This window comes from Cyprinus carpio, chromosome B25 (assembly GCF_018340385.1).
Source record: "Cyprinus carpio isolate SPL01 chromosome B25, ASM1834038v1, whole genome shotgun sequence".
NCBI lineage: Eukaryota > Metazoa > Chordata > Actinopteri > Cypriniformes > Cyprinidae > Cyprinus > Cyprinus carpio.
Genome location: NC_056621.1, coordinates 12,190,132 through 12,334,310, shown reverse-complemented (window position 1 = coordinate 12,334,310; position 144,179 = coordinate 12,190,132). Strand labels below are relative to the sequence as shown.

Sequence of the window (144,179 nt, the reverse complement as noted above, 5' to 3'; positions counted from 1 at the left end):
CATAAGTATTGGAACAGTTGCCTCACTGTGCTGACTTTGAGAGAAAAGCAAGTTTGGATCCTAAAAGAAAAGAGGAAGTCAATTAGAGCTATAGCAAAAACAAAGGGCATGGAGAAATCAAGAGTTTGGAAACATCAGCAACCAACAATGACCTGATCGGCTGAGAAAAACAACAGCAGTTAATGACAGACCAATCATAAAAACTGTGAAAAAGAACCCTAAAGTAAGTGTCCGTAAAATCACCATCAACCTCCAGAAAGCTGGGCTGATGCTCTGACAATCTACTGTCCGCAGGAGACTTTGACACAGAATTACAGAAGCTACACAGCAAGATGCAAACCTCTGATAAGCACAAAGCAAAACAGCACAAAGGTGAGCCAGTAGAGTTTTAATGGACAGGTAAGACAAAAAGATTAACCTTTATCTAAGTGATGGGAAAGCAAAAGTGTGGAGAAAAAAGGGAACTGCAAATGATCCTAAGCATAAAACCTCATCTATAAAACATGGTGGAGGTGGTGTCATGGCAAGTGCATGCATGGCTGTCTCTGAAACAGGCCCTCTCAGTTTTAATGATGACTAAATGTATGATGGCAGTAGCAGAATGAATTGAGTACAAAACCATCTTGGCTATAATATTTAAGAAAATGTCACCAGACTCACCAGAAAGTGCGTCATATTGCTTTAGGACAATAACCCATAACACCCTGCCAGTTCAGTCAAGAAGTTTATAAGGGCAAAGTAATAGAAAGTCTTAGATTGCCCAAATTAATTTAAATCGATTGAACATGAATTTCACCAGCTGAAGAGGAGAGTAAATGCAGAAACAAATTAAATTAAGCAACAGTTGAAATTGGCTGCATTAAAACTTGGGAAAAGCATTTTAAAGGATAAGACCAAGAGTCTGGTGATGTCTATGGGTTGCAGAGTCACTGCTGTGATTGCATGCAAGGGATCTGCAACTAAATAATAGCTTTTAATTTTTACATCTGCCCAAAGTTGGTGTTGATATTTGAAAGCACCAAAACCAACACGCCTATCCACCTTTTTCTTCAACGTGGAAGTAATCCTATGGGTGAGACTTTCGGTTCATTAGTCGCTATAGGGGAATAACGAGGAGAATATCAACGTGCAGTAAACGGTAAAACTGTTTGCACTACAAACCAGTGTTCAAAATTAAGATATTTCATTAAAATAATATAAGACACACCAACTTTCAATATCAAGCAGCAAAATGAACTGTTTTGTACAACTAAAAATAGCTGGAAGCAGATGAGACCGGAAGCCACACCCATAGATTTTACAAATGGCCGTGCCCATTTTTACAAAAAGAAAAGGGTGGATAGCCCAACAGGGGCCCGTTTCAGAAAGGAGGTTAACTGAAAACTCTTGAGTATGTTAAATGTTTTCCAACCCTAGAAAGCAGAATAGGTCAAGCCCGTTTGGAGTCAGTTACTGTGCTTTACTTCGGTAAATCCAGAGTTTCTTACGGTCTCCTCCACCTTTAAGCAATGTTTAAATACCTCGTTTATTCATTCACGCTGAAAAAAATGTTTTTCTTAGTGAGTACTTTTGTCTTTTTTCAAGCACAAATATCTAAAAATTCTTATGATAAGATTCAGTTTCTGTAGATAAAAAACAAGTGCATTTTAAGTGCATTTTACGTAAAACGTGTAAAATTGTCTGCCATAGGATAAAACAAAAATAATCTTAATGCAAACGGAAACAAGCATATTTTTAATTTCTTACCCCACTGGCAGATAATTAGCAAAATAGACTGATAAGGAAAGTGTACGTCGCTCTCACGCTCTTTCTGAGAATTTTTTCGTGGGCACAAATCCATCAAAGAGGAGTTTCACTGGACTGTATCAGTGTTGTAGAAATCGGATTAAATGAGGCTAATCTGATAAATGATGTTCACTTGATAACATCTTGCTGCAACCTCTGTAAGTAACCCAATAATTAGAATTTCCTTCGGGATTTCCAGTTTGGTTGGATGCATTGATGACACGCATTCGCATCATCGCACCTTCTGAATTTGAATCAGATTACTGAATGGAAGGATGCCAGATAGTACGAGATGCCGTAACCAAAGATAAAATGCCCCATTCAACCTAGGGTTGCCAACTTCAGAAAAGGAAAATAAGGGACAATCGTGTTTTTTAATACTGGTTTCCTATCTTATTATACTTAAAAATATATTTTTAAGTATAAAAATATATATTTTTTATTCATTTATTTCTGTAACGCAGTGCTGAATTTTCAACATCATTATTCCAGTCTTCAGTGTCACATGATCCTTTAGAATCATTCTAATATGCTGAGTTATTATCAGTGTTGATAATATTATCAACTGTTGTGCTGCTTTATATTTTTTGGAACCTGTGTTCCATAAAAAAAAAGTTAACCAACAGAATTTATTCAAAACATATTTTTTTCTAACAATATCACTTTTTATCCATTTAACACCTTAATCCTTGCTGAATAAAAGTATTATAAAAGTTTCTTTAAAAAAAAAAATGTACTGACTCTAAACATTTGAAAAGTACTGTATATTTAACACAAAAATTGTATTTTGAATAAATACTGTTCTTTATACTTTTTATTTATCAAAGAATCCTTAAAAAATATCACAGGTTCCAAAAATATTAAGCAGCACAACTGTTTCCTGATAATAAATCAGCATAATTTCATGATTTCTGAAGGATCATTCCCAAGACTGGAGTAATGATGCTGAAAATTCAGCATGGCTTTACAGGAATAGCTTATATTTTAAAGTATATTAAAATGTAAAACTGTGATTTTAAATTGCAATAATAGGCTATTTCAAAAAATTACAGTTTTTTTTTATTATTAATTTTTTTTCTTTATTATTCATTCACATCTTATTTTTTATTATCTCTGTGTTGTTGTTGTCTCTGTGTTCTGGAAGCTTGTGACACTAAAACAAATTCTTTGTATGTGCAAACATACTTGGCAATAAAGCTCTTTCTGACTTCTGATTTGTGTGTGTGTAATAGATATACAGTAAGCCTATAGGCCTACAACAGACAGTATAAATGGAAATGCATATTTATCAATTAAAGATAACTTATAAAATTAATATGGACTGCTTTGGGTGCTTGACACTTCATTGGTCATTTTGTGTTTTGAGAATGATATTCAAGGTTAAGAATATGCTCGTTTTATCTAGGTATTATAGGTATCTAGGTATTTAACAACATGACCTATATTAAAGAAAGACAACTTTCCTTATTGATCATGTCTTCCCTCAGGTAAAATGCACATTTTTTTTTTTTTTTTTTGGTGGCTGGATGTTGGAATCATGTTGTTTCATTCGCCCAAACTGATTAGCTTAAGTTGAAACGCGGACGTTAAAAAAAATTCAATTTTGCGCGAATCCTGCAGAGGATTCCGCTTGGTCTTAAAGCTTCCCTCGGACGGCTATGCTCACAAATCAAACACTTGTCAAAAAAGAATAATTGATTAAATATGGGACAAAATGCATTCCGTATCGCTTTCATACTGAACGCGTCTTTGATGCCTTAAGTCTTCTACACGCTGTACGATTTTAGCAATCCTATAAGATCATCGCTGGTCACACTGTGCGACATGGATCTAATAAACTTGGGTACGACATTCGTGTAGACTGTACGATGATGACACCTATTGACTCGTAGGCTACGACGCACGCTTCCATAGAAGTATAAAACATCATTAGCATGCGCTAGTGGTAAACAAAAAGAGCATAATGAATCACACTTTGACAGTTGTAGTTTTTATGTGTGTTGAAAAAATAGGAAGCGGCGAGGAAGGAATAAAAGCTTGAGGTAAGCAGTTGTTTTCGCGCCATGTCGCATTGATTTCATGTCGCATTTTTACTGGTTGGTCAGTAAACGTGTGTCGTAACTGCAAACACATTGTGCGATGATCATGCTGAATTTCTGACACTGCCAGAAAATTATCGTAGGCTATCTTTGGTCGCAAGACTGTGACAACAGCCATCTTTGAACCTCTCTCACTGTACGACATAGGACCACCGATTAGGAGCCACGACAGCATGGGCGTCGGACTGGGGGTAAAACCAGTACTGATTACCAGGGCCCCAAAGGAAGAGAGGGCCCTTGAAAAATCTGGAATATATTTTATTTTACCTGGATATTTTCATTGGGGGCGGCACGGGGGCCCATCAGGACTGCATATGCATAGGGCCCTGGATCTTGTGCATCGCCCCTGCACGACAGCTTATAAAAACATAGGCTAAATTTTTTTTTTTTTTTTTTAGCTTCTTTACTGTACACTTTGTCACATAACAGCTTTTAGGCATTGTTCTGTTTTTTTGTTATAAGTCTGAAATGACAAGGAGGCATCTTTCCGCAATAGAAAGTCAATGGAGTGACAGCGGGAGTGGTCTTCAGATCTATAGCGGCCCATAGAAACAGACGCTAATGAGGCATCTACGTATATATCTATGGCCGTAACCACCACCACAGCTACTAAATAAACACAAATTATTCACAATTTATATGGTCATCTTTATTTACTACATATACAAAAGCAACAGTTATTCTTTTTCCCTTTGAATTTTAAAAATCTTCTACTTGACCATCTCCTTTTCATCTGTCAGTGGTGCTGGTGTAGGTTCTCCCCCCATTTTGCGAGCCTCTACCTTCTTGCTGTCTACTGAGAACAAGGTAGTTGTTAGCTAATTTCATCACTACAATTAAGAAATGTAACAGGTTGGATTAGAGAATATTTAAATAACCTATGTGGGAAAAAGCTGCTGCGCATTGAAATACACTGAAAAAAGTTTTTCAAGCAGTACTTCGTCCAATTAATTAATCGCTTCATAACGTTATGGTTGAATCACTGATGGCAGACTATTCTGACAATGCTTTTCCTGGACCTTGACACCCAAAAACAAACAAAATTCTAATGGACATTCAAAAACACACCGGTCTTCATCCAAAATATCTTAAATTGTGTTCCAAAGACGAACAAAGCTTTTATGGGTTTGGAACGACATGGGGGTAAGTGACTGACAAATTTTTCATTTTGGGATGGAGTATCACTTTAAGTCAGATGCCCTTATAAAGACTAACTTTAATGTTTGCTCTTCACAGAAAAGATTATCAATGACAAGCCTGAAATCACTCCAAATGAGACTTCAAAGGCCAGCTCTTTTTACTGTAAACCAGGTATGTACTGTATAAACCCGACTCCAAAAAAGTTGGGACACTGTACAAATTGTGAATAAAAACAGAATGCAATTATGTGGAAGTTTCAAATTTCAATATTTTATTCAGAATACAACATAGATAACATATCAAATGTTAAAACTGAGAAAATTTATAATTTTAAGAGAAAAATAAGTTGATTTTAAATTTTATGGCATCAACACATCTCAAAAAAGTTGGGACAAAGCCATGTTTACCACTGTGTGGCATCCCCTCTTCTTTTTATAACAGTCTGCAAACGTCTGGGGACTGAGGAAACAAGTTGCTCAAGTTTAGGAATTGGAATGTTGCCCCATTCTTGTCTAATACAGGCTTCTAGTTGCTCAACTGTCTTTGGTCTTCTTTGTCGCATCTTCCTCTTTATGATGCGCTGAATGTTTTCTATGGGTGAAAGATCTGGACTGCAGGCTGGCCATTTCAGTACGTGTTCATCCTTCTTCTACGCAGCCATGATGTTGTAATTGATGCAGAATGTGGTCTGACATTGTCATGTTGGAAAATGCAAAGTCTTCCCTGAAAGAGACAAAAAAGATAAAGAGAAATTTTGATTTGTCTGACCACAGAACAGTGTTCCACTTTGCCACAGTCCATTTTAAATGAGCCTTGGCCCAGAGAAAACACCTGTGCTTCTGGATCATGTTTAGATATGGCTTCTTTTTTGTCCTATAGTTTTAGCCAGCAACGGCGAATGGCACGGTGGATTGTGTTCAGAGACAATGTTTTCTGGAAGTATTCCTGAGCCCATGTTGTGATTTCCATTACAGTAGCATGCAGTGCCGTCTAAGGGCCCGAAGATCATGGGCATCCAGTATGGTTTTCCAGCCTTGACCCTTATACACAGAGATTGTTCCAGATTCTCTGAATCTTTGGATGATATTATGCCCTGTAGATTATGATAACTTCAAACTCTTTGCAATTTTTCTCTGAGAAACTCCTTTCTGATATTGCTCCACTATTTTTTTTGTTCGCCGCAGCATTGGGGGAATTGGTGATCATCTGCCCATCTTGACTTCTGAGAGACACAGCCACTCTGAGAGGCTCTTTTTATACCAAATCATGTTGCCAATTGACCTAATAAGTTGCAAAATGGTCCTCCAGCGTGTTCCTTATATGTACATTTAACTTTTCCGGCCTCTTATTGCTACCTGTCCCAACTTTTTTGGAATGTGTAAATGAAATGAAATCCAAAATGAGCCAATATTTGGCATGACATTTCAAAATGTCTCACTTTCAACATGTGGTACATTCATCCCATGTTGTATATGCCATAATTACAAGATTCCAACTTGGAAAAAGATTTCATGTCCTTGTAGAACTCAATTATCATCTGTAATCTGGGAATTTTCTGAGAGCTTCTTCTTCTACCATGAGGCTGTACTGTCTGCTGCAGATTAATTTAGGCGTTGATAGTGTTGCCATAGAAACACACAGTTCCCATTCCAAGGACATGAACTGCTCCAAGTAGACCATGGTGTGAACGCAGCATATGATCTTGAGTATTTGACAACAGCATTATCTAACTGACTTGATAATGTCTTTATTGATCTGTTTCTTCCTCTGTAAGGATGCAGCTGACAAGACAGATTCCAGTAAGAATCCTCAGTGTTGATCAAGAAAGTCCACAACTAAACCCATCTAGAGTGGGAATCATCTTGGAAGAACATTTTGTAATGGATAAACTGACCTATCTCAGGCCTTCTATATGTCTATATTTTCAGACTGATTTATGCCCTGCACCTGGACTAAGTGTATGAAAAGCACTTATTTTTATGCCAGGCACCTGGAAAAAGTTAGCACCTATGAAAAGCACTTTTTAAGCCCGTTTGTTTGTGATTCTGAGAGACCGTATTTGTTATTTCATGTTTTGAAGGGCTCACAGGTAATTTTATTTGGTGTAATGAATTTTGTTTATTGCGGTTTAAGGTAAAAAACACATTTCTGCTCTATGCCATCGGAAAATGTGAGCGTGTAGCACCTAAAATTACATAATAATTATGCCCATGTCTGCAAGAAAACGACAAACAACAAACGCTACTTGTGCTCAACCCAGGACTTCATTGTAGTCTAAACCCATTTTCGCACTTATTTTCGCAACGAGCCCTTCCCACTCCAACAACAAATTCTTTTGTCATCTTAGGACTTGAGTTTCTCTCCACCACTGGAAAGCTGCTCCGATATTTACATGGGTCCTACCTCTTGCCTGATCGTAACCCTTCTTTTTTTTTAATCTTCCATTTCTCTCAATCGATCTGCTAATGTCCGTCCTGTGCACTCAAATTAAGTGCCTTTTTTTCTTAATTTCTTTTTTTCGTAACAAGACACACCTCTTACTGCTGATTGGCAGCAAGTGTGTTTTGGGACACAGTCCGACACTGTGGTCAAAAGCTTTTTTCAAAAATTGCTTAGTGCACCTTTAACTTCAACTGTTCCAATACTTATGCTCACATCAGATAGTGTGAGTAACACATGTGTTGAAACAGCTAATAATAAAATATGACATTCTGTAGTTTTATATATCTTTGCACATCTATTATATATGTGCAGTGGCACAACTTGCGCCATGCTGTATCAGTTGTAGATCCATCTCGGATAAACTGTCAATATATTTTTAATCCAAAAAAAAAAAAAAAACATAATTGACCCATTTGCTAAACTACACCCCTTTTGGTTCAAGCTTTAAAGAATGTCCCACAGAAAGGAACTACGGAAATGAAGATTTCAGTAAATGTGCTTTTAAAATGTGCTCGAAAGAAACTGATTGAATATTATTCTTATGTAGATTCCAATATCTTGCAATAAATGCAAATGTGATATTGAGGAGATTTCTGTACTAATGCCAAATAGAAATGCAAACAAGAAAAAACAATTTATTAGTGTACTATTGCTTTCCAAATTACGAATACATAGATTTATTAATAGAAAAGTATAATATTTGTAGGGTTTCAAAAGACCAAACATTATATTATGATATTATATTACAGAATATTTGCTTTGACATAGATTAACATTCTTATTAAACTTTTAAAATAATTTTTAAACATTTAATTTGATCAATAACAGCTAGATAGGCCCTTCTTAAATATATTGGCATAAATGTGTGCATTGTTACCTATACAGGTGGTGGTCCTTCCACTGGCTCATTCATGAACAGGTGAGACAAATAATATTTTATTTATTTTAATTAATATTCAAATATTATTGAAGTTAGAGGCACATTCACATCTATATCAACAAATTAGTGACATGAACTGAAGGAGATACATTCTGTACTTTCAGTTTTCCACATTGAAACTTTTGAATGAGTTGTGAGTGTGTCACCCCCATCTAGGAAACATGCATAATTTTGTCATGTGATGAAATATCTAACAAGGAGCCATGAGCTGCCTGTGAGAGACGCAAATGAGAAATGTGTTTCATTACAATTACATATTCTGAATAAAGCGTGCCTGTCTGCAGCAAAATGTGGATTTTGGAATAGTGCTCAAATAAAATTTATTTTTCTTCATTTTAGCTTATTTTATTTGAAATGTCCTATTGCTTACTGCTTTTGCCTCCATCTAATTTCTCCTTGCCTATGGGGGTTTTTTGTTTTGTTTTAAGTGGCACAATTTAACCTCTGTCTCCCTTATTGTAGGCTACTGTAGCCTACTACTGCTGTAGATGTCACTGTTTACCTCCGTGAACGCGCACGTCTGTCACATTCGACCACAAATGAAACAAAAGTCAAACACTTGGGATTCGAACACATTTGATTCGCATATTTGTTAAAATGTCAAGTATGTGCAGTATGAAACCACCAAAGAGCCTTCGCGTGAAGATGACACATAGCGGCTGCTGGTTTTCACTAAATTTTCCGTTCGAGAAACTTTGAATGGTCAGCTGCGCTTCATTTCTTATGTTTCCATAATAACAAAATCCAATAAATCAAAAACAAATCATTTATACTTACACCAACATAATATTGATATATAGTTAGAACAGGAATAAGATGGATTAAACGTGCACGTTTTCCAGAACGATATCAACAATCGCTAGGCTATGCATTTCTTTAATGTCTCAGGGCAACAACAGTCCAGCGCCAGAGACCTACTCTGCAAAACAAACTATTTGCAGACAATCAAAATTTGCACGACAATCCGTAAACAAGCGACTCCATCCTGCGAAAATTAACAACAACAACAACAACAACAACAACAACAACAACAACAACAACAAAAACATTGCCATCATATAAATCTCAGTTGGACGTTTGGATGGTGATTGTGAAATCGACTGAGTGAGACCCAGGGCAGCAGACGATCGAGAGAAACTGGGGTGGGCGGGAGTGCGCTGGAGTAACACGATAAAAAGGCTTTGCTCTTGGGAAAAAACTCTTGATTCTTTCCGCAGCCTTCCGTTCACCATCGTGCGGTATGAAGCGTCTACCTGGATACTTACCGTCATTACGCAAATTTAGGTGACTTTCTTTCCCTCCCGACTTGGATTCTACTTTATGATGATTTTGGATATGTACCTTTGGGATGAAAAGAACCCTTTCCCTGCCCGCCGAAGTAAGATAAAATAGGGTTTCGCTGACATTGGAGTTACTCCTCTCGTTCCATATGAAGAAGTCAAACGTAAGTGAACGGATTTTTGCTTGGACACGAGTAATTTAGCGTGAATCATATGTGATTTGCTTTATTATTTTGCTACGTGCGCTTGCAAAAACGCGCTGTCTGCAGAGCGTTACTGAGGGAAATGTAAATGATCACGATAGCATGTTTTATATTACAAAATATTGATGCGACAGTCTGAACAGGCTTTATCGCATAGTTGAGCTGTTAAGTAGCCTATTTTAAGACGCTAAATGCGCGCACTTAATTAGTAGGTGGGGGTGTGGAAGGACTAGCTACATAATATTACTATTTAAAATGAACTTGACCCTTTTCGTTAAGTAGGCTACCACAAACACGCTTTGATTTCGCAGAGGTGAAGGTTATTATACTGTAACCGAGTGTTTGTTTCCATCCATTTAACTTGTCACATCCATTTTTCGTCATTTCTACTCTATTTGAATTTTCGGAGTTTAAACCAGAAATGGTTAAAAGAAGTGCAACTTGCAACTTAAAAAAAAAGAATTAAGCTTAAGTGTTCCATTGTAGTTGGTTTCAAATGGTTTACGATGTGGTGAGACATGCATAATTCGATTCAGAAATCAGCTTTCGTTGTCGTTTAACGAGGGAATATTTTGTCTTCGATGATCTGTGGTGTCCTCTCGATGATATATGTGAACAATATGACTATTAAGACATGATCGATAAATATGAAGTCCTCGAAAAGGCAGATGAGTGTAAATTAATACTGATAAAACGACACGACCTTTGAACGTTTACGCAAGTGGTTAACGCGGAAAATTTACATGCATATATATTTTGTTCGAACTACATGTTATTGGTACATTACTCGCCGTCTTGGAAATGTTGTACAACGGGAAATAAGCCAGAGGAAATGGTTTTCATTACAGGCAGCATCACTAATGCTTCCCTTGCTTTTAAGTGAAATAGGCGAGGCTCTGCTCTTGCTTTTAGGTACTGTAAATTATGAATATTTGCCATGTTGTAAATATACTCAAATTTCAATAATACATAGCCTAGTTAATATTGATGTAGGAAGAGACAGAAGTCATTCACCTTGCTGGGAGTAAGCAGTTTTACGATGATAAATTGGCATGTGGTGCTCACCAAAGACATATGTGACCCTGGACCACAAAACCAATCATAAGGGAACATTTTTCGAAATTGAGATTTATACATCATCTGAAAGCTGAATAAATAAGCTTATAGGACAATATTTGGCTGAGATGCAACTATTTAAAAATCTGGAATCTGAGGTTGCAAATAAAATCAAAATATTGAGAAAATCGCCTTTAAAGTTGTCCAAATGAAGTTCTTAGCAATGCTAATATTACTAATCAAAAATTAAATTTTAATATATTTACGGTAGGAAATTTACAAAATATTTTCATGGAACACGATCTTTACTTAATATCCTAATGATTTTTGGCATAAAAGAAAAATCTATAATTTTTGAGTCATACAATGTATTTTTGGCTATTGCTACAAATATACCCCAGCGACTTAAGACTGGTTTTGTGATCCAGGGTCACATATGTTTTTTAAAGACTTGATTTTTTTGACATTTTTGCTGTTTTATTGATAGATAGTAATAGAGAAGCAGAACTTAAAGAAGAGAGGGGACAAATTATAGACCAGGATGGGAAAACGGCTGAGGCTTGATTTGAACTCTGGTCTCCTATAAGCATATCACCTCACAATGTTAGAGCATTCATTCACATGTTGTTCAATTATGTTCTTTATTCTTAAGCACACATAATTTATTTAACTTTGGCGGTTTTGAAAGTACATTTACCTGCCGCTGTATTTAAATCTTATTGCTTGTAACCTTGTCTCACTTACAACCTAAAGTTAAATAAAGTTAATCATTTGCAAACATAAGCTCAGGGAAGCTTGCTCATACTATACATGTGACAGCTTTGATTTCTGATTCTTTGATTTTTGTGGTTAATCTATTGGAGATAATTTAATGTATGAGAAAAGTGTCGTGTGAACACCTTCAATTCAGTGTATAGTATTCTGCAGTTAAGAAACCAAGCCTAGTACGTGAATAATCATTGAACTGATTGTACAGCTCTTTACCAACACCCGTGACATACATCGACCCCTTTGCCAAAACTGAGGCTCAGTTATGTGAAACATCTTGCATGAAAGCAAAACACCTTCAATCATATGCCAAGCCCAAAGGCAAAAATAAGTTAGTGACGGTTTGCAGCTTGACAATGAGGAAGTGTTATACATCAAAAACTAGCAATCTTGAAGTAGGTGAAAACTTGGTACTTTGCTGCTTTTCCTCTTCATGGGTAATACACGATTTCTGTCTGGTTTGTTCTCAGTAAGCGCATAGTTCAACACAGTTGTTTTCTGGAAGATTTCATTTTAGAAATGCTGTGAAACGTGCAGCTATACATGAAGTTTACATTCTTGTGCATGGCCTGAATTAAATGTACAAATGTGATTTGTATGTTTAACCTCTGAAATTAGACATGGAAAAGTGAAGACTTGTATATTTGCTCTTAAGCTGTGAAGTCGCAACACATGAAATGAGCTACAGACGCAATTTAAACAGTAATCCTATTTACAGTCTTAAAAACTGGTTTTAGTGATAACACATATTTCAAGACTGCTAGAACAAACTACAAGGTTGTGAAACAATGGCATATGCTTGTGTGTAAGCTGGAAATGTCATTTCAACTTTATTAAAATAAATAAATAAAAATAAATAAAATAAAATTCCTGAAGTAATATAATCCACAATCTTAATGTTCTGTTAATTTAAAAATACTCTGCAGAAAGTCTTATTTGGCTAAATATCAAATGTTAGTTTATATGGGATGTACAGCATTACAGGATTAAAGACAGCAGTAATGTATAAGAAAAAATAAAATTAAGACCGAAAACCCCTGATGTATTGGATTATTATTACACAGATTTATAGGATGGTTGTCCATCAATTCCCTCATATAAATTGTTTGTTATGTACCATTGTCTCTTTCTTTTATATCACATTAACTTTAAATCAAATGTGGTAGATAACTCTCTTAAAAAGATTATTAAAAAAAAAATCAAATCTTCTGAAAAATATCTGAACGAAAGTCACTAAAAAAAAGGTGAGTAGTCTTTGTACTAGTGATAAGACACGAGGGTTCTTTTCTTCCTTCCTTAAAAATTGTAAAAAATCACTGTAACATAGAAAGCCATAGGTTAATTTAAAAATAAAAAAACTACACCAACAGCACTATGAAAAACAAACTGTTTAATACAGGATTAATATTTGATGGATAAATCTGTAGCGTATGATCAAAGGTAATTAGTAACATCATATTCTGGATTTTACTAGGAATGGTTTTATGTAATTATTTTTTATTTCCTGTTTGGACTGAAGATATGCAACAGTGCGTTGTTGTGTCCAAGCTTGACAATGTTTATGATTGATAAATCTGATTTTGTCATATCAGATGAGCATGTGCTGTAAAGATAACTTGTAGAGTTTAGAGTTTTCCACCGAGTAATGCAAAAAGCAGAAGTTCACTACATAGTAAATCGATTACCGAGTAATCCAAACACAGTTGGAACATTAAGTTAATACATAAATATGTGGTTTGAAATAAGCCTTGACGGAGATAAAATACCAGAAAGAGGAATGCAGGGTTGAACCATAATTTAACTGAACATTATCAGCAACACCATTCCATTAGGCCTGTTTAACTGTTTACTTTGTTTCCATATCCTTTTAGTCCTTACATGGCATTTGACACACACCTGACTTTGACACTGCTAAGCCTAGTCCTAATAAAAATGTTTTCAATAGCGGATGGCCATTCACAATAAAGGGTGAAACTTCATCCATGTTTGGAAAGAGCTTATTTGTGTAACGGACTCTCTAAAGTGAATTGAACCCAATGATAAAAATGAAATCACTGGACCGGCAAATAAGTCTCTTGCTTTCATTGGCACACTCTTTAAATTGAATGTCAATAAAATTAAACTTCTAATGTATAATATGATTCTCATTAGTTTTTGTTTCTCTATTATGTGTTCCATTTGTCTGTTGTTTTATTGCAGAAATTGGTTTACCTCGAGTAGCTTTTCAATTCCTGGCTCAATTAGCGATTGGAAATGAATCGTTTCGCGATAATATCTTTGCATTTCTTTTCTCTCAGGAATCATTTTCTCAGTGTTCTCCTCAAAGCGCTGGGTGGGTTCCATTAGCATTTCTACTTTTCTTGGTTAGTTCCTGAACAAGGCCTCCCTCCAGCACAGGCTATTGTAATTTTTGCTCCCACCCAGTCTATAGACTCCCTTTAAATTAGCTATAAAATTGCCAGATCACATTTCATTGGGCTCCTGTGGCCTGTTGCCCTCTATTCAGACACTCATCAGAGGACATTGCAGCTTAATTGATGTTACCCTATCTAGTATAAATCCGCTACGTCTTTTCCTATTGTTTCCTTTGGTTTGAGATGTTTAGCAGCACCTGGTGATTTAGACTTTACTGACTAACCCCATTGAAGAAATGATCAATACGATCCACAGAAGAGTAGAGTCATGGCTGCCGTGGAAGAATTTGACATTCTTGGTAACATGAGAAAGCATATATATTCTTTGGGACATTTGATAGCATCTTAACTAGTGTTTATTCAGTTAGCCAGAGGTTTGTAAAGTGCACATGAAAGGACACGGGCAGACAGAGTGCAATTTGCGGAAGCAAATTTAATTTGTGTAGTTTTTGAGTGGATACTGGTCGCTGGCTATTCAACAAGGTCTGAAATGATTATGCTAGTTTTCTGGCTGCTGATATTTGTCCTTTTGCTTCTCTGGCCTGCGTAAGTAAATCGCATGGCTTTACAAAACTGCCTTCCAGACACACATCTGGTCACTTTTTGTAATCAAAACTAAGAGACAGTATTGTTTTTCACACATCTTTTAGCTTTTTCCTTGTAGCTACATTAGCGTGTAGTGTTAGCATTTGTCTCATAGGCTTGCTAATATCAGTCATTGGGATTCTGCCTGTTTTTGAAGTGTTAAACTGATATACACCATGAGATATCGTGATATAGACTGTGAAAAGATGAAAGGATGATAGATGACTAGACATATTTTTTGGCACCATGTGCTCTGTTCTCGCTAATAAGATTATGTAGTGAATGGTACATTGTTCAGAATAAGCTTGTATGTCCGTCTAGGGAGCTTGCAAAGTTAATAAACCCTAGCGATCAAAGTGTCTGGTCAGCATGACTCTGGCAATGATCTCTAGTCGAGAGAGCTGCCGTTAACATAATGTTCAAAAGGGAGGTTTGAGTTGTCGCTGGTTTTTTCTCTCTCTCTCTGCCGGTGGTCAGTCCAGCTCATAGTCAGCCATAATGAGATCTTGTCCTGCTTCACATCTCCTTTGTCTGGCTAAATGAAAGTGACCTCTCATTTGATGTGTTGTAGCAAGCTAACACTTTCAAGATTTCTTTGTGGCGATAATACAGCAGTCTGTACAATGTCTTATCAAAGCCTGACAAAATTTATGTCTCTTTATGTCTTTGTATCTCCATTGTGACTTTATAATCATGAGAAACAAAGCTGCAATTGTGAGATTAAGTTATGGGGTACTAAATCGCAATTACGAGGAAAAAAGTTGCATTTGCGCTTCATAGATGCAAAGTCACATTGTGAAATACAAGATCACAATTATGAGAAACGGTTGCATTTGTGAGATATAAAGTCACTCTGCAGGATATATAGTCACAGTTATGTGGGGAAAAAATTTAAGTTGGGATATAATATAAGGCCACGTTGTGAGATATAAAGTCACAATTATGATAAACAAGGTTGTGTTGCAGGATATGCAGTTGTAATTATGAGGGTGAAAATTTGGTGTATAGAGTAACAGGAAAGCAGGAAATGAAGTTGCAGTTATAAGGAAAATAATTGCAATTGTGGCATTGAGGCACAGTTATGAGAAACAAAGTTAATCGGTAGTAATTACTTTTTTCTTTTCTTTTTTTTGCATTTACTTGGTAAATTAGTTATACACAGAGCTAATTTTAGTGCATTCTGGTATAGGGTATACTAATAGATACTATACTATTATATTAATAGTACTAAAAGTATACTAATATACTATATACTCTACAATTGTATTGTATTGTATTGTAGGAGACAGCATTTAGGAGATGCCTACACCTTTACACACACCTATAATGCCTTAAACGCTGCCTACATAGTCAGCTCGTGCCAATGGTTTGGGAGTAACATGTTGTTCAGTATATCAGTTGAGTGGTTGGCTTTGCTTACAGTCTATTGATTTATGGCAGTCAGAGCTGAATTTGAGCACAAGTGAGTTTGAATTGTTGACGTTTAAATAGGAGACAGACAGACGTTTGTTGTTGTGTCCAAAGTACTTGCTGAAATCATAGTTCTTGGCTATGAAGGTACTTTAAAATCTTGGAGGAAGTCAAATTATGGATAATATAACCAATGAAACATCTGGGCTTCCATGTGTTGTTTCATTCATCAAATTTCAACAAATCCTCATCTGGTTCACAACACACAAGAGATCTCTAACGTCCTTGGTGATGCTGTCTGAAATACTCACAAAAGAATAACTGCCTATTTGAGTGCATACTAATTCCAGATACTGTCATGTGTACTAGCATTGTTTACTTTGAATTATATATTGCAGTCCATTAATTCAAAGCAAAACCTAAGCATTTACATGAGACCAGTCTTATTTATAGTTCGATGCAAATAAACATGCCCTGTTTAACCAGGAAGAATATTTTTGGAAGAGCTAGTTGGAAAGAAGATACATTTTGGAAACACGTAATGGGGAAATCAAAACTATTGCATCATTTATTAGGCTATAGCTATATTATAAATTTGTAGATTTGCTTTAAAAGCTTATGACCTGCCTAGCATTAACTTTTATACTGTTCTTATTCAGTCTGTAAATTCTTCACCTTTAAGGCACCCCTACTCCAATCATTCATAATTAGGTGAAATATGTTTGTTATATTAAGTTGTATCTTACATTTTTTCTTGAATATCCTGTCACTAGCTTTGCATTTTATAATGTCTTTGACTTTTAAAGTCAAAGTAAACTGTGGTTTGCAAAATATTTTACTTAATGTGACATTCTGAGAGAATCAGGGTATACACTATTGAGAAAAAGCGTAGTGGGTGATTTTATTTTGTTTTATTTTGAACAATGAAAAGTGGACATTATGTACCAGCATGGAGATAAAAGCTAGTTTGTTAAAACAACAGCTAAACAGAATGCTAGTTTGCAAAAATAGCAGTTAAATAGAATGTTAGCTTACTAAAACAATGGCTAAATAGAATGCTAGTTTGTTAAAACAACAGCCAATTAGAATGCTGGTTTGCTAAAACAATACCTAATGAAACGCTAGTTTGCTAAAATAACGGCTACTTAAAATTAAATAGAATGTTAGTTTGCTAAAACAGCAGCAAAATATAATGCTAGCCTGCGAAAGTAATAAATAAAGTGCTAATTTACTAAAAACAATAGTTAAACAGAATGCTAGTTTGCTAAAACAACAGCAAAATAAAATAGGAAAAATAGAATGTTAATTGCTAAAAAAGAATAATAGCAAAAAAACAATAGTTAAACAGAATGCTAGTTTGCTAAAACAACAGCAAAATAGAATGCTAGTATGTTAAAGTAATAAAGTGCTAATATTCTAAACCAACAGCTAAACAGAATGCTAGTTTGCTAAAACAACAGCAAAATAGAATGCTAATTTGCTAAAGGAATAAAGTGCTACTAAAACAATAGCTAAACAGAATGCTAGTTTGCTAAAACAACAGCGAAACAGAATGCAAGTTTGCTAAAAACAAAGACTAAACTGTAAGTTTGCTAAAAACAGCTAAGTAGAATGTTAGCGTTCTAAAACAACAGCTAAATTGAATGCTAGTTTGCTAAAACGATGACTTAACAGTCTGCACAAAATGATGGGAGAAAATTATTACATTTTAATTATTACTTTTTAAGTGAACTTTGGAATAGCATACATTGATGAATCTTATACAATAAGACCAGAAACATACATTATTCATGAAAAGTTTGATTCATTTTGACTTTAGAAAAAAGAGACTTTAAATGCCTCAAGAGAAATGCATCCAATTGTGGTCACATGATCACAAAACCAACCTAATTTCTGAAAATATGTAATTGCAGAGCATCAATTTTGTAATTGTGCAATTACAGACTCAGAGCATCTCCGGCTAAACAGCCTGTCCTCAGATGAGTCTGCTCTTCACCTCTGCTCCGCTCCCCCTCTCTTTCAACCGCTAGCCCGTTTCTCCCGACAAGGCTCATGCATTGTTTGTCTGGGATCACCCTTGTAAGCAGGGTTAAGAGCTAATCTGCCTCATGTTATGCAACAAGCTCAAATCGCAGATCTGGGAAGAGGGGAGCAAAAGCTTTAAGCACTAAGCCACCATGGGACAACAAGCTTTATAGCAGCGGATGGGAAGGAGACTTTGCTAGACAAAAACGCTCATTTATTCCATCAAAACTGACCCGGATGTTCTCAAAATAGCAGCGAAAACATTTTCCGTTTTGCCTAATACTCCTCCAAACAATGAGCTTAGAAATTAGGACACAAGCAGATCTGTGTTATTACAAGATTTTCGATACAATCAAATTAAACTGATCTTTTACCTCTTGTTTTTCAGATTTGGATATGCACCTGTGTCCATTTATTGCTGTACATGACAGTTGCTGCCTATTCCAGTGAAATAGGAAATCCCATTACAGATGACATCAAGAAAATTTCTTTGTTGGTAAGAGCTCGGACATTCTTATCTCTCCAGTGCCGCTTTTCTTTCCCAGCGTTTTTTGTGAAAGACAACAGCGAAGGCTGATTTACCGATGCTCTGGGGGGAAGGAGCTGAAATTTATTTCATGTGTGTTGGAATGAAAGCCCCAGACATGTGGTTCAAAGTATGATAATAGAGTCGTATATATAAAACAAATGCTTCGCTGCAGACAGTCTTTTTAGGATCATCAAAAATCATCAGCCTGAAAGGATTATTGAGTTTATCGCTTTGTTGGAACATGTGAGTTGTGTAATGGCATTTGCTTTTCTTTAGCAAAATATTTACGAAATAAGATGCCAAATCACAGTGTGTGCCATATGCCGAAAGGTTAATAACCAGTCATTCAAATCTTTTGAAGTACATAAGTGTGCGGCTTCCATAACTATACCTAAGACGAGGATATAAAGCAAATTAGAGTAATTCCATATTTACATTGTGGCTACATACTAAAGTTTAATTTTTGAATCTTTATCGATGATGAAATGGCCATCTGCATTGTAGTTTTTGGCACTTAGAACCTGCTTTTCTTCTCTCCTATTAGAAACAGAATATTCCAAAAGACTACAAGATTACATTACGTTATATACCAAAAGAAGTGGTGAGTTGTTATTATTCAGTTTCATTGAATCGTTCAGCGTAATAAAAGCAAACATGGTGATATTCTAGTAATGTCTTTTGTTTTTCTTCAAGAGTGGCATGTGCTGGGTGAAGCTAAATGTATTTCACTTGGAGGTGAGCTTAAAGGGCCTGGCGCAGAAGTTTGGGAACATATCCTCCAATAAAGATAATATAGGCACTTTTGTTCAAATACTGCAAGAGATGCGGTATCACATTGGACATGGCTTGGTAAGTTACCTCAACCAAGTGATTACAATAACAAGCGTGTTTCATGCAGAAATCTTAATTTATCTAGTATGTTTTGTTGTTGTGTTACAAGTTTGTCTTGTCAGCTATAAAAATGAGAAACTTTTGGAAAAAAAAGATTTGGGAAAAAACAGTACAAAAGGTCTTAATTAGGTCTTAATTTCATTATCAAAAATAGTTTAAATGGATTTCATTAAAAAAAACTTTTATTTATGGTGTGTTTTATAAAAGTTTTTTTTAATTTCTTTTTCAATCAAATTTAAAAACATTTAAAATTCTATAAAATGTATATTTTGATTTAAAACGATTTTTAAAACTATTAATTTTTCTTATTTTTAAGTAAAAAATAGCAGCCAATGGCCAAGGTTTGTAAAACCACTTGGAAAAATAATTCCATTGATCATTCATTTTTTAAAGCAGTGCAAAACTTGGTATGTTTTATTAAGGTTTTATGATTTTTTTTCCAAGAATAGTTTAAATATTTTATTAAATGAATATTTATTATTACAATATATTTTTGTATAATTTATTTTTCTATTTATTTAAATTTCTATATAAAACTATTCATTTGTATTAAAAGTAAATCATCACAACAAATGATCCACTTGTGAATGGAAACCATTTTTTCTGATTCTTCAGGAGGATTCAATGCTAGAATTCGATTGTCACTACGAAAATGAGATGTGGCTTACGGCAAAGTATTTTGAATTTGTGGAGGACTTTTTCAATACTGCTAATTCATCGAAAGATGCTGAGGATTGCGAGCCCCCGCCATGTCCCACATCTACAAAAACAACAGTTACGACAACTACCACAGCGTTGACAACATCAGCGCAACATAGTACAAATGGTGAGGTGCATGTCATAACCAGTCTTAAAGGCCTTGCGAAGGCATGGTCTACATGTTGTGGAGTGTTGTCTATGTCCTTTTTAATGAAGCTATTGAGAAACCACAGAATGTTGTTTGTGGAAGGCCACCCATTTGCAACTGAGGTTTTAGATGTTAACACCCGCTTTTAAATCATATCTCTTGTGGCAGCTTTGGTTGCAATTTTGCACGTTGTGTGTGTGTGTGTGTGGGTGGATGTGTGTGTGTTCCACGCCTGTTCAAATGAAGCCGCTGGACAAAACAAGAGAGGCAACATATTTTTGTCAGCGCTATTATGACAGAGTCTCAGCTGAGTTTCAAAACCAAGAGACGCTCCCTAGTGAACGGCATGAAAGGGAGAGCAGAATCGAAGTCCAATTGTCAACATGTTGATTACAGAGCAATCTTCAGATCTTCCCAAGCGCAAGCTCTTTCTTTCTAAAAGCGGACAGATCAGATCTTTCATGGGGCAGAGAGAAAAGAAAATTGTGTCTGACTTTTTAAGCGTCTAACAATGAACGGTTTCTATCTGAGACTTAATGCTTCTCTGTTTCTGGCTTTCTCTAGAGAAACATAACGGTTTGCCTGATGACCCCGAAAAAGGTGAGTTATCACTTAAATGTCTTCAGTCATCACTGCTCTATTCATCCAAGAGATAGTAGGTCCAAAAATGAAAAAGTAAATAAATAATTTACCTGCCCTCATGTTGTTCCAAAACTTTATGACTTTATCTCTTCACTGGAACTCAAGAAGAGATACTGCTGTTTTTCTTATGATGAAAATGAATAAGGCAATCAAGCTCCAAAAATCAAGGAGATTGGTGTTGTATTAACAGAAAATATCCGCTGAAAGTAAAGACATTTAATGCCAGGTTGGCAGACAAGTATTGGGCCATTATGTTATTTTTTTGTCGTTTTTGAGGCTTGACAGCCTTAGACGCCATTCACTTTTATTGTAAGGGAAAATCCTTCTGAACATTTTCAGAATTCCTCATTTTATGTTCCATGGAGGAATTGAGGAACAACATCAAGTAAATGATGACAGATTTTATTTTATTATTTTATTTTCCTTTATACTTTATTCACTTAAAATGACTATATAGCTAGCCAAAGAAACAAGAAATGACTTGAGGTTGAATAAATGTTGACATAAAACTTATTTAATTTAGTTTATAATTTTATTTTATTTTGTAACATTTATTTGAAGATGGCTATCCAGCTACCCAAACACTATCTATAGAGGAAACAATAAATGAATTGTGGGCAAATAAATGTTGTTTTATTTAATTTTATTTTATTTGGGGTAATATATTCCTTTACCAATTATTTGAGGAACACTGTCCAACAACATTTTTTTATATTATTTCTTCCGTTTTACTGTAGTTTATGTATTATTTTAACATTTATTTATAACATTTACTTCAAGAGAGTTATCCAGTTATGCAGGTCTGATTTTTGATTTAGTTCAACTGATGTACTCTGATGTTGAAAGTTAATCTTGCTGCCTGTCATAGTTCAACAAGAGCACCTTTGCAAACTGATAAAACCAGTCTCATTTTTCTGTAGGGGCATTCCTTCCGAAAGTTGTGCAGAGCAGTCTCATGTCGCTGCTCGCCATCCCGTTCATCGCAGTGGTGGTGTTTCTGTTGGTCTGGAAGGTACGTGTGGTGGTGTGCTCTGCTGAGCCTTCAACATCTCAGCCTTTTCGATTTCAATCTTGATTGGTATTTTTCTTTTTCCTTTTGTAATGCAGATGAAATCTAGAAGAAATGCCCCACAAACTGAACGGAGTCCAGAAGAAGGTCCCGCCCTTTTCTCAGGAGAGGAAGCCAATATACCCCCATTAGATGTGGAGATATCTGAAAAGTAAATATTCAAGTCTGCATAGTGTGCTGTGCTTTCCATTGAGTCCTAAAATATTTGAAAACTTAAAAAAAATGAAATACATAAGCTGCGTCCCAAATGACGCACTATACACTATGTACTTATGCACTATGTACTCAACCATGTAGTGTATGAAATATATATATAAGGTTATTTTGTCATTCATAATCAAAGTCCAAAAACTCTCCAACATTCCACACGTAATTAAAGCTGCGACAGTTGAGTGCATAAAGTGTCCAACATTCCACACTTAATTTTTTCAGTTATTTAAGTGCATCATCCGGGTGTTTAAAGTGCATTTTTTCTTTTTGGAATTTTTAGTGTAAACGCACTACTGGCACTATTCATACTAAAAAAGGTCATAGAATAGTGCACAAGTATGCGATTTGGGACGCACTAATATTAAAGGGATAGTTCACCAATGAAAGTTCTGTCATTAATTACTCACCCTCATGTCATTCCAAACCCATAAGAGTTCATCTTCAGAACACAAATTAAGATATTTTTAATGAATTCTGAGAGCTATCTGACCCTCCCATAGACAGCAATGTAATTACCACGATCAACGCACAGAAATGTATCCACTGAACGTAAACAACGTATACTGATTTGTGTCAACTTCAGAATGGCACTAGGGTGACATGGAGGAGACGGATTTTTGAATAAAGTTGTTATTTTTGTTCTTACGGGTTTGGAACGACATGAGGGTGAGTAATCAATGACAGAATTGTTATTTCTGTGTGAACTATTCCTTTAAAAAAAAAATCTTAACATATTTGTGTTTTATGATTTGAAACCTAACAAATTTAAATTTGTGAAATGATTTGCATGTCTATCTTTGTTTGTTTTTGTTTTTTTGGACCAAATATCATACAATTTTTATTTATTTTTTTGCTGAGTCATCCAAATATTTTGGGGGTCTATTTTTGTCCGACCTATTGAGCTGTTTCAGCACACCAGTTAACACCAACTTCCTGTTTTCCTTTTCCAGAAACAGATTAAATATTATCATGGCAGTGTAAATCCAGCCCCAGCTTAACCAACGCAGGTAAATAATGTTCTTATTCTAAATAAAGTATCAACTTAACCTACTTTACAGCATATTGTTACACAGAGGCCGCAGCCATAAATTTTGTTTCTCATTAACAACATTTCAGTCACTCCTTCAGACGGCACAACGGACAGGAACAAACAAGCACCACCTCCGAAAGATTCTCTTACCGAACTTCTTGTTGTGAAGGAAGGATGTATACTGGCCTGAGACGAACTGACGCCCTCTCTTATCAACCACTGCTGAGCCCTTCGGGGTAGATAAAGTTGCTCCTTCTGAGAACTTCTGAGAGTCGCTCTTCATGCTCTTTAAAGCTTCCTTCTCCTCTTGGAGACGGCAAGGAGACTGTGGAGGAGGAATTCGATGAAAAACAGAATGAAAGCAACACGGCATTGGATTCAGCTGGAAGCATCAAATAGCAAGCGCATTTTTTGGAGCGCGGGAGCCACAGTTCAGAAGGAGGGCAGCCATATTGTTGCTTGAGAGCAGATGGCTATCTAAAAGGAGTTAAAGCAGAATTGACTACCTCCAGCTGCACTGGTCCATCTCCTTCTTTCTTCATCCTTGTTCTCTCTCTTTCTTTTGGTCTGGGTGTCCAGATAGACGCCTTTTCAGTGCTTGAATCAGTAAAGTCGTTCTCAGATTGTATCATCTGATTTGTGAATTGTTTTTATTGTCACTATAGACTGGTGGTGTGGACTTAATTTATTTATTTTCTGAATATGACATGAGACCTGCATGGCATCAAATATCAATCGAGACGACGAATACCTGATCGTCTCAACCTTAAAACATATCCAGCAATCCTTAATCGCTTGTGTATTTCGACAATAAACCCTACGTTCATACTAGCCGCAACCTTCTAGGTACCATTATAGCTCCTCACAGACGCCGTTAAGCGTTTTTAAAGCTATATATCAGTACACCCGTGATTTATGCAGTTAGTTTTACATTACAGCTTTTTGTGAAGTCTGCTTCAGTGTTTTTGAAGTCATTTAGTATGAGGACATTTCTGGTGGCTGCTAATTTTATAGACGACTCGGCTTTTGCCAATGGTCATGAGAGTTTTATAGCTTGTAGAAAAAAAAATCTGCCATACTAGAGCGAAATGCATCTTTAAATATGGGTCAAAACTAACTCAAGTAGTATTACGTCAAACAAAACGGTACACCTCACAACCACAAAAAGCGACTTTTTCGAATACAGGATGCCATCGGAAGATCTCGCTAGCAGTAAGAGAATACCTACATATATGCTTCTACTCATATTTTTGTGCCTTTTCATAGCATGGCTCTCCCTGTAAAGATTATTTTTGGATAACCAGCCATATATTTATTACGGAGAAAAAAAATAATATAATAATGATATTGCACTAGTTATATTCAAGAAAATTCCTCTAGGACATTTCAGATGACTTTCCAAGAAAAGCATAACACGATCCGGTTCCGGCTTCGGTCTCCTGCTGAGTACGAATCGATTTATGCATGTTCACATCTGACGTCTTACATGGCTTGCGCTTAATCTGTACATACTGATTTATAATAGCTACGACTCACATAGACAAGTGCTAATGATTTTGAGATGAAACTCAGAGGAGATCAGATTTGATTTGTACCCTGCTTTCTCCAACTGGTTGTAATGATCTATATCCTGTGTTGTGGGGAATAACCTGTTGTCTGCCCAGTCTTTGTTTTCTTAGTTAGAGCACAACAGTTTTTTTTGTTTGTTTGTTTTTTTAAGATACAGTATGTAATGTGAAGTTGACATTTGGTGAGTAATATCTTGTCCTGGTTAAGGTGGTTGTTTACAAAAACTCGTATTAACATAGGCAGCAATGGAAAGGTCTCATTGTAGTGTTTTCATGCAGTTAATCCAAGTCATTTTAAAGCTCTCGATGGAGCATGTCAGTGTAAGTATTTGCTTTTTCCATCACAGTTAACCACTTCAAACCATCTCAGAGTAGTTCGGGACAGTGCTGGTAATTTTACAGCGTGAGGTCACAGATTATATACATGCAAAATTCATTTTTACACTCAATTCGGGAACCTCATTGAACCGGAGTTCTCAGTCTGTTGTCTAGAGGGTGATGAAGCTTCCTTTGGCGTCTTTGTTTGTGCCCTGATAAATTTCCATGTAAAGGGTCAAGTAAATGAGAACGATAAGCTGCACCATAGGAATCTTCAAAAGTGGGAACATTCCTACATGTTGTAGGAGTTTTGTGTGTTAAAACTTTGAAAATGGGAGTTAAGACCCCCAAAACACAAACCACAGACCACATAAGCCAGCCAGTGAAATTCCCACCACTGCCCTGAAACTACTGGGGATGTTGGTGAAGTGTCAGAAGGCACTGTTGCTCTGTTTTGTGATGCTGAGATGAGAGGGACGTACAAGGGAACAGTACCAGGATTTTTCAGATTTGGCTCGTCCCAACTGCCGCAATTGGAGCCTGCATCATATTTGTAAGACTGCAGAACACAGCTAGTCAGGAAGCCAGTCAGGGTGCCAAAAGTAAACAAGGAATTGTGGCCCAGTCATTGTCTGGGTGACAGTCTACTGTATTCTGTATTTTATATGAATATATGCAAATATATGTATGAGATGTGAATAAAGTACATTTATCCACCATTGCTGAGGCTTGGGTGGGCTTTACTTCTCATTACAAGTAATAAAACCATGATAATTTCAGTTGAGCAGTCTGGGTTTGATTTTACTTTTTACTATTTTTTTCTTTCAGCTTCCTTTTAAAATGTACTGATGCATTGAAAAGGACAGTTTACTCACGTACTCACCCTCATCTAAACCCAAATGACTTTCTTTTTGTAGAAGGAAGTATTGACTGAGCGCCTTTGACATCCATTATAGTTTGTGAGAGAAGTATTTTTTTCAGTGAATCGGTTAATCCTGAATGATTCATTCTGAAGGAGTCGAGTTCAGCTCACTCAATCAGTGATCCGTTTGCAATCTTTTATGAGACTGAGTGAATAAAGACTAATCATTTCTCACACAAAACTACTGTATGACTTCAAAAGACTTTGAAGGTACTGATATATATTGACCAGTTTTATGATGCCTTGTATTACTCCTCAATAACAAATCATTCACTTTTATTATTTTGTCATTCACTTTTTATTACACTTTTATTATACAGAAAGTGACCAGGATATTCTTCAAAAAATCCCCTTTTTGTGTCTCACAGAAGAAAAGAAATAATAACATGTGAGCTTGCAAGTAAATGAGGGTGTGGAAATAATAAGAGCATGTTCATTTTTGAGCGAATCGTTCCTTTAAGAGTGTGTGAAGTTGTTTGTGGTTATTTGATGGGTTCAAAAGGCTTTTCATTTACTAGGAAATAACACGCCACAATCACACGCACTGAGTAGGCTGGTTAGGGTTCAAATTTCATTTAAATGATACCATTCTCTTTCCTGTTAAATGAAACAATACATTTGGAATGTAATTATTGTGAGGCTTTTAACAAAAGCTTTTCCAAGGAATATCCATAATGTAAACATTTACAATACAGCATTTAGTACTTCAGTATTGTTTAGGACCCCATTGATTTTCTGTACGGAAAATAAAAAAAACAGTAGACCCAATGTTAAGAATGACATGAGGGTGAGTAAATATTCATTTTTAGCCAAACTATCCCTTTAAGTGCTTTCACTCCTGTAGCATTTTAATCCCCCAACTGGCTAGAGGCTGTTTATGGGCTCAACAGAAAAACCTGTGGAGTGAAAATGCACTTCAGCTACTGATCACATACCATCAGGGAGCTGTTGTAAAAGTAAGGCCCAAATCTGAGTTAACAAGAAGTTTGATTTTAGCTGTTTTACCATCAGCCTTCTTGCTTGCCGTGGGATATTTGGCACTACCTAATGTAAATCTGCTGTGCACAAATCCTCCAGGTCCTTTAAACACCCATGCAGGGTAATACTTCCTTGTTAACTCCGTTACATTGCTCACTAAAAAACAATTATGGAAGAAACAAGCGTTGTTAGGCATAATTTAATGGTTTAGGAAGAAGGAGCGCAAAAACTGGGAAATCGATCTTGTTTATTTGTGCAAGTTAGGAATATATGGACAGTCATTTCTCCCTGCCGTGCTTGTGTGGGCGGTGGCTTCCCGCTGCGCAAATATGCAGGCGCTTCAGCACACTACAATAAACTCTGCCGTTTCTTGAATCTTGAACCCAGATTGTAGAATGCATAATAAAGATAAAAATGGAAGTGTTTTTGCATAACAGTCTACGGCTCGCTCGCCTCTGCCCTTCTTGGCGGCCCCCTCGCATCGCATTAGCGCCGTTTGTGTGGCTTGGTATGCTGGTTGAGAGCCCAGGCAGATGACACTATAAGCCTGTCCCCCTGAATGCCAGCCTCTCTTGTGACAGTTTGTACATTAACAAAAAAAAGGGCTTTTGAATGTGTGACAAAGGTCTTTATGAATTTAAATTGTGTGTGTTTTTTCTCGGCGGTGGGAATCGGCACAGGACCTTAGTCACAGGTCATGTGGTTTAGGGTTACTAAAAGCCTCTGCCAGTAGAGTTGTGTTGTGTGCTTTTTGCCCTTTTACAAAGCCCTTTCTGCAGCCGCGAGAGAAAGCGCTCACCCCCAGGTGGGGAGCGGAGACGGACGAGTCGGGTCCCTGGAGGCCGTAACCAGAGGCTTATCAGAGCCCGACGCTGTTCTGTAATACTCCTGTGAAAGGCCTTCTTCGCCGCCTCCCAATAGCTGCGTCTCTGGGCAGGAGGCTGTAATGGAGATCTCCGTGGCCCCTCGGTAAGCAACGAAGGAGCGAAAAAGGGGGGTCTGTCTCAGGACGAGGCCAGAGCCGAGCTGGGATGGAGGGAGAGATGACACTGTAGGCGTGACAGAAGAGAGGAGAGGTCTAATGAGTCAGATGGGAAAGGCTCTGGTTCTCCTCGGGGGCCCCCGTCGTGAAGCGTCACCTCACGGGGCGCAGGTAGACACGCCCGGCATTCGAACACCACCGCGTTTCTCACGGGCTCCCTGAGGAATGCTTGTGTCGTGGCTCAAAAGGATTGGATAAAGACAAGGCAGGTTTACATCAGTTCAATGACATTCAGCTTAAAACCGAGGATGAGTAACCTGAGATTTGCTGATATGACTAAGGCGAACACAGTCGGATGAAGATAAATGTCGCACTGCTGTGCTGTGTGAGTCATGTCACGATGATCGGTTGCTTTGTCTGCTACGCTGATTGAAATCCTAAAGGTTGTTTTGCCAGTAATTTTGCCAGCTGATGCAGCTAGCGGCATACCATGGTGGCCTGAAGGGCTTCCAGAGAAAAAATGTCGAGTGAAACTGGAGCACCTCAAAGGGTGTTGAAACTGATTTCAGGACAGGCCAGGATGATGCATTTATCACACAGACGCTCTGAATAATAATATTTTGTCAAAGCATTTAGCAGTCACTTTTAAAAAGTAGTTATTTGTCCTTCTGTGCAGGAAAAATGTATAATGCAATTCAAATTTTTAAATTATCATTACTATGTGTAGCTTAAGAAAAAAAATCCAGTGCGCCATAATAATGTAAAATGCATTCGGTGCTTCAAAAAAATTCAAAATTCATTATATAACCCTACGCATCACTCTGATTCCCAGAAGGACAAAGGGTGTGTAAAACGAGGTGTTTTCTTTTATAAAAATGAGCACTGTTGGGTGTTCATATTGTTTGCTGCTGTTTGAAATGCTGATTCTTTTCACACTATTCCATTGAATAATTTCAAAAGAGTAACTTGATAACCTTGAGGGTTTGGCTGCACGTCTAAAATATGTTAGACACCTTTCCCTGGAGGTTTTGAGAAATAACATGAAAAACATCTATTTTATACATATATGTCATGTGGGATACACCGAGTGCAATATTATAGGCTAATTGAACAACACGGCCCAAATTATTGTTGTCTTCCTAGCAGATTTATCTTGATATTTCAACTTGTGGCAGATTTTTTGATTATATAGCTATGCAGAAGTATTCATATCAGACTCTTAACCAAAATAACAAATAGCCTATATAAAATTGTGTAATAGTTCACCATTTGTGCATAAAATCTATATCTATCTATCTATCTATCTATCTATCTATCTATCTATATATATATATCTATATATATCTATATATATATATATATATATATATATAGGCTAAATATTTTATATAAAATTATATTTTATATAACAGGTTACTTGCTGCGCATGCTCAGTTGAGTGAGCGCGAGCTAGCCTAGCGATGAAAGCACTTATATGGACATGGTTTGAGCGCGTTTTATGCAAATTATTAGCAGTTATTAGTAGATGTGAATGTACAAACTACTGGATTCAACGACTTTACAACGAAGGTAATAACATATTTTTGTGTTTACTCACCTGATGAATACTGCATGAGAACTTTTCTACACAAAAAGCAGATGTTACCAAAGAGCACAGATTTTTACTCTTAAAAAATTAGAATGAACGTTGAATGTTAAATCGAACGTTGAAACATGACGTCTAACGTGCACTGCATTCCTAATCTCGCGCATTCGTTCTCATTAATCATTTCATCGGTACCTACACTGTATTTTCTCTGACAGAACACTTATTTATAATTATTAACAGGTCTTGTATGTATCCGGTTAACTTCAACATAACTGCTGTTAATTCTTAAGGGTTATTTCATGCCAGAGCATTGCTCTTTGGCACTTATAGCCTACTTAAAGAAAAAGATTTGAAAGTTCACCTGAACTTTTCCATCATTAATGCTTGGTCGGCCGCCAAGTACTTACAATTCTATAGAGTAAGTTATGTCCACAGTCAATGTGACACATAAAGGATGATAAATTAATCGTATGATTAGAGGTTAAGTGTTTAATTAAATATGGAGAAACCCGGTGAACATGACTCCCTTAAAGTTTATCCAAACACAGAACCTCTGCCAGACTGTCGAAATGAAGAATCACTAGCAATAGAAGTGGAACATTTATCTCATGTATGAGGAAGCAACAGATGACTAATGATAAGAATTACAAAAATGGACATTGTCATGTTCCCCCCCCCCCCCCAACCAGGTCAAGGCTTATGGATCGGATAGACTTCAGAGATATGTTACTGCATTTTGTGTGAATCCCATTCATGTAACGTAGTATTTCAATTGGCTTTAAAGGGGTCATAGGATGCCCATTTTCCAAGTTGATATGATTCTTTAGGGTCTTAATGAAAAGTCTATAACATAAAATTTCTCAGTGGTAGTGTAAAAAACACCTTTTTTACCCTGTCAAAAACAGCTCTTTTCAGAGCATGCAGTTTTGTTGCATTTTCCTTTAAATGTTAATGAGCTCTGCTCTGCTCTCTTCCACTGCTCTCTGAGGGAACGTTAGCACATTCATCATGAAACTTGCTTATTAGCACATTATTAGGAAAGGCGATTTGCAAAGATTCATTTAAAAAAAAAAAACAACAACAACACTCACTTCTTCTGTAGGTGAAGCTGGATCACAAAAGAATTGCGCGAACATTTATGTAGCTCTGTGGCGCATTCTCTTCAAAAACAAATGTAATTCACTGTGTCATCAGCGGCTTACATGTCAAGAGTAAATGACGACTGCTATGTACATTATTACATCCAACAACAGAACACCTCAATCACTCAGGAGTCATTCTTGTCTACATCTGCTCCGGCGGTGAAACAATGGCGGACCGATAACAGCTCACTCAGGGCGGGTCCAAGGTAAGACGCCAGTCCATTCTGTGCTAAAACACTACAGTCAATCAAACTGTTGTGGGAGGGGCATGTTTTTGTGATGTCACACAGACAGGCATCTGAGATCGGCTCGATTTGAGCAGATACAATTTTATTTATTTTTTTATAATTTTAGGGTGGTTGTGTACACACACTGCCAACACACATTTCAGTTCAAACAACTTGTAAAAGTGCATGTAGCATCATATGACCCCTTTAACAACAAACATCTGAAACATTCTGTCTTATATTTAATGGTCGAGTCATTAGCGTGCATATGAGGTCTTTGTAAAAAGTTCCACTTAAACCACATATTTGAAGAATGAGGCTCCACTGAAATGCAGTGCTAAACTTCCTGATGTAGAAAAAATCCTTAAACAAACTTTTTTCCTTTGAAACAAACCATCACTGCATATTGCTTCCTAAGTGAAGAACAAAACAGTTTACATGTGCTTCAGATCTCAGTTAAATTGTTTTTGAGGTGTGGATTTGCTAAATTGGGCATTTAATGCCAGCACATATTTGTGAAACAGATACTCTGCATAACCCCTGAGAAACATCATTTATAATTAAATTTAATAACAGAGCGGCTCGTCGACCCATTCCCATGCCCAATCTTTCATGATAAAAAGGGGAAAACAGCTCTGAGCAAAGCTGAAACGCTTACGAAAAGGCATGTCGCAAGTTCTCCCAGGCTGTTGCACCTATATGTAAAACTCGATTGTCAATATTTGTATTGCCAAGTAAAAGTAACACATTACACTTTTGATTGGCATTTAGTGGGTTTGTTAAATCCTTTCTTTCTCTTTCTGCCGCATCCTAACACAAGTACTTGCAAGTATCCGATCTCCTGATCTTATCTTCTTCATGCATGTCTGACTAAGTTTAAACTATTTGCCATAAGCAGAATGTGACAGGTTGGTGGGAATGTATTAAATAATCCTCCTAATATGAGCATTTCCAAGCAATGATAATTTATTTATTTTATTTTTTTTACTTTTCTTCAAAATGCGTGAGTATACAGGATACCCTGACCTATACTGTCCAAAAAGTAGGCTGCCTGCACTGTATTTTATGTATCCTCATTTTATTCTTAACTGTTAGTTTAATTTTAAATCAATGTTTTAATCATTTTAATTTTTTACTCTTTCCTTTTATTGTTGTGATTATTTTTATGGTTATGGTTTAACTCCTTTTTTATGTAAAGTACTTTGTATACCATTGTGCTTGAAATGTGCTATTTAAATAAACTTAAAAATTAAATAAATTAAAAAAAAAAAAAAAATTCTTAAAAACAATTCATGATACACATTTTCATATTATAATATTATATTTGAAACAGCCTTGTAAGTAAGCTGTTTTGTACATTGATAACATAAAAAATCAGTATATGATTTCTGAAAGATCATGTGACACGGACTGCTGAAAATTCAGCTTTGTCATAACAGAAATAAATGACATTTTAGCGTATATTAAAATATGGTACAAAACAGTTCCTTTAAATTGTAATAAAATTTCAATTTTACTGTTTTAACTGTATTTTTGATAAATGCAGCCTTGATGGGTATAAGAGACATCTTTCAAAGTCATTTAATAAGCTAAGTTATTCAAAAATTTTGACTGGTATTGTATTTATAAATTTAATATCTGAATATTATATGTGATTTTTTTAAAGTCTGAAATTGTATAACAGTATTCAACTAAAATGTCAGGTTAAAAGCAATTCATCATCATGCATTTTAGCAGCATGAAAAAAGCAGTTGACATTTTGATGATCATCCTTTTTGTATTTAACAGGGAAATGTCATCAAAACAATTTGCTGAAACCTGAAGGTGAGTAGAATTCAAGCAAATAATTGTGAAATTTAATTATCAAAGATACTATTTGTTAGGAAATTGCAACACACATTTTGAATGGCAGTGCCATTTGTGGTATCTTACACATGGTTTTCATGGAAATTGGAGTAACCACACACAAAATTACTTTTTATCTGTGTTTTCAAAGTTTTTTCATTAGTATTAGAGAAACAAAAAAAAACATATAAACCCTGATCGTCAAATGCCACCCATGGATAGGATAATTGCCATTTCTCTTTAATGAACATGACTCATGTATCATATCCCCTAGGCGGTTTTCTGTTTCTTGTGTTAAGACTATACTGAAACATTTAAAATCTTTACAGGTTTGGCAATACTTCATCTTTGAGCAAAGGCATCTGATTACACATATATGTGTCTAACAGGGTCAATTTCAGCACAGAAAGAATAACTGCAAAATTGGAATTCCCTTTCAGCACTTTAGTAAAATAACCATAAAATATGACAGGTTCAGTGATCTTTGTCACACACGTAATGATGTAGCAATGGCGCACCAGCTGGACTGCATGCCTGATAAACTTTAACAATGTTACGCAAACAAACTTCAAAGATTTTGTTGCCGACTAGCAATAACTCGTTTACAGCCCTTCTGCGGAGTCAAGTGTCTTTTTGATCTTTAAGATAATGATCACATCTGACAGAAAATTTACTATAGCCGCTTTTCCACTATTGAGCCGAATGGTTCTAAGAACTGTAAGGTATGGTTCCAGGTGTATTTCCACTTGAGCCTAGTATGACGCGGCACGATTACAAACCGTCCTCGGCCCAGAATTCTCGGCACGGTTAGACAACCATTGCCTGGCTACCAGTTTCAAAGCTGGCTAAGCAGAAGTGTGCTATTTGATCAAACAGCCAAGTAAACAGCCATGCTACGTTCAATATAAGAAAGAAAAAAATCTTTGCGACAGTTTGGTCTGTGGAGGAAACATTTGCGCCTATTGATATTATACCTGTCGTCGCCTTCTGTTTATTTTATTTTTCACGCAAGATTTGTGTCCTTTTTTCTGTTATTGAACGAAGTAAATATCAGATAAAAAAGGAGTCCCAAAAACAGAAATATCTGATCATCGTCCAAATCGCTGTTTATATTACACTTGCATTACCAAGGCAACAACTGAGCATTTGTATTGCATTCCAAAGAGCTCCATTATCAACACCACAGTGGAAAACTGACTGGCCCGGATCAGCACGGAATGGAATGGTTAAGCAAAGAGAACCGTTCAGCCAGATAGTGGAAATCATCAATCTAGTCACCCTAAAGGATTTTAACTTGCTTGAACTCAAAATGCATCCACATAACAGATGTATCTGCTGTTAGATATTAAGCAGTGTTTACCCACATTATAGCAGTGGCACTGGAAAGCCCTCAAGTCAATCACTAATAAGATACGATGTAGAATTTTGGCTTTCAATGTAGAACGATGAAATAAACAAAAACAAAAGCACAGGGACACTGAACTCCCTCTCTGACAGATCTGTATTGCTGTGGAAGCTCTCACTTAAAAAAAAACAAACAACTGTACTTAAAACTGAGTAGTGATGCTCTGAAATTCAGTCACTAATCTTCATGATCTCGGGCAGCAAAAAAAAATAAAAATAAAAATAAAAATTTCACAAATGAGATCCCTTTAAGTTGTTTCATACAGCCATGAGATGAAATTGAGACTTTTTTTTTCTGCTCTCAAATGTTCTTCTGTGAAAAAGATATCTTAAAATGAATTGCCTGAGCTTTGCCATCCACATCTTTATTCTTTCTGTAGCCTGTATCAGCAATGGTCTAATTTGTTTCTAATTCTCATTTCTGAAGATAGAATTTTTATTTCTTTAATTTAGAAGAAGCATCTGCGATATGAGATATGGGGAAAGAAACATCAACACCAGGTAAGACCAGAGCTTGTTTGTGCCTAAACCCTACATATGATGCAACTGTGAGACTGATTAGCATGCAAGCACGCACACAGTGATTACATTGTAAGTATTTGATCAGATGTTATTTGTCATTTTGAATCAGAATGGAAGGGCTTAAAGTGAAACAGTTGTTGGATTATGTGAGGGGTTTTTGGCATAAAAATGGTTTAGAAACAGTAAATATGATTAACACAACAAACCATGCTTAAAATTGAAACTGATGTCCATGTTTCCTATTAGTAGTTGGTAGGTAGTGAGAACAGCGATCTTTGTACTTTTAAATTTGTTTTTGGATAAGTAGTACATTTAATAAAAACAGCAGCTATTGCAGAGACACATAGCAAATAAACAGCATGTTACAACACTCCCTAGTCTCTTTTATACTGAACAACTCCTGCAAACCCCTCACCGATTACTGATTTTCAAAGAACAAGTTTAGAATTATCTATAACTAATAACTGTCATTATTAATTCAGCATGACAGTAATAATACTATCCTTTTGTAGCAGTATTACTGAGTAAATAATAAGACTCTCAAAAACTCTCCTCCTTGCCAGACAATAGTTAAATAAATTGAAATGTCAACGAGAGAACATTCATAAATGCCTTCTCTCCAGTCTTTTTGGTGCCTGCTTGTCTGTGGAATGAAATCACATGAAGCCGATATCTAGTGCACATCATTCGTGGAAAACCAATTTATTTATTTTTGCCCAGCCACCAAGCGGGTGCAGTCTTAATGGAGTACAATAAGTTCTGAAGAAGTCATTTGGGTGGTTTTTACAATTATTATTTTTAATCTGTGCAGGACAAAATATCGTATTTTCTGTGTTGGGACAGCAACAGCTTGCAAGGCTGTTTATGTTTCACAGTATGTGGTGAAAAATGTTCCCTTTTTATAGTTCCTGAACAAATACCCTCTTAAAGAAGAATAGCTTTAAGGATAGTAAGCTTTACAACCAGCTGGCTTTTAAAGTTAGTTTATCCTCCATATGTGTTGTCAACCGTGTTAAAATAGTGGGACATATAATGAATATAACCATATATTGGGTGGATTCAAACGTATATATATTAGCCCGTTGACCGTGAGTTATCTAGGACTTCCACTATTAGAAAGTATGTAGCAGCAGTTTAATAATAACCATCGCAACAAAACTTTGTGTTGTTTTTGCAACGGTTTATTTGGGCACTCCTTAATGGTCTTGGCACATAAATATAAATGGGTACTTAAAATGACACTTTAGCCATAAATGAAAATTCTGTCAACAATTACTCACCACCCACCTTTTTTGTCATAGAGCACAAATGTTTAACAGAGTGTTCATGCAGCTTTATACGTATAATCTCTTTTTCAGTTCCATGCTAAAAAACAATGGTGGAGAAACAATTTTTACTCAGAAATTAATAGTAAGTATCACAATAATTTTTTATGAAGAAATGTCAAGTAAACATTGAATTAAACATAAAAATGTGAAGTGTTTTCTTGTAAAACATACTCCAGTAATCTTCAAATCAAACTTCGAAAAAATTATTTTTACAGTGAATGTTCTACGGTCTTTAATTTCACTCTATTTTTTCCTCCTCACTTGAGGATTGTTCAGCATCTGAGAGTAAAGCAGGCCACTTTCCTAACACCCAACTGTCTGCAGGACCTTTTTAACATCTTAAAACTGACAAGGACTGTCGGCTGGCTCCTCACCCCTGACCCCTTTGACGACGCCTGACTGCATCTTATTTTAGATATAGCAGGCTTATGTTAAGCTGCTCCTGTCTTATTCAGGAGCTTCAGGAATGCACAGTTTTCACAGGTATAGAGCTTGTATTTACCTGCCAGCAGTGACCTGTTATGGTTTCCCTGTACCCCAAAAATGGAAATAGTTTTTCTCTCAAAGTGAGGGTGAGCTGGGGCTAATTGCTTCAAGGAAATTTACACTGAGGTCTGTATTATATTATAAAAGTCAAACTAGATAAAGTTTGTCAAGACGTGAAAAAGTTGTTAAAGCTTGAAAATTGAAACATTTGTAGAGTTTAAAATTTAGATAGGATTTAGTGTAATTTAACACATTGTTAGAATGTTTTAGCATGTTTTAACGTTTTTTGATATTGCTAACATGTTTCTGGCATAGTTGACATGTTGCTAGCAAGTCGGTAAGATGATTAGCGGGATGTTAACATATTTTAACGATTAGCATGATGCTAGCATGTTGCTAAAATGTTTCTAGAATGATTAGCATGTTAAGATCATTTGTAGGCTATGTTGTTAGCATGTCATTAACATGTTGCTATCATGTTGTTTACATTATTAGCATGTTGCTAATCATGTTTCTAGCATGATTAACATGCTGCTATTATGATTATTTGTTTTCTCTAGCAGTGCATTTATATGTTGTTTTCAAATATCTAAAACAGTCTTTAATTATTCAATGGCTGTTTGGTAACAAGAGAACACAAAAAAACTACATTGGCATACAAGCAAGAATCAAGTATATAACGAAGGCAGATTTTAGTTAATGCCAGGTGGATTAAGCTGGATCAAAAAAGAAAAAGAAAATGCACACCAGAATAATATTTTATAAGGTACAGAGTTCAGGACATGGAAATTTAAAAGAACACACACTTTCTAATGCTTAAAAAAATACAAATAAAAATACAGACCATGTAGTCAGAACTACATTCACGTTTATGCATTTAGCAGATACTTTTATCCAAAGTGACCTACAATACTAACAGTTTATGGGTTCCCTGGGAATCTAACCCATGACCTTACCATTGGCATGCTGTTTAAATTAAAGGAATTTAGTTTGGGGAAAGTTGTCACCTGTGTTCTAAATATTGTAATTTTATAAAATAAAATACATGTTCGCCAAAGCAGTGGTTTAATATTTCTATCATTTACATTTCTGCAGTTTCATAATTTTTTTTACTGCTTAATTTTATCTGAAAAGCATATAAATTCATAAACCACATAATTAGGGTTCTTGTGTGACAACTTACCCCATTTTCTCTAAACTGTTCATTAGGAAATCAAAATGAACCCAATGTATTGGTCTTTTTGTACATGTAATTAAGCTAAAAATACCAATAGTAACAGTTAAGAATGAGTTCAGTATGTCAAGGCACTTGCATCAGCCTAATCAGATTTCATAATGATCAACTGAGAAACACGTGTTGAGTGTGTTCTATATATTAACACATTGTTAAACTTACAATGTATTATAAGGTCATTTAGAATTAAACCATGTGAACAAAACAGATGTTTGAGAGGATATGGTTATTGAACCATAAGCCCCTCATTTAAATTTGATTCAATCAGAACAGTCCCAAGTAGATTAGCAATAGGATGAACACTGACTGATGTTTTATAAATAGGCTAATAAAAGGTGCTCATTTGCTTGCACTGGTTGCATTTAGAAGGCAATTCCTTAAGAGTATCAAAGAGCTTACAGAGCTCACAAGTCATAAGATTGTCCTTGTTCATTGAAGACACACCCCAAACTTGTTTACCCCACATGACCTTTTTTTTCCCCAACACAGTCTGTCCTCGTGAAAAATGTTCCCAGATTCTTGGGTAAATCAGGTCCTCATGGGAAATAATACTTTGCAGAGTTCGACAAGGCCCTCACATCTTTGCATTTTCACACTATGAACGTGAGAGAGGTCATTTAGTCCACATGCCAACCGATTTGTATGGTTTGACGCAGTCACATGTGCATTCAGTTCAACAACAATAAGATACTCACTCACTTTAATGAAGTGCCTCTTGTTTGAAATTAATGAATGAATTTGAAACTTATTTAAGTAACACAAATCTGCATCATGAAACAACAATATACAAACATAAAATAGAATGTAAAACATGATGTAACGCTTATACATTTTAAAGGATGTTCAAGCCAACTTCAAAAGCTCCATAGAAAAACATTGTGACTCATGCTTCAGTTTATGAAAACAAACAAAAAAATAGGTTCCAAATAAGGCACTTACTACATAGGTCTATGGGAATGGCATAGCACTGGAATAGAGATCAAAATACTAAAATACCCACCATTTAGAAAGTAAACTCAAGGGTGAGGCACTAGCATTATCAAATGTGAAAGAAAAAACACTATTTTAAAACAGATTACCCAAACATTGCCCCATCACCATTGGTCATGTCATTGACCCTGTTTACACCTGGTACAAAGATGCGTTTTGGTTGATCAAATCACAAGTGGATGAGGGAGACATTCCTGTTCACACATGGTGTTTTAATTAATCTCTTCTGTCCACTTTCATCCACTTCTGCCCTGATTTCTTTTGAGAGGTGGATGTATTGGCCAGAATATGTGCTTTTTCTGATCTTTCAATCTAATTTGTGAAAAGGCTTGCAACAATTTACATATGAGCGACCATATTTTTTAAAACATTTTCTGCATTGATAAAAAAATCTACTACACATAACAGTCAAAATTGCGCTGAGAGAGAGAAAAAATTAGTTACCTATAAGTTGTCAGCAATCCTTTTACCGGTATTCAGAACATAAAGATAAAAATCAGAAAATATAAGTAGCTATAAAATTATAGTACAAAATTATATATGCAATTACAAAACGTACGTAACCCTCATTCCCTGATGGAGGGAACGGAGACGTTATGTCGAATGACATATGGGGTTTCACTTGGGAGGCCAATCATCTCTGAGTTTAAGAGAAAACACCAATGAAAATTGGCTAGTAGACTTTGCATACCTGAGCCACTCCCCGTGCATACGGGAATAAATAGGCAACAGGTGCATCCACTCAATAAGTTTTACGCTGAGGAGCTGAGAACGTGTCCCAGCAACAGCGAATGGTTCAAGGTTGTGGCATAGGGACATAACATCCCCGTTCCCTCCATCAGGGAATGAGGGTTACGTATGTAACCTAGACACTCCCTATCTGTCGGTCACTACGAGCTATGTCGAACGACATATGGGGTCCATGGAAAACGCCACAACCTGAAAACCATCACAACCCTGTGGCGCTGCAATTGTTGACAAGCCACAGCGTGTCACAGAAGCTATGCTAAGGTCGTAACCTTCCCAAAGCCCCAGCACAAATTCACTGACCTTGGTACCGAAGGGGACCAAAAGGGTGAGAACATCGCTGCTGGAGAAGGCCATGCTGCTGTTCCATCCACAAAAAAGTTTTTGGAAGGGATTGCAACCTTCAGTGAAAGACTGCTTCAAATCTTTCCTATTTGTTTCATTCAGCCTGGCAGAACAATGGAGAAGTGAGCCTTAAGGAAAAAGGTCACAACGGAGACCACATCCTAACCGTAGTGAGGTTACATGTAGAGATACTGATATGGACTGACCCAGGGGGAGAAGAAAGGCGCTCGCATCCCCTTGTGAGGGGGAATGGCGCAGCAAGCGTGACAGTCCATTGGAAAGATTCTGGGAATCCGGGCCTTTTTCTTTGCATCGAATCTGCCCCGTGCTTTGAGCTGTTGTTCAGGTACCCTGGCTTTCACCACAGGATATCCACCATGAGAAGTAGGAGGGCAAAGTCTATGTGGGAGCCTTCTCCAGCTCTCGCCCCAACATCAGTTTTGCTGGCAACACCCCAGTGGTGGCATGCTGAGGTGCTCTGTAGTGTAGAAGAGTCTGAGACAAGGCCTCATTGAAAGAGCAGCCTTGTGCTAAGTGGGCTCTCAGACCATTTTTTAGTGACTGATTGAATCTTTCTATGCCCTATTTGACTGTGGGTGATAGTAAGCTGTTGACAATTCGTGTTTCACTCGGGCATATGGCTGGATATCTGTTACCACTTGAGCTGGCCAAACATTCAGGACATACTCGCGGACCGCAGATAGTGTGGAATCAGCAGCAGACTCCGCTGTGAGTTCCTCCAAGGACACAAAAGCTGTCAGGGGTGCATGCACTAAGGTCCCTGCGCTCAGCCACCTGACAGAAGGCAATGGGCGATGACACAGAATGGGACAGCAAATCGGCCACCACATTATCTCTGGCTGAGGTGTATTGTATAGTGGACATGATTTTTTGGAAACAACTAGGGGCCGAGCTGAGTCCAAAAGGCATCCTTGTGTAACAAAATATGCCAGAGTGCGTAACGAATGCAGTAAGATTCCTGCTGTCTGGGTGGAGGGGAACCCGGAGGTCAAGTTTGGAAAAAATTGTTGAGCCATGAAAGTGTGTAGTCAGCTCTTCGATTGATGGCAGAGGGTAGCGAACTGCTTTGTTGACAGACCTTAAGTACACACAAACTCTTAGTCCGCCAGATTTGTTCTTAGCCACTGTCAAATTAGACACCCATGGGGAGGCGTCAACAGGTTCGATGATGCCCTCTGTTTGCAGTTTCACAAGTTCTACTGTGACTTCCTCATGCAATGCCAGCGGAATCCGGCAAAGTGGCTGAATGACTGGTTTAACTGTAGGATCCAAAAGAGGCTGATGAGTAGGCTTGGGTATCGAGTATCGAGTATTGATTGAAACCGGGACTAGCTTTGCGATTTTCCCAGAATCGTTCAAAAGTTTAAATTTCGATTTTGATTCACAATCTGCCGACTGGAAGAAGAAACCGCTGAACACCAACGAAGAAGCGTCCACCGGAAGTGTTGGCATAACCGAGCGAGTCGAACATGGATAGCGTGTGTCAGTGGTCCAAAGTGTGGCTTCACTTTTTTAAACAGAACGGAATCTCGACAAAATGCAACATTTGCGGCAAGATTGTTTCGTGCATAGGAGGGTGCACGTTGAACATGATAAAGCAACTCCGAGTTCATGGAGTAGAAATAAATGTGTGCCCCGTCTTTAGCCCTATTCGCACAGGTTTAGCATTACCTGGTGACCTCCAGTCATTTGTAATAATTGCGGAGGTTGTCTGTGATCTTAATCCCGTGCGAATCGGCCATGTCTGTCATTTGTAAAGTAAAAATTCCCCCGCAAAAGACCTACCATATTTCGCCGAACACCGAGGTCCTGTGATAATATTAGTCCCGTGCGAATCAACATCTCTGTGATTTGGCTGGTCGTATATCATTTTCGAGGTTTTTGTTTCCTGTGCGCCTTTTTAGTCCATCTTTCGCGAAGAATGCGTTAGAGTGTTTAATAGTATTTTGGGTGCTGTCATATCTCTACACCATACAATTTGCAGAAAGAGAAAGCTGAAAACATTTTGAGGTTAATGTGTTACAAATAAATCAAGCATAAAGCTTGAGATGTTATTTTAACCCCGTGAAATGTAAATGAAGCGCAAGAAACTATATTTTTTAAATTATTTTTTATTTAATCCATCTGAACCATAGAACGGGTCAAAAGCCTTTGACATCCAGGTATCCGGGAGATAAGTCAGTAAATTCCAGTGAAATCACAGGCTTCTCTTATCCCGCGCGAATGCACCACACAAAATTCAGATGTGGGAGGGTAATTTCAGAATCACACAAGGTCCCTAGATAATACTAATCCCATGCGAATAGGGCTTTTGACGCGCTGCGCTGACCGTCCTCCGCTGCCTCTTCCTCTGGCTCCGACCCCCAGCCTGGTCTGAATCCGGTAAGTAAAACAATACATATACAATAAATAATATGTCTTGCGCCAACATTGAGGCAGCTAACAAATTAGCCCACGTATTTTTTCATAGACAATTTACGACCTGAGATTGCGAAAGTTAGCCAGGCTGGTACCTCCACGACTCCGCGATGTGCTGAGCCTAATGTTACTTCACCATAGCGGCAAGGGGGAAGATGTCGGCGCAACAAAAGGAAGAGTGCCACAGAAAGGTCACTGCACACATTGTGAATATAGATACTATCTGTCCAGAACGCTCACGCATCCTGCCTGAGAAGGCAGATATGATCATTTTTCTAAACAACTGTTTCTGATTTTATACTGTACCTGCTGCTAATCTGGACTGGGTTTTTGCTATTCTGCACCAGGTTAGCCCATCAGTGGGAACACGGTAACATGTTCAAATACCTGCAGCATCATACACTCATGTGTAAATGTGTTTTCATGAGGTTTTCAAAAATAAAGCTCTCTTGAGGAAAGTGTACCCCTGTGAAAATATATTCAGAATTTATAATATTTATATTCAAGTTCATAGATTTGATATTTATATTGTAGTTGAAAACAGCCCTGTGAGATATTCATAGTAAAGTTTATAAAAAGTAAAAAGTTCATAGAATTAAAATTGATGGAGAAGGTCAGACTATTTCCTTCAGAAAGACCGTTGGTTAGCTAGCTCATTTAAAATATCCTAAACTTTTTTTGACTCTGCCTCTTAAAAGAATCGGAATCGAGAATCGTTAGGAACTGGAATCAAAACAAGGAATCGAAATCGGAATCGGAATCATTCAAATTCAAACGATACCCAACCCTACTGATGAGTGAACGCAGCTAGGCACCCAAGGCCTTCAAACAACGTTGGCCATTCATGTTGCCAGGGACAGCTGACAGTCAGAATTTGAGCCCCCTTATTGTCCAGCAGAGAAAAGTCCAGACTAATAAACAGGTGCAATCCAAGGATATTGCTGCCATGGTGTGTAATACTGTAATACTTGTTGCCATACTGGACAGGCGCATGTACAAGACCGATAACATCAATTGCAGAACTTCCATATCCAAAAAGATTCAGAGAAGGCGGCTGAAGGGGCAAGTGTGGCAGGAAATGTTCATAAGTGGCCATATTGAGTAGTGAGACTTTAGCCCCTGTGTCCAGGAGCAGAGAAATACAAGAATCTGCTATAGGAACAGCGCATGTAGAAAACCTGCCAAATTGGTATTTATTGAATGAATAATGGCATGTGTTGTAGTGTTAAGATGTGGGTTTCGTTGTGTAGGCGCTTAAACTGGGGCAGACAGACAGCATTTTGCAAAGTGGTTCAGCTTTTGACAGCATCGACATGTTTGTCCCCATGCAGGGCAGTCAGGGGCACGTGATAAGTGTCTAGTGGGCCCACAATTTCCACATCGTCGCTGAACTTGAGGGTGTGCATATTGTATGTCTGCACTTGAATCTGCCTCTGCCCTGTAAACTTTTTTGCATCATGTCCTCACTGCTTACACTTAATTCATGTGATGTATTTAATTTAGCAGCGCACTGTGCAGCAGACTCAGTTTGAGAGGCCAGGATTACAGCTTTCTCTAAAGTAAGATCATCATCTTCCAATAACAGCCGCTCCCGAACGAGTGTATTGGTTGATTTCTCAATCAACTGATCTCGTATTATCTCATCTGATAAAGCACCAAAACAGCACGGTTTTGGCAGTCTTCTCAAGTCAGCAACATATTGAGCAATCGACTCACCAGTGTGCTGCCTGCGCTACCGGAACTGCAGCCGTTTTAACAGGAGACTCTGTTGTTTTCAAAGTGTCAGTCTAACAGTGTAATCACAGCGGCATAATCGTCTGCATCTCCGAGTGTGCGAAAAACACGCTGTCCTTCGGCACCAAGACAGTGGAGGAGTATGGCCATTTTCCGCTTCGTCAGGATGCCATTGAGGCCCATTGCTAAGGATATGCTTAGGACAACTAGGACATGCTTGAGGCATTATTGGAGAAAAGGACATATGGGTGTCCCTATTTAACCTCTGTTCCCAGATAAGTGCTAGGAGAATGGATGGATTTTAACAACAATACAGTCTTTACTGTATTTTTGATCAAATACATGGGCCCTTGGTAAGCACAGCAGACTTTTACCATTATATTAAAGGGTTCATATGATGTTGCTAAAAAGAACATTATTTTGTGTATTTGGTGTAATGCAATGTGTTTATGCAGTTTAAGTTTTAAAAAAACACATTATTTTCCACATACTGTACATTATTGTTTCTCCTCTATGTCCCACCTTTCTGAAACGTGTCGTTTTTACAAAGTTCATCGTTCTGAAAAGCGAGATGTGCTCTGATTGGCCAGATATCCAGTGCTTTGTGATTGGCCGAATGCCTCAAGCGTGTGATGGAAATGTTACACCCCTTAACATACTGTGATGCGTGTCCTGGTCAGAACACCGGTAAGATAAGACAAAAACAATAAAACCCATTACAAATGAGCCATTTGTTACATCCAGTGGGGCCATAATTACGGATTATAATAACTTATACTGTGTTTTTACGCATTGCATTGCATCGCGCCACATAAACATAAAACCATGTCTGCATTTTGGTTCGGAGAAACGACAAACAACAAGCGCTACTCTACACCAGCGGTTCTCAATTCCAGTCCTCGCGCCCCCCAGCTCTGCATATTTTGCATGTCTCTTTGTTAACACACCTGATTCAGATAATCAGCTCGTAAGAAGTGAGCTCCGTGCATGAACTGTGTTTCCATTGACATGTCCCTACACAGTGTTCACTGCTACCTACTCCCTGAGCAGGGGAAATCTGTTGAAATTCCCTCACTTCGTAACATTTATTCACGGATTTACGCAACGTCTTCACACACGGACAAGTGTGACATCATATACCTCTGTACCATATACCTCTGTACCATCATATACCTCTGTAGTCTTCTCTCCCAGGATCAGGATACAGTCCTCCATAAAATGTGCTGCACACATCTGAATATTTGGTTTGAGCTGTTCTGGAACAGAGTTGTAAATACAACTTAAGCACTGATTTCTAGTTGTGTCCTCTTTTGGAGGGCCAAACAAAGTATTTTCCTTTTCACAACGAAACAGCGTCTCCACAACCTTGGCAGTGGCAGCAACAGCGAGAATCAAAGATTGTGCCTTCTTTCTTTGTGTAAACATTCGGGCGGTGTTATGCAAATCTGCATGTGGGGGCGTGTTTAAACTAGGCATTTTAGGAGGGCGTGGACCAGTCTTTACTTTTATAAAGAATATCTCTTTGGGTTTGAGGCTTTGCAACTTTAGGGATCTTATCTATTCACGAACAGATTGTAACATTCCAAAGAGAAAGGAAAACTTGAAATTGCATCATATGACCCCTTTAATATTACATTGGCATATTAAAGGGACAGTTTACCTAAAAATTTAAATTGTCATTAATTACTCACCCCCATGTTGTTCCAAACCATCTTGGAACATTGTTAAAATAGTCTATGTGACAAGCTGCAGGAATACTTTCCTGTGTCAGCAGCACCACACGCTTGCATTGAAGAAGAAACTGTTGAAAAAATATATTTTTTTAAGTATTCTCGTAGCTTCATAACATTACGGGTGAACCACTGATGTCACATGAACTATTTTAACACTGTCCTTACTACCTTTCTGAGATATGAACCCTGGGTCAAATATGAGGCTGGGGATATGAGGACATTTTTCAAAAATTACACACAATATGCACAAGGAAACCAGAAAGAGAGTTTACATGAAACAAACTCTACTTTAGACAGTTTTACAACATTTTTGTACAGAGAAATTTATATAAGTGCTTAAAAATACATTCTAATGCTATAAGCTTTTAGGTATTGCATGGCCCCATAGACTTCAACTGTAAGTACATTAATGTAAATGAATTTTACTTGCTTTCACAAACGGAGGTACAGATCCAACTTATTTTTTTGTCATAGTTGTCAGCATGTCATAAATGCCCTCCATAGAACTTAAGTTAACCCAAAGTATTTCTTCAAATATGCTTCACATTTCTCTGCTGTTTGTATCTCAGATTCATCACAAACTCATTTCAGACATTTCAGAGATTTATAAAAAAAATAAAAACATCAGTTAACACGCTATGTATAGCAAGTACCATCTGTGAAATCGCTTAAGCCAGGTCATTTGGGATTTTGACTTTCTGCTTAAACAAAAGAGAGGCTTACATAGCAAAATAGAGCACAGAGCACCAAAAGTTCGACAGCAACTATCTTTCAAGCTGAAGTGTAATTTTTTTCAACGTTAAAATACTTTTATAGCTGTGTATTTATAAATACAGACAACTACAATTTTTATATTCCCCCAAAATGTGTAATAATAGTGTCAGAACATTACAGATTGTTTGAATATCTAGATCTGCCTGACAACAGTTGGCTCAACCAATGTGGAGCTTATGATATGACAAAACTAATTGAATTTGTATTATGTAAATTTGAATTATTGACAGGTGTCATTTAACAAAACTGAATATTATGTGGCATTTTAACATAGTTCTGAATTAGATTTTTTTGAACTTGAATATTAAACATTTGAAATTTTCATAGACGTAGAGTTTTATAGACGTATTTTCAAACAGCATTTTTATTTTTTTTGTTCTGAAATCTTAGACAGCAAATATCAAGTTTTTAAAAATACAGCTTCATGTTTTCAAGATGAAGAGGAAATTTGGAACATCAAATTCAATAATCTAAAATTCAATAAGCAGAAATTCAGATCAAAAGAAAATATATCAGATAATCGAGAACAGACCAAACCTAACCTAATCTAAAACAAAAAATTTTAAGTATAATATACTTATATGTCAGGTTCGCATTCTCAGCATGTGAAACATTTGTGTAAGAGGTCTCTGGTGTTTGTTTTAAAGTATATTTGGTGTGAAAGTGATAAGCATGCCACCGTGTCTACACAGGACATGATCGAAAACAAAAAAGACAGTAGAGCCCATTCATTATAATCAGTGATATTCCCTACATATAGCCTATATATATATATATATATATATAAACAACACTTGTCAATAATTCAAATTTACACAATTCAAATTCTATTAGTTTTGTCATATTATAAGCTCCAATGAGTTTAGGTTGGGGCCATCTGTTTGACTGACCAGTGCCAGACAGAGGAAGTGCTCAGGGAGACATGTTTGACAACAGCCAGTATGTTTTCATATCTCTTATACATTTCATTATTAAACATCTTTTTGTTTTGTTTATTTACAGTGAAGTCTTAAAATGTGATAAAACTGTGTTGCTTAGTCTAGTCTATTATTTAAAATCTATCTGAATGTTCCAAGGGAGTTAATCCAGATTGATATACCTTTAAGATTACACAATCTAGATCCATCACATGGCAGGATTTCCCTGGAAGACTGGGAGTACAGAGTTATCTTCAAGTGGAAAAAGATGCAGAGGTACTAACGTGATTATTTGTAAGACTCCATATGCAAGCAAGTGAGAGTTGATGAGTGCTTAAGGCTTTAACACTTAATCTGAGGTCAGGGTCAACTTCAACACTTTAGCACCTCGGCTTCAGTAGCCGCTAAGCGGCTTCCTGTTGCCGATTGCTCATGTCCAGATGTTGTACATCTGAGAAGCTAAACCCAGCAGGAGAGCACTATGAGCCAAGAATGTCTGCATATACCCTGGGAATTCCCACAATTGTTTTGGCTGAGGACTCTGCATCACTGTTTATATGAGAGGACCAGTGACCACTCTGACTTAAAATAGCCACTTCCAGTTCAAATGCAGGAAATCGCCATCGTGGCTCCTCAGCAAATGAAACTAACTTTAGCAAGACAATGGCTTCATGATTAAGCCATTAATCTATCATTTATCAGTTGTTTTTCAGTGCTCTAAAGGACGTGTTTCATGTTTTCTGTAGATTACAGTACAGTTTAAACCACATTTCAGATGGGGTCGGTCTGAATTTTTTTGTGATTTTTAAATTAGTCTCTTATGCTCCCCAAGGCTGCATTTGTTTGATTCAAATATAATAATATTGTAGAATACAGCTATTTTCTATTTCTGTATATTCTAAAATATAATTTATATCTGTGATGCAAAGCTGAATTTTCAGCAGTCATTACTCCAGTGTCACATGATCCTTCACAAATCATTCTATTATGCTTATTTGCTGCGCAAAAAACATTTACATTTATTTATTTAGCAGATGCTTTTATGCAAAGCTTTTATCCAAACGGAATGGCTTTAGAGGACTTCAAAAATATCTTGTATATGTTTTTATATGCAAAAGTGTCTGAGGGTGCAAAAAAAATCAAAACACTGAAAATCACCTTGAAAGTTTCCTAAATGAAGTTCTTAGCAAAGCATATTACTAATCAAAAATTAAGTTTTGATATATTTACTGTAGGAAATTTACAAAATATCTTCATGAAAGATTGATCATTTGACCCATACAATGTATTTTTGGCTTTTGCTACAAATATACCCCAGATACTTAAGTCTGGTTTTGTGGTCCAGGGTCACATATAATAATTTTCTACCTTTAACTGTTTTAAATATTTTTTTTAAATCCATTTTTAAATCATATTAAAAGTTTTTAAATTCCTTGTTTTATTGTTGTGATTTTTTTTATGATTATTTTAACTGCAATTTTTTAATGATTATTTTAACAGCAATTTGAATTACCATTGTGTTTGAAATGTGCTATATAAATAAACTTGCCTTGCCTTGCCTTCTGTCCAAGGCAATAAATGTGTTCTTAGCATCTATGCCATTCATTTATTATACTTGGTACAGGTGGTAAAGCAGATTGACTAGTAAAGACAAGATGCATAATTTAGTGGGGAAAATATTTTGAATAAGCCATGATTCCAAGTTAGTAGAGTTCGTGATAAACAGCTTTCCCACAAGCTCTCAGCCAATTTCGTGTTACAAAACTCATATTTTGATTTTACTGGCATGAATTTTAACGTTCAGTTTTTTAAGAATAAATACATTTTATGATTGAAAATTTTAATGAATAAAAATATGCATATTTTTGATGTTGCGTTCAAAAACCCATTTGGCTCAGACCTGAACCCTTTTGCTATAGATAAGAAAATGTCTTATAATTTTAAAGGTATAATAAACCAATAATAATAATAATAATTCTGTATAATAAGGGATAAAATTGGATGAATCAAGAAATGATTGTCGCATTCCTAGATATATTAAGTCAACAAATGTCTTGTATTTCCATATAAAGCCCTCTTAAAACATGCTTTCATAAAACATTTCTGTTTTGTAAAATAAAGCCATTTAAACACGAACAGAAATGAAATATAACAAGGTCTCACAGATCTGACCCAGGCACATTTGTTCTCATTAAAAGCACACATATGGAAACCCCTGTGGATAACGATTTACATTTGCCATGTCTTGACTCATGTACACTCATTCCACAGAGATGAGCAAGCGTCGCTTTAAAAAAACTTAACCTCACTTTCAAGATGTATTCTGCTTTCACGTGTTGCTTTTCATTTTCTGTACTTGTTTTTCATTACCTATTGAAAATGTAAACAATTTTTCAGTTTAAACAGTTATTGTCCATATTAATCTAATACATTTGTAAACAACACAATTTTTCCTTACATATTCAATCAGTGATTCTAATTACTATACAATGTGCCTGGGGGGCCTGATAAATGCATGTTTGCAGCATACTTCCTATTTGAAAAAGAGGAACGCTGCTCACCCATATGTAATTATTGTGAATACAAAGGCTGTGACTCATTTGAGCTGATGCTTGTGTGAAGTATTTAATTTAAATCTGATTCATATGCTCGTATTGTCTAGCTGACATTTGTGAGAAACTAAGAAACAGAACAAAATGACACAAGTTGCAAGAAACACATTAGAAAAAGTAATGCATAAAAACAAGTTGTGACTAAATGGGCTATGCAGTCGGACTGGTGTCATAAAAAAAAAAAAAAAAGAGCAGGATCTCTCCTAACTTTGAGGAGATTGGTGCCCCTGGGGTAGGTAGGTGGTTCATCACCAAGATGACAAGCTCACAAACTATGTTCACACAATGCTTTTCACTTTCTCATCCAAGGGAAGATTAATTTTTAAAGACAACTAATCTTCTATTGACAGTGACATGATCCAGCCATTCACAGTCTCCTTCAGTGCAGCGTGCAGTTGTACTGCATGCTAAAATATTTTTATATATACTTATATTTTAAAAAAAAAAGGAAAAATATAAAACCTATTGCACATATATACACGTGAATATAAATCATTTTATTTGTTATATTATTGATCATTAATAAATGTATAAATAGTTATAAAAATGCATACATTTTTTATATTTTGATATTTTTGTCTAACACTTTAGATCATTATAACAATATTCACTATTAAGTAGTTGCTTATTAGCATGCACACTGGCTGTTTATTAGTACTTATAAAGCACATATTAGTGCTTTATTCTGCAATGAATATATTCTAGATCCCTTAATGTGTTCCCTAATCTAATGTGTTAACACCACTTTTATCCCCTTCAAACTCACTTGCTGATCCAATATTTTCGAAAGTTTCAGAGGTGTGTAAAAATTATTAAACAAAATAAAATTCGTACAAACTTACAAACTTTCAAAAACTATAACACAATAACTCCACGAAATTTTTGCACATTAAAAAATAAATACAACCTCACATTGTGTCAATCACGTTTACACACTGCCTCCAAAACTTTCGTCCGTCTTAAAAAAATCGGTCCAGGTTCGATTTTCACATCCATGGCAAGCATTTTGATCGGAAAGGATGACGTATATGAAAATTTTGGACTCCGTGTGCAAGGACCTCAGTTTGCAAAGAACTTTAGCCTGACGATTTCCCATGATATATCCCCTTCAACAGCTCATTTCCATTCCCCTTTCATAGGGCATGGACCAGTTCATGAATGCCCAAACCATAGACATGGCCATTTAAAATGTAATCAGGCATTACTGCTACAAAAGAGTCATTGAGCCTTTAATCCAATAATATAAATCGTGCTCTCACATGGACTAAAAGCATAATCATGTTAAACATCTTGTGTGATCAAATGTCAATGTGATGAAAATCTTGTTTCTTGAACTGGGAGCTCTGCAGACCATTTAAAGCTCAAGTTCCTGTGGTTTAGTCTCCTCTGTCTGCCAGATACTGCGTATAATTACGTTTGCGACCGACTTCATTGTTTTTCAACAAATCCTAGTTATGGGCCCTTCCACTCTTGGCATAAGCCTATTTCCACAAAAATCTGGCAGGTCGGGTTAATGGGTTACACAAAGATTTGTTAATTACCAAGATCAATATCATGCCAAATTGTTCAACATATACAACAAAGTGCCACTTGTTTGCAGCACGCTTCATTACACACATATCACATTACAGGATGAAACCTGAGGCCTTCACAAAAAAAATGACAGTTACAGCCTTTGAGCAGCACGCAAGTCAAAGGCGTGGGTGTGTAATCTTGGACCATGTGGATTTTGCAAATCAAATATGTATCATTTCTCTGTGCTGGTGACTCAAAACTTGTTTGCAGCTGCAGGAATGCATAAAAAGTGGCATTTATGAGACATCCTTGATGTAAGTCATTTTTATTAGAAAACCAAAGGTCCCTCCACCACTCATAAGTCAAAACATTAGTCCAAATAAAAAGGTAAATACCATAAATCAAGATTTAACAACTTGGATATGGGGTGAAAGCACAGTACGAGTAAACATGAGATGAAAGAGTCCTAAAACATAATTAAGATGAGCTGAGGGAAACTTGAAATATGACATCACGAACAGCTGAATTAGAGTTGAGTGAGAAGATTTAGTGGGAAATGAACTCCCAACACTATATATTTGAGGATTAATATGATACAGCCATGTAAATCTGTCCTTATAGACTATCAAACTGACAATAAAAAAAAAAGATTCAGATGCACAGATGTTGCAAACGTGTAGCAATTCAGGTCCTTGCTCAAGTTTTATGACTGAACATCTCAATTGGCAAAACAGCTGATAGCACTGTAAACTATATAAGTCCGCTACTTAATTAGTTTTGCTACTTAAAGTGGCTTTATTAGAAAATAACACATCATATGTGCCCCACATTAGTGTTACAATCGCTAGTGTTGTAGAATATGTGGAAATGAACTCTCTCACAGTCTTTGAGGACTCAAAAATCAGTGAGCTCTCAGGTACCTTTTTTTCTGTTTAAATCTTCAGAAAGGTCAGAGGAGATATTTCAGGGCTTGCCTTCAAAGTAAACCGTAAAACGGAGACAGCATTCCAGCGAGAGCACATGGTTGTTTCAGCTTTACAGGAAACAATATGCTCAACTCGACTCAAAGCGCAACATGAATATTTGAAGCTCATCTGCAGCACATTAGAATACTGAAGTAACACACTGGCATGTAATCTTGGCTTAGAAAATGAATGATTAATTCTTGACACATAGAAAAGCTTAAAACAACAACAATAAAAAAAAAAAAAAAAAACTGAAAAAATATGGTCTTCGCTGTGATGTTTACCATATTTAATGGCCAGTTCACTCAAAAATGACAATACTGTCATCATTTACTCAATCCCATGTCACTTCAAACACATACAAAAGACATTTTAAGAACTGTTCTGTTCAATCCTGTCAAACCAATTGTAATGAATGTACACTAGAGTTTAAAAAAAAACAATATTGTAATTTGTAGCTGTCTTTTGATGCCATTTGGCAACTTTGTCATTCATAGAAAATCTGCCTCTCCAGCGAGCTGTTAAGTGCTGCGCCTGGATTGCTGAATCAGTGAATCATACCGATTCAAAAACATCATTCAAAGAAATTTAATTTGATTCGGTTTGATGAACAAAGCTATCATGCAGCACAGAATCATATGACCCTTTTGCATTATGTACAACAGTACATGGGAATAAAAAATGTCTTATGTTCCACAGAAGAAGTCAGTCATACAGGTTTTGAATGACATGAGGGTTAGTAAATGATGACAGATGTTTAGTTTTGGGTGAATTATTCCTTTACATTTTTTTCCCGATTATAATTTTAAGGAGAGATCTCTGTGGGGAGAACAAGAAACAGTCAGAAGCCACGAAAACCTTAAAGAGAAAAGAAAAACTCCAAAGAATAAAGTTTGCCTCTGTATGACCACTCAGCCACACAGATAAATCCCAGAAGCCTGCAAAAAGAGGGCTGGAGAAGGGAGGTGACCCTAATTCAGAATGAGATTATGTCAGAGGATATAATTAAACGCTGACACCATTTGGTGTCATAACTAAAAACAACAACAACAACAACAACAGCAGCAATAATGACACATGAATAAACACCAGCAGTGAATTGGAGGAAGTGCAGTGATGTCATGCAAAGAGGGAGAGGGGTCTGCTGAGCTAAATTATAACAACCATGTGACGGACCACACAGAGGACCTGCTATAAAATGGTCTGGCTGATATTACCAATACTTTATTTGTGATTATGAGTAATACTTGCCTGTGATTTGGTAAATTCAAACAAAAAAGTGACAAAAACTAATCCAGTGACTCGAATATAGACAATCATAAATAAATAAACGTTACAGTAATAAATGATTTTTTTAGTAGGGATTCTTTTAAAAAAGTACCTAATTTTGTGTTTTTTTTCAGCGCTTGTTGTGAGTGCACACCTGGTTTTCCTTTTCAGACAGCTTTACATAATTAAAGCTGTGGGAAAAGGAGGTATACCACACAATATATAAAATACACAAAACAGTCAAACAAAAGCGCCAAGAAACATGCATAATCAAGGTCTCGAAAAAACAACAAAAAAACAGAAGAGTCTCATTCTTGCACTTTAAATAAAAAGAGTGTGGTGGTTGACAAACAAGGTTAATCGCTGCTTAATATGCGTTCAATCTCCTCCAGTCTCTTCAAGGCAGCTGCCCTTTTCTTTTCTATATCTTTAATCTCTTTTGTGGATTTGCTCTTAGTCCGCTTGTCAGGCTGGCCCGCATCCAGCTTCTTTGATTGGCCGTGGCCCTGGCTGCTGACGCTTTCTTTGGGGGAGGATTTCCTCAAATTCTTCTCTTTCCTGGCCCCCTCCCCTGCTCCTGAGGCAACACCTCGCCCTTCCTCCTCCTCCTGTTTGTCCTGTTGTTTTTGCTCTTGCTGCTTGTCCGATTCACTACCACCCTCTGTTGGTGCAATCAACTGGCCCGCAGTGCTCATGGAGGCCATTTTGTTGCGTACGATGGCGAGGTGCCGTCGGATGTACTCTTCGTGCGGGGCCATGGCAAGAGTCTCCATTAAACAGCGCTCGGCACGCTGGAGCTCCCGTTCTTCGAAGTACACCACACAGAGGTTATGCTTGGCCTGCACGTTGCTGGGGTCCATGTTCAAGATGCGTTCGAAACAGGCCTTGGCGCCAGGCGTATCCTTGCGGTGGTTCATGAGGATGTCTCCCTTGAGGATCAGACCTTTGACGTGCTCCGGGTGGTACCGCAGCAGTTCCTCAAGCACCGGGAGAGCATCCAGTTCACGTTGTGACTGAGAGTAGAGCAGGGCCAAGTTAAACAAAGCGCTGCGGAAGCCAGGTTGCAGTCGAATGGCCTCCCGCATCCAGCGCTCGGCCTCTTCGTTCTCGTTAGCGTCCATTGCCAGCATGCCCAGGTTGAAGTAGCCGTTAGCATCATCCGGCTCTTCTTTCACGTAGGTGAGAAAGCGACGGTTTGCCTCTGGGCGAAATTTTGCCTCACCTGTTAAAGAAGAACATTAGAGATGCAACTATTACAATTAAATGAATTTTAAAATAAACAAGTGATTACTCAAATTGCTAAACAATTAAGGAGAATACAGACTGTCCTCATTTAACGATGTTGATCCATCCCGTGCAAGTCTCCTTTTTTTAAGTGGAGCACAAAAGTTATTCATACCATATTTTAAAAACATTTCCACAGTGTGGGAAAGGATGTTCTTCCCTTTAATTTTAATATTGTAATAAAGCAAACCAACCAATAAAAAAATGGCAAGAGAGTACTGTCACCAGATGTCCTTGGTGCTGTAAATCTTTTGAGCAACTAAAGTCAAATAAATGAAAATACTGATATCCAAAAATACAGATTATTTAGATTAAGTTAAGCCACGTGAATTAGTTTTATGCTTTTTTTCTTTGTTTTCATTAATGTTTCCAAAAGCCTGACACTGCTATCTCTAGTATTTTGGCTCGGTTATTTGGCTTTGTAACAAGGTTTACGTTGTTCACCATCCTATGTTGCAACGATGAGGTCAGAACGAGGGCAAGGAGGGTCGGTCAGCTTTTTATTACCCCTCGAAGACTGTTCAGAATAACTACTGTAGGGCAAAAATGGGGAAACCGTGGAAAGCAGGTTACGTTTAAAACAAACTTGCTTTTATTTGAAAACCAACACGGATGGGCACAACTAGAAAACCGAATGAAAGAATAACAGTTGTGTCAAGCAGGCCTGTAAATTGATCGCACAATGCTTCCTCAGTCACATGATTAAACAGTCTGTACAACAGGCCTAAAGCCATGTGCAAATAGAGCCGTTGTATTCGTAGTATTTACATTTCGGCAGCGTAGGTGTGCTAATCTCAGCTAATGCCTCACTCAAACTGCAAGAATCCATCAGTCTTTCCTGCTATTCAAAGCTATGAGTGAAAAAATGGCATAAAACTCAAAGTTAGGCTCAATGAGTCACATTCAATTTAAACGTATTTGTTTTGGATCAAATGCTAACATTCTTAGACATGAGAACATGACTGAATTAGGTGAGAGGTCGCTGCCTTACCAAAGAATCCATAGGTTAATAACTTGGCTTACACTCTTGACGTCTAGCCTCATGTGAATCAAACATTAACTAGCAAACTGTCGCTTTCACACAGTTTACTGAATACCTCACCGTTTCTTGTAATAGACGCAATGTTTTTTGAAGATCAGGTCGGAAAAATCAAAAATTAGGGAGTGTATTTTGCAACAGTATTTCCCCAGAACCTAGTGAGCTACATAAGCAGGTGGTACTGTATTTTAAGGCATCAATGGCACACCTCTGGCACAAATAGTATGTCTCATAGCCAAATTTAAGGCATCATAGCATGCGTATTTCATGGAGAAGGCAACCATAGACCTGGATGAAGTGAGCATATAATGTCGACTATAAATAAACTTAATGTGTTTTGAAGGGTATCAACTGCGAGTTGAGTGCCTGCATGCCAAGCAAAATTGCTGCTCTTGTAGAGCGTTCCAAATTGCTTAAGGTGTTTTATGATGGTTAGGATGCTTAGAAGGCAGCAGCCTACAGTATGTAGGCAGCTCACTAGGTTTTGTGACAGAGCTAACTTTATTGCTTGGTTCAAATTGCCGTTGCACACACACCTGACTCTTGCATGAGAAGCGCTGAGTTGAAGAGTGCCAGTTTGTGCCGTGGATTCAGGTCCAATGCACGATTAAAGTTTCTCAAAGCCTCTGAGGGGTCCTTCATCTCAATATTGACAATTGCCAGATTGTACCACAGGTCTGCATTGGTATGGTCCAGCTCCAGCGCTCGTAGGTAGGCGTCCTTCGCCTCACTGGGCTTGTTCATTTTCAGCAGAAGCTCCCCTCTGAGTTTTGAGAGAAACAAAAAGACATTTTTGGAATACCTCTAACGAACATGTACAACAAGAAAGATCAGTTTCTTTAAGGGATATTTTCTTAGCACATAGTTTGAGTAATACAAAGGTTTTAGTTTTGATTTTTTTTTTTCTTTGGTTTGCCATGTACACTTTTCACAGTGTGGCTGAGAGTCCTGACATTCACGAGAACCAAGGCATTCCAGTAAATCCACTTTCAATAGCTTATCTGATCAACATCTCATTAACAGGATGAGACATGTAGAGAGAAATCACAAAGTGTGAAGGCAGTGTAAATGTACCACATATCTATGAGAAATGTTTTCTCAAGGATAGCAAAAAAGGTCTAGGATGGGTGTTAAATTGTAAGACACGGGTGTTTAATTCTTTTCAACAATTGTATCTCTTGAATATCATCCAGTGTATATATGGGCTACAAAAAAAAAAAAAAAAAAAACATGACTCAATAACCTCATCAAAGCCAAAATACTGTCTGAACTACAACTCATTCGGTTTCATTTGGCCATGTCAGCAAGCATGCAAGTACACAAACACATTTTTGACCCTGTCAGCACGAATGGAGACTTGCCGACTGATGTAGGCTTGCTTGAAGTCCGGTCTCATGCTGATGGCCTGCCTATAGAGTTGGTCGGCTTCCTCCAGGCGGGAGTCATTCGCCCGAATTAGGTTTGCCAGGTTAATGTAGACGTTCAGATGGTTGGGGGCCACACGGGTTGCATACTTCTTCCCTGGAATGATCTGCCAATATGTTTTGGGAAGGTCAGCCAAGGTTTTAAGCATTTACATTTACATACATTTGACTCTAAGTATAACAATAATATGTTCAGTATGGTCTTTCTATACATTCCAACATGAAATATAGGCCCATGTGAAACCAAAACGCCAACCATTACCATGTGTTCTGGGACTGCTCTATTTTTTAAGGGCTACTGGAGGGGAATACATACTGCCTTACAAGATATCTTTAAATGTGTGAAAACCTGTAACAGTGAAGTATTATATTTTGGATACATACCCCAGGAATGGTTAAAAAGGGATAAATATCTAATAAATATATTATTGGTAGCTGTTAAAAAGAATTTTACAAAAAAATGGTTGTCAAAGGAGAGTCCTACCCTCAAATATGCAACATCTCATAGACCTTTTTTAATCAAAATTCCGATTGTTTGAAAAAAGTAAATAAAAAAGAAAAAGAAATATAGGCCCATGTGAAATTAAAGGCCATAAGAAAAAAAAAATACTTTTTTCAACAAGGATGCATTAACTTGATCAAACGGTACAATAAATACATTTCTAAATGTTTCTTTTTAACATAAATGCTCTTCTTTTTAACTTTCCATACCATAACCATACTGGCATATTGATGAATGCTGATACACATGTACTAAAAGCCACAAACTAATTCTTATTCAGCTTAGTTTTTTTTTTTTTTTTTTTAGTTTATTTATGGGCTTTTATTTATATAAAAAAAAGAGAAAGGGGAACAAGATCGTGGACCTTTTAACAGTCCCTGCGAGCCAATAACTCAGCCCAAAACCTTCCTTAAAATTTGATTACCTTTTTTAAAATTACAGATGAGTTTGTTTGGTTTTGTAACATTCAGGCAGTGATAGTTTATCTTGAGATAAGCTAGGTCGTTGTCTTGGGCCGTGCAACACAATGGCAGTGCAAGATGAAAATTGTTGCATTTGGCTCAGGGGAATGCAGTAGGAGAGAAGAACAGGAAAGGAGGTAACGTTTTCCTGTGCTGGACAGCAAATCATTCTGAACTGCATATCTACTAATAAACAGAAGACTGCTTAGAAGATCATTATGGTTCGGAGATGGAAGTATTTTATCGTTTATATCAACATTTGTTGGCAACCTAAATATAAACAAAACTCTTTTTTCCTCACATGGGAATTTCATACCTGTGGCATAAGGGATTTTGCAATAAGATATGCCTCCTCTGCCTCTCTGGACCTGTTCAGGTTTTTGTAGGTTCTCCCAACGTTCATGTGGGCCCCAATGTCATCTGAAGAGGACAAAATTTTTAGTATAGAGTCATAAATCAAGAAAATAGCACAGACTAAACCTCAAAGACAGAGTAGATAGTGGAATGTGAATTATGCAGCTTGAGTGCAACAAATAATAACGGTTACAGGCAGATGACCAGTTTAATACACAGTTGGGATGAGAACCGGCGGGAAAGACTGGGAAGAGGAAAAGCACCTCCTGTGAAAGTGCTCCCCTCCCTACAACCTTTTACAGCCATGTGGCTCATGTAACTTCAAACAGCAGAAAGCTAACCAACAGTGTCAGTAGGTTTCAATGTGTAAAACTGATAATGCTATTAGCATTTTCTAAGAAATGCCTGGCCACACTCAAGCAGTATAGTTTTTGTTATGAAAAGCAAACTGACATGAATAGATAGCATGCCCAGAATTTCTGCATTCATTAATGTGCTTACAGAGTTAATCCGGGAAAAACACATCTTGGGTGGTGGATCTCTCAAGTCACGTTAGCCCGATAAACCAACATAACTTAAACAATTAAAGTCAATAGTCTAATGGCTTTGGCAGCCACAGCCGTCTTTCTCACAGGTAGCCTGACAGAAGTGCAGAAAAGCCAATACAAAACCTAAATCCTCGTCTTCTCACAAAATCCTAAAATCCACATATTCTCAAGACACTAAAGTGCGAAAATAGTTTTATGCGCCAATGTTTTCATACATTCCCAAGAAATACTACTTCTTGTTAGCTTATACACAATTTGAAATGGTCTTTACCATCATGCCTCCAAACTTATAATAACAAGGCAGAATTTCCCACACCTCCCTAAAACAACATATCCAATGGTGAGTTTTGTTTAAAAGAAACTCCATTTTAACTTCGTCTGCCAATATTTTCGAAAGAACTGATGAAGTCTTTTTAGCATTTTGTGTCTGTGGAAATGTGGTGCAAAATCATTCCCAGAGACGCACTATCATTTATCATTAGCACATTTGTCTTAATGACTCCACATAAAAACAAGTCCACATAAATTAAGATAAGCCTCATTTACTTTCTTAATATTGTCATTGTGAATGATTCATTGGTGCTAAAATTTATTGTCATAATCCTTAATTAAAATGTAACAACTCGCTGTTCTTCTGAAACAGTTTTCCCTTTTGCTGATGCCACACGGCTAGTGGATAATATGAACTAATAGCCAAAAGGCTAATTAAGTCTGGCACCATTATCAGAATGTACTGCCCACTCCAATAAATTCCCAGTGGGATGAAATCCCCATTCTACATTTTTTCCTCATTGAATAACCTGTTTCATGCCCAATTACGCAAGCAATTTACTTTAAAGATGCTAGTGTAAACTTCAAAAGATAATCTGGCAAATGAGTCAATTACCTGGTTGCACTCTTGTGGCCTGAAGGAAGTATCTCAACGCTCGCTCATAACTATTTTGATTCTCCAAAGCATGTCCGACATTGTTCCAGAGTTTGGCATTGTTCCTGCTCACCTGGAGGAAAACAATTTTGAAATGTCTCAGGCCAGGCTGACATAACAAATCATATTTTCCAGACATCATTTCATTGTACTCTAGTTAACGTCTGGATTCGCTCTTTGATATAAAGCAGCAAGTTGGATTTATTCAAAGTAATGATCTCAAAATACAAGCATACAATATGTATGAGCCTGTGGCCAGATGTGGATCTATAAATGAATAATGTGTCCTTGGATGTGTTCGTACTTTCAGTGCAGATGTAAAAAGCGTGTATTCGGACTCCCAATCCCAGTTTCTGTTGAAAGTCTTCACGGCGTGTGTTGTTAGAAGAACTCCCATGAGCAACCAAGACGTTTTCTTTAGGGCTCTGGATAATGTCACAAAAAACAGGGAATGAGTCTCTGAACAAGTCATTTAAAGGGAATAGAGTATTTGTTTAGAGGACGTTTACCCTCTTTGGGACAGGAGTTTAAATCCATGGGCTACCAAAACACAAAATCCCATGCTGGGCACGTACAGGACTCTTTCGGCTACAACAAAGCCCACAGGGAAAAAAAGGTTGGATGCAGGGATAAAAGGAAGGACGATCAGCGACAGTGCCTAAAGGATGCAAAAAATTTTTACTAAACGAATAGTTCATCCAAAAATGGAAATTTGTGGTTCTTTGAGAATGGTAATCAAAAAATAACAAGCACAATGTACATCCATATTTCTTGCTTTAAAAGAAAGTGCATTAATCAATTAATAAAAAGTAGAATAGTACTGTGTTGTGTAGAAACAAAATGCTTTCACAAGAGTGAATAAAAGCACAACTCATATATTAGATGCCTTCTGGAGACATTTATCATAGGCTATTTACTTCCTTTTGATCTTCAGCAATAACACAGTAAATAACAAGGGACGTTTGAGTTCATGACCAGGGGTCTGTCCCAAGGAGAACACATCATCATAAAGAAATAATGGAGGGTAAAAAGGAGAAATATCTTTTCTTTCATCTGTCGAGCACATAAGGAGAGATTCTGAAATTTTGATGATGCTTAAACTGTACATTTAGGTCTGTTTCTCACATAAAGATATCACATGGCTACAGGAGACTTGGAACAAGTCATATGGAGCACTTTTAAGATTTTTGTAAACATTAATTGTAATTGCACAGAAAAAAACAAACAGCATGTTATTCAAAGAAAGAAAGTCTGGAAAGAAGTCAGGATTGAAACAATGCTCTTCTTTGTGAACATGCATTAAATGGATAGTTCAGCCAAAAATGAATATTTTGTCATCATTTACACATTGTTGCAAACCAGTGTGAGTTTTTTTTTCTTTTGTTGAACACAATTTTGATTAATGTTGTTGCATGGAAAATACTATGGAAGTCAATGGCTAGAAGCAACTGCTTGGTTACCAACATTCTTCTAATATCTTTACTTGATTTATCTTTTGTGTTCAACAGAAGAAAGAAATTAATTCAGGTTTGCAACAACATAAGGGTGAGTAAATTATAACTTTCATTTGTGGGTGAACAATTTCTTAAAGGTATTCAGGTATAAAATACCATTTAGTGTATGGCTTTAGTCTCTTTGTGCAAGCTTCCAGATTTTTTTTTAAACTAATCAAATGTTTCTCAAGCCTATCAAGCCTCCAAACACTTGACCCCCTATGCCAGGGGTGTCAAAGTCAGTTCCTTTGAGGGCCAACACACATACCATGTAGTTTTCAAATAATCCTGAAGGACCTGATTAGTTGGATCAGGTACGTTTAATTAGGGTTGAATCCAAACCCTGCAGGACTTCGGCCCTCCAGGAATTGAGTTTGACACCCCTGCCCTACGCAAAAGTGCAATTCATTGGCCATTCATTAAAGAAATGACCTGTTTTTTTCCTAGCTCTTTGAAATCTAATGAGAGGAAGTGGAAACGCCAGTTTCTATGGCAATCCAATCAGGGATTTGTCTAAGTTGCAACTTTGATTGGGCACAAAAATGGCCTGGTAAACCGAGAAATTCCATAAGCAAAAAATCTTGGATTTAAATGTTCTTATTGTTTGCTTCAGACAAGCTTGTGCAGGTCTGAATGCTAATCACTCTGGTTTCATAAAGCTTTGTCTGAAACCAAGACCATGAGTTTGATTAATCTGGAACTAAACCCAATTATACATGCTTGACCTGTAGGACAAGTGCAAGAAAACTACCAAGCCACATAATCACGACGGTCCGAGATAATTTCTCTGAGTGGTGGCAACAGATATGATTGATACAACACAAATGAGAACATGTCATTGCAGTGCTCCTCAAACATGGTTCTTCTCATTAAAACCACAAGCAAACACGCCTGTCTTGCACAATGCATGCCAGGCTACAAGATGTAAGATTGGGATTATAGGTTTTATTTACGAAAAGCACCTTATGACAAGGTGATGGATCAGGATTTTTTGAAACGTTGAACCCCTGCGAGGGCACAGCCCTTGGACACCCTGTTTTGAAGAACAAACTAATTTTGTTTGGTCTAGCTACGGCTAATCTCACCCTTTTATGAGCAGAAGAGTCGCTTTTCAAAAGCCCTCTAATATTTACGAGTTTATCATCAAGTAAACCGCAGGGGTGCCGTACAGAGGAGGGTTTTTTTTTTTTTTTTAAATCGAGCAATCCCAAAAAACAGGGGCATTCATCTCACATTGTGCGGTCTTGAAAGCGAATCGCAGAAATTGGTTTTGGCAGCAGCTTCAGAGTGCGTCAAGAACCAAACTGTCATGCGTTGCTTACGCAGGGGTGGATTTAACAGAGCCGAAAGCAGCAGTACGGGGAACATCATATTTATCCAATTTGCTTGACACTTCAGAGGCCAAAATCAATCTTGATGAAAGAAGTTTCTGCACAAACCAAAGCTTTGTCTGCGGTCATCATAAGCTGCGCGCTGCGTGCTGTTTGGTTGCTTTGGAACATGCAACACATAAAAACCCTCACAATCAAATTAGCCAAACTTACACAACAAAAGTGTTTCCTGTTTACTCAGAGAGAGTGTTGAGGGCCTGCCCACAGGGAATCATTAAAATAACCAACCATGGCCAAATTAAACAGATTCAGATGAATATCCTCATGCAACCTGTTCTCTGTCTCCTAACCAAGCAGACCAGAGCAACATGTTAATGGCCAAGCCCTCCCCCTTCATCTTTGCGCACTTTCCATTAATAATGATTTGTGGCCCCCTGGTCTCGAAGGGCGGCCTCTGCCAACAGAGCGAGGAAGTTCACCAAACTCAGTTGACAGCGTGTGGAGACGTGGATGAAGAATTCACGCCGCTGTTACACAACAAACGAGTGGAGAGCTGAACACACAAGACGAACGGATTTCAACTGTGGCATCTGTGAACTCTTGTGAGCGTGGAATCAGTCAGTGGTCGATCATATCTAGACATCAGAGCTGCAGTGCAAGACTCTTAAGATGTTAACATCTTTTATGATGGTCAGGAAAAAAAAGCTCTTTCGGCTGTAAATTGAGAAAAAAATGTTGTGTGAGACTAAACATTTAAAAAAATGAAATACACGTAGTTATAAAAGTTCAGAGAGGGGGGCGTCTGTGTGTTCAGACAGGTGACATTAATCATGTGCTGAGAGTCGCGACAGTTTCCAGAAACGGTTTAAAAAAAGGTCCAGAAAGCATTGAACTGTGGGTAAGAAATAGCGTGAACAATTTTTACTTTTAGTGTACTTTTAGACTTCAACACAATGATTAATACCTTGACCAAAAATGTCCCATTTTGGGTAGTAATTACCATCTGTTTATAATGAAAGGTTGTGACGCACTTGCATTTCTAGAAATTAAGTGCCTTCTTCAACTTCCTTCTAGTTAAAAGGCCTTTTCGGCTTTTTGTTCCCACAAGATTGTACACAAGCTGGACCAGCCTGAAAATATCTGTCTTTAGAGTGATTTGAGTTTAAATTAGAGCCCAACTGATATGGTTTTTTTGGGGGGGCTGATGCCAATACCGATATTAGTGAGTAAATATCAATATATCGGCCGATATTCTTTATGTGTAGGCTATATTATAGTACAGTATGGTCAAAAGTTTGGACACACTACACATTTGTATGTCCAAACTTTTGACTGGTACTGTATATAGAATACAGTAAATACATAAACAGAATATATACACAAACACATTTTTTGCAATAACTTAAATGTGGTGATCAAACACTTATATTGATGTGACAAACATAGGCCTATGTAGTGGAGTCAGGGTATTTAAAATTTTAACAGTAAACTATTTAAAATGAGTCTGCCATTAGTACACTTAAGAGTAAAGTTCACTTATAAATAACTTAAACACAAATAGAACTTACATATTATATATATATATATATATATATATATATATATATATATATATATATATATATATCCGAAAACCAGTCAGTATCTGGTGTGACCACCATTTGCCTCACACAGTGCAACATCTCCTTCGCATAGAGTTGATCAGGTTGTTGACTGTGGCCTGTGGAATGTTGGTCCATTCCTCTTCAATGGCTGTGCAAAGTTGCTGGATATTGGCAGGAACTGGAACACGCTGTCATATACACCGATCCAGAGCATCCCAAACATGCTCAGTGGGTGACATGTCCTGTGAGTATGCTGGCCATGCAAGAACTGGGATGTTTTCAGCTTCCAGGAATTGTGTACAGATCCTTGCAACATGGGTCCGTGCATTATCATGCTGCAACATGAGGTGATGGTCGTGGATGAATGGCACAACAATGGGCCTAAGGATCTTGTCACAGTGTCTCTGTGCATTCAAAATGCCATCAATAAAATGCACCTGTGTTGTCCATAACCACACCCCCACCATGGGCCACTCGATCCACAATGTTGACATCAGCAAACCACTCACCCACACAACGCCATTCACGCTGTCTGTCATCTGCCCTGTACAGTGAAAACTGGGATTCATCCGTGAAGAGAACACCTCTCCAAAGTGCCATACGCCATCGAATGTGAGCATTTATCCACTTATGTCGGTTACAATGACGAACTGCAGTCAGGTCGAGACCCCAATGAGGACGATGAGCAAGCAGATGAGCTTCCCTGAGATGGTTTCTGACAGTTTGTGCAGAAATTCTTTGGTTATGCAAATCGATTGTTGCAGCAGCTGTCCGGGTGGCTGGTGGCAGACGATCTTGGATGACAAATGCCATGAAATTCCACATTATACAGTAAATTCTGTTTTTATGACTGGATTCCGTTACAAATGTATGTATGAAATTCCACATTTATACAGTAATATATATATTATTATCCATATTGTTTTTTATGACTGGATGTGAGAGTAAAAGACTGATACATTGTCCATGTTTTCTGTATCGCGGAAATCACAGGGCCCTACTAATGTAGCAAATGATGGAAAGCTCATTGTGAGAGTAAAAGACTGGGACATTGTTGTTTATTTAATTTAGCATTGAGTCTCTCCAACTAGGTGACAACATAGCATTAAATCACCTTTCAACAGACTCAAGCCACAACCGCACTGCCGTCTATTGGACTGCAGAAAGATACTAAATTTTCAATCTGCTGCGTTACTGAGTCTGACAAACTATGCTGACACCGTGTCTGTGCTGCAACAGGACGCGACAAAGTGACCACTGAAAATCATTTGAACTACATCATACAACATAAAAAACATAACAAAACATCTGTTTCCTGTGGGGATTTGTCATGTCACATCATGCTGCATCCAGTGTAGACAACATTACTGATTATAATGGGTTCTGTTGTATTTTGTTGCGGCCGATATAAACACCAGCATTGACTGAGTGGCCGTGATCAGCTCTGGTGGCCGTGGAGCCGTAATGCACCACAGACGTGTGCCGTGATGCACAAATCAGCTCTAACGTCACTGAATCTGCTGTTAAAAATTAACCATCCATTCATCACATCATCACGCAAAACTAAGAATTAAAATCATTGTAATGTGATGAACAAATAGGGCTGCACAATTGATTGAAATTAAATCGCAAAGGCAATAAATCGCGATTAGGCAGAAACTGCGATTGTCATGCATATCTTTCAGTGAAGCACGGTTCTGTGATCAGCTGTAAATCTCCATCCAAAGGCCAGAGGGTGCTCTCGTGCTGAAAATTCAAATATGCCCCGAAGAAGAACTCCAGGAATCCAGGATCGCTGCAGCTGAATAAACAGAACATTTAACTGCTTTCATTGATTCAACGTGACTTATAAACACACGACTACCGCAATATATGGTTTATCTGAGTTCTTATTATAATTTTCATCATAATAAAGAACATCTATAATGAAATGCTAATCGACATAGCCTTTATCACTGCTTAAAATACAATGAAATATTGTGTGCATTAATTATTCTGTTTAAGAAGCCACATCATCTCACAGAAGGATTTATTTTTAAACACTCGACTGACCTTATGAAGTGAATTTGTAGATAAAAAATGTTATTAAATGCGTATTTTCACATGCTCTGAGATGGAGCAGCATTTACTACACAGAGCCGTAGTTCACTGAGAAGATACGCAAACAGCTGTCATAATCGAGAACGATTTCATTGATTTCATAATCCTACAATTATATCGTCTTTGATTATGAATGTGATTTTGCATAGCTTGTCAGAGAACTATTGCTCTGCGTAGTAAATGCTGCTCCACCTGAAAGCAGGTGATGGAGATTTACTGCTAATCACAGATCCGGTTTAAATGCGCATTTGCCGATACCTAAATATCTGCGATAGGCTCATATTGGCCGATAATATCGGCAAAATAATATATCGGTCGGGCTCTAGTTTAAAAAGCAAAAATTATGTTGTCAGATTGTATTAATGAATTGATATGACTGAAACATAATCTTGACAAACAGTGTCCAAAATTAATTCACCCACCAAGAGCCAAATAAGAGTAAAAACAGGCTTTGACAAAGAGCATAAGAGCAATAGTCCTTATTCGATGAAATGATACAGTTGATTCAAATCTAAAACAAAACATTTTTACTTGGAAAAACTTCCAAGAGAAGTTTATATAGGATGCCTTAAGTTTATTTTCTTCTCAGAACTCTGTGACAACACATACATTGAATATTCTGTTACCAGTTATGCCTGCCCCATCTGTTACCAGTTTTGGAAATTCAAGTATAGTGAAAGTGACAGAAGCTGTATATAGAAGCTGTTTTGCCAGTCACCAACATGGAAAATAAGATGGCCTTAGAGTGGAGCAACTACAGGGAATTTAAGGTAATTCGCTCAAATCCTGTCATTAGCCTCATTTCACTGAAGCAGATACGTCTCCAGTTCTTTTATTTTCTTTTTATTTTGATCATATCGTCTTAGCTTACACTATACCATGAGGAATACTTAATTCAAGACTAAGTTCACTTGGATTCTGGAAAATCAGCTCATGTGCATAGTTTATCCTGTATGGATGAAAACAACCCTAAATTGTATCTGACAGATTTCAAATAAGACTGGGGATGATATATTATTTCAAACTGTTTTTGAGTAAACCATTTCCCCTTTGTGTTTTCTTGTGCATTTATGTAGACAACTATAATAAAAAACATCTCATTCAAGTCCCGGTTACAGAAATGCATTTCCACTAAACAAGAAGTTCAAAAGTACATTTGAAGAACCCATTTAGATCTTAATGTTCCTTTAGTTTACATATAATCAATTTTCCATAAGCCCCACCAACGTACCATCATGACGATCTTTGCAGAGCTGTGGCCGTACCAAAGGCTGTGATAAGCCAGGAGGCTCAACATGGCATAAAATACCACTGTGGCGAGGTTGCGAGGGTCCAGTAGGGACTCCACAAGAGGGATAGTGCCCATTGTCCAGTCACAACACAACTCAGAGGGGTTGAGCAGCAGCCAGGCGTTTACTGGCAGGAGGTAGTTGAAGGTCAGCTGCCTGCTCGGGGTGGAGCTGACGGCAGCTGGATTATCAAACCTGATAATAGATGGAATAGAATTAATGAGTACTCCTCTCCATTAAGACATTCCACACTAAAAGACACTTCATTTTGAAAAGTTTTTACTGATAAGAGAAATATACAGATAAGGAAAAGCAGGTTTTACGTTTCACCAAATCTATTAATCAATTAGCTCAACATGTTTTGGATGTTTATTGCAACACTCAGCAGGAAAATCTTCTTTAAAGAGATATTTCTTTCAATATTTTATATTTTCTTCTCAGGTCTTTAGAATGACTGGTTAAATGCTCTAATAAGCGCTTGTGCTAGTGCTGTGTTTGTGAACCATTAACCAATATCATAAATATAACTTTTCATGGGTCTAAGTTCAACAGAACAGGATCTGAACTGCAATTTTCAACATTCTACACTATTTAGCATTGAATTGAGAATGATTTTTCATTTCTAGTTCAGTTCCTGAATTTGAATTGAGGTAGCAAATGGGAAATCTAAAATAAATGTTGGCTCAACAGCTTTTGTTCATTTCATCTTGAAATGGAAAACTGCAATTCAGTAAACTTACTGTCATTGCGAATTTAAATTCAATCACACATATTGTAAGAAGCTCATTCTTGAATTCTGAATTGTGCCCAAGCCTGCAACATATGCCCTCAGAGTATGAGTTCAGAACATAATACTGCAAGATATACATTTCCTAGCAAGTTAAAAAAATTAAAAATAAAAAAAAGGAAAAAATCCTTTATTCCTTAGTGCGGTAATTTACAGCATTTTTTTGATGATTTACTTCAACCCATGACCATTATTCTGCAATGCATCATGTTTCCTATGCATGTGAAACCACAAACAGGTTTAAAAGGATCCAAGCCACACTGAAAAACAGCCAGACTAAAAAAAAAAAAAAAAACACCAAAACAACCATGGTGCCAAGTTGGCAAGACTGGTCTGTGGACGCAGGCCATTAACTCTGATTCAAGACTCAGGATTAAAACACAGTGTTGATGTTCTTTGAATCACAAGCATGCAATGTTAATGGTGCATTAAACAGCAACATTTTTTTGATGATAATGATTATGGACACCCATTAACAGGAAACAATAGCATCCTGATTTAATAAAAAAAACATTAACAGGATTCAAATTAGTGCATTTATTCATTTGGCAGCACATATTAGTACACATGCTTGAGTTTAAGTTACAACATTAAAAATTTAAGTTTAGGGTTTTTCCTTTTTAAAAAAAAACCCTTTAAAAATGTCAATTTAATTGCAGAAAATTGACACAGGCTTTCAGTCTTCACTAGCAATTCCTAATCCCTTTCAAACTCAAAGCTAATATTTTCCAAAGATTAAATATTTCCGGTGTTTGAAATGGACATAAACTGAAGTTTATCGCTTGGCTTTCACAGAGGGGTGTGTTTTGGAGAGAGGTCTGAAGGGTGGGAGAGCCAACTGCATGTATTAAAAATCCAATAAAAGCCTTTGCACAACCCTGTCATAAATCCAATGTCTTGGAAGAAGAATGTTTTTGTTTTGGCTGGGACATTCCAACATTATCACAATACTCCCGAATACAACACATGCAGGGACAAAATATACTTAGAAAGTATGTTAATCCACTGTATTATGTCTCTAGAGAGCCATGTGATAACACTAATTCAGACGGTCGGAGACAGTCGTGGATTATGTCTGGGGATTAGCAATGGCTTCCATGACGAATCCAAGAGGATTTTTCCCTCTGATCCCAATCAACTTCCCCGGGGATGATAATCAGGAGGAGTATGTCTAGGCATTTCACACAGAGCTCTTAGATTCGCTGAGATGCTTGATTTGTTTAGGAGTAGGTGGAGTCAACCACTATCTAAGCACTACTATAGGGGTGGTTCTAGATCAGCGGATATATAGATCAAGTTCATTTCAGGCCCAGGCTGTTGATGTTTACAAAAGCATCATGACAGCTCTCATCATTTTAAAAGATTATCATGCACTGCATTATGAACGATTTCCCCATAATATGATACCACGGATGTGTTTACATTAATTTGTCACATCATTCCCTTGGTGACTGATACGATTTTGGCCTGAGCTGAGAAACTCAAACCATTTCCTTTTTAAGACCAAATGTTCAGTAATAAATCAGTTTATCAAGGCAATAAAGCCACTCAGGGATGTGCATTACACCATGCTTAATGCGACAAGTTTCCAGCAACAAGCCATTTGTCCACGCTGAATATAATTATGCATGAAATAGAGCTGCATGATTAATGGGAAAAAAAACTAAATTGTGATAAGGCTTAGTGTGATTAATTAAATAAGCATATGCATAATAATAATAATTATTATTACAATTATTTTGTAGCCATATTGATATATAATAAAATTTGACTTGGTAAGAATTACCTCCGTTTTGTCGCATTTCTCTTTTAACAGTGAAGCTGTGGCTTTAATTCCTTTAGAAACAATGATGTTACCAGCTCCTTGTTGAGAAAGATAATGTAGCTCTTGAGCAATTAAGCTATTTATAGTTTATAATTATATGCGGGGCAGTGCTAAAAAGTTTGTTCCTGAATGTCTGATTGCACGCAAAGCGTGATCTGTGTGTGACTGAGCGCGTGTGTGCTTAAGATACAGAAGACAGCGCATTAGTTTAGAACTCTATTTTATTTGTAAAAAGTAGAGAGTGCATTAATTTGTGCAATGATAACCTACCATCAATGTTAAGATGATTTTTTTATATATATTAATATGAGTACATTACAATATAAATTTATTAGAATGAGTAAATTATTATTTATGGGCTTAAAAACAAAATGCAAACAATCAGAATGTTGTACCTGGTGGGGAGTGCCCAATGTAAACATTAAACATATGCCATTACCTATATTGTACTGTGGTACAGTTATGAAGGCCCTTCATATTGCAGAGGTCAACTGTTTATAGTTAGCACTGGCCCTAAAGTATGCAGTGTTTCATAAACAGCTGTTTTACTAAATTCTACTGAGGTAAAATTCAGTGCAGTCCTGTATCGTGATATGTATCGTATCGTGACTTTGCTGGTGATACACAGCCCTAATACATTTTCACATCAATTTAATAAAAGTTTAACAAAAATTACATGTTTTAGGGTCCTATGAAATGTTATATTTTTTCTCACCATATTATTTTATTGTTACCAGATTCTCTGTTTTTAGCATGTCTAATTATTTGAATGCATAAAACAACTTAATTTTTTTTTTATCTTTTTTTTTTCTTCAGAAATTCTGTGTTGTGTATTAAAATTTTTCTGGTCATCAATTGAAGGCATAAAACATTAATTTCATTTATCTTTTAATTATTGAAAATTAAGCAAACTTTATTTTTTGGCAAATAAAGGGGATTTACTATTAAAATTAAAACATGGAAGAAATGTTGTGTGATTATTCCTTAAAACATGTTTGTTTCATAGCCTATTTTAGTAGTAGTAGATTCTTAGTAGATGTACATTCTACTAAAAAATAGACTTCAAATCAAACCAGACTTTTGAGTAGTACTTTTGTAGTAAATGGAGCGTCTGCGCCATTCATTGACAGAGATGCGCAGAACATGCAGGATTCATATTTAAATAGACTTTTGCGGCTTAATAGTTACAGATATTAGTCCATATCGCGAATTGATTTAAGTGTAATGACCTACTTTTGATTAATTCATTAAAAATTTGACAAATTCTGTGACATTTCGCGTTAAACTGTGAATTCCATTTTTATGACTGTATTCCGCGATTCCATCTGCGTTTTCCGCATCACAGAAATCATAGGGCCCTATTAATACTCCAAAATACTGTCTGTGTGAATGTTAATCAAACAGCTTAAACAAATTAACCTATAGCTATTTAATTTACACAGTGAACACTATGCAAGTATTTTATTTGTAACTTTGTTCAGCTTCATCCTCATGTAGCAAATTTTTGAGAAATTTGAAAGGGTGCAGTGACTGAATAAAGGTTGGGAAATGCTGGTATATAACACGACAGAGGTTTTAGTGTAGTCTCACCTGGTGAACACTGGCAGCTGGGACTGAATGACCTGCACCCTGACGATGACCAGCAATAGTGTGCTGATGATCAAGACAATGAGCTTCAGCAGGGTCTGGAGAACAGCATAGGGAAAACCATCTTTTCCTCTCAACACCTGAAGTAAGGTGTCAATCAGCATGGGCAGAGTGAACTGTATTAAAAACAAAGAGGAGAAAATGACATGACAAAGGGAAATAAAATATAAGTAAATGCATACATATACATGGATCTCTTATCAATGTCCACTTTGGACAGATTGCCTGATCTAGGCAATGCGTTGCCATATGTTTTTCCACTTCTTGATGCTCTGAACAGTACTTTAGTCTTCTACACACTGCACAATTTTAGCAATCCTATAAGATCATCGCTGGTCACACTGTGCAACATGGATCTAATAAACTTGGGTACGACATTCGTGTAGACTGTACGATGATGACACCTATTTACTCGTAGGCTACAACGCACGTTTCTATAGAAGTATAAAACATCATTAGCATGCGCTAGTGGTAAACAAAAAGAGCATAATGAATCACACTTTGACAGTTGTAGTTTTTATGTGTGTTGAAAAAAAAAAGAGGAAGCGGCGAGAGGAAGGAATAAGAGCTTGAGGTAAGCAGTTTTATGTTTTCGCGCCATGTCGCATTTTTACTGGTTGGTCAGTAAACATGGGTCGTAACTGCAAACACACTGTGCGATGAACATGCTGAATTTCCGACACTGAAAGAAAATTATCGTAGGCTATCTTTGGTCGCAAGACTGTGACAACGGCCGTCTTTGAACCTCTCTCACTGTACGACATAGGACCACCGATTAGGAGCCACGATCACAGAAATCGCCCACGATTGTTTCACGATGCCCATCTGGGACAGCCGAAAACCGTGCAGCATGTCTCGGGCTTTAGAGGGATAGCTAAAGCCTTCGAAAATGTTTTTGTAGCCTCCTTCTAACTAGTGGTACATTTTTATCCTGGAGGCTTTTTGAAGGCATTTTTCCAACCAACCATGGTGAACTCTGCAGTACTAAATGCACTACTAAAAGTGGAATCTTCAAGAAACAGCTGGTTTTGTTCTCAAGTAATCAAAACCATTACAACTAACATCAGGTGGGGCAATTAGCCTAGTGTTTGATCTGGGAGTTGATTGGTTGCACCTGAGTAAGCAGAGTAATGTTATACACCAGGGATCCTCAAATCTGGACCATGGGATCCACTTTCCTGCAGAGTTTAGCTCTAACCCTAATCAAACACACCTGCGCATGCTAATCAGTGCTAATCAATGTCTTTGGGATCATTAGAAAAATCACAGGTAGGTGACTTTGGTCAGGGTTGGAGCTAAACTCTGCAGCGCATTGGACCTCCAGGGCAAGATTTGACCCTGGTATACACTTATGGGCTGATCACTTCACCAGACCAGGTATATGACTAAAATATAATGTAAATTAATTTAAAGTGGTCATAGTCTGTTTTTAAACATTGCCTCCTTAGAGGAAGATCAACGCCTGCTTCTACATCGCTGTCTGTTTATCCCTGCCCACCAATTTCACGCATGTAGTGTTTACAAGAGAGGCGAATGTGTGTAGAACGTTTCTACACAGAAACCAAAGATAAAGATGGCTCTGAAGACAAGAAAATGCTGTTCAGTGCTAAGTTGTGGAAAAACAGTCTTTGCATTGCCTTCCTTCTGATCCCAACATTACGAAAGAGTGGATGAAGTTCCAGACCACATCAGTAAGAACTTCATCCTTTGTTCACTTCATTTAACTATGGATTTTGATGAATTATGATTTACAGTTTATAAAGTTGTAAATATAGATATTTTCTTATACAAATGCATCAATTTGCTTCAGAAGGCCCCGGAGCCGTTTGGAGCACTTTTTACAATGGATGGATGCACTTTTATTGGACTTCAAAATCTTAAACCCCATTCACTGCCATTATAAAGCGTGGACTTTTTTTTATGTAAATTAGCATTCGATTGTATTCGTCTGAAATAAGAACGGCTTGAGGGTGAGTAAATCGTGAGGGTAATTTATTAATTTTTGGGTGAACTATCCCTTTAACTATACAAGTATCCACAATAAATGTACAGTATTACATCCTAATTTTCATTTATTTAACTAGTTATAATTATTCTTACACAATGCTTAGGGCTTTTTCCATTTTTGTTGACGGCAAAAGTGGAGAGAAGACAGGCAACAATGACAAGAGACAACACATGCTGTATTCAAACCACACACATCCCATTTGACCTCCACAACTTAATCTGTCTGCCAATGGGTTAACCACGAGGCCACACACCCCAAAAAAACCCACTTCTTACAGATATAAATGCTACGTTAGAGGTCGCTTCAACGTAACTTTCACATGCCACAATCCGGATGCATTAGATCAACGTTACATGTAATACATTATCGCTTAAATGCTGCGACTTTATTTAAACGAGTAATTACTTAAACTACATGTCTTTCAGCAAAACATCAAAGTCCAAGCGCTACTCATGCATATGGGTTAAATCAGAGGCATAGCTTAGGGCTGCGTACAGACTAAACAGAGCAAAGATCCAAGGCAAAGACCCACAGACCTCGAGGTTCTGTCAGAAACAACAGCTGCTTGCATTCAGTTGCTAGCTCACATAAGAGGATTATGCCACAGTCCATTATGTAAAAATTCAATTGCATAATACAAAGCAAATGGAAGGCTGTCAAAAGAGCAAAGGCCCCGACGAGCATCCGAACGCTAATGGACAGAATGAATGCTACATCGTTAAGTGGCTTTTACTTGATATTCAAATACAAATGCTAATCTGCTGGGAACAAGAGAGACACGTTTGAAAAGACTCTTTAAAGGGACACACTGTGTCCTTAATGACTGTGACATGCAACATCTAACTAATGTCAGTGCGTCAAAACATTTTGATTTTTGAAATCCTGCAGCTCGTTTTAAACGGAAAAGGCAACAGGGTGTTTTCACATCTGGTAAGACTTGTGGTTAACAAAACTATGAGACTTTGCTGTTTTGTTTCACTGCCATTAGAAATGGGAGATGTTGCCCTAAAGTTATTTACTCAACTGTCACTTACACAATAGTTATTCTTGCATCGCTTTTTTTTTCCAGGCAGAAGGTACTGAATGCCATCTCAGATAAGAAACCTGCATAAGCTGTTGGTTATCACTCGGCTGATGCCTCAGTGTTGATTTTCACACTCTCCCTCGAAAAACTCAATGCAGACATGCCCTTTGGGCTTTTAAACTAATTTTATATTCACACCAAATGAGCTCACATGACAGTCCAGACGTCAGTGGAAAAGTATATAAGACAAGTCGTTGAGTGAAACGGGTTCATTTTCACTGCCAGAGAGGGATTTCGAGCTTTATAACCAATACACGTCGCCACAGGAAATTGCTGATACCTCAAACAGAGTTATTTGCTTTACATTCAATTTTAAATTTTTTTTCCACCGCAACCACATGCATTTAGCTGTTAGATTAATTTGTTTCAAGATTTTTTTTGGTATTAAACTGTCAATATAATGACACTAACAGACAAAAGTGGACAAATATGTCTGCAGTCATCATGCAAGGCTGCGCCCCATGTGGATGCATTAAGTCTTTCCATCTGGATAGTGGTCTCGATTTCCCTCTGTCTTTCTGCCAACAAAATAGGGCTTTTAATATCAAAAAAGAAAAGGATGTTTTATGACTTCCCTTAAAAGCAAAACAGTTGTCTTTTTTTTAACTTATTAACAAATAAGCTTTTAATCCCAAGACCCTGTGACAGATCCTATTGACTTTAACTACGCACATCAACACATCCTTTATTTACGAGTCGATAAATAAATGTCACACTCACCCCTTGGGCAACAAACACCTCGTAAATACAGCATATCCCAATGACAGTTATTCCCTGCTCCTTGCATAGCGTGGCAACGGCAACCAGGAACACGGTTGAAATGATGGGAGTCCACACTGAAAGAGAAAGTTGAGGACATCTGGTTTTTAATATGTCGGAAGTGCTTTTGAGTAACTTTATGCATCTTTCAAACATCATTCAGATTTAAGAAAGTGGAAGAAGGAAAGCAGCCTGGTGTTGTTGTTCACTGGGTGGTTTGGGAATCCCGTCCCACAAGTCTTTGAAAGGGAATCGCAGAAAAACACTGAAATAAACAGGGCTGTCGATTTAACTTGTTAATTTAGCATGATTATTTATCACAATATGACTCGCCAAACCACACTCCCAACGCAGGCAGCACAGAATGAATTAGGAGCCGTTCACACGACTGTGTCTTGTGTTCAAAAACAGCTGGATGGAGTGCAACAAATGGAACTGAACGCAAGGATCTTGAGATGGTTTTTAAATTCAGATGGGAGTTGCTCGCGTTTGAAGATATACCGAAGAGATACCGAAATATAAAATTATACTGAATTCTAAATCAAATGCTTTTGTCTGTCACAAATATTGCATTTAATTGTAGTTGATTCAGTTAAATGATTGGCATATCATATAATTCATTTGACGATTATTATTAATTAGGAGTTACACAACAACACAAATGCAGAGGTGGCCTGGCTCTATGCCACCTGAGATATTAATGACGTTTATTTTAGGTCAAATTGTGCCTCATAGTATATAAAGAGCAATCAATACAATGATATTTAATCTTGCAGTTCCTTTTACACCTTAAAACTAAGGTGACTGCTAATTGAAGATGAACAAAAGAAAAGCAAATCAAATAAAACAAGAAAATAATCACACCATAGACAAGGCAACAACAAAAATATTATGACGGGATTTACATTCTGCTAAAAAAAAAACTGCAAGAATCATTGTGGGAGGTTGACTGTATATTATAATAATTGTGTTGAAATGCATCAAGTCAGAAACAACATGCCAATTTGATCGATCTGTGAAACTGAAGCTGTGTACTCAAGACTTCTGGGTGGGGAGCTCGGTGAGCTTTTGAATGGCAGGCGAGTCGCAGCTTGCACGTCGTGTCCTAGGAATGAACTTGTTGCAGCGTGCATGCAGTGATTATGCGGTTATGCGATGGCAACGCTTACCTATGGAGTGATCGGCGCCTTTTGATTTGGTGTATGCCAGGAAAGCAGCCAGCAGAAAAATGGAGGACAGCAACTCAGCCCTGCCAACGACACCTGTCACCTGCACATAGCGAAAGATTTCAACATTCATAACAGGTGGAATTTCAATTAACCAATACATGCCAATCCGATTCATGTAAAATGAAACGCCTTATGTTTGATTGACATTATCTTTTATAAAGTGTGTTTTTACAATAAGGTTTCTTCTTACGCCACAACTAGAGATTGGAAAGTCTATGCCACGAAGAGTCATGTGACAGGTGCAAGAGAAACCAGTTTTAAGCAATCAATCATAACCGTAAAACAAATGATTTTTTCCCTTTCATACAACCTGTAAGAACTTTTGCTGAAAATACTGCAAGGGATTATATAAGATCATCATATGCAGAATTAATTGTTACATTACATTATATACAGTGGAGTCCAAAAGACAGACAAACAGTGCAAAAGTTCTTAACTTTAATTGAATGCATTTTTTCGTTACAATTGATAGCATAAGAATATAAATTTGATTAAAAAGTTACATTTCAGAATGTTTTAGTATTCAGTTTTGCTTCATGGACAGCAGCACTCAAACTGCATGACCTCCAAAGTTTGTGAAAACCCCAATGACCACGACTTGAGAATGCTCCAAACAGCATCTTGTGCCTCAATGGAAGCAAAGAATCTGACCTTTGAGGAGTTCACATGCTTGGTGTCACAAATTTGCTTATTTAATTAGTGACCTTAAAATATTTCTCATTCATTGAACTTCATAACGTTATCCAATTTTCCTCCTAAACTCTGTTTATTTCCAGATTTAAATTTGATTAAGATAAGCAGTTTTATAATGTGTCTGATTTATACCTCAGTGGCAAAAGTTGGAGCTTCAGAGTTTGATTCATTTCTGTATTTCTGTGAATCGCTAAACAAAAGGAATCCAACTTAAATGATTTGTTTGCATCATGTCTAAAAAAAAATGTAATTTAAAGACATTTTTCATATATTTTGTGAATTTATTTAGTTAATTTAATGACAAAAAGACATGTCTTTATTTTAGCTTTTCCAATAAACATGGTTAATCTAATTGCAACAGTGGAGATATATATATATATATATATATATATATATATATATAGATATATATATATATATATATATATATATATATATATATATATATATATATATAAATAATGACTTTAGCCATTAGTGATTGGCTCTTTTACTTAGAAGGGGGGGCTTCAATTGATAGTGGCCATATTGAGCATTGCATTGTTCCTCATTCAAAACTACTGTGACACGTCTTGGGTATATGAATAAAATGCATATTATATATAGTGTATACTATATATATATAATTATAGAAATGTATAATTCTAATCCCATTGAATGCAATGTAAATTGCTTTGGATAAAAGCATCTGCTAAACACATAAATGCAAACTTATTATTACAAAAATATAATTGATCAAAAACAATTTAATATTTAGAATTACATATTATAAACAACAAATATTATATTAATTAAATAACCCTTTTAGACTATTTCAGAGTAAACAATTGAGTATAATATCATTCATTATTGTTACTAAATGTTACTTTTTTTTTTTTTTTTTTGCTTAGTAGGCAGGAACTTTTTATGCAAAGAAATGTACTATACATCATTTCTATAGTCGGTCTAAAGATAAGCACTGTTATAGAGGGTATAATAGTTTTAGAGAAAGACTAAGATCAGATTAAAACTCCAGTTTTTAGGTCACCCGCACAGGGACTGATCCCCCAACCATTTTATCAGCAGCACAGATCTCTACCTGATAAACAAACACCAGTCCTATAGCAAAGTCAATTTCAAAGTTTTTCCATGATAATGCATGACTATTTACATGCAGTGCACACTGGGACAGCAAGCTCAGCCTATTACTGCCACCATGAGGTGGCATCTGCAAAGACACTTAATTCAAGCATTTGTTCCTCAGCTTTGTGCCAAAGATAGTTTCCTTGAGCAAAAAAGGCGAAGAGTAAATCATAAAAGAAACTTCAACACGGTTGTGGCATATTGACCAATAGAGTCCCTTAACATGAAAGTAGCAGAAGCAAATTCAACAAATGAAGCTTATCTTCATGACTTTGTTACATAAACCATGTTGATCAATCTGTGATGTAATAGCAGTTACTTACAGCCTCTGTGTGGATGGGATGGACTGCAAACAGCAGAGCCGCTATGAGGCTGGTGCTTCGGTCCAAGAGCAGACGGCAGAAGTGGAGGAAGAGGACACACACCACAGCGTGGAGAACCACATTGAGGAGGTGGTATGATGAGGAGCTCAACTCGCTGAACAGGTAATTGAAGCGGAAGGTGAGCACAGTAAGCGGCCTGTAGGACTTATGGCTCCTCTCCTGGATAAAAACAAAAAACAAAACAAGGTTGGATACAAAACATCCCATCTTGATAAACCGAGCTGAATTTCTTCAAGGTTACCTCTGACATGGGTGTGCCCCAGAAGTCATTGAGGAAGAGGTTCTTCAGTGGTGTGCTGGGGCGAAGGTCTTTGTTATCCAGGATAGCAGAGACATCATCGAACACGAAGCCACAGAACAGGCTGTTCCAGTAGCAGCCCACCACCAGTCCAGTCAGAAGACAGATCTCCTTCCATGACACTACAGCCATCGCTGACGTGAGACCTCATTGAGCACTGCAAGAGCAGAGGAGAAACAACTGCCACTCCTGATACGACCATTTTGTTAATCAACCATTCAGACATTCTGTGAACTGCTTTGAATCATTGCAACTCATTTTTTCACATATTTGAAACGCATGCCATTTTAAGGTTTATGAATTTTATAGCTCCACTAACAAGTCGAGTCATTTCTTGTTGCCTTCTCAGAGTAATGTATTACATAAATTCACCAAATTTCATCGCAATTACTATTATTAGCTGTTTTAATAAACTAGGCCACGCCCTACATTCTTCAGTGACCTCAGATGGCCTGCTGAACTTGACAATGGCCTTCCAGACTACATGAATGCTAGATTTGCTATACACTAGACAAAAATCCAATATTGTGGAAAGGTTTCCATGGATCATTCAAAAAAATAAATAAATAAATAAATAAATAAAGTCCATATTTCTATTTCTGTGCTCTATAGTGTCATCTATCTATCTATCCATCTATCTATCTATATAATCACGTAGTAGTGACCAACGTTTCAAGCTATTGTTTCTACCATTTACAGTTTTATCTTTATCTTCTATTTTAAGGCAGAAAATTTGTTACTGTTATTTATTATTATTATATCAAGAACGGTGTTCAGAAGCTCTCCCTACAATTATTAAAAATCGTTGAAGTATTACAATGTCTACAACTAAATATTACAATGACTAATAAGAATAAGAAATATTTTTTCAAATCTAATACAAAGACAAAATAATACTTAACTTAAAATTAAAACTAAAAATGAAAATTTTAAAATAAAAACTAATTCAAAATATTAATATTATAAAAGTGTATTTAAAGAATACTTCAAACAATGATGCACTGCACAAATATATAATCACTATTAAACATGCCTTTCAATATTTCATTGGTTTCGATGACCTTTTCCTGTCTGTAAAACAGAATTTTAAAATCCCCTGAAATGATCTATAACCTTTATAACCCTGTTTAAATCGGCCCACGGCACTGCGACCTTTTGCCTCTATGCTGCAAACCTAAAAACACGATTAAATCAGTCGAATGATCAGAATAATACAATAATCTGAGCGGAGCTCATAAATCAGGACCAGCCCATCCAGCTATCAGTTAGCATTAGCTTTTCATTAAGATTAATCGAATAATTCCGACATTTCAGTTATAAAAACATCAATGCAACATCCATCACTAATACATAAGGAATGTAGTGATATTTAGAAGAACCTATGGGTTAAATGAACAGGACACTGATCTGATTAACTTCAGCTGTCCCGTTAGCATGCACTGACTTCTGTCATGTAAACAAGTCTCAGTCCGACCTCAGTGATCCGTACACTCACACGGACAACTCACCTCGTCATTCCTGCTTAAAACTAGACGAAAAGAGAACGTGTTTTTATTTTAACTGAAGCTTCAAGTTCGATCTCAAGCATTGACTTAGCAACGACCAAAAACTGCTTCCGGGTCAAAATGCTTGGTAGAATAAAAGTAATGAGTTACAAAGTACTAGTTTAAAACTTTATGTTTCGACAATGTAATCCCACTAAAAATATATCTGCAGATAGATAGATATATATATATTTCATATTACACCCTTTGTAATAAACGTACCGCATAATGGGGATTAATTTAATGAGCGTCAGAAATCGTACGGCGTAAAAACAAGAACCCGAAGAGACGGATTTACGACGTTCCGCTTTACGACTGTTTTCACGGTTGCCTAGCAGCAGCAGAACAAGGGGAACACTAGATGGCTTGGTTGTTTTATCAGTAAGGTCTGAATGCGTGATTTTCTGTCTTGTGTTTTTTTCTGTTTTTTTTTTTTTTTTTATGAATACGTGCACAAGTTGCATGTGTGGCATTAAGGAAGGCATTTAAAACCAATATTCGATTTTTAACACTATACCTAACAAACTAAACAAAATATGACCAATTGTATACAATTCTAAAACAACAATTATTGCTAATATCTATATTGTCTTTTAACCTGCCGTTATTATTCTGCGTTCACATACGAGGGTGTGTTCATAGTGCCCTGTAAGAAGAACACTGTACCTTAGCATTACATTTTACTGTCTGTGTAGAAGTTTGGCAATAAAACGATATCTTACATCACTCTGACATCTAACAGGTGAAATGTTGCTCAGTTCAGCGCTGCAGGACACTTATACAGAAGCTGCTCATGAGAGTAGACCCAGAAGATCTGGGAGAAAATCTGATTTAATTTTGATGGTAAGTGTGTCGTTTTAAGGCATAAGAACTGTGTAGATAAGTACAATGATCAGCAATCAGGATCTTCACATTAATTATTTTTTGTGTTTACATAACATTCTGTAGTGGGAATGACAGTGATAAAAATTATATTTAAAACATTTTTTGAAAAAAAAAAATGGCAGAATATTTAACATCTCCTAAATCATGTAAACTCATATTTTTGATAATAATTTCACACTATTTTGTATTTTGACACTTACAGATATTATAAAATATTGTTTATATGTGATATTTACCTTTTTTATCACACAACACGTCTCATATTTTGTATTTTATCTATTAATAATAGCTTTATATATATATATATATATATATATATATATATATATATATATATATATATATATATATATATATAATATGAAGAATATATATTAGTGCTGTCAAATGGTTAATCGCATCCAAAATAAGTTTTAATTAAAATAATAAATTTAACTTCACTTATTTTATATGTAAACAAAAAAAAAAAAAAAACAAATTAAATATTTAAAAAAAAAAAAAAAAAAAAGTTTATAAATTAAATATATTTATATAAAACATAAAAATATAAATGTATACATGTAAATATTTTCAAAATATATACTGACTGTGTGTATTTATATATATATGTAATAAATAAATATTGCACATTTTAGATTATATAATCTGATTATTTTTTGATCTAGAAAGAAAAAATCTAGAACTGGAAAAAATGCTGAAGATCTGTATCTTTGGTTTGCTTCCCAACTGACATCTGCTTATTGGAATGTGTGAGGGACAAAAACATTCTAATCCCTGTAAATTCATCTGACAGTCATGCTTTCCTTCCCATGTAGGTCAAGCCACGGAACCTGAAAGCAGATGATTCAGAGAAAATGATTTAACTCTTTAGAATCTCACAAACACTCCTGAGGGTAAGACTCATACACCGTCACCACACATCTGCTTCTTTCAGTTGGAAAGCTTTGAATTTCTTTTACTAATAATTTTTTGGTCATTGAAGTCCATCTGCACTTGCTGTCAGTCATTCTAATAGTATTGTATGGGCCAGTCTAGATGTTACATTGGATGTCTTATTGCCCCTTAGATGAAACTGGACGAAATTAAATGTGCCTATGAGGTTGTAGACAGTGCTGGTGCAGAGCAAGCAAGAATTGGTATGTACAGACATTATTCAATTTCCATTTCCCACAGGAAATAACAGTGCTTGCAAGGTAGCAAAATAGTAGTGTCTTTTAATAAAAAAAATAATAAAATGGTTTACAGAGTGTTTTTTTTTTTTTTTTTTTTGACTCAAGATCACTTACCAAAAAATTGTATTTTCATTCATAAAACATGTACTGGTTTAAATCAGAATTCATCATGCATACTGTATATGACATCAACAGCTATTCGATTTTGAATTGATTTCAAATCTCAATCTTAAAATTCTTCAGCATATCATTTTAGACTTAAGTTCAAAGTTATATATTTAAAAATCCAGAATACATAGCAAACCTAAGGCTGAAATTATCGGTCACACTTTATTTTAAGGTCCAATTCTCACTGTTAACAAACCATTAACTATGATTTTTGCCTCAATAAACTCCTAATTTGCTGCTTATTAATAGTTAATAAGGTAATTTATGTTAGTTAAGTTTAGGTGTTGGCTAGGATTAGGGATGTAGAATATGGTCACGCAGAATATGTGCTTTATAAGTACTAATAAACAGCCAATATGTCTATAATAGGTATGTTAATAAGCAACCAGTTAATAGTGAGAATTAGTCTAAAGTGTCACCAGATTATCTAACAACTATGTTAAATGCTAGAGCTTTTCAAGCACTGGAATTGTTTCAAACAACATCCTAATATTTTATTGTTTTATGCTTTATAAGTTATTAAGTTGATTGTAAGAATTTTAACATATTGGTGCAATTTAAGTTATATATTTATGCATGTGTATTAAATGATTACAGAAAATGAGATGAAAGCCAAAGTCCTAAAGCTGGAAGGTGAGCTAGAGGAAAGGGAGGTATTTCACTAATAATTGTGTGTACAAGTGCACTTATTTGATTTGCATCATCTGTGTACAAGTACAGTCTTTAGAGGATTACAGGCTTAAGTCCTTGTGTGTTGCTGTCTGTTAAAACTATAGTTGTTTTGCACAACTCACCAGTGTCAGAGATATATAACCCTGTTGCATTTATGCATTTTAAAACCAGAACTTGTGTAATTTTGTTATTTTCCAGCAATAAACATCCAAATTAAATAGATAAAAGTTGATAAAATGCAATATAACAGTAAAATATACCTTAGATAATAGGAATGTTAATTTAAATGTTGGCTGAATGTTATCATATCACATATAACATATCAAACATTAGTAGCTGTTAAATAAATGAAATAAAATTGCATTTTTTTACATTAACTTTGGCAACAGTTGAGTGTTTGGCTGGATGCATGTTTAAATTTGTGTAAAAATTAAGAACATGGAATAAAATTTTCCCTTTTCATTCTGATATGCTATAGACAGGGTCTGATAAATGTTAGGTTTTGGTAATTAAAGTCTAAAAGGTTTATAATTATAAATCATTTTACCGCAATTAATTGAATTAAGATGCGTCAAAAATGCGATGTTAAAAAAAGTTATGTGTATTAATTGTTGGAAAAATGTCCTGTAGATTTAAAAAAAGCTTTAGAATAATAATAGGGATGGTGTGGGATTGAGAACAATCTAATGCATTGGTTGTATATTTTGCATCTCGCAGCTGGCTCTCCGTGTGTCACGGTTTGCTACTGCACAGGAACACGGAGCGAGGAGACCAGGAGTACTAAACCAAGCTATTCATATCACAGGAATCACACGTAGCACAAGGAGTTGACATCAACAGTACTGAACTGAGAACAGGGAACACTATTTATCCACATGACAAGACGAGGGGATGACGAGACACACCTGGGATCAATAGAAATAAACGGGGAACACCAGGAGACAAATTAACACAATGGAGACAGGAACAGGAAGGACCAAATATGGACATGGAAACACATTGGGAGCAAAACACACAAAACATGGAACAGAGTCTGACACCGTGCTGAAGAGGCAGAAGAGAAGAACAGGAAACTCAAAAGAGAGGTATGTCCAGTCATTTCCTGTGCAAAGCTTTTATATGGACTACAGTTTTAAATCTTTCTCTTTCTGTTACCACTGTGCAATTATAGAAAATGAATCAGCACTACTGCAATGTGAGTCAAACATCTGGAATGGAGAATTCAAAAGTGCTGTTAATTAACTAATATGACAACCTGTAATTATTTATGATATCAATTCATTTAGTAATGAATCATGCTTGACAGCAGGTTGAATGATGGATTTGTTCGTTACTGCAGAACGAGCAACTGCAATAGGATGTGGAGTTCTTCAGAAAAGAAACAGAGCAGAGAGAGCCTCTTCAGCAATGAGATTCACCAAAGCCAACCAACAGCTCTACCAGAGCATGGAGGACCTGCAGGTGATCCCCAAATCACCTTCAGCCTGCCATATAATGCCATCATAACGTCTAAATTAATACACCTCTAATGCTGCAGTACTTTTTTAAATTGGACATATTTTACATTTATTTTACACATTTATCATTTTCTCAAAAACATATATAATATAAAAATTAAAAAATAAAAATTGTTATGTATATATTTGTGCTATCAAAATATCAAAAAAAAAAAAATAAAATTACATATTTACATATGCTTTAAATATTTATAAATTAAATATAAATATATATAAATGTATATAAGAAAAATGTTTAAAAGCATTAAGAAAAATGTTATGTTTCTAGATTAAATATAATTACATATAAATTGTAAATATTTTCTATATATATATAAATATATATATATATAAATATACACAGTGCACACATATATTATGTAAAAAAAAAAAAACTTTTATTTTGGATGTGATTAATCGCGACTAATTGTTTGACAAAATATATAAGTATATATATATAATTTCTTTTTATTTTCACTCTTAATTTATATACATACACTTCAGTAGCACTTAAATTTTTTTTCCATTATATCAGTATTCAAGATTTTAGTTTTAATTTTTATTTATATAAAGTCTGTGAACGAGATGAAGAAGATGATGGATGAATACAACAAGATGAAGATCGCAGTCCAGCAGACGGACACCATCATGGATCAGCTGAAAAAAAAGAGGTCATGCCAAGCTTCAGGTGCTTTAATCAAGATTATGTCCTGGATGCTGATTGGTCAATATAATGTTTGTGCCACATGAACTGGTTCTCCTAGCTACTTTGAGCAGAAATAAACAGTTAAGGTCGAGTTTTGCATAAATCTGAGTAGTTAGTGAGAGTGCATGAATGTAATGGAGGGGTGGCCTCTTTCATGATTAAAAGAAAAATACATAGTTGTTATTAATGGACTCATTTTAAATGCATGTCTTTTTAAAGGTCAGAGAGCTACATTTCACATTTACATTTAATCATTTAGCAGACGCTTTTATCCAAAGCGACTTACAAATGAGAACAGTAGAAACAATCAGATCAACGAGAGAACAACAACGGTATACAAGTGCTATGACAAGTCTCAGTTAGTCTAGTACAGAACACGTAGCCACAAACTCTTAATAAATGAACAAATCCAGGCTCGAGTTGAAGAGGACGACCCAGTTATGGCTGCCGTTAATGCCAAAGTTGAAGAGTGGAAGATGAGCCCAAACTCGGAAATGTCAGCTTTGACAAATAAAACCAGTTTGTTTTCAAATGAGGTCAGGTTCCATGAACTTTCTCCATTCATCACCCCTGCAGAAGTGGCTGTTGTTGTTTTTCTTTTGGTTGTATGTCCTTTTACCTGTCTGAAATTGCTCACGTCTTTGAGGAGTCATTTTTCTGAAGTTCTGAACAAAAGGTTAAATATTTGCTTTGTGCCAGACTCAACCAACAATTTTGTCATCTGAGGAAACAATCCAAAAAAAATATTTGTTTTGGGGTTTTTTTTACATTGTGCTAGCACGCATCTTCAGTGCAATTCAGCTTATAAAAATGTAAAATGGAGAATATTTTTATAGTCTAGTTCAAAGTAAAGAATAAACTCCAGACACAAATGAAGTTCACATAACCTGATTGAGAGAGTTAAAACACTCAAAAGTTCTACTGTTTTTAATATTTATGGCACATAACAAATGGAATACAAATTGCTGCTGTAGAGGAATATCAAATTAACCAACGAGTATCATATTTAACATCCTGATGAGTCCAAGCACTATAACTATTTCCATTGTAACTGAATAGACATGTTATCTGATGGAAAAGGCCCAAAAAGCTGAACAACTAGTAATTAGAGTTGCTCAATTACTGCAAGGTTTGTCAACACCATATATCCTGGCATTCCATAGACCAACACTGAAACAGTGTGAACATAAAGTTCTAAATGCTGTAAACTGTCATGTATTTGTTTGTGTTTCTGTCTTCTTTTCGGGGGGGGGGGGGGGGGGGGGGGTGGTGGGTTTTTGGGGGGGGGGGGGGGGGGTTGTTGGGGGGGGTGTGGGTGGGGGGGGGGGGGGTTTTTGTTTTTTGGTGGTTGTGGGGGGGGGTTTGGGGGGGGGGGGGGGGGGGGGTGGGGGGGGGGTGGTGGGGGGGGGGGGGGGTTTTTTTTGGGGGGGGGGTTGTTCTTTGTGGGTTGTGGTTTTTGGGGTGGGGGGGGGGGGGGGCTGGGGGGGGGGTGGGTTCTCGGCTGTAAACTGTCATGTATTTGTTTGTGCATAAGATTAAACAATAAAAAAAAAAATACATAAAGTTCTAAATGCTGTAAACTGTCATGTATTTGTTTGTGTTTCAGAATATTTTATCAGAAAAAGATTTGGAAATTTTGAGTATCAGCAGATGATCAGACACTTGAGGGACAAACATCGAGCTGATCAGATGGACTCTAACAAAAGCAACATTATCGCACTGCGGCAGGTGAAATGTTTCTTGAGCAGCAAATCAGCATATTAGAATGATTTCTGAAGGATCATGTGACACTGAAGACTGGAGTAATGATGCTGAATATTCAGCTTTGCATCACAGGAATAAATGTCATTTTAAAATATATTAAAATAGAAAACAAGCAAACAAAATATAAATTATACACTGGGTATATATATAAACTTGTGTTTTGATAAGAAATGATCATTTCTGAATTTAAGTTCAGTTCATTAATCACGTATATAGAGGTGATGGTATTTTAATACTCAGTCATTATTTGTATTTCTTTCTATGATATAAATTAGATTTATCAACCAAACATATTACTTCCAATTTTTTTATCCCATTAATTAAGATAAAATGTATGTCTCATTGTCTAAGGCCTGTTTCACAAATCCTGCGTTTGCGGCATCATGACCAAATATATACTCTATACTGAAAATAAGTGATTTCTGGATTATTACATTAAATAGTTCCTTGAATAGCACTCCTTTAATAGAATTTGTAGTATTTGAAGTTGGCCATTGATCATTTTAACAAACTTGATTATTGTAAAAATTGAATTTACATGAGGAAGTGGTTATATTTGAATGAATTTATAAGGAATGGACCCCAAACCTCAGAGTGTAGCTATAAACCGCTAAAATGACAAAAATCCAGTGAGATTTGTCTGTCACTGCGTGTGGAATTTAGCCTGCCGGATGCATTGTTTTACACATTTTTTTTTCCTTCATAGAAGCCTGCATTGCAAAAGATGGTGTTGATCAATAGGTTTATAGTGCATTTCAATGTGTTTAAGTTATATATATATATGACAAATGACGAAAAATATTTCAGTGGCAGAACTCCTCATCGCAACTGTGATGCTTCTGAACACAGCGTGAATGCTGGATCCTATTAATATGGCCACAGACGCAGGATGTGTGGAACAGGCCTGCATCTGACTTAGTTTGTGTACGGTATTATGTCTCTCTCTATTTGTGTGTTCTTTTTGATGCACTCTCCTTTTATTCATTACTGCTTCGTTGGCTTCCAAATGTTCCCTTTTTCCATTCTCTTTTGTTTACCACTCGGCTAAGTCAGGTCATATATGAACTGTGTGGCGTGAGTCTCTCTGTTTTTCATTTCCTTTGCTTTATGTGTCATTCTTTACATCTGTCATCTGTCATCACTCATCTGTTTCCATCATATTGCTTCATCTTATTTTATCCCAACGGGGGTTAAGGAAGTCATTGACTTTGTGTTTGACTTCAAAAGGCTGTGCAAGAGAGGGACAACCAAATCAAGATGCTGTCTGAGCAAGCTGAGCAGTACACAACAGAAATGCAAAAGAATGCTGTGCTCATTGAAGAGCTAAAGAAACCGGTAAAGAAAGATAAAGGTAACACCGGCGTGCAGCAGCGCAAGTTGGAAGACTTGAGCTCTGTTTATGAGTTTTATTGTGTCTATCGTTGCGACCAATCCTTACAGATATACATGTTTATGTTCAAATAATCCATCTTTTCGTATAAAATAAATAATATCAGGTTGTACTTGATTTATTAATATAATTTTCATCCTTACTAGATTCTAGCTATAGCACTTTTGGCAGCTTTTAGTAGTTTAATGCAAATTCTACAATTTTTTTTTTGTTGTTGTTGGAAGGTAGCAAGTATTAATCACAAAAAAGTCAAATGGTAAACATTCAGAAAACAAGTAACTTTAGTCTATAGAATTTTACAGTATACTTAAAAAGAAGTTTGGCTTGAAACACTCCACTGTCTTTTAGGGGACGGATGGTTTGGAAGCTGCCATCACTGAGATCAAAGAATGCAAAAATCAAATCCGAGTGAGAGACCGGGGAAACAGAATCCATGATAAAAGCGATAAACCAACTGGAGATCAAAATCAACAATCTGCTAGATGAGAATGAAGACCTATGAGAACGCCTTGGTAAGTTTCCTCAGCCTGCTTTTATTCTTTCAGGAATCCCGTATAAATGATCTCTACACCCAGACATATTAGATTGTTTTCATATCTCTTGTTGATTTTGCTAAGATAAAAATCTGCTTTGACTCTCATTGACACCAGGATTAAATCCAGAGGAAGAACTGGATTTGAGTGAATTCCGCAGATCAAAAGTTTTGAAGCAGAGACAGTACAATGCTGAGAACCAGATCCTGCTGAAAGAGGTAAAACCGATTAACGTTATCTTTATGGTCTGATTTTTTTCTGTTAGCCCTCTTTAATGTTGTCCGTGACCCCTGAATTGACCATCCTTAAAATGAAAATCTCGAACAGAAAAAGACACATCCAAAAAATAGAAACATTCATGCGCTGGTGAAGGACAAAGGTGAGAAATTATCTCCAAGATGGTGTATATCAGTTACACACACATATCCTATTCACATAAACCTTGACAGCACATTTCCTTTTTAAGGCATATCAGTAGTTAGTAGTTCACTGCTTGATGACAGTGTTGAAGAAAAGCCCAGCAGATATTTTAGAGAGAGGCCTGTCTCTGTATCCACTGATGAAGAGATGAAACGCAAAGTAAGCCGTTTATCAGTAAAGAATGAGTTTTGAACATCATAAGCATTAAAGCTAAGCTAACAACCTGTTTGATTTTCAGAACGAGCGTCTGCAGAAAGAGTTGAGCAACACAGAGAAAGAACGTGCGCTCAAGAGAACAGAATCTGCTCAGTTCAAAGGCAGATGTGAGCAGCATCACCGCGTGACCTTTGCATACTTGCAGTGTTGTGTGAAAATAATTAGAAATAATAAATTAATAATAAAATAATAAATAATAAAATATAAAAACAAGTATATAAAATAATAAATAAAAAATAAAAAAAATCTAAAATCATGTATTAAAAGTTATAAATGCTAGTTAAAAATATAATAAATAAAAAGTAATATTAATAATAAAATTAATTATTCATATTTTTATTTTATCTTTTATATTAATAATAATATAAAACATCTATAATTATGCATTTAAAGTTATAAATGCTAGTTAAAAATATAATAAAAATACTTGTAAAATAAATAATAAATCTCATAATTATGCATTTAAAAATAATAAATGTAAATATAAAATTATAAATCTAAATAATAATACAGTATTTTAATGGAATAAAATTATAGGTGTGAAAAAATGTAATCATTTTATCATTTATAAATGAATAATAAATGTAATTATGCAGTTTAATACATTTACATATAAAATTTCACATTTAATGTGTAATACAATATGTAATGAAAAAAAATATTTCTGTTGATGTAAAATAAATTGTATTTTTAACTAATTGTAAATAAATATTAAATGTCATAATTATGCACTTAAAATTGTACATTTAAATGTAAAATTATACATTTAATGGCCTTGTTGTGGTAAAATGTGTTTAACTGAGCTGAGAGTGCAACACTCTCATTGGTAGCTGTAAATATAACCATATTAGCTTAAATTTGACACTTTATTTAATTTTATTTTTTTTTTATAAAAAAACCTTTACAAAATGCAGTTGTAGTGGGGAAAATTGATGAACATGCAAGTGGCAACAGGCAGTCAAATTCTGTGGAAATCTGCATAGTTTCCATTAGTGTAGACCTGTTGATTAGTCATCCTGATAAATTTGTGATAATTTAACACACAGTTTACCATCTTTTCCCAATCTCAGCAAAGTGAAATTACTGTTCCTAAATATCCTTTCACAACATATATGAGTGATAACTGTGTACTGTTAGGCTCTGGAGATGAAGTAGTCTCAGAGCCTCCACCTCAGAACACAAGTAGATCCGCTGACCGGCCCCAACGAGGAGCTACGGCAGGAGATGAAAACAGCTAGTGAGGAAACAATCTCTATCATCTCAATATAAATAACAAAAACTACAATTATAAATATAACTAAGCTGTAGTCCATAAGTTTTGCCTCTTTGTCGCCATCTCTGTTTGAAAGCCTGCAATTACAGTTATTTGTGGAATTTTTTTCTTTGTGAAAAAGAAAAGAAAAGACAACTTCTTTATGTTTACAGACATGATGTAATGACGCAGTGCCATGCTCAAATTTCCTACGAATTCCCACCAGTTCCACTCAAATTAAAAAACATTATAAGCTTTCCGTTGTGAATCGGGCTAAAGTACTTATGTACTTGCTCAAATATTGATTTTGAATCATTTCTAACCAAAAAAAAGTAAACTTTTACTGATCTAAAAAAAAAACTGGTTTTCATCTCTTTTATGTGCTATGTTATTTTTTTTGTAGATTGCTCACTTGGAAAGTGAGGTTGAATCAATGAGCAAATCAGCTGGCACTTCCATCCCTTACAAGTCATTAGCTCTGCCTGAAGAGATGACACCAACTAGTGCCGAGGTCATCAACGCTCTCAATGAATACACGATACAACTCCTACAGGTGTGTGTGTGTGTGTGTGTGTGTGTGTGTGCATGTGCGTGTATCACATTATAACAGAAACCAGATGTAACGCACATAATATTAAGACTCCCGACTGTGGATGTTCAGGAGATCAAAAACAAAGAAGATTCCACTGAGCAGCTCAGTTCGGCTCTGGAAGAATATAAAAGAAGATTTGCAGTGATCCGCCATCAACAAGGACTACTATACAAGGAGTATCAAAGGTATGCTGAGCCAATAGGAGCGTTTATATGATAAAATATTTTATATATAGAGGTATGCTGATCCAAAAATATTGCTTATAAAACATGTGCGATTACACATATGCTCAGTGACCAGTAAAGCATGATTTTACATCCCCTCATGTGCTCTGATTCAGCGAGAGGGAGTCTTGGCAGAAAGAGAGAGACTCTGAAATCCAAACTCGAGGAACAAAAGGAGGTGGACGCAGTAAAAAGTCAAAGAGTATGATGTAAGTCTCTTAAAGGGATAGTTGATTATTTTCACCCGAAATTAAAATTATTTCTTCATAGGCTCACCCGTGACTCAAATCTGTATAACTGTAATGACTTGCTAACAAACTGATGTCTCTAATTTGAAAAATTTGGTTTGAAACATTGCATCGGAAAAAATCAATTTAGCAAATGGTTATTAAATGCCTTATGTCTTCATATAATACAACACTGCTTTTTTTTATTTTACACTTCCCAGTATCTGCTTGACACATTCCCAGCACTGGCTTAAGGCTCTTGAAAAGGACCCGAGTGAGATCAGATGGGAGCTGGCTGAGACGGCCCGAAAAATGACAGTTCTCAAGGTGAATGAGAAGTGTCTGACATGACGTTACATGACTCGAGCAACACTTAAGGAAGGAGAATGGCAAACTGATTTCACTCAAATGGAGGCTGCTGTAACTAAAAGGATCGGTTACCTGCAGAGGTTCAAGGTATGAGGCCTATGTATATCACTTAAAAAGAAATAAAGAATGATGGGATTCCAAGGCTGTGTTTTGACAGATTAACTGGCCTGGCTAATATATTCATACTGGTCTTTCACTATGAGGGATGGTGGTCATCTTTGCTGAGGGCTGTAACTGACCTCTGCTGACCTCTGTAACTTGCTTTGCCCTCACGAAATGGCAGTGTTTAAAATTCCTTGATGGTAGTGTTTGTGCATCGGAGCTGGAGAGAGCCGACAAACAATACACGAGCTCACCGTCAAGTACAGAAACCTCCTACAAAAGACAATCACCTTGTTCAGAAGACAACTACCCTGGAGCACTTGGAGGTACATCGCTTACATGTTACATTAAGCAGTGGACCTTCTTTGTTTTTCTTACAGTACTCTACAGTCCTTTCAGAAGGAGAATCTGTCTTTACATGAGCGCATTAACTCCATCAATAAAGAGCTTGAGATCAGCAAGGAGAAGCTTCACACTTTGGAGCAGGCCTGGGAAAACATCAGCACGACTGGTAAACGTCACTGCTAACTGATTAGAAAACATAAAAGCAGTGTTAAAGCATTGCAAATGATGTTATTTATTTCTGGTGTTCACAGGTGGTGAGAACAGCACGGACAAGCAGCCAAAGCCCTGGCCAACAGTGAGATTGTATCTGTGTCCAGACGCATCACAACGCTGGAGATGAAGGAGTTAAATGAAAGGCAGTGGGCTGAACATGCTCAGATGATGTATGAGCACCTGAGGAGCTCCCTCAAACAGGTGGAAAATCACAACTTTGAACTAGAAACCAAGTTTGCTGAGGTGGATCTGATTTATCTTTTGTATCACATAGCATCCATCCAGAATATAGCAACCATATAGTAAAATGTCAAAAAAACACCTTAGCTTAGACACCCCATTTTATTTTATTTTAATAACCTTTCATTTTATTTTATTTTAATAACCTTTTATTTTAATTTTATAAAACAGTGTGATAAACATTTTATTTAATTTTATTATTTTATTTTATTTTATTGCACATTGTTGGGCATCAAATAAGCTTTTGGTTTATTTTTATAAAAAACACAGTATGTTAAACATTTTAATAACCTTTAATTTATTGTGATTTTATTTTATTTCATTTTAATAAAGCACATTAGGTTGAGCTTTAAATAAGCTTTGTTTTATTTTTGTAAAACAAAATGTTAAACATTTTAATAACCTTTAATTTAATTTTATGAATTTGTTAAACATATAGGTTCTTTATTTTATTTTAATAAAATAGATTATCAATAAATATGCTATAATTTACATTTTTTAGTTTGTTAAATATTTAATATGATTTAGTTTTGCTTTATAAAACAATCTGAAACATTTAATAATCTTTTCCTCTATTTTATTTTGATAAAACAGAGTGTTGAACATTAAATAAGCTTTTAATTTTAATTTACATTTTTACAAAACACATCAGTTATAAAAAAAATATATAAATATATTTCATATATAAACATAACATTTTTCAAAATTAAACCTGGAGGCTCAGGGGATAGAAAGGGAGCTCAGGGATTTAAAATATATATAAATATATTTCATATATAAACATAACATTTTTCTTAAATATATACATGCAGGTGTGTGTATTTATATATACATAATAAACACAGTCCACACACATATATTATGTACACAAAAACTTAAATTTTGGATGTGATTAATCATTGCCCAGTACTAGAAAATAATCTTAAAATATAACTAAAAAAAACTAAAAACAATGATCTACACTACAGCCTGCATTTTCTTTAGGAAAAATATAATTCTTATTTTTCCTATATTCGTTACAGAATTTATTAGATTTACTTCTAAATTATTAACATGAGTTATGTTACTCCTATTAATAAAAGAAATTGTTCCCATAAACAGTAGTTTACACTCCACTACCGTGTTTATGGTTTAATATCAACCCCTACAGGTGAGAGAGTGGCATAAGAAACTGGAGGAAGTTCTTCTGTTGGAAATGAGGCAGAGCAGAGAGCTTGGTGCCCAGCCGGAAGAGATTAAATACCTTAAGAACATTGTGGCTGAGCAGGAACGCACCATCAGCGGCCTGGAAGAGGAGCTGGTGCAGCAGAATAACATCTGTATTGCATTTAAACCTTTTTACAGCAGAAGCTGAAGGACAAAGAAGCTGCTTTGTGGACATCAGAACAGAACATCTTATCCCGGGACAAAGTGATCAATGAACTGAGGCTTCGCTGCTGAGAGAGAGAAACTCCTGGTGGACCTGAGCAAACAGGAGGACTCTGATTGTCACCCCGCCCTGAAGGTCGCCCACCAGACCATTAACAACCTACAAGGGCGTCTGGATCAAAAAGAAGAGGTTCTCAAGAAGTACCAGAACCTGTTAGCAAAGACCCGCAGGGTGCCTATTTAAGTTCAAAACTGAGGCTTGGTGATCCATATTGCACATTAAAACAATATAAAAACTCATATATCTTCATTTTTATTTTCCCAGGAGCAGGAAGAGATTGCCAAAAGGCATGAGGAAGAGGTCAGGGCACGCCATCAAAAACTGGACGTCTATATGGACACATCGCTGGACCGTTTCAAACAGACCGCTCTGGTACCTAGAGTATTCATTATAAAGCTCAACTTACGACAGAGTGCCAGAAATGGATCAAGAAAGAACAAATTTATAGTGCACTTGATATATATATATATAATGTTATAAATCATGGAATCTGTCATATTTAGTACGCTACTCAAATTTATTCCTATCTAGGAGCTAATGAAGAAACCTACTATCACTGTACCAACCAATAAGCACTTGGTGCATTTGACAGAAATGGAGCAGACGGTGGCTGAGCAGGACAATTCGATCTCCTCACTGACGCACAAGCTGAAGGTCATCACCGCAGAGCTGGACCAACAGAAACAGATGACTGCGGCACAAGCCATGGCGCACGCTATAGAAACAGCCAGGTGAGAAATGAAAACAAGTTAAATATCAAGATATTGATTCCTTGTGCCACTTTTGATGAGCTTTCATTTCCAAGACTTGAAGAGACATTTTTTAAAAATGCTCTTGAACAGTTCATTGATGGGACAACCAATGAACTTTTGACTTTCTGGTTTTAAAAACATCCTTAAAATTTCAAGATGAAAGAATTTTATCCCAACCCTAACCAACAAATTTTTATATCCCTGTGCTCCTCCTCAGGCATGTGTGAAAGAGCTTAATGAGGAGCTCCAGCAGGCTTAGGATGGCGTACGAGCAGCAAAAGCCAGAGAAAACACGCTAATAGAGGACCTGGAGAACTTAAACAAGGATTTGCAGAGGAGCCAGAAATCACATAACAAGCTGCAGAGTGAAAAACAGTTCCTGGAGGATCAGCTGGATGAGCTGAAGAAGAAGGTCCAGAGGCTCAGCAGCGGCCTTCAGGTCAGACCTCGTGTTTTCACCCCTGTTCACTTGTACCATGAATGCTTAAGGTCAAGAAATGTATGTCTCGCTGTTCTTAAGTAATTCTGCCACTGGCTCAAAAGCAGCGAAAGTGAGTCAGCAGCTCTTTTTTCTCTGCAAAAGAAGAGCTTCTGCTCAGTGTCTGGTTTAACAGAGCCTGTCTTTGACGGCAGTGAATACGTCTAGACACCATTGTGCAGATCCTTGTGCTTATCAGGTTTTGGTCCTTTGAAAGAAAAAAAAAAACCTTTGTATGTGTAATCATAGTCTTTTTAGCTTTTTGACAATTACAAAGTTTAAGTACAACTTTATTTTTATACTGTAGCACCTTTAAAACGTTTTACATAGTTCTTAAAAAATGTATCAAAAATGAAAGTAAAGACATTTATAGTGTTACAAAAGATCTATACTTCCAATAACATTATAATAAATAAATCAGCGTATTAGAATGATTTCTGAAGGATCATGTGACACTGAAGACTGGAGTAATGATGCTGAAAATTCAGCTTTGCCATCACAGAAATATGTATTAAAATAGAAACTGCAGAAACTGGCGTAGAAGAAGCCTAAATAAGCCTTTTTGATGTCAGATGTTTATTTGAGCTCTTAGTCTTTGACACTTTGCATTTTGTGGTGAAGTCACGGTCTAGCTTTTTTTCTGACATTGTCTGAATCATTAAAAAGTATATTAATCATTATAAATAAAATATTATATTCCTCTGATTTGTTCAGTCCTTCTGATTTATTAACAAAACAACAGTATTAATTTTCATGTATATATGTGAATTTTTCCTATATTTGCAGTCCTCTAAAGAAGAAATCTTGAGGTGGGAGGAAGGTAAAAAGTGGCAGGCCAGGGTGGAGAAAGTGCGGAGCGTCCTCAAGGAGAAGGAGAAAGAAGTGGAATCCAGAAGAATGAGTGCAGCAGATGAGGTGAGGAGGAAAACAGAGAACATTGTAGATGTAGAACCTGGTGAATGAGAACAAAAGTGAACAGGAAGAAGACGACAAAAAAGAGGAATTGGGTGAGACAGATATAGAGGAACCAGATGAGGCTCAAGGAGGACAAGAGGAAGATATAGTGGCTGAACATGAAAATGAATAAACAAACACAAAAATAACTCAAAAAGAAACACAAGTAACAAAATAGAACCTGAAGAGCCTCTTGAAGAAGATCAGCTGGAAAATGAAAAGACAAACGCAGAAGAAAGTAGGACTTACACAATGCCAGAGATGTCAAAAGAACATCTGGAGGTTGACCAACAAGACAGAGATAAGGAGATAGAACCTGAAGAACAACATATTGAGTCTCTAATATCTGAAGGCGATCCAAGCCAAAATTTGAAAACATCTGCAGGGTCTAAAGAGCTTGAAGAAGAAGAAATGGCACTCAACACAGTTGATGCCAAAGTGGTGCCTGAAGAACCATCAATGGAGGAGACAATGTCCTTCATCCCCGAGGAAGACGTGGACCCTGTTTTAAGTGAGAACGTAAAATGTTCCCCCACTAAGGAGCTGAATTCAGGTGTTATATAAAGTGATGTCTTGGACCTGTAGAATCAGAGGTCACCACCTTTTGTGAGAAAGAACAAAGCAAAGTGAAAGCTCGAATGGTAATTAACATATAGGCACTCCCACAAAGCTTCCAGTTCAAAACCCCATAGCTTTGCTGGCTTTGAGCTTGTTTTTTTATTTTTTAAGGCTGCATTTGATAAAAAAATACAGTAAAAAGTTTTTTTTTTCAATTATAATACTTTAAAAATGTAATTTATTATTATTATTATTAATGTATTAATTCTATAATGCCAAAGCTGAATTTTCAGTCCTCAGTGTCACAATTCCTTCAGAAATCATTCTAATATGCTGATTCACACAAACAACATTTCTTATTATTATTAGCATTTGAAACAGTTGTGCTGCTTAATATTTTTGTAGAAACCATGAAACATTTTTTTTTTAGGATTTTTTGATAAATAGAAAGTTCAAAAGAATTTAAAATATATATATAAATAAATATTTTGTAACAATATAAATGTTTTACTGTCAATATTTATCAATAATGCATCTGCCGAATAAAACAATTTTAAAGAAATTTTTCCAAAGACCATCTGCAAGCTGCATCTGTATAATTTGTGGAAACAAAAAGATTGTGATATTGTTTAAAAATGTGATGTGACAAATAGTTATTTTCAACTTGGCATAATGATGTGCATCTTTCTTTTTGTTACAGTCTGAATATAAAAAAAGCTGAAAGGAAAACAAGAGGAACAGCTAAACGCAAGACCTGAGTCCAAAACCAAGGGCATTGAGAAAATCATGATGGAAAATTAATGCTTACGTAAAGATATTAAAAGGTGTTGAATGATTTTCATTACCTCCACATCTGTAAAACATGCTCTTAATATATCATGATACAGTATATATGTTTTTGTGGCAAATTGCAGGAAGCAGAAGCTGCAGAAAAGCTGAGGGTTGCAAAGGCCAACCTTGAAGTAGCCAGTGAAAAACTAAAGGCGGAGCTTGAGGAGACTAATCAGAGGCTCCTATTGGCACAGTCAAAGGGGCCGTCTTTAGAGGGGCAGACAGCAAGACCTGGAAATCTTCAGTTGTTTCCAGGTAGTACATTTACCTAAATACATAATCAGTCTCGTCATCATGTAAGTTATTATTATTATTATTATTATTATTAATTTTTCCCTTCACAGGTTATTTGAAAACAAGATCGGGTTTCAGGCCCCATCATAGCACAGAAACTGCACTTGTTAAAATTACAAATGACTTGCTTCTTGCATCAGACCAAGGCTGCATCTCATTGCGAGTTTTATTTGATCTTAGTGCTGCGTTCGACACCATAGATCACGACATACTCATAGATCGATTACAAAACTATACAGGTATTCAAGGGCAGGCTTTTTAGATCCTTTTTAGATCCTACCTGTCCGATCGCTACCACTTGGTTTATTTAAATGGGGAGTCATCTCATTTATCACCAGTAAAATATGGAGTGCCACAAGGATCTGTCCTCTGCTATTTTCAATATACATGTTGCCCCTTGGTAATATTATTAGAAAATACGGGATTAGTTTTTCCACTGTTATGCTGATGATACTCAACTATATATCTCAACAAGACCAGGTGAATACTTCAAAATTATCTAAGCTAACAGAGTGTGTTAAAAATGTAAAAGACTGGATGACCAATATTTTTCTCCTATTTAATTAAAAAAAAGACAGAGATATTACTTATTGGACCAAAAAACATTACACAGAATCTCATAGATTACAATTTGCAACTATATGGATGTACTGTTACTTCCTCTACTGTCAAAAATCTGGGTGTTATATTAGACAGTAACTTGTCTTTTGAAAATCATATTTCCCATGTTACAAAAACAGCATTCTTCCATCTTAGAAACATTGCCAAGCTACGAAACATGTTACCTGTTTCTGATGCAGAAAAGCTAGTTCATGCTTGTGAAACACTAAAGGGGTGCTTTGAATGCACCGACTGGTCTGTGTTTTTTGAAGGAGACAGTGATTTGGACAGTATCTCTGACAAAGTGACTTGTTATATTAATTATGGTGTCAAGGCTGTAATTCTGTGTAAACAAATCAAAATCTTTCCCAATAATAAACCATGGGTCACCAGAGAAGTTAAAGCTGCTATTAATAAGAATAAAGCAGCCTTTTATAGTGGTGATAAAGAAAGGATTAAATATGCCCAAAGAGAGTTGAAAGGCATTATCAGACAGGGCAAACAAACATATAAGGAAAGTGTTGAAGGTAAAATGTCCAGTAGCAACACACGAGGTCTATGGAATGGTATGAAGTGTATTACTGGATATGGGACTAGTAATCCCAGTTTATGTAAACTGGGTATACAGGCTAACGATGCCAATACTTTTTTTGCCAGGTTTGATGAATGCGATTTCTCTTCTGTACATGAGAATGTCCTCTCTAATCTTAGGCAGAGCAGTTCTGAGGACTGTAGTTCAGCTATTATTCTTAATACTGAAGAGGTTCGTCTGCAGTTAAGGCGTATTAAACCAAATAAGGCAGAAGGTCCTGATGGTGTACATCCACGTACCCTAAAAGTGTGTGCTGACCAGCTATGCTCTGTCCTTCATTCACTGTTTTCTTTGTCTCTGTCCTCTGCTAAAATACCGGTTATGTGGAAAACATCTTGCCTTATTCCTATTCCTAAAAAAGCCAAGGTGTCAAATAGTCTTGCTAATCTGAGGCCTATAGCTCTGACATCACACATTATGAAATGTTTTGAGAGGGCTGTACTTGATCATCTGACTAGGCAGGTGTCTGTTTTCAGGATCCCTTGCAATTTGCATATAGGAAGGATGTGGGGGTAGATGATGCACTATTATTTATGTTACATAATATTTATAGTCATCTCGAAACTACTGCTAGTTCTGTTAGAATCATGTTTTTTGATTTTTCGAGTGCTTTTAATACTATACAGCCACATATTTTAACTAACAAATTAATTAATTTTAAACTGCATAACACAACTATTGCCTGGATTTTAGATTATCTGCTATTATGACCACAGTTTGTTAGGTTTGGTAACAAACAGTCTGACATTATTTTAACTAATACTGGAGCACCTCAGGGCACAGTTCTATCTCCCTTTTTATTTACACTTTACACTGCGGACTATAGGCATAGTCAGTCATCCTGTCTGGTACAAAAATTCTCTAACGACACTGCCTTAGTAGGTCTACTTAATCAGGGTGATGACCTTGCTTATAGAAGGGAGGTTCAGTCTTTTTCTAGCTGGTGTGAGTCAAACTTTCTAAAACTAAATATAGGGAAGACTAAAGAACTTGTGATTGATTTTAGAAAGAAAAGGAGAAGGTCCTCCCAGTCATAATTAATGGCCAGCCGATCAAAATTGTTCAGTCATAGTCCATTTGGATGAAAAATTTAACTGGAAAGAGAACACTAATGTTTTAATAAAGAAGGCTCAGTCAAGACTTTTCTTCTTGAGAAAACTCAGATCTTTTAACATTAGTACAAAGCTTTTAAATGTTTTCTATCAGGGGATCTTGGCTAGTGTTCTTTTTTATGCTGTTCTTTGCTGGGGGGGCAGCTTATCTGTTGATGATAAAAATAGGATAAATAAGCTGATCAAGAGAGCTGGTTCAGTTATTGGTCTTATCCCAGACCCACTTGAGGTCATTGTGGAGAAGAGGATGAGGTCGAAATTAAAAATTATGTTTTTTGAAGGCCATCCACTACACAGTGTTTTTAATGGACTCAGAAGCTCTTTCAGCAAGCGTTTAATTATGCCTCGGTGCTCCAGTGAGCGATTGAGAAGGACTTTTGTTCCTGCAGCAGTCAGATATTTTAATGAACACTGTTGATTGTCAAACTGTTGAACTGTCTGTTCTTTGCCTTGCATTTCTGAATTGTGTAACTGTATCTTGTTATAATCATGTCTTAGTGGTCTCTTAATCATGTTTTATAGTTTTTAAATGTTGAATTATTTATTTATGTGTGTTAGCTGTGTGGTGTGCTTGTTGGCTGTATGTTTTAAGCTGGTGGCAAACCAGTTTCCCTTTCGGGATTAATAAAGTCTTCTCACTCACTCACTCACTTACTCACTCACGCATTCATGACCTCTAGATTGAACTATTGTAATGCACTGCTAGGTGGTTGTCCTGCATCTTCAATAAACAAGCTACAGGTAGTCCAAAATGCAGTGGCTAGAGTCCTTACCAGGTCAAGAAAATATATCATATTACACCAATTTTACAGTCTCTGCACTGGCTACCTATTAAGTTCCGTATAAGTTACAAAATATTATTACTCACTTATAAGGCCCTTAATAGTTTAGCACCTGCGTACCTAACTAGTCTTCTACCACGCTACAACCCATCACGCTCCCTTAGGTCACAAAACGCTGGACTTTTGATAGTACCTAGGATAGCAAAGTCCACTAAAGGAGGTAGAGCTTTTTTGCATTTGGCTCCCAAACTCTGGAATAGCCTTCCTGATAATGTTCGGGGCTCAGACACACTTCATCTGTTTAAATCTAGATTAAAACACATCTCTTTGTCCAAGCATTCAAATAATGCATCTCATAATTTTGGACTGCAGTTATATCTGATCAAATGCGCATTATTATTCTTTAGTTTGAGTTGAACTAATTAATTTTACTTGATTGGAACAGCAGCTACGCTAATTATGTCTATTTGTTTCTCTGTTTTGCCACGGGATTTACATCCCATGGTAACTAGGATTTACACAAGCTCCAGTCTGGATCCAGAACACCTGAGAAGAGAACTCAGATGATGCTAACCCTGAAACAACATACAGAACTACCAAATTTTGCTATAAGTTTGATTGCATCATATAATAATTGTTGTTAATAGTGTTCTGTTTCTGTTTGAACATCGTCTGTTTGTTTACGTCTTTAATTGATTTTTTCCATACATTTCTGCCATATGCACATAAACTGACAGTCACCACTGATAACTACTACTAATTATTGTAGAAACTTAATTTTCTGTAAAGTTGCTTTGCAACGATTTGTATCATAAAAAGCGCTATACAAATAAACTTGAATTGAATTGAATTGAATTGAAAAGATGAAAGGTCTTGGGAGTGAAAGGCGAATGAGAAACAGCAGGCCACACAACACACGGTCAGCAAGTTAAAGGAACAAGTGAGACACTTCTTAAGCTATTTATTAAAATCCCCATATTCTTCCATTACTGTATACATTTTGAGCCAATTTTAGAACACTTACTGTTTTTATTTGTCATGCGTCTCCTAGCAACGAGGCACGTGTTTCTGCTTGAGTTTGTCATGTTCAGAATGACTTGAAAGTTTGGTAGTCTTTTTTATTTATCTGTAACCATTTATAATGTTGGCAAATGTGTTTTCAAATCTGTCCCAACGTAGTGCATTCCGGCCTTAACATGCTCTTTTTCTCAGAGATCTGATAACCTAATATGTATTAACAGGTGGAACTGCTTAAAAATATCCCTGTGGAAGCGACCACTGATGAAGGCCTTGTCAGAGAGTATCAGTCCCTGAGGTGAAGCGCGCAAATATACAGAGACTTCCAAGCATAAGAAATGACTTAAACTCATTCTTTGCCAAATATTTCCCAATTTGATTGGCCAATAAACAACTCGAGAAGGGAAAAGCTCAACTTCTTCGCCAGATCCAAAGGTAAGATGAGCAGTTTGGAACCAGCAAAGCAAGACCAGCGCAGGTAAGACCCACCATAGAATACAGTGATCTCCAGAAACAGTTTTTAGATCTCAATGTGATCTCTCACATTATTAATGATTTCATTTTAGAACAAAGTGAGAAAAACAGTTTTTAGATCTCAATATCACAACTCAAACTATCAAATAATTAATTATATAACAAAATAACAAAGATAAAAGTTTTTAGATCTCAATGTGATCTCTCACATTATTAATGATTTCATTTTAGAACAAAGTGAGAAAGATGAGCCGAGAGCTGGAAAACTTTTTTGAGGAACTTGAGGATCTAAAGTTCAACTACAATCTGGAGGTGAAGAAAAACATCATCCTGGAGGAACAGCTGAAGAAGCTGGCGCTTCCCATAGATGTGTCTATCAGCTAACACACATCAGATGGTTTTTCAGGTTATTCGATTTTATTGTTACTGCTCAGTTAGAGCCAAATGTGTGCAAATGTTGCTTCGCTTTATATTCAAGTACAATGTTTCACAAGTAGGTTCAAATTTTTTATTTATTTTTTGTAAAATATTACAGCCTTTTCATATAAAGTTTACAATATTTGTGATTTATGGTCTTACTAGCATAAGCTGGAACTGAAGGGATTTAACTTTTACGTTTAATCTATAAATCACTGCCTCATTTTTGAAACTCATTACATGTAATAAATGACGATCACTGTCAGTTTGTTCCATTTATTTATATACATATTGCTGAACCATCCTCTGAAATGTATTTAAACAGAAAAAAAAAAGAATAAAAGAAAAAAAAAAAAAACTCACTCTCTGAAAGAAAAAGTGCCAAATATAAAGCAAATCACAGCATTCTCACACATCACATATCAAAGTGCATAAATGAGCAAAGTGTCAGTGGGAATTTGCAATAAGCTGTTTTGACCAGTATTACATGTTGGCAAAGATTCTTCACTCTGGCTAAAACCAGATTTCACAGGAATGTCTGGTAGTTTCATTTTATGGGATCGGTTCAAATGGAATGTCCCGAATGCAGCTGAAGAGTTTTCCGTTTATGCTGGAAAACGATTTGAACAAGTCCTTCTCAGAAGCATCTGGATCAGGCGTTTCATCCACGTGGACGACCACAGGTCTGGTGTTCAGGAAGGTGTCACCGACAGGCCATTTCAAACCGAGATGATGCCGGTGTATCTGGAGAACAAGAGTTAAAGTGCTTTGATCTGAAGATGTGGAATGTGGATAACAGCAGCAGAAGAGTGACGGTTTTATGTATGAACCTAGGGCTGGACGAAATGGCCAAAATTTATATCACAATAAATCTCTTCATTTCGGTCGAAACGATATAATTCTGATATAAACAATATTTTAACAGCCTCAGAAAAGCTGCCAAGAACACCAACAAGGGATGTATGTACCTACAAATAGACCATAGAAGTCTATGAAACCTCGTCCTATTAAACTATATAATATTTTACAAATAAAAATGGTACAGATAAATTAATGTTCACTTTATATTTATATTAAGCCTTCATACAAACAAGAAATGTGAAATCACTGTCAAATAAACAATAAACAATTAATATCTTTAACTTTAAACTATAACATAGGCTGATTATTCTTATAGACTGAATCAAAAGTACTTCAGCCAGGATAAAAAATATGAAAATTGCTCAGAGTTTCTGTGAAAAACAGAATTAGTGAGCAATAACAAAACTTTGCTGGAGATGGGTTTCTTGAAAATGCAAACTGCCAGCAGGAGGTGTTTTTGGAGCGGCAGAAACAGCGCTTCCCCCGGTTACTGCTGTACACAATGAACCCTGCTTCATCAGATCAAATGAAAATGCCATCGAAACTTTTCTGACGACACTCGGTTCCCTTCAAGGATACATTTATATAAAACACCCTTGCCTCGTTTTGATTTTGAAACGTGCAGTGCTCATGTTTATTCAACGAAATATGAGATATGTTTAAAAATCATATCACCGTTATTGAAAAAAATTGCAATATATATTGATATTAAATTATTGACCAGCCCTATATGAAACCTTATTTACCTTGATCAGTGTCCCATCATCACAGTGCCAAACGATTCCCTCCACTCGCCCCTCTTGGCATTCCTGAAACCAGGAATACAGCTGCTGGAATTCCACTGGAGGAGGGTTCCGGATGCGCAGGACCCCATGGGGCACCAGGACATGGACTGGATGCTTCTTACTTCCCAAACCTACAGAATCACACAGTCAGCCACGTCCTAAACCAACAGAACTTTCTTAACAGTTAAACTAGCATTCAAAAGAGTAAATGAGAGTAAAAGCTTTAAATATGTTACAAATTATTTCTATTTCAAATAAATTCACTACTCAAAAAATCACTAAAAAAAAAGTCATTGTTTCATTAGAATGATTTCTGAAGGATCATGTGACACTGAACACTGGAGTAATGATCCTATAAATTCAGCTTTGGCATAACAGGAATAAATTACATTTTAAAATATATTCAAGTAGAAAACTTTATTTTAAATTGTAATAATATTTCACCCCATTTTTTTTTAAATGCATATTTAAGTCAATAAATGCAGCCTTGGTGAGCAAGAGACTTAAAAAAAAATATATATATATTCACCATATGGGTTTCCATTAACGTTGGTTCCAATAAGCTCAAGGGTTTGCTCCATGAGGTCTGCCAGAGGAACGCTGACGATTTCAAGCAATCCTTCATCCTCTCTGTGTGTCTTCAGGACGAGGGCAACACCAGCATCATAGTTGACCACAGAGGCGTGCCAGCAGTACTGCTTGTTGGTATGATCCACCGGAACCCAACCTTCATGACAGATATATCCAAGCCATTATTTTCACTCAGTACAGGTGTTACACTCACAAGACTCTAACTCACCTGGTGTGTGTCCATGTTCGTCCGGCACTGGATGGCCGTTCTCATGCTGGACTCTGTGAGCAGCGATCCAGGATTCTGGCACTTCACGGAAATCTTCGTCTACGTTCCACACAAATCCTGTTATTTAGCAGAGAATAAAACAATATCTGGTGTTTACAACTTTTATTTTCATTCACTGCTTTGTGACGGTTTCTTGTTAGCCCATGAAATAACATGTTAGAATGTTCATTTATGTAACTTCAATCATATGAAAATAATAATGAAAAAGAAAAATCTAAATTAAAAAGCATGTGGACAAAAATACCTTTACAGGTCTTCTGCGAATACTGATATTTTTTGAATCTCTTGTCTGCCTGCTTGGTGGGTTTCCGATCCAAGCGAGCCCAGAGATACGGTTCCCCTAAAAAAAATAATAATAATAAATAATAATATTAATAAAAACCCTCATTTTGGATATGGAAATCACTATTCAATCTCTCTCTCGATATATATATATATATATATATAAATACATTTATATTATTATATTAACCATTTATATAAATTTACACACCTATACATTGATATTATTATTATTATATACTACACATTTATAAATGCTGTTCTTTCAAACCTTATATTCATAAAAGATTTCTTTAGAAAGTTCACAAAAATATTTTGCAGCAATTGTTTTTCATAATACATTAATAATAATAATAATAATAATAATAATAATAATAATAATTGAGTATAAAATCGGCATATTAGAATGCTTTCTGAAGGACCATGTGACAGCTTAGCCATCAAAGGAATAAATTACATATTTTAAATATTAAGTAAATTTTATATTTAACAATACTACTCTTTTTAGTGTATTTTTGACCAAATGCCTAGGTAAGCGTAAGAAAATTTTTTCAAAAAATGTAATCAACCCACAACCTTTTAAAAGATGTCTTTTTATCCGACATTACAAACCACTTGGCCTCACGTTATGACGCATTTCTACCTCTGTATGTGGTGACATAGCAGCACGTCCCATCAATCTTCTCGGTTGCTGCTGCACAGTGAACATCTGATTCAAGAGCAGCAGGGTTCACACTCTCAGTGGCCACCACCTGAAACTGCTGCAGGATCAAAACGAGAATGAGTAAAATATTCTAATAATTAATCCAACCTCACATATGTGCAATTCATGATGAATTTACCTGTGCATTTTTATTATTATTATTTTTATTTTTAGTATTAGTAAAGTATTTAGTATTAGTATTTAGTATTATACAGCACTTTCACATCAGCCCCTGTTGCTATTAAATGTGCTTTTTAAATGAACTTGGACTGAATATGCATACTGGCTTTGGGACAGTCAATGCACTAAATAAAATAATAATAAAAAGATTAATTAAAAAAAATGACGTGTTGTATTGACACATATTGTAATGCATTATCTCGTATTGCAATCGGACTGCATTTATAATGTAACAGGGTTTTGGTCATGAGAACAATATGTACAGAAAAATGCGGATGGTTTATTTCACCCACCTGACAGTCGCGTTTTCTGGATGGTTCGTTTCTCACTTCCGTCAGGAACACACATGGGATCTTCTGCTGCACTGAACCCAGACGCCGCATTCTCGCTGCTCCTAAACAGCTTTATCACGGGGTGTGTTGCTTTACTAATTGAATACGGACTGATGAGCTCAACACATTTTTTAGATCAGCCATTCACAAGCGCCGAATGCTGTTTTGTCCAGATTTCCTCTCATTCTGTAGTCTGTTATGTTCAGGTGATCTTTGTCGCCATCTATTGGAACGGAGAGTGAACTGTGACCTTTTTTATAGTAAGCAGGTTTAAATGTGCTTCTATCTCGGAGCAAAAAAAAAAAAAAAAAATTAAGTGATTGCTACTTTATTTTTATTTTAAACTTTATTATATTTTTGAAAGTGTATTTCAAAATGTTTTACATATAAATAAATTAATGTTATAACTTTAATGGAGCGTGTCGCCTCACGGGGGCGCCATGTTGAGATCAAATGACTCTCAGTAATCATAGAATCAATAAAAAGTAGCTTAAAATGTACTCACTTTCAGGCCACCCAAGATGTATATGAGTTTGTTTCTTCATCTGAACAGATTTGGAGAAATTCTTTCGATAAATTACTCATTCTCATGTCGTTTCAAACCAGACCTTTTCCTGCATGTAAACCACGCATGGGCTGTGTGCCTCGTTTACATACATAGGAAAGCACGAATTGTTGAATAAAGTCTTTAGTTCTGTTTTCTTTGCACACAAAAAGTATTAGATTCATAAAATTACGGTAGAACCACTGATGTCACATGGACCATTTTAACAATGTCCTTACTACATTTCTGTGCCTTGATCGTGGTAGTACCCTTGATGTCTATGCAGGGCCAGAAAGCTCTCGTAACAACATGAGGGTGAGTAATGACAGATTTTTCATTTTTGGGTGAACTATCCTTTTAAGGTTAGATTTGTTTCTTACAAACACGCAGTTTGTTGCTTGATGGACTGGAGTCGTGTGGATCATTATGTTGTTTTTTATCAGCTGTTTGGACTGTCATTATGACGGCACCCATTCATTGCAGAGGCACCATTGGTGAGTAAGTAATACTAAATTTCTCCAAATCTGTTCCGATGAAGAAACAAAATCATCCAGATTTTGAATGTTCTGAGTAAATTCGAATCAAAATTAAATTTTTGTGTGAACTATTTCTTTAAGATAATCATCACTGACTTGCGAATAGAGCATTTCTACCATACTATTCTTCTATAAATCTCATGAAAACAGACAGTGTATGTATAAACGATTTAATGCCAACAACTTTAATGACACCAGTCTACAGAAAGCATCGTAAGTGCAAAAGCTTCATTAAATATCATTTTCAATTTCAGATGCAGAATCATGTTGTCGTGCCCTTTAAAACCACTCAGTTAAGTCTTTTAAGTAAATATATACACATGCATACACCATTTCGGTGTTATAGTTTTTCATTTTGTAACATGTTACTTGTTTAATGCCAGATAACACCTGATCCAGGCACACAAAAAGCCTTTCAGAGTACAAAGTGAAAGTACCTTAGGTAACAACCAGACATGACCCGCGGTAGGTCTCTATAAAGCGTCAGTTAGTACTATGAACATTTAACAATTGTTGTCAGACTCTATTTGATTTCTCCGTCAGGTTTCATGCTGAAGGGCTCGAGGCGCTCGCTCTCCGGCAGCAGATTGTTGAGACGCTCCATCAGCGGTATCGTCTGGTCGATGCCCATCTGAATGCGTCTCAGAATCATCGACATCTCATTGACCTTCTGGATCTGCTCGGCGTACTTGGCGTAACGCTTTTGCCTTTCCTGCATGATGCTGAATAACGCCTCCACAGACAGATCCATCTGACAAAAAAAAACAGGTCAGCATTCACAGCTTGCTTGCCGAAACAGTAAAATTCAATAGAAATGATGGCGAATACCTCTTTGATCCTCTTGACCAGAGCGTTCTGGTCAAAGGCAACAGCTTCTGCACACTGGTGTAGATGATCCTGATATCGGACACACAGCTGCAGCACCTGTGCCGAATCCAGCTTTTCTAAACAGATAGTGCATGGAGAGGTTTGTCCACTGAGCACACCTGAGAGAATGACACCGACAATAAGCTCAAATTGTGATTTATATCATTATGAACTACGGCTGGATATTGACACAGGTTTCACAAAACGATTCCAATCTATGCATTTGTTTTCTATTCTAATAGACTGCAAAAAGAAATAGAAGGCTTAAAACATTTCTTATCCTATGACTCCATCTAGTGGACAACCTTGGTATTACAGCATTCATCTTTCAGCAGAATGTCCGAGTGTTTTCATTTTCTGTTGGACACTGCAGCTTTATAAATTTACGAAACTAAGCATGTTTACCCAGAATGACTTGTTCTTCATATGTAAAACAATTTGGATAGTTGTCAGGGAAACAATCTCTCAACTAATGCTGTAAACTATACAGGAAACCCTCTCAGTTGGTATATTACTATAATATTGAAGGTTAAAATTAATAACAGAGGCCAACTTTGATTGCTATTTGTAGTTATAATCAACAGTTGTATGCAAATGTTTAAACTGCAGCTTTTCCATCAACTTTATATAGGTAATTGCAACTTTTTAATCTTACAATTCTGACCTGTTTTCCTCTGAATTTCTTGTTTATATCCTGCCATTGTGATTCTGAGAAAAATTAAATAAAAAAGTTAGAATGTGACAGGTGTCTGAAATTTGGGAAATAACAGAAATAGAATTGCTAGATATAAACTCGTGAAAAATTTCACAATTCCAGGAAAAAAGTCACAATTACGAGAAATAAACTGAGAGGGAACAGTCAGAATTGTAAAATGAAAAGGCATTATGTTTTTATTCTGTGGTGGAAGTAAGCTTCCATATGTTTCTACTCCAATTCATTATCAAATATACATCTTTAAACAATGGCTGATTGTTTGAACTTTGTGATAAAATTGACAGAATGTAAAAGCTGTAACTTTGTTTTATATCAAAAGTTGTTGTTTTTTTGCATTTAAGCTGCTGCTTACCTTTCAGAAGAGGCTGAAAGGTGGGAATTTCATGTAGTTTTATTACATCTGGATCATTGTGGATATTCCGTAAGGACTGAGTTCCTTGGGCAACAACTACTATGTCATCCATTTTGGCTCTATGCTTGGCTGGAGAGGGTACAACTGAAACAACAAAACAGAACTAAACAACAGGTAATGGTGGAATATTTACAACATAAGAATGCCGTTTCATATCCATGTAACGTATTTCACATCAAGCATAAACACAGCGTGAGCAAGTAAAAATCGCGTTATTGTTATAATTACCTGAAGCGCTGAAGTCTGAATGTTTATGTTCAGCATCTCCGCTCTGTTCAGCGCCCATGGTGCACTCAGTCTGTGCAGTCAACACAAACACTGAACCAAAAAAAAAAAAAATTATATATATATTAATATTTCTACATTTGTGAGATGAAAAGTCATAATTACTTTGTTGTTGTTTTTATTCTATGGTGGAAGTAAGCTTCCATATGTTTTCACTCCAATTAATTATCAAAATATATATCTTTAAACAATGGCTGCCATGAAAATATGTTTTCATGAAAGATTTACTCAAACTCATTAAAAAATGAAGACATCACTAACAGGTTAAGTAAAAATATAATGAATATGTAGTGTTAGTATTTTATTATATATAATAATATTTATACATTTTGTATAAAATACTAAATTTTACAACAACGATTATACATCTAATACATTAGTACGATACAAATGTGTTTCTTGAAATGTGATTTAATACATATGCACGCCTACATAATGCTGGACTTACCGTAATGTTGTTATTTTCAGCTGTTTAACTGAGGCGTTTTCATTCGTCTGACTGTTTAGTTGAATGAACGGCTTGCTAATGGTTTACATTGTAACCTAAAGACACTGTGAGATGTTAAACCACAGTACTGGTTGCAGATAACGTCTACCACTATATTTGTTAGCAAATAAGGTTACAATCACAAGCGGAACAAAACAAACAAACAAAAAAAAAACATCCGGACTGATCACTTGAGGCGCGTGCTGATGACGTCACGGGTTTGTTTACATGTGACCACCCAGGCCACATGTATGAGATTTTCTCGTAGCCTTGATAGCTTTTAATTTACAACTAAAAGAAAAGTACACTTTATATTTCAAGAGAGACTGAAAATCAATTAAGAAAAATAGTAATATAAGATGAATTAAATCTAATCACTTTTAAAGGTTGATTTTACAAACGCAACTTTTACATACTTTATACCTACTGTATAAGATAAGATGGCACATATTTTATTGTACTTAAATCCAGTCATGATCAAATTTGCAAAGCTTACACAGTTGCAAAAATTATATTTAAACTATACACAAAGTATATACCTACATATTGTGTACATTGTATATAGTGGAGTATATTTCTATTGAACTTACAGAGAAAAAAAACAAGAAAAAACACAGTCTGGCAATTTAGACAATAAATTTAAAATTACCTGATCCTTTATATATGCTTATTATTATGTTTGAATTAGTAATATATAATTTATTATAATTAATATAGAAAAAAGTGCATCATATATATATATATATATATATATATATATATATATATATATATATATATATATACATATTATATATATATATATATATATATATATATATATATATATATAAATGTATGAAATGTTTATCTTACCATTTACCATTTTTGTCTTCGTACATTAGTTAATTTTAAAATATTCCTGTGGTGTGACACGATGCATGAACAATGCATTTAAAGGAACCAGCTAAATGTTAAGGAGTACCTAAGGTTTTGGGTAGTGGTTTTCAAACATTTCTTCCTCTCTTTCAAAAACAATCTCAAAATGTATAGCAACACAAAAATTTAATAGTAATTAATTAATGTGTATATTTCTTTTCAAACAGCCACCGTATGTATATATATATATATATATATATATAAAGAAAACAATGTTCTTCAATTCCTCTCCTTTTGTGGTTTTTACTGTGTATTTTTCCAGTTGGATATTGTCCCTTCTTTGTTTTTATCAGGATAGGTTATAAACACAATTGTTAACATAATTCCTTAAAACTCGGCATCCCTCTCAAAGAAAACAAAAGCTCTACAGGTTAAGCTAATGATTTTCAATAATCTAAAAGGAGCAAGTAGCCACATTAGACACAATGCAGCGACATGCGATTGAGGACCACCCCTTACTGGGATCATCAGCCATGTCAGTGAATCGCCCCCGTTTGATTGGCTACTCCGTGTGTCAATCATTCGGCCGTGACATGTAAGCGCCATTCTGATTGGCCACAAACAGTGCACCTTTTTATCCACAGATCCTATTGGTGGAAAATATAGGTTAGTGGTCCGACAGTCACACGAACGAAGGAAAGAAAAGTAGGTCAGAGACTGATTCCGTTTATGTCACAGTTCCTCGCGGACCGGACGCCAAATAACCGAAACAAACTGTGATGTTGAGCTACTCCTCCGGTAAGTGTGATGATTTAACGTTCGACCATCAGGTCTAAGTATCGCGTTCCGCTTATCGATGTGTTATGTGTGTTTTTTGTCCGCTCGCATATTGATTTCAGTAGGAGGGGCGTCCGTGACATTTCTCGGGTTGAATACCTTAGAGCAGATGCAGCTGCCACCACAACAAAGACAGTAATAGTGTCAGTGATTAAGTCAGAAAGTCACAAATCATATCAGAGCGTAGCCACAAATTCACACCCATCATCGATGTGGGGTTAATGGTGTGCGTCCCCTTTAAGATGGTTGAATAGAGTGTGCTTGAGCCTCCTGTGTGGGTTGGTCACTTCAAAAGGTACTTCAATTTACATTATACACGCTGTGTTCGTCTTAGAAATCGGGGCTTCGTCTCAAAGACTTATGTGCTGTCCATCTGCACAGCATGCTTGTGCTGACAGACAAGTGATGCTTTCTAGGTAACGTTAGGCAGCTAGCTCACTATGGTTTGAGTCAGGGCTACAGTGACGTCATGCTTTCGATTGTGGTTTATTCATGTCCGTTTTGTTGCCATTATAAAGATAGCAGCTTCAGAGAACAGATAAAGGGCGTGAGGTTAGTCACCATTCAAGTGAGCCGTTTTTAACCTAGCCAGAGACAGCTGACTATATGCATACAATGAAGTCCATTTAAAAATCTGACACGTTAAACGTGGAATATTTAAGATGATACTCTATTACCAGGCAACGATACAAATGCAAGCAAATTTGTGACACTGACCAGAACTCACTTTTGCAAAAGGTCAGCTGTTCCTGCTTTCAATAAAGCACACAGTGTTCTTTGTATCATTTTCTGATCTTGCTGGATATTATGCTGAAATTCGTGTGCAAACTTTTCACTTATTTTCTAATGACAATATAATTTGGGAAAAAGCCAAAACTGGAAGTACTTTTATTGCAGAACACTGCATAGAGACAGACAGGGTTAGTTGTCACATTTTTACTTTATTTCTTAACACTGATTTATATTTGAAAGATAAAATCTGTATCGGTAAGGTATTAATCTTCAACTATTGACTACAAAAACATTTGAAAATTTTTACCATGTAAAAAGATACAATTAATTTAACATATTTTGCCCACTTGTGACAAGGTGCCACAGTAGTGTGGCTTATTTTGGCACACATCATTATTATTACAGTGTGATAAATATAAATTAATTTTAAATATGAATATTTATAATTAAATTAATTAATTTATTTTTAAATATGTAAATAACATTTACAATTTATTTTTCATTTCTGTATTTTTAAATTATCTATTTTCTATTAATATTTTATTTTTAATTATTATTAAATGTATTATTTCCTATTTTTATTTTAAAATTAATTGTTAATACAGTATTGATAAATGTTAAATATTTACAATACTAATATTTAAAAATTTTAATAATATATATTAATTAACATTGAACACCAAATATTGCTTAATAATTGTAAAACATTTGATATGCATGTGACAGTTTGCTTTTAGTCGTGACAAGTCCAACAAGTTAAGTGCTGCTTCCATATTGTAAGATGGGTGTGTGGTGTTCGGTTGAGGTAACTGCATTCCTAAAGTACAGCATCAAACACTCATGATTAGGGCGTTCATCAGCACTCATTTCCAGAATTCGTTGTTTTTCCTTAAACCACGTCTGGACTTTCTTTCATTCATCCACACGTCATGTTTCTCCTGAATTGGTCTGTAATGACTTGAATTGAGGCTCGTAATTAGGATGAGTAATACAGGTAGGTCTTTAAATGTGACATTATAATCATGTTGCCATGAAGGGAGGTTTGATTTGCATGTTTGGTTTTTACCATACTGAAATCGACTTGAATTCAAATAAACTGAGATGACCTACTTTTATCTTTTTTTGCTTGTCACTTCTTCCTCTTTTTTTTCTTTATCTTTGGCAGTCTGTTAAGGCAAGCCCACGCACTCAAGAATAGATCATTTGGAGATGGGTGGAGTGATGGTGGTGCATGAGCTATGAGAATAAAACCACAGAGTTTGATACGTTTGTATTACTATGTGAATTTGAAAAATAATGTATGCATCACACTTATAACTGCACTGTTGCTCCAACATAGACATTTAAATGGCTGGGTCTGCAAATGCCCTTTTTATATCGGCAGAAAATCCCATTTGAACACAGGGGACTCCTGTTTCATTTACGGCGAGACAAAATGGGTCTTCCGGCCCTTTCTTTCTGCCAGTTGCATTTATGTAATCTAAATGTGGCCTAGATTGCGAGCTTTCCAAGGGTTTCCTGGCAACCAGAGCAGGTCATTGATGAAGCACACCGTTTCCTCCGTGTGTATGTGAGTGTTTGTGGGAGTAAGAGAGATTTATTATTTTTTTTGTAGATAATAAGGAAGCTCAAGTTACCTATTAACTTAAAGGAATAGTTCACCCAAAAAAGAAAAAAGTGTCATCACTTACTTCAGTCTAAACCTGCATGACTGTATTCTGTAGAATATCTCAGTTTTTTTTTTTTTTTCAGTACCTTTTTGGCTGCTGTTAAATTTGTTTGATCTTTTATGTACTACTATTTAAACTCCTTTTAATAGCAGTTTAGTCAATGGAAATGCTCCTTAAAAACCCAATTTAGATTGTACAGTTGTAAGTAATTAATTACCTATATTAAAATTACTGTTTTATCAAATTTTTTCGAGAAGGCCATTTTTATCACAACTTTAGTTGTGAATGCTCTAACAGATGTGTTCCAGTCAGGTTTAGGACCCTTCATATTACAGAATCTGGCCTCCTTAACAATATTTAATTGGCAGTTGACTCTGGATATTTAAAGGATAGATCTTCTAATTTGTGTTCTGCATTGATTAAATTAAACAGCGGTGTGCCACAGGGTTCTATTCTTGGGCCTATTTTATTTTCATTGTATATTTGGCCATTGGGCTAAATTTTTCATAAAAACAATATTTTGCTTCATCTGTATGCTGATGACACCGAGCTATATATCCCAATTGATCCATCCTCCAGTTGATCTCCATCCTTTGATGCACTTGTACATTGCTTAGGTGAGGCTAAAGCCAGGTTTGCGAGTGATTTTCTTCATCTTAATACCAAAAAGACTGAGTGTGTGTTGTCTTTGGACCCCTATCTGCAACTAAGGAAATTATAAGTAGGCTGTGTTTTAAGATCATCTTAAGAATTTGGATGTTGTCATGGATTCGGCTTTGGCTTTAGATATGCAGGTCAGTAGTGTTGTCAAGGCTGGGCTCTCCCAACTCAGAATTATTTCTGAATTGTAACCAATTATCTTCTTTAAAGACCTGGAAACTGTCATTCATGCATTTGTAAAATCACGCATTGATTACTGTAATTCTTTATATATAGGCATTTCTCAGGGTCAGTTATCTTGTCTTGCAGTGGCCAAGCTTCTGACTCGTACAAAGAAGAAGGACTGTCACCCCAGTTTTGGTCTCCCTTTACTGGTTGCCTTTAAAATTGAGTTTAAGGTTCTGTTGTCGGAAAGCACTTTGATCAATGGAAGTTGTTTTAGAAATGCTGTAGAAATAAAATGTGTATTGTATTGTACATGAAAACTAATGGGGTCCAAAAAAAAGGGTTGATCCATCTGATTAAAAATGGTTCACTGACTAAATGAAGTAGGCTTTTTTTCTATTAATTAATATTGACTAGACTTTAACTTCTCATAACCTCAACTGCAATGTCTGTGTGAAACTCTGTTTGTTATAAATGCAGTTTTATTTTTGTCCACAGGTGGAAGGACACACATTGAACAGCTGCTTGACTGAATCTGTGTGGTGAGCATGTTTTATTCTCTATACACATATTGATATAATAAAGCATATTGTAGCCATTTTAAAGAACTGTTGTTGAATTTTTTATTTTATTTTTTATTTTTTTTGCACCCATGTAAAGATGATCTAATGGCAGACCAAAGAATGGACATCTCCTCCACGATGAATGAGTTCATGTCCCAGAGTTCTGCAGATCTCATCAGCAGTTCCATTGGCACCACGGGCATGGACTACAACCGCAAGAGGAAGGGCAGCACCACCGAATACCAGTGCGTGAACTCCTCATAGTATAGTATAACAGTATTTAAGGCTTATTGTTTGAGCAGTTGTGCATTTCATGAATCTAATTAGCTTCACATAAAATAGTTATGTGAAACATTGATGGAGATGTTTTTTGATTACTAAAAAAATGACCAATTTATGAATTGTAATCTTATAACTAATTATTAATTTAAAATATAAAATTTGGTTTGAGATATTTTTTATAATGTATATATTTAATATTTTGTTTCACAGGATTGATGGCTTTTCGTTTGAGTGAGTAGAAATGTTTTCATATATTTTTCACAAATTTTCCATACTAATAAGAAATGAAAAATAATTAAATTAGAAAAATGTTGTAAAAGGTTGTTTTATCGACTGCTGTGGCTTTTCTTTTGATTTTCACAGTGATAGTATGGACACAGATAAAGATAAGACAATGGGAAGGTAAATGGATTTGAATTATATGCCGTTATATTTAAATACACAGTTAGGGCTGGGCGATATATCTAACGATATAATCATGCGCATCTAGTCAGTAAGCCGGTTCCCTGATTAGCGCTAAATCGCCATCACCTGCTTTCAAATGGAGCGGCATTTAATAGACAGAGCCGTAGATCACTGACAAGCTACGCAATATCGCGTTGATTATCGAAGGCGATTCATCTGCGATAATGAACCCGATATTGCGTAGCTTGTCAGTGATCTACGGCTCTGTCTATTAAATGCCGCTCCATTTGAAAGCAGGTGATGGCGATTTAGCGCTAATCAGGGAACCAAGGGATTTACTGACTAGATGCGCATGATCATATCGTTAGATATATCGCCCAGCCCTATACACAGTTTTAAAACCTAAAGAGACCAATGATTCAAAGAATGATACATCCATAATAAATATTTTCTCCTAAATCCAGGGATGACCAGCAGGGTCGGATAAAAAATGCCAGGTAAGGTGAAGATGAAACTTTTCTCTGCTCAATTAATGTTATGTGAAAAAGAGGTGTGTTGCTTGTTTGTTTTCAACTGACTATTTTGTGTTATTTTATTGTTAGGGAGGCTCACAGTCAGATAGAGAAGAGACGCAGGGATAAAATGAACAGTTTTATAGACGAGTTGGCTTCGTTAGTCCCCACTTGCAATGCCATGTCTCGCAAGTTAGACAAACTCACTGTACTGCGCATGGCTGTCCAACACATGAAGACATTACGAGGTGAGAGCTTTCTACCACAGCACAGGCCAAAATGCATTTGATTGAGCTCATTATGAGTCTAAAACCAAACTTTTTCCACATTTCTCTTTCTCTCTTTTTCTTGTAGGGGCTGCCAACCCATACACAGAAGCTAACTATAAACCAGCATTCTTGTCGGATGATGAATTAAAGCACTTGATTTTAAGGGTGTGTTTAAAATCTCACCCCCAAGGCTTTTAAGAATTTATCTTGTGGAAAACTTTTAGGATCTGTTTAAAAACTCTCCTTCGCTCTCTCTCTGCAGGCCGCCGATGGCTTCCTCTTTGTAGTTGGTTGCGATCGTGGAAAGATTCTGTTTGTCTCGGAGTCTGTTTATAAAATTCTCAATTACACTCAGGTATACTTTCTTGACAGTGATCTCCATGCTCCGATACAGTAAAGTTTTTGACGTTAATGCAGACTGTTTTGTTTTGAACCATCAGAATGATCTGATTGGCCAGAGTTTGTTCGACTACCTGCATCCAAAAGACATTGCCAAAGTTAAAGAGCAGCTGTCATCGTCAGACACGGCTCCACGGGAACGACTCATCGATGCCAAAAGTAAAGTTTGTTGTTATAAATGTTACCATTTTACTCACATTTAAGCCAAAGGCACTTGAACTGATGTTCAGTTCTCTCTGGCTGGTCTACCAGTGAAGACTGACATCACTCCAGGCCCCTCAAGACTGTGCTCAGGGGCCCGACGATCTTTGTTCTGTAGAAAAAAACAAAACCCCACATCTCAAAATATAGAACAAAAACACCCCCCCAAAACTCTCTAAAAAAAAAAATATAACACACACTTCACATATATTTCACATAAAAAAAAACACTCAAAAAAATAAACAGAGAGAAAAATATATATTATTTAAATTATTTTATATTATATTATTTATTATATATATATAATTTAAAAATAACAAAAATTGTCAAGCATTTGTGATTTAAAATGTAATTTCTATAATAAAAATAACATTCATATATATGTATATATACAGGGGGTGAAATAAGTATTGAACACATCACCATTTTTCTCAGTAAATATAATTCTAAAGGTGCTGTTGACATGAAATTTTCACCAGATGTCGGTAACAACCCAAGTAATCCATACATACAAAGAAAACAAAGAAAACAAAACAAATAAGTTCAGAAATTAAGTTCTGTGTAAAATAATTATTAAATTCAAAATGATTGAATTATTAAATTATTACATTTTAAAATAAAATAAAAAAATTAAAATTAAAATGAAAAAACTAGGGTTATATATAAATTAGTCTTTATATGGAATATATTATCAGAATGTGTTTATTAATAAAATAGATCTGGTATTTGCTGTTTTTCCATTATTCTGTGATCTCTAATGGCTTTTTTGCTTCAGAGGCTGGTGGATAAATCTTTCCCTCTCTCTACAGCAGACCGCAAGAGTTTCTGTACCATCCATAGCACTGGCTACCTGAAAAGCTGGCCGCCCACCAAGATGGGTTTAGATGAGGATAACGAACCTGATAATGAGGGCTGTAACCTCAGCTGTCTAGTGGCCATCGGCCGCCTACACCCACATATCATCCCCCTGCCCATGAACGGAGACATCCGCGTTAAACCCACAGAATACGTCTCCCGCCACGCTATCGATGGCAAGTTTGTTTTCGTCGACCAGAGGTGAGAAGCTGCTTTTAGATCCATCTCACATCAGCTACAAGAATCATCATAAATCATCTTTTATAGGGCACCAGCTAAAATTTTATGTGCACTTCTAAGGTTCAAAAGACCACTAATAATGTGTGGGGTGAGCAGATTTGATAACTCGCTAAAATGAGCTTTGAGTTGTCAGAAACCTCAAGGGTCTACAAGTATTGATTTCAGTTCATGTCAGTGAATCAGCATCTCATTTAATCCATTAGTTTATCACCGCAATTCATTGTTTCCGTTTAGGGCGACAGCCATCCTGGCGTACTTGCCTCAGGAGCTTCTAGGAACGTCATTTTATGAGTATTTTCATCAGGATGACATCGGTCACCTCGCCGAGTGCCACAGACAAGGTTTCTGTCACATTATCCATACCACCTTAAAAATAAAGTTTAAAAAGGACTTTACTGTTATAATGCCATTTTTAATAAATGCTTGTTTGCTTTTTTTACTTCAGTGCTACAGATGAGAGAAAAGATTAATACGAACTGTTACAAATTCAAGATAAAAGACGGCTCTTTCATCACTCTGAGGAGCCGCTGGTTCAGCTTCATGAACCCCTGGACTAAAGATTTGAAATAAACCAACAAAACAAACACTCATACACCACAAGTGTCACCTCACATTATGATCACAAAATAAGCCATCCTACACAAATAATTCATATAAATTTGATTCAAAAAATGCCCTTTAATGAATTTGCCTTTATACACTAATGAGCACATTTGATGTTTTTCATACACTACTTAAAAACTGTGATTTCCTAAAAACTGTTAACATCATTTGATGTTATTCATATACAAAAATATAATTTAAAAAAACCATTTTTTTGTACATGTAGAATTTGATAAACTAAATTATATAAATATAAATATAAAGGATGTTAAGTACAACATCAAATCAATATATAAAAATTTAATTTTAATTTTTATTATTACATTTTAAATGTTAATAGAAGTAAACACAATAATAAAAAAAGAAAATTAATTTTAATAATACATTAGTATTAATAATAATAATACAAATACTATTATTTGATAAAAAAGTTATTTAACTGAATTGTGTGTGTGTGTGTGTGTGTTAAATTGTATTATAGTGAATAGTTTCATAGTAGTAGTAGTATTATTTTGTTAAAGTAAATGGAATATTCTAATAAGAGGAAGAAATGGAATAATATACAAATTTATTAAAAGTATTATTTATTAGTATTAGTTAATAATTTTTTATATACTATTAATACTGTATTTATACAGTATATGATGAGTAGTAATGATGATGATGATGTAAAGAGTAATATTATTATTGTTAAACAGAATTACTGAAGTGTTATATAAAACATGTTTATTATTAATAACAATAAAAGAGTATGTTTCGATCCTGTCAGTTTTTAACTCCGAAATGGTGTTTTTCTATGAATTAGATTCTAATGCAGAATGCTGTTGTTGATTGTGTTGTTTCAGGGGCAGTATGCTGGAAGGAGCAGATCCTAGTTATTCACAGTCAGCCTCGTCCCCTCAGAGCATGGACAGCGTTTTAACATCAGGAGACGGTGAGAGCTGTTTCCTGCTGGGCAGTTTCTCTTACAGATCTCAGATTTTGGGGGGTTTTTACATTTATGTGTGTGTGTTTCTGACAGGAGGGGGGAAACGTCCTCTTCAGACAGTTCCTGGTATTCCAGGAGGGACTAGAGCCGGAGCTGGCAAGATTGGACGCATGATAGCTGAGGAAGTGATGGAGATTCAGAGGTACGTGCAGCATCCGGCACATACAGATTGCAATGCAATATCATTCACAAAAATATTTGATTCTATAATGATGTCCCCTCCCCAGAATTCGAGGCTCCTCCCCTTCAAGCTGTGGCTCCAGTCCTTTAAATATCACTGCCACGCCCCCACCTGACACCTGCTCTCCAGGGGGAAAGAAGGTGAGCGAGCCCCCTCACAAAAAACAGTAGCCCCAAATCTAAAAATTGATTGGTGCATAAAAAAAATGGTTTGGTCTTGTTTCTTTTGACTCCTTTACGTTACAGTTTTGTTATTCTGTAACATTTTGTATCTTTTAGATTCAAAATGGTGGAACTCCAGATCTGCCTTCAGCAGGAATTTTGCCTGGACCCGATTCGATAGGATACCCATATTCAAATAACTCATTAATGAGTGAGTACACTGAATCAGTCTCACTTCAGTGAATCACATGTGATATTCTCAAGCGAATACACTAAGCCATTCTCCACCTGCAGGTGACAACTCCCATCTCAGTATTGACATCATGGAAGAGCCCGGGTCAAGCAGCCCCAGTAACGACGAGGCAGCCATGGCCGTCATCATGAGCCTCCTAGAAGCTGACGCTGGCCTCGGCGGTCCTGTGGATTTCAGCGACCTTCCCTGGCCTTTGTGAAACCACAGCAGACTCCCACCAGGATGCTCATTGGGTCCAAGGCTAAACAGGTCTAACCGCAGAGGCTCATGGACAGGAAGTGCACCGCAGTGGTGTGCGGAGGCTAACGCGCTGTGGCCGTTAGATACAGGACCTCCTACTCAAAGCACACAGAATCAATGGTTGAGCTGCAGACTTCTTTCCAACCGCCTCCTGTTGAATGGAGATCTGTGCATCTCCCACGATTCTCACAAGACTTTTCCCGACCTGCCTGTTTCTCTGTAGATACCGGCCTGGATTATTCCTGTGGTACCCATCAGCAAACATGGAGCTCTTTCTATACATATATAAATATATAAACCATTTTGTGTGTTTTAATGTTTTTACACTACAAAAGTTGTTGAAATGTTAAATATTCTATATGCTGATTGTAACTAATATTGTAATTCTATTATGTAAGATTTCTTTATGCAAAATATATGTGGTAAAAGTGTAACGTATCAGCAGTGGATATTTTTAAAATAAAAAAAAAAATTGTCTTCAGAATGTTTTTTTTTTTTTTTTTTTTTTTGCACTTTACAGCCTATTATTAATGATTTGTTTTTACCTTGATGAATAATAGATATTGTTGCTGCCACAGATTATCAAAGTCTTTTGGGGAATTGCTAGAGATGTTACCTCATGGAGCTGTTCTCATGCCCGCTTCAGCTGATGTCTCTTTCCCTGGCTTTTGATTGGTCCGTGGCTGAGATATTTTTGTTCTATGTTGCCATCCAGTGGTAAAATCTTTGAGGAAATTAAATGTGTTGTCAGGGGAAGGAGACTATGGCTTGACAACTGAGTTCTGAAAAATCACTTGGCACCATTGTGAATTATTTTGTAGGTCAAAAACATTTTATAAGCTTAATTTAATTTGAGTGACATAAGTGTGATGGAATCTTTTTTTAAAGGTGAATAGCAAATGATTCTTGTGCAGCAAATCAGCATATTGAAATAATTTTTAAAGGATCATTTAACACTGAAGACTGGAGTTGCTGAAAATTCAGGTTTACCATCACAGAAATTATGATGAATTATACTAATTTCTATATTTAGAACCAGATTTAATAAACCAAGCATGCTGATTTGATCATGTTTATTAAAATAACATTCCTCAAGCAAGAGGAACATCTCTCCTGATGCACCTCACTGCAGCTACAAATAACAAAATGAATTGTACGGTACAATAAAAACATGTGACATCACTTCAGTACTCATTCAGAGGCCATGCATCACAGTGAAGCTCCACAGGTGCTCCGTTACGCCCACGTCCACATGACAAAACCAGAAGGGATTCTCATTTCATCGCATGATGCAGGTGCTCCAGTGGATTGTGCTCCATTTTATTGCCAAGTTAAACAGCAGTAGCTACACAGCACCACAACATATTACAATCTCTTCAGATACTAATCAAAGGAGTGATTATCAACTTTGAGTGTCTAATTAAAAAAAAAAAAAAAACTCCTTTGGTTGGGTTCTATGAGGGAAATTAAAGGCAAAGTGTCCAAAGGTCATGTGCTGCCACAGCGATCGTCTTTGAGACTCTTAAGGCGGGAGAGCACTTGAAAGGCAATGCAGTCTTTCTGGCCTCTCTCTGCACCTCTCCATTCAGTGATCGTGTGAAAAAATAAGGTTGTACTCAAACACTTGCATTTTTTTTTTTTGTGTGTGAGAGAGAGGTTCAGATGGCCGGGGACGAGGCGTCGGGATCAGGATCGTAATGGTGGCTGGGCTGAGGGTGGTTGGGGAGGATGTCTAGTTCGTCCACCTGAGGCCCAGGGTGCATCACCACCAGCTGGTCTTGAGGGATGTCTGCGGCAGCTGCGGCCAGGTTGGTGATGGACTTGCTTTTCACGCACTGGAAGTCCACATGTCGGCTTTTGCCTTCCTCTTTCTCCCAGGACATGCGGATGAAGGGCCGCTGGACGTAGTTGTAAATGACCTCAGGACGCCCACCGGGCCGCTTCTTTACTTTCTCTTTGTAGGTTGGGTAACCTAGGTGCAAACACAGGCACAGCATTAGCACAAATGCTAATTAAAGGGATAGTTCAACCCAAAGTGAAAATTTTGTCATCATTTATTCACCCTTGTGGTGTTCCAAACATGTATGATTTCTTGTGGAACATAATAGGAGGTATTTTGAAAAATGTTGGTAACCAAACTGTTTTGCTTCCCATTGACTTCCAGTGTTTTTTTTTTTTTTTTTTTTTTTTTTTTTTTTGCATACAGTGTCAATTTTTAAATTCTATAAAATGTTAAAAAAGTTGTATATTTTAAAAGAATTTTTTAAATGTGCATGTACGTGTACATATATTTGGCTTTTTTTCTCAGATAACACACTGTCATACAAAGTGACAATTTTAAAGGTTTATAAAATAAAAGTTGTGTATTTTAAAAGGAATTTATATGAATATTTATATTTATATGTATTTTTTTTTTTATCAGATCTCAGTCATACACAAAGTATCAATTTTAACATTTTATAAAATAAATGTAAAAAGAAAGTTTATAAAAGTATATATAAAATTTATTTTATACAGTTTTAATATATATAATAATATATAAATATATATATATATAATATATATCACATATATATATATAAACTACATTTAAAACCTATATATATATATAAGAAGTCTATATATAATATATATATATATATAAGATATATATATATATATATATGTTAAACCAGTCGTGTGTGTGTGTGTGTGTGTGTGACCACAAAACCAGTCTTAAATCGCTGGGGTATATTTGCAGCAATAGCCAAAAAAAAAAATTGTATAGGTCAAAATTATCTATTTTTCTTTTATGCCAAAAATCATTAGGATATTAAGTAAAGTTCATGTTCCATGAAGATATTTTGTAAATTTCCTACTGTAAATATATCACAACAAAATTTTTGTTTATTAATATGCATTACTAAGAACTTCATTTGGACAACTTTAAAGGTGATTTTCTCAGTATTTTAAATTTTTTGCACCGTCAGATTCCAGATAGTCAGATTCAAATAGTTGTATCTCAGCCAAATATTGTCCTATCCTAACAAACCATACATCAATGGAAAGCTTATTTATTCAGCTTTCAGATTATGCACAAATCTCAATTTCAAAAAACTGACACTTAAGACTCATATGTGTATGTATGTATGTATGTATATATATAGAGAGAGAGAGAGAGAGAGAGAGATGCATTAAAGAAAGCTTTAAACCCTAACCCTAATTCTTTATTATTCTTAACATTTATTTTAACTTTATTAATTTTGACCCAAGCGGCAACCTCCTACTCTCTCTCGTGAAGCCAATAAGGAAGTGACTAAAACTGTAATTCATCGACTGGCCGCTTGAGGCTGGCTGCAAAAGGGAGTCAGTCCCATAGACTCCCCATGTTAAAATGCCCAATTTACAGCAGAAAAAAACATGTTACAGCCTGGTTCAAAAAAATGATTTTGGTCTATATTGCTAATTTTGCCCTTCATGACAACTGTGAGGGGGGGTGAATTTTTTTTACAACTCATCCGTTTAAAAATTATATTAAGCCTTAAAGTTCTGCATAATTAAGGGCGTGGCCACTTGAGTGACAGGTGGATTGCCGCTGCTGACAATGCCCTCGCGCTAGGTGGGCGTGGCTTCAGCAACCAGCTCCCGCCTTTTTGTCCATTTTCGATTATCTGGGAGAGTCGCGTGGTGACGCGCTGCAAAGATGGCGACGGCCCGCTCTGCACACTTTGAGCTTCAAAACCGCTATTGAGGAGTCTATGGGTGACGTCACGGACACTACGTCCATATTTTTTTACAGTCTATGTTTTGACCCTGTATATGAAATCCAGGCTAAAGTCTCGAAATCTAATTATGAGATAACAAACATCAAAGTTTGATTTCAACCATTTATTTCACTATAATTTCAATCTTGGACATAACCTTACTCATTCAATATTAAAGATATAAAGGTTACATTTTTATGAAGGATCATTTTATGTAGAAAACAGTAAAGCACAGGTTTTCACAGGCAGGGTCACAATAAAGACAATGTATTATTGCCAAAAAAAAATAATAATAATAAAGTTCTATTTACTACCATTTTTATTATTGCAAATTATTATATAGAAGACATTTTGTAGAATGTTAGTAACCAAACAGTTTTGGTTTCCATTGACTTCCATTGTATTTCTTTTGCCAATGGGGACTGAACTGTTTGGTTACCAACAATCTTCTATTATAGAACGACATATGGGTGAAATTATGGGTTGATTATCCTTTTAAATGTGTAAATGAGCTTATTTAATTTCTGAAAACAGCCAAGTGAAATCCTGTTATTTTGTGTCTTACCTTCAATGCCTAATCGAATCTTCTTCAGTCCTCTCTCCTTCAAAACAGACTTGGCGACGTCTCGGTTCTCAATGTATTTGAAGAAACGGTATAGTTTTGTGCTATATATAACTGCAGGACACAAAAACAAAACCATTATGATCTTCAGTGCAAAAATGACAAAAACACATTCCTTACAAACCTACACTGAACTTTGAAACAATCTGTCTTTTCTGCCTAAAAACCAAAATCTGGCTTATGTTAGTGTATTGTTATGTGGTTGCTACCCATTACATCATCTACAAGGTCAAAATCATAACAGCACACAACAAGCTGCACAATTTAAGGTTTCATTAAATGTTCGTAGCTATAAGGGCCAAAGGTGTTTAAAAACCACAAGCACACACCACTAATGACCACAATCAATTCTCATAAATCCCCTGAGAAATCACCCATAATGCAGCAGCACTGTGATGGACACAGATATCAGTGTGTAACTGAGGTGCAAGTGAAGTGAACTGACTCTGTGAGTATTCCTCTCCCATCTGCGGCGGATACTCCTCATCCCAGTCCACCACGTCGTCGTCGGTCAGCACCACCACATGACACTCCCTCTCTCCGCTCTGAGCGCTGGCCACCATCAGAGGCAGCACCATCTCCTCCAGATAGCACTCAAACTGCCGCCGGGCGCCATCATTAGACAGCTCATGCATGAGTGCACCTGCAGCCGATATGTTCCAGAGCATTATTCAAATCAGCTCATTACGATTCAGCGGCCATATCATGACATATGCATGATTCTTTCAATTAAAAAAACAATAATATGAACGCTAACAATGTAAACAGGTCACACTATCAGCGTCCAGTGACCCATATCTGACAATCACATCAGATCGGCACTGACCTACTTCTGCTCTCTCGTATCTACTATCCTCAGACATCTGAAACGCTCCGAATACCGTCCAGTTCCGCCGTTGCGGTAACAATCAGAGCATTTTCCGGCACAAAAAGACGAATCCGTTTAGTGCATTTGTCATGTTAATGAATACTCACTGAGGTCTCTGCACTTGATGGTGCTATAGTCGAAGGCGATGCAAAGGTAGTCACATGCCTCTCTCAGCTCCGGGACGGATATCCCATCAGGGCAACGGATTATCCCTGATTTGTAGTAATCCTGCCGGTTAAAAGGGAGAGAGGCAGAGGAAAAACAAACAGGCAGCCATTACTGAAGCAGCACTTATTCCAAAGAGAAGCAAATGGCTCCGGTGCCAGATAGATAGACACACACACACACCCCCTGCTTTTCCCACTCTTCACGCGCACTGATCCATTTAAAGCCAGCCAAACATGGAAAGAGCTCAGCATACGGACAGCATGAAGACGCTCAACAAAACACTTCACTGAAAAGAAAGAGAAGGGCTTAATATGGCTGTTATTTCTGTAGTGATGTCCTGATTTTTCCACTGAGCTGAGCCTCACGGTAGAAGCTTAACCCTTTCAGTGCCGCGGAGATGGGTTTGTAACGAATGCCAAGGTAGTCCAAATAAAGCTGGCCATGACATCCATATAAAATCTAGTTTTTATCTGATTACACTGTTGTATACAAAGTGTTTTAAATATGCATATTTTTTTTTTATAAATATGCATCTGTTTTTTATTGTACAAATTTATATTTGTACTATTATATTTGAACTATAAAATATTTTTTATATAGTCTGTTAAAAATGCAAAATATTTTTCTTTAACATTTATTTTAACTTTATTAAGACAATGTATTATTGCTGAGAAGAATGAAGTATTTATTTTATTCTTTTTTTTAAAGTTATTTTTATGCCTTTTGATTGAGATAGGACAGTAGAGAGATGACCGGAAATAACTGGGAGAAGAGAGACGGGTCCCCGAGACGGGAATCGAACTCTGGTCGCTGTGAGCACAGTTGTGCTATATGTCAACACACTAACCACGAGGCTATTGGCGCTGATGAGAAGAATGAAGTTTTAATTACTAGTCACTAGTCAGAGTCACATGATCCTTCAGAAATCATTCTAATATGCCGATTTGTTCCTCAAGGAGAAAAAATCTTATTTTTGATGTTAAAAACAGTTGGCTGCTTAATATTTTTTGGAGAAAATTTTTCTGTTATTTGAGAAATTTTTTTTTTTAAATATTTGAAATTTCTTTGATTAACTCTAATAATGAATGGGTCTAATAATTCAATCATGAGAGGATTAACATCTCTAGCTGCAAATTCATAAACTGATGCTGAGTTTTATTTATTGCATTAACATGTATTGCTTGTGTACACTGATGGCTTATATATTTATATATAGTAGTCAACATTTAAAGTGGATCAAAAAAAAGTTTATCAAAGTTGTCCTAAGAACACATTTTGGTTTTAGATTTTAGGACAACTTTGATGAAAGGTTTTGATCCACTTCAAATATTGACTAGTGTATATAACATTATATATACATAAACATGCATACGTGTGTGTGTGTGTGTGTGTGTGTGTGTGTGTGTGTGTGTATTTATATAAACAAATATACACAGTACACACACATTATGTAAACACAAACATTTATTTTAGATGTAATTAATCATGAAAGCACTTTTGACTATATATATATATATATATTATAAATGTTATAATTATAGTCTGTATAAAATGCAGAATATTTTTTCTTTAACATTGTGTGTGATGTTGGCTATACACTGATGGCTTATATATATATATATACCATTCGGCATCCGAACGATCAGTTTTTATTAAGTATTAATCGATTTCAAGGTCAGAAAAGTGATCAAGCAGGAAAAGAATACAAAACATGTTGGCACTGACTCTGAAGATCATAAAGGAAACCAAAGAAATCAGACAGTGGGGAACTCAGTTCTGCTGAGTTGCCATTTTTATATGTAAAAAAATACATCTGGAATGAGCTTTAACAAAACAGTGCACTTTGTGCTGAAGTCATGTGAATTTTGATACTGCAGTCTAATCCGGCACTTAATCAATATGCGGTGCACTAGGCCAAAGAGATATTTAAAACCTCAATAAAGCTTTTAAAACATAGTGCACTCACCAAAATGGCTCTGAACACGGTGGAGCTGATTCCCTCAGCAACCTCATACTCTCCCTTTTCATTAGGACGCGTGAAGTTGTGTTCCCGTCCAGATCCGAACATCTTCAAGACAACACCCACCAGTTATTTATTAAAACACTGACTTGAAGTGAATGGTTCTATTGAAGCCATAATGAACAGACAAATTGAAAGACGTGACCGAAGTTTATCCTACCTGCCGAGCATGGTGTTGGGTTGGGCAGTGAAGATGGATGGGTCGACCACAAAACGTGTGTTGTCTACAATCAGAGTGACTCTCTCGGCAGTCCTCAAACTGCGAGGGCCCTCCTTGATGTTTTCACACACGTAGATCATGTCAGAGCTGTGGGTTTTACCATGAGGGTCACAATAGAACAGGCTGGAAGTGCATGCTTTCTGAGGCCTGGGACTCGTGGAGCGCGATGAGCATCCTGAATCCCGTTCACGGTCTGAGCAAACAATACGGACGTTAAGAAAGGAGTCAAACAAAACAAGTGAAGTTTCCCAGTACCGACATCAGTAAAAGTTATAAGCCATCAATGTACACAAACAATAAATGTTAATATAAAAAATAAAATTCAGCAGCGGTTTGTGAAGTTGCAGCTAGAGAATTTAACCCTGATGATTGAATTATTAAACCAGAAAAAAAAAAAAAAGTAGACTGCTGTTGAAAAGTTTTTTTTTTTTTAAGAAATCAAAATGTTTAAAATGCTCGGCAAAGGTGCATTAAATTAATCAAATAAATATATATAAAAAAAATTTACTTTCTGTTTTCTCCAAAAATATTAAGCAGCACAACGGTAAGTTTGAGCAGTAAATCAGTATATAAGAATAATTTCTAAAGGATCGTGTGACACTGAAGACTGGAGTAATGATGCTGGAAATTCAGCTTTGCCATCACAGAAATAAATTACATTTTAAAATATACTAAAAATAGAAAGCAGTCATTTTAAAATGTAATAATATTTAACAACATTACTGTTTTGTTCAAGTAAATGCAGCCTTGATGAGCATAAGGTACTTCTTTCAAGAACATAAAAAACAATCTGACTGACCACAAACTTTTGCATGCCAGTGTATTTGTATAAATAAATAAAAATATTCATTAATATTTAAAAATTCATTATAATTAATATTAATAACAAATTATAATTAATGTAGGATTAATACTGAAATAAGAATAGCATTTTAAAAGATTTGAGAGAGTTTTAAATGGTACAGAGTGAGCAACCCAAAGCTCACCGCTGAGGTGCTGGCGTATGGGGGAGGTGACGTTCCTGATGCAGGGGGTCAGCTGTCCTTCGCCTCTCTCATGTGAAGAATCCCTGGAGCGATCACCAGAGCGCCGTCTCTCCCTGGGGTGGTCCAGGGGTCCTCCTCCGGTGGCTCTGTGCAGACTCATGTTGACCAGCTCTCTCTCCAGCTGAGCTCCACACGGCTGACCACTGCTGGGAAAAGCCAACACACAGTCAGATACACACGTGAGCAATCGACTGCTGAGGGAGGGCTGGTCCGAGCGCATCTCTCCACAACGTCAGGAACTCACCGAGCGCCTACAATAAACTTACATGAACTCTAGGCTCTAAAAGTGATGCTGAGTACAGAAAGTGTGATGACAGCAAAGCGCAATTTCTCACTGTTTCCTGCAAACCTGCTGCATGAAACAAAAGGCCAGCAGCGCAGCTTCATTTTCAGCACAGCCTCATCTGTCAAGCGCTGTACTGACCCGTGTGATCACAGATGATTCATTCACATTTGTCTTTATTTTATTCACATCACGTGCTGTGCTTGTGAGAAAAAGTGACTGGGGTTTAATTTTAACCTAATCCTTTCAGGCGACGGCCTATATTAAAAATTCAATACTTCTTATAATTTAATTTAGAAATCCAGGACAAAAAAAAATCTGAAATAAACCCACAGAAAGAAATATTCACAAAACTAGCCCTGGTCTCTTCAATTTTGTATTTATAACATACAAAGTAATCAGTGTTATTTTAGTGTCAATGAGATACTATTATAGTTTTTATTAAAAAAAAAAACATTTTTATTAAAATTAATTATTTATAAATATTTTTTTAATAAAATAATTATTCATTAAAATGAATTATAATATGTATTATTTTTTCAGTTTATTTGAATTTTTGTTAAAATTTTAGTAATTTTTTTTTGTTTGCCATTTTTATTAGGTTTTGTATGGTTTTATTTTATTTGTTCAATTCAGTTTTAGTATGTCAAGTTAAACTAAATGAAAATGAGAAATGTTTCCTTGAGAACTAGATGAACTTAAATAGGTTTAAGGTTTTTAATACTTTATTTGATTTCAAGTAACAAACTAGTTTTAGTTTTAATTAGTAATAATAATAATAAATAAATAAAAACTATAAAATATAAATAAATCCTTTATAAACCCAGACATCATTTAAAGCCTCCAGACTGCCTATATGCCCAGACCAGGTGATGTTAATTTTTTCTTGCATTAATACTCATTCCCAAGGGGTCTGAAACAGGATCATTACAAGACAGACGCCCTTGAAGCAAGGAGACTGGAGTGCAGCACAGACCAAAGCAGAAAACACAGTAAAAAAAAATAAAAAATAAAAAAGTTGTCTTCTCACCAATCAGATAATACTCCTCCTTCCCCCCCACCAAAAAAAAAACATAAAGGGTCCACTGAAGCATGCACGGGCAGAATATTCTGTTTGAATAAATGATGAATAGGCTGGAAATAAGGCTTGTTTTATCCCAACGAAAGTGCTGCCCAATATGGACCCCTCGATTTATTTCGACTCTCATGACTGCACCAGCCAAAAGCTTTGTGACCCCATTAACCAACCAGAGCGTGACCAGAGCCCACGGCACCACCATACTCAACAGCAGATACAAATTCAATAAGTTGTCCTGCTGTGTTCTGCTGCGAGTTTTCCCACCTGATGCAAAACACACATGCAACAATCTATAGCATCCCACCGATAAAATCAATGAAATCAGGCCTATTTTAATATGCAATTTAAAGTGTGGCCACATCACCAATCACCAACATTTAACTTTCAGCGGCCAAACCAAAACCTCTTTGCAAGTGCATATGTTTTCATGAATCTGAACAGAAATTGAATGGACTGTAAAGTCTAGAGTGACCTTTAAAGTCCCTATCAGACGTAGATTGATCATTTTACAGATACTAACACTTATCTATTCTATCTAGAAATTTCCGACAGATGGCACCTAGTGGTGGGTCCCTAAAGAGTCATGACATGCTGGGTGTTTGATAGGAAACAAAGGTGTTCACAGATTAAGTAATTTTTGTTTTGTTATCATAATTATTGACAACCATTTATTCTCAAATAAAACAAAAATCTTATGATTAACAGTTCACAAAACAATGCTTAACATAATATAATTTAGTAAATTAAGTAATATAATGGCTTAAATAATATAAGAATAATAGTAATTTTTGCTACTATTATAAGCGTATCAATTAAACCATAAGAAATCATATTTACAAAATATTATTAATACTAATATTGGAGCTAGCTATATATAATATATATATATATCATATACAACAACACATATATATATATATATATATATATCATATATATATTATATTATATAATATATATAATATATATATAATATATATAATATATAGATAATATACACACACACACACTAGCTATATATATATATATATATATATATATATATATATATATATATATATATATATATATATATATATATATATATATATATATACACATACATACATACATATATATATATATATATATATATATATATATATATAAGGTTATTTTATTGTGTAAAACAGAATAAATAAATACTTAATAAAAAACTCACAATATAAAGTAATATATAAAAAAATAATTGCTTAACATTAATAATAGTTATTATTATTACTATCATATTATCATTATTATTACTACTACAAAATATTATGAATACTAATATAAAATTCTTATTTGATATTTAACTACTTATTGTTTAATTGCTATACTCTAAATATTATTCTATTATATATATATATATATATATATATATATATATATAACTATATTATATAAATTAAAAGAAAACAACTGATAATATAATACAGTGTAGTATATTGCGAGATTATGTAAAATAGAATAAAATGGTTAAAATAATGGTTTTGGATATTGTTTATAAGACACTTTTATTGTTAAATTACACCAAAATCACACTATGCAAACCATTGTACTCCCAACACTTCTCAGCTGCTTACTGATTGATATTTTAGCTGCCAAGATCCCAGCCATTAATGCAATGGTGAAACCTGAACTTCGGCTTCACCCGTTAAGTACCATCTGAGCAGTCTGATGACTCCCTAAGCAGCTCACACAGAAATTCATTCAGCACACAGGATGGGCTCATTCAGCTTCATATCAGAGATAATTTTCACAGATCCACTGCCAAACACATGCATGATTCCTATATAATTACAAGTCAAGATCATGTTTTGCTTCTCTATTGCATCAGCCCAGAAATGTGCCAGGCAGAAGAAGCCCACTACGAATTGAAATGAAGGCACGTCTGTGGTGTCTCCGGACCCCTAAGGGGACAGGATCATCTTCTTGACAAGACAAGCCAATTGAAGGTCTGTCTTTCTGTATGTCAGTCAATACTGATAAAAAAAAAAAATACAAGTGCGGTTTAACTTGTTCCGGGCGCACAATCAGTTCTGTTACTTACAGAGAAAGTAGCATCAATAATTCAGCACACTGCTGACACCGCTCCTCTAATGTTAAACAGCAAGACAATGCGTTCCTGAAGCGCACTGCCTGCAGATATGCGTTCAAATGACGCATACAACTCATTTCTAAACGACAGAATATTTAATGAGGGAACTGCATATGAAATCTCATCTATAAAAAAAACTAACTGCGCATTTTCTCAGGACTTTACTAAGCAAAACATGCCTCTTTTAAGACTCAATGACACAGTGAAGAGCGTCTACGTACCCGCCTGTCTTTAAAACAAAGCAGCAGGGCAGCAGCTGATGAATGAACGCACAAAGGACGCGCGCTCCTTCGCACAACGAGGGCTTGCAAGGCGACTTAGCATCCTCGGGCATTACTTTCAAACTTCAGCATAATGCGAGCACTCCGGTGTAACTTAGTCACTGCGAACACAGCCTCCAAATCCCGCTGTTTGGAAAGAAAGGACGCCCTCAGGTAGGATGGTAGCATAGTAACCTGACGGAGACGCACGCGCGAGAGTGAATGGCTGGTCGCTACTGTGGCACGCGGAGGCTGCCTCGATGACGTAGGCCGACCCTCATAGCATCTCCTGATACTGTAGAGTCTCTCATGCACGATAACACGACGAGCTGATGAAAGAGACGGCGTGGTGCGATGGAAAACGAACTCGGTGAACCTCGATCTCCGTAACTGCACGAGTGTTAAAAGCGTTATACAAGACTTGTCAGAATGACCTTCTATTCCGAATAGAGTACAAAGCTCATTTAGAGGTGCTGACAAGTGAGTGTTGTAATGCACCATCTGCCGTCAATTCAAATCAGTCGCTATATTTGTTTGATATCATCAGCTTACCCTTTTATAACCTTTACCTATCCTTGACAATCAAAGGTGTGCTTGTAACAGAATAGATAATGAAATAAAATGATAAAGATCTGCTTAAAGAAAAGCATGTCGTAAGCTGTGCTTTATTACCCTTCCTTTCATTCATAAACAAAAGCTTTTATGGCCATTGTTTCCGACTCCATCCTTACAAGCTGTTAATTTCTCAACGGCCAGCAGGCGGCGCTGACACACAAAGGCGAACAGGTTGTACACAATGTGCAGAGGTGCTCTCTATAGCCTTTTTCTCACTTAAAAGATGAAAAAACGATTAGAATGGCACCTTTTTGGGGGGGTTGACTTTAAATTGTACACTTAGATGCAAAAACGCCTTATGTGGCCATATATAATTTGAAAACTTGGCTGTGAGGGATAGACGTACAGTGAATTTAATGGCTTGTACTGATGTTTAATGACATGCTGATAATGTTCAATGCACTTGCATAGATAGATAGATAGATACATAGATACATAGATAGACAGATAGATAGATAGATAGATAGATAGATAGATAGATAGATAGATAGATAGATAGATAGATAGATAGATAGATAGATAGATAGATAGATAGATACATACATAGATAGATACATAGATAGATAGATAGACAGATAGATAGATACATAGATAGATAGATAGATAGATAAACCATATCATAACTGGTTACAGTAAAGTGCAAATTTATGTAAAATTACTCAAGTTGTTGCCCAGTAACTTTAGTATACTAATATACAGGTGCTGGTCATATATTTAGAATATCATCGAAAAGTTGATTTATTTCACTAATTCCATTCAAAAAGTGAAACTTGTATATTATATTCATTCATTACACACAGACTGATGTATTTCAAATGTTTATTTCTTTTAATTTAGATGATTATAACTGACAACTAAGGAAAATCCCAAATTCAGTATCTCAGAAAATTAGAATATTACTTAAGACCAATACAAAGAAAGGATTTTTTAGAAATCTTGGCCAACTGAAAAGTATGAACATGAAAAGTATGAGCATGTACAGCACTCAATACTTAGTTAGGGCTCCTTTTGCCTGAATTACTGCAGCAATGCGGCGTGGCATGGAGTTGATCAGTCTGTGGCACTGCTCAGGTGTTATGAGAGCCCAGGTTGCTCTGATCGTGGCCTTCAGCTCTTCTGCATGGTTGGGTCTTGCATATCACATCTTCCTCTTCACAATACCCCATAAATTTTCTATGGGGTTAAGGTCAGGCGAGTTTGCTGCCCAATTAAGAACAGGGATACCATGGTCCTCAAACCAGGTACTGGTAGCTTTGGCACTGTGTGCAGGTGCCAAGTCCTGTTGGAAAATGAAATCTGCATCTCCATAAAGTTGAGTCAGCAGCAGGACGCATGAAGTGCTCTAAAACTTCCTGGTATAAAACGGCTGCATTGACCTTGGACCTCAGAAAACACAGTGGACCAACACCAGCAGATGACATGGCACCGCAAACCATCACTGACTGTGGAGACTTTACACTGGACCTCAAACAATGTGGATTGTGTGCCTCTCCTCTCTTCCTCCAGACTCTAGGATAGGGATGGGCAATATGGGCTTAAAAATGTATCACGATCATTTCTGATATTTACTGCGATAACGATATCAATGACGATAATTTAGGGAATCTTGTTTTTTTAGAGAAAAGTATTATCTTTCCTAGTTTTACCCAAAATAGGGTGTTGTGAGCAGTAGACACGACTATTTATTTCATACTGGAAGCCGGAGAACGCCCTCGCGCAGAAAAAAGAAACTCCACATTGCATATTAGAAGTAATGCTCCAGGAAATCACTAATATGGACAGATGTATCCAGTGATCGCTGTAGCTGAATAAAAACGCAGATAGAGAAATCTTGAACTGAGGAAACCTGTAGACAATAAACATGCAATTGCACAAAATATCGCTGTGTTCTTCAAGCAATCTTGGGTATTTTCATAAGAAATAAAGTATATTTATAATGCAATGGTAATCTACTAGCCTTTATCACTGTATATAATGCTATAACAATAGTATGATTTCTGCCTTATTCTGTGATACGAAACCACATCTGATCTCAAAAATAAGTTATTTGAAACCTGTTATGAAGTCAATATGGAGAAAAAGCACGTCAATAAATAATATCTTTGTTGGACAACAGGTTTTGTAAACGACTCATACACATGTAAAACTGTATTGCACACGTGCTACTGTAGTACATTTACTCAAAGCTCAGACCGAATTTTGTCGCACTGTACAGCGTTATCCAAACCTGTTCCAGATTGTAGGAGGAGCTGCTCAATTTCACGTCCGCATTCCTTCACATCACTCCACACAGTCGCACACAGAAATGTGTCATCAACTAAACTTCATCGTTATTATCGTGGGAAGACTAATTCTTATCGTGGGGAGAATTTTTACCGGTATATCGCAAACGATAAGATATCGCCCATCCCTACTCTAGGACTCTGATTTCCAAAGGAAATGCAAAATTTACTTTCATCAGAGAACATAACTTTGGACCACTCAGCAGCAGTCGAATCCTTTTTGAAGCGAGACGCTTCTGACGCTGTCTGTTGTTCAAGAGTGGCTTGACACAAGGAATCCGACAGCTGAAACCCATGTCTTGCATTTGTCTTTGCGTAGTGGTTCTTGAAGCACTGACTCCAGCTGCAGTCCACTTTTGTGAATCTCCCCAACATTTTTGAATGGGTTTTTGTTTCACAATCCTCTCCAGGGTGCGGTTATCCCTATTACTTGTACACTTTTTTTCTACCACATCTTTTCCTTCCCTTCGCCTCTCTATTAATGTGCTAGAACACAGATGCAGATGCAATGACCTTTTGTGTCTTGCCCTCCTTGTGCAAGGTGTCAATGGTCGTCTTTTGGACAACTGTCAAGTCAGCAGTCTTCCCCATAATTGTGTAGCCTACAGAACTAGACTGAGAGACCACTTAAAGGCCTTTGCAGGTGTTTTGAGTTAATTAACTGATTAGAGTGTGGCACCAGGTGTCTTCAATATTGAACCTTTTCACAATGTTCTAATTTTCTGAGATACTGAATTTGGGATTTTCCTTAGTTGTCAGTTATAATCATCAAAATTAAAAGAAACCTTTGAAACATATCAGTCTGTGTGTAATGAATTAATATAATAAGTTTCACTTTTTGAATGGAATTAGTGAAATAAATCTACTTTTTGATGATATTCTAATTATATGACCAGCACCTGTACTATAAACAGACCCTCATGATACAAGCACAGCAGATATGTAATCTTCTATCATAATACAGAATTCCCTATAGAAATCAGTATACACACTGAAACAACCAGCATTATGCACAAAAACATACAATATCAACTAGGGCTAAGTAATGACACTCATTTCATGAATTGCTTCAAGTGCAATTCACAAGCTCTCAATCAATTAGATTTCGATTTGTTTGCCTATTTATCAGTTACAGTATAGGTACAACATATCAATTAATGCTGTAAACTATACAGGAAACCTTGTAAGTTGGTACATTACTATAATATTAAAAGTTCACCTGAACAACAGAGTCTAAATTCTATTTATTTCACAGTTATAGTAGGCCTAATCGGCTATATCAATCAACCAGTTTTTATATATACTTTATAAATGGTGGGTTTTTTTTACTCCAGTTTGTTCAAATTTAAACATCTAAATGAAAACTGAAAATTATATTTGGTGAAGTTTTGGAATCTAAAGAATCTACCTATTTAAGAATCAAATCTTTTTTTCCATTAAATCAAAATGAAGATCGAATAAAATTGATTACTTTTATCAACTCGGCCTGATATATTAACTATATAAATAATGGCTTTTGCATTTGGAGTGAACCACAATGAATTTAACTGAACAAGAACATTTACATCCACATATTCAATTCCAAATACGTCTGACAGTGCAGTGTTTTTGAAGACAGACTTCAGAACATCTATGCAGCAGGTGGACACTCCTTTGACTGGGAACCTCTGTTATTATCCAGTCTTACCTTAAATGTCTGCAGATTCTCCTAGACCGACATGTTGTCCTTTGATCCCAATTCTCTGAATCGCTAGAGTGGCTGTCATAAGAGATAGAATGTGCTGCCATCTCAGGAGAGTTTATATTACTGGACCGTTACGCCTTAAGGTCTCATATCCTAGCAAAGCAAAAAGAATTGAAACAATGTTTCATTCTGTCTGTTGCCAAAGCTTGCTATGATGCTTTTAATTTATTAATTTCATCTGTCCAAACGGCAGATTTTATGTGCACAAATAACTTGCATGAAAATTCAACTGTGGTTCGATTCAAATTTAAATTATAGATAATCACACACTGTGTGTAATCTTAATTCTGAAACAACCCAAATGAATCATAAAATAATAAATAAAGAATCCACTACAAACCGAATAAGATTTTACTGGATAAAGTGAAATTCCAACAGGAAGTTTATGATATGGATTTGATTCTTAGAGATCTGCTGATATCACAAAATTTACAAAAAAACTACACTTTTTACACTAAAATTTTTTCTTCTTTACAATTATAATAGTTATTAAACAACTTAATAATTTTTTTCTTTACTATTCTATACATTAATAATAATTATTTTTACAATTATTATATATTATTATTATTCTTCAAGAAAAAAAAAACAAGTCATGATCCTTCTGGTTCCGATTATTAAAAAAGATGGGAGAATGTTTATAAGAAATGGTACAATGCCACAAGTATTCGTTTAAGTATTTGTTGAGCTAGTAACAAATGAAGTCTCCAAAAAGGCCACAAAAAAGGCCACAAAACAAGTACTCCAACCTTGGTAGCCTGGTTCACTAAGCTATCTAGTTAGCGTTTAAAAGTGAACGCTAAGCAAACACAAATGATCTCTCACCTGTTTCTGCTAAACGCTGAACTTTCTCCGCGCGGTGAACGTTTGAATTTACTGACAGAAGTGAATAATAGCTAGCATTGATTTACATTAGCTTGTTCTTCACCGTTAACGATGGGATACAATGTTGACAGATATGAAGATGCTACAAGGCTAACCAAGGAGACAAGTTAACTAAGCGGAATATCGCGAGAAGAACACACGGGAAGTCGTCATAGAAACCGCCTTCACCTTCAGCGTATAATCGAAGCCACTAGAAGGCAAGCCTGCAACCTTTAGCCGAAAAAGCGTAACAGTAAAGCTAACGCGTCCGTTCTGGCAGTAAGTTACGTGGGAAAGGACCACGAAAAAAATGCTGTTTTATAAGAGAAGTCACTGACTTTTTGCGACAGGTGGGATACAGCTTACGGCACTTCCCATTCATTCCGATGTGCCTTGTCCAAATATGCACACTTGCGGTCTTTTTTTTTTTTTCTTAACGAACTTTATTATGAACAACAAATACTGTGCAACCTGCACAACAAAAAAAACGTGTACAGACCAGAGGATAATAACATATTAATTAATATATAGAAGGGGAAAATTAAAAAAATTATTCAGTTCCTTCAGGAGATGAAATGTTCTTGTAGCCTTCATATTTTGCATGTTTTCTATTGTTTTGTAATATGATTTAAAGTCCAGATGAAATACATTAAAGCAAGGTTGTGAATTAGGCCATTTACATTTGTGTATATGGTATTTTCCGAAGATAATAAACAGATGAATAACAAAAATTAAATTTTTGGACAAACCACATAAATCTAAGTATAACATGACATCAAAAATATTGATTCTGATGTTTACTTGCGGTCTTTGCACTTGACTACTTAAATGACGTATTTCCTGTATTTGGTCCAAGTGTTCAAGTGAGCATGAAGTGTGTAGAACTTACATGATGGGACACACTATAGTGTTGTGAAAATGCAAGTGTTTACAGAGCTTTATTTTTATTTTCAATACTTTGCATTTTAAAATCAACTTCTAAACGTCTGTTCAGTAGTCCCTATAACAGATAACACAATTTAATTTCGTGGTGCTTCCGATTAAGTGATAAAATGCAGTTGCAAATGTTGTACAAAATAATTATCACCACTATTCATTTGCACCAATAAAACATGCAACTATTTGTTTTACTACCAAATTATATGTAATATCTATTATTAATATTTAACATACATTGGAACGGTTTCAGTGACCTCTCGCGAGATCTCGGCAAAAAGTCTCACGATTTATTTCTAGAACATAATGCATGATGGGATACACTAAGCCATTGGTTATTACGGCACATGTGATCCAAGTTAGCCGTTACCTTTCCCCAAATAAGTAATATGGGGGAACTATGATGTCATTTTGTAGGCGGATAGGCTGATCGGCTTGTAGCTCTGTGTTCAATCATAGTTAATGAAACTTGCTCGGAGTGTCCATCGATAATCTTCACATAATAACTTTCATGAATTTTGAAGCCAAAATAAAAGCGCCGGAACTTAAAAGCTAAGCTTAAGGTGCGTCCCAAATCGCATACTCATGCACTATTCTATGATGTTTTTTAGTATGAATAGTGCGAGTAGTGCGTTCACACTGAAAATTCCAAAAAGAAAAATTGCACTTTAAACACCTGGATGATGCACTTAAATAACCGAAAAAATGAAGTGTGGAATGTTGGACACTTCATGCACTCAACTGTTGCAGATTTAATTATGTAGTGAAGGAGGAGGGGCTATCAGACTCCAATTATAAATGTCAAAATAACCTTATAAAATTCATACACTACATGGTTGAGTACATAGTGCATAAGTACATAGTGTATGAGTGCATAGTGTATAGGGCGTCATTTGTGACGCAGCTTTAGTCTATAAATGAACTACAGCACTACAGTCGCTTGCCTTTGACGTCACCAACACCATGCTCTGACAGCTTTTAAACTTATTTTTAACACATTCAGTGAAGAGTATTTACTCTGTTGATCCACACTACATGAACCTTTTCATATAAACTGGAATAAAAACAAAACTACTGCCAAACTAAAACTGAAATGAGACATTAGTAATAACTAGTATAATGAATAAATGAAATAATCATAACTAAAGGACATATGAAAGCACGTATTTCTGTACATTTCGAAATAAGGTGCATTAAAAGGGAATAAATCTTTGATTAATATTAATATTTTAATTAAAAACGTGTCTCCACGTACTACTCAATACAATTCTAGTGCATTTATTCTATCAAATACAGCTGTGTGAGAGAGTTTTTTGGATATGGTAAGATTAAACTTATTTTGGTGAATAAAGTACCACATTTCAGCAATCGTTTTTTGTTAGAAAGGATACACAAAGTGTTTTTTTTTAGCCTTGCTTATAGAAAATCCTC

The 144,179-nt window shown here is 36.2% G+C and overlaps 6 protein-coding genes, 2 long non-coding RNA genes and 2 pseudogenes across 19 annotated transcripts; 6 read left to right on the top strand and 4 right to left on the bottom strand.

The window, feature by feature from the left end:
- The first annotated feature begins 9,534 nt into the window (after positions 1-9,534).
- LOC109072229 (kit ligand-like) lies at positions 9,535-26,030 on the top strand. Of its 2 annotated transcripts, none has more exons than XM_042752732.1 (10): positions 9,535-9,850; positions 18,536-18,643; positions 19,221-19,277; positions 19,370-19,525; positions 20,183-20,393; positions 20,979-21,014; positions 21,977-22,068; positions 22,164-22,276; positions 23,286-23,342; positions 23,452-26,030. In XM_042752732.1, exons 1-9 carry the CDS (start codon positions 9,836-9,838, stop codon positions 23,314-23,316), a joined length of 819 nt encoding a protein of 272 aa, XP_042608666.1. In that variant the 5' UTR covers positions 9,535-9,835; the 3' UTR covers positions 23,317-23,342; positions 23,452-26,030. The 2 variants fall into 2 exon arrangements, with proteins under 2 accessions (XP_042608666.1, XP_042608667.1); XM_042752733.1 differs by having other exon boundaries at positions 9,536-9,690.
- Positions 26,031-52,024: 25,994 nt separating this feature from the next.
- LOC109072969 (protein O-mannosyl-transferase TMTC3-like) lies at positions 52,025-81,991 on the bottom strand. 2 transcript variants are annotated; one of them, XM_042753278.1, is made up of 14 exons: positions 81,905-81,991; positions 80,082-80,295; positions 79,781-79,999; positions 77,583-77,682; positions 76,375-76,490; positions 72,506-72,678; positions 68,246-68,498; positions 60,996-61,144; positions 60,791-60,911; positions 60,448-60,559; positions 58,976-59,079; positions 57,634-57,803; positions 56,809-57,035; positions 52,025-55,171 (listed from the first exon to the last, which is right to left on the bottom strand). In XM_042753278.1, exons 2-14 carry the CDS (start codon positions 80,268-80,270, stop codon positions 54,306-54,308), a joined length of 2,799 nt encoding a protein of 932 aa, XP_042609212.1. In that variant the 5' UTR covers positions 80,271-80,295; positions 81,905-81,991; the 3' UTR covers positions 52,025-54,305. The 2 variants fall into 2 exon arrangements, with proteins under 2 accessions (XP_042609212.1, XP_042609209.1); XM_042753275.1 differs by lacking the exon at positions 81,905-81,991 and adding an exon at positions 81,647-81,844.
- Positions 73,856-74,520, top strand: LOC122142455. Its single transcript, XR_006158616.1, has 3 exons — positions 73,856-73,939; positions 74,011-74,253; positions 74,373-74,520. It is a non-coding gene; the product is annotated as an uncharacterized LOC122142455 (long non-coding RNA).
- LOC109059482 lies at positions 81,764-99,942 on the top strand (annotated as a pseudogene).
- LOC122134307 (centrosomal protein of 290 kDa-like) lies at positions 87,178-90,686 on the top strand. 2 transcript variants are annotated; one of them, XM_042753281.1, is made up of 4 exons: positions 87,178-87,257; positions 88,388-88,509; positions 89,773-89,896; positions 90,284-90,574. In XM_042753281.1, exons 2-4 carry the CDS (start codon positions 88,432-88,434, stop codon positions 90,313-90,315), a joined length of 234 nt encoding a protein of 77 aa, XP_042609215.1. In that variant the 5' UTR covers positions 87,178-87,257; positions 88,388-88,431; the 3' UTR covers positions 90,316-90,574. The 2 variants fall into 2 exon arrangements, 1 of the variants encoding a protein (XP_042609215.1); XR_006158614.1 differs by lacking the exon at positions 87,178-87,257 and adding an exon at positions 90,586-90,686 and having other exon boundaries at positions 88,392-88,509; positions 90,284-90,447.
- Positions 99,943-103,799: 3,857 nt separating the features above from the next.
- Positions 103,800-105,301, top strand: LOC109059498. The gene is made up of 2 exons (XR_006158615.1): positions 103,800-104,545; positions 104,773-105,301. It is a non-coding gene; the product is annotated as an uncharacterized LOC109059498 (long non-coding RNA).
- LOC109059494 (uncharacterized protein C12orf29 homolog) lies at positions 105,036-109,181 on the bottom strand. Of its 2 annotated transcripts, XM_042753280.1 has the most exons (7): positions 108,922-109,179; positions 108,389-108,506; positions 107,708-107,803; positions 107,404-107,520; positions 107,134-107,331; positions 106,566-106,735; positions 105,036-105,702 (listed from the first exon to the last, which is right to left on the bottom strand). In XM_042753280.1, exons 1-7 carry the CDS (start codon positions 109,009-109,011, stop codon positions 105,511-105,513), a joined length of 981 nt encoding a protein of 326 aa, XP_042609214.1. In that variant the 5' UTR covers positions 109,012-109,179; the 3' UTR covers positions 105,036-105,510. The 2 variants fall into 2 exon arrangements, with proteins under 2 accessions (XP_042609214.1, XP_042609213.1); XM_042753279.1 differs by having other exon boundaries at positions 105,036-106,735; positions 108,389-108,503; positions 108,922-109,181.
- A 1,015-nt stretch (positions 109,182-110,196) lies between these two features.
- On the bottom strand, positions 110,197-113,023 carry LOC109059495 (BLOC-1-related complex subunit 5-like). Of its 2 annotated transcripts, none has more exons than XM_042753213.1 (5): positions 112,768-113,023; positions 112,263-112,352; positions 111,975-112,118; positions 110,869-110,984; positions 110,197-110,791 (listed from the first exon to the last, which is right to left on the bottom strand). In XM_042753213.1, exons 2-5 carry the CDS (start codon positions 112,318-112,320, stop codon positions 110,564-110,566), a joined length of 546 nt encoding a protein of 181 aa, XP_042609147.1. In that variant the 5' UTR covers positions 112,321-112,352; positions 112,768-113,023; the 3' UTR covers positions 110,197-110,563. The 2 variants fall into 2 exon arrangements, with proteins under 2 accessions (XP_042609147.1, XP_018932235.1); XM_019076690.2 differs by having other exon boundaries at positions 110,869-111,026; positions 112,768-113,021.
- A 1,289-nt stretch (positions 113,024-114,312) lies between these two features.
- Positions 114,313-125,352, top strand: LOC109059483 (annotated as a pseudogene).
- LOC109059493 (BTB/POZ domain-containing protein 10-like) lies at positions 122,497-142,079 on the bottom strand. Of its 7 annotated transcripts, none has more exons than XM_042753548.1 (10): positions 141,774-142,079; positions 140,892-141,041; positions 132,508-132,713; positions 131,462-131,714; positions 131,248-131,350; positions 129,221-129,341; positions 128,691-128,888; positions 128,189-128,299; positions 125,522-125,852; positions 122,498-122,523 (listed from the first exon to the last, which is right to left on the bottom strand). In XM_042753548.1, the coding sequence occupies exons 2-9, from the start codon at positions 140,990-140,992 to the stop codon at positions 125,539-125,541; spliced, it is 1,407 nt and encodes a 468-aa protein (XP_042609482.1). In that variant the 5' UTR covers positions 140,993-141,041; positions 141,774-142,079; the 3' UTR covers positions 122,498-122,523; positions 125,522-125,538. The 7 variants fall into 7 exon arrangements, with proteins under 7 accessions (XP_042609480.1, XP_042609482.1, XP_042609483.1 ...); XM_042753549.1 differs by having other exon boundaries at positions 132,508-132,710; positions 141,774-142,078; XM_042753546.1 differs by lacking the exons at positions 140,892-141,041; positions 141,774-142,079 and adding an exon at positions 136,269-136,784 and having other exon boundaries at positions 122,497-122,523; positions 125,530-125,852.
- Positions 142,080-144,179: the final 2,100 nt, after the last annotated feature.

Bases quoted from the DNA above. Each gene is read 5' to 3' on its own strand.
- LOC109072969 (XM_042753278.1), bottom strand. From the start codon at position 80,270: ATGGCTGTAGTGTCATGGAAGGAGATCTGTCTTCTGACTGGACTGGTG. The intron at 76,491-77,582 runs GTAAGCGTTGCC...TTTCTCTTTCAG, and splicing joins AGGCGCCGATCACTCCATAG to TGTGGACTCCCATCATTTCA. The intron at 59,080-60,447 runs GTAATTGACTCA...TGTCCTCTTCAG, and splicing joins GGCCACAAGAGTGCAACCAG to ATGACATTGGGGCCCACATG.
- LOC109072229 (XM_042752732.1), top strand. The intron at 18,644-19,220 runs GTAAGAGCTCGG...CTCTCCTATTAG, and splicing joins TCAAGAAAATTTCTTTGTTG to AAACAGAATATTCCAAAAGA. The intron at 22,069-22,163 runs GTACGTGTGGTG...TTTGTAATGCAG, and splicing joins TGTTTCTGTTGGTCTGGAAG to ATGAAATCTAGAAGAAATGC.
- LOC109059493 (XM_042753546.1), bottom strand. From the start codon at position 136,381: ATGCCCGAGGATGCTAAGTCGCCTTGCAAGCCCTCGTTGTGCGAAGGA. The intron at 129,342-131,247 runs GTGAGTGCACTA...TTTAACCGGCAG, and splicing joins CCGTGTTCAGAGCCATTTTG to GATTACTACAAATCAGGGAT. The intron at 128,889-129,220 runs GTGAGTATTCAT...TATCGGCTGCAG, and splicing joins CATCAAGTGCAGAGACCTCA to GTGCACTCATGCATGAGCTG.
- LOC122134307 (XM_042753281.1), top strand. From the start codon at position 88,432: ATGATCAGACACTTGAGGGACAAACATCGAGCTGATCAGATGGACTCT. The intron at 88,510-89,772 runs GTGAAATGTTTC...TGACTTCAAAAG, and splicing joins ACATTATCGCACTGCGGCAG to GCTGTGCAAGAGAGGGACAA. The intron at 89,897-90,283 runs GTAACACCGGCG...ACTGTCTTTTAG, and splicing joins ACCGGTAAAGAAAGATAAAG to GGGACGGATGGTTTGGAAGC.
- LOC109059495 (XM_019076690.2), bottom strand. From the start codon at position 112,320: ATGGGCGCTGAACAGAGCGGAGATGCTGAACATAAACATTCAGACTTC. The intron at 111,027-111,974 runs GTAAGCAGCAGC...TCATTCTCTCAG, and splicing joins CTTTCAGCCTCTTCTGAAAG to GTGTGCTCAGTGGACAAACC. The intron at 110,792-110,868 runs GTATTCGCCATC...TTTTTTTGTCAG, and splicing joins TGGTCAAGAGGATCAAAGAG to ATGGATCTGTCTGTGGAGGC.
- LOC109059494 (XM_042753280.1), bottom strand. From the start codon at position 109,011: ATGCGGCGTCTGGGTTCAGTGCAGCAGAAGATCCCATGTGTGTTCCTG. The intron at 107,332-107,403 runs GTGAGTTAGAGT...TCTGTCATGAAG, and splicing joins CGAACATGGACACACACCAG to GTTGGGTTCCGGTGGATCAT. The intron at 105,703-106,565 runs GTAAATAAGGTT...CTTGTTCTCCAG, and splicing joins ATGATGGGACACTGATCAAG to ATACACCGGCATCATCTCGG.